Raw genomic sequence first — 106,698 nt, 5'->3', positions numbered from 1 at the left:
GGAAATGCATATTTATGTATTGATTTGAAGGAAGATAGAGGTTGACAGATACTCTTGTTTGCTTTGAAGAAGGCAGAGAGAAAGCAGAACTCACAGCAGGTCAGGTCAATGAAAAGCTCTGGGCATATGGATGGGAGTGAGAGGAAAAGAAATAGATAATTGATAGAGCACAAAAGTAAGATAAATACAGAATGGGCTGTGGATAAGAGAGACATATTTTAAATATATTGTGCTCTGAGCTAAAAATCAGCCAGGCAACATTGTATTTACTAAAGTGACTAATGATTAGTGTGTCACCACATGTCACGAGAACAGAGAGGAAAGATTTTATATTTTAGATGTTATCAGTGCTGCTAATCCCCAAAAACTGAAATTATGACCTAGACTTCAACACAAAGACTCTGGTATTCTGAAATACACAGTATCAAAGCAAAATTGTACGTTTCTGGTCTCTGAATTGTCCCTTTTCCTGTTAATTCTACAGAGAAATTATACCAATCCTCCCTACTCAGTATCCAAGGTTCTTGTAAACATGAACAATAACTTATTTTTTATATCCTCCTGAAGGGAGACAGGACAATTCTCTAATGCATGAGTCATTTTCCAGTATTTTTCTGGTCTGTTATAAAAATGGATAAGACGAGCCAAGAAATAGCAATAGGTAATGGAAAAGTCACACAACTCAGGTGAAGCCATGCTGGAATTGGATTCAAACCCTGCTTATGCCAGAATTCCTTTGGGATATTGGATAAATCCCTTACAACATCCCCAAACTGGTTATTTAGTCAAGCCACATGCCTAACTTTACACCTGAAGTCCCTCTTAGTCCTATGGATTGATGGTTACACAAGCAACTATAGATTAAGACTAGATGATTAAGATTAAGATTAGATGAGGATCTGTAGTTTCTATTCTATGCTAAGTGAAGTGGTAGCTGGTCTAGCACCTAAAGTTAGGAGGTGGGTTAGGAATTAATTAAATTCACCTACAATATTTTTACTCTCTATGGCTTTGGTTCTTTATCCCATGGAAATACATGCATATTAATACATGCATATTAATATATGCAAATTCATTTTTTTAAAGTAAACAGTATAGCATCTGAATAGCTCAAATTAATTCCTTTTTTCATGTTAACTAGTTAATATCAGCAGTTAAGGTACAATTATCTGCATGCATGGGTTGTGTGTAACATATGAACAGTTGGGAGAACATGAGTTGCCATATTGAATAAATTGTTGGAAAAAATAGTTGTCTGGGAAAACAGACATATTATGAAAATAAAATCACTAATATAGCATGTAGTTGCAAGTGGCACATCCATATTTTGAATAAACCTTAATTAAAACTATTCCAAAGCTTAATTTCAAAAAAAAAAAAAAAAAACAAACCTCTAGAAAGTTCTCATATTTTAAATGTAGTGATATTTGTTTTAAAGTAAATTAAACCCCAAAAGTGTAGTGAAAAATTACCTGTTTGTTGGGTTCTTGTTAAATGTCATAAGCTGGAATCTAATTTACTTTTGACATTATGTAGAACACATAAACTCATACCACAGACACACCACTGAGCCCTGAATTATTTAGTAGACTGTAATTATTCTGCTCAATTTCATTTCAACAGAAAACATTTTTTTCCCTTAGAGTATGCTATGACCCAATAGTGAAATATAAAGGAGTTTAATTTTTCACTGGTGGAACTCATAAGTGAGAAATTTTTGTTGCTTTTTTTTTTTTCCTAATGTGGTTAGATAAAGTATTTCCCTGTACCAAAATCTCAGTATTGCAAGAAAATATGCACTGATTACAAAAATGCTTCTGCAGTGTAAAAAACCTGTAGTTTTCATGTTACCATTTTGACATATTGTACTTTTTAATATCCAGATAACAAAATACAGTGCTGTACATACATTTTATTAACTCTGAACCTGGCTAATATGCCTATAGGAATTTGCTTGGACTATTTTATTGACATAAGTATCAACTTAGGGGACAGAGAGGAAAGCTATTTTAAGTAAGATTTTTTTGATGTATGGAGTTTTTGGATCCCCTTCAGAATCTACCTTATCATGTAAATTCTGAAGTGTCAGCTATATTCTAATTTCTTATTAAAATAATTTTGAAGTAGTGACTTTTTAAAATCTGAAATAAAAGTTTTGAAATTTACAAGAGAAAGAGATTAAATAGAAATTCCTTCAAGAATAAAAGCCTATGACTTAAAGATAGATTCCTGGCTTTTCAGAGTGTCAGAACATTGTAATATGGAAGAGAAAGAAAACAGCATCAAATTCTGGATATTGTCTTGCAGATTGGCCATGACTATTGAATTATAACTTTTTTATATTTATATTAAATAAATATATTAAATATATATATATTCTACTTTAAAATATATATTCTATTTTAAAATATAATCCTGAAGATTGAATTAAAAATACAAATACCTTGAAAAGGCAATTTCCAGATCTTCACATCTCACTCTTCAATTCTATTCCCATTAAAGTAAAACAATAATGTCCAAGTAATTGTGTCTGTTAATTTTCAGAGGTTAGCTGTGAAGCACATGTCTAGCAAAGTCTAAAATCTTTAATCTAAAATTGAACAAGTAGTAAGCAAACCAGAATTTGATGTCTGAGTGGTCAGCAAGCAAGTCATAATGATGAAACAGCCATACAAAACTAACTCTTGACTAATAATATCCCTTTGGAATTTGGGGAATGAATAGTGTAGTCATGCTACATTACAGAGACCTGAGGAGGTAAAGTCTAAAGTTTTTGTCATGGCACAGACTGGACATTATGGAAGTTTTTCATCATAGAAAAGCATTTAGGATTCTAATCCATATGAAATTAGAATTAACTTTTATAATATTTTGGAATGCTTGCTTATTTCGTAATTGTGTGAGGACATTAATTTGAAATACTTACATACAGTGCCTTGTCTCAAGTCATTCACTACAGCATGTCAACACTAAAGACTTGTGGCAAACATGTAGAGAAATATCATGTCTAGTACATTAAATTTTATTAACACTAAGCTTTACTATTAATATAATAAATAATTTTAAACCCTCCCCCCAATTTTATTTTTAATTTCAATTACCTTTGAATAAGCCCTACAAGTAAATTTGTTGTTTTGCCTGAATTTATGAAAATATGTTTGTACTAGGAGCCATATATACTAGCATCCTAGTAAAATTTAGCCAAAAGCTTCCAAAGAAGCATACTCAAATATTAAAATTTTATCACTCCTAGGGCAACTTTGTGGACTGCTGATGGAAATAGTTCACAACAGTGAGCCTCTTGGTCCTGAAAAGATAGAGCTGGGGTTCAGTCCCACTGTCATCTGGAAGTGATGTGAATTGAGCGAGCTACCAGTTTGTACATTTGATATGAACTATATAGAATCATATAGAAGGATTTCACTTTGCAGTCTGAGGATCTCAAACCAGCTGTTTTGATTTTACTCATTCCTCAGCTCCTGCCTTGCTCGCCAGGTATAAACCTTAGACCTGTCAAAGGGATGCATACTTTACATGGCTCTAAAGATCAGGCCATCATTCATACAGAAAGATGAAATAAGAGGCAAATGAAAAGTAGAATCTGAGTATAAATCCTTTATAAAGGATATTCTGGTGCCATCTCAGGTGTAAACAAGGTGGTAAACAAGAAGATATGAAAACATGGAGAAACCTCAGCCAGAATATGAACTGAAATAGAGAAGGAAACAGACTTGTCCTCAGTATGAAGGGCCATCATTTTCACATTTTTAAATAGACCTCTAGTTTAATTTGACTCATGCTATGGGTGATTTGAAAATAGCTTAAATTTTTTTTTAAAGTTCTACACCTTAATTTTTTTTGTTATTCTTAAAATGGTTCTAGACTAGCACTGCAGAGCATAGTATCCCAACTTGTTCTTCTTTTCCTGTCAAATAACAAAAGCATTATTTTATACAGTCTTAGCTGGCTTGGAATAGGATGACATAAGACTCTAGAAGAAATCTTCCAGTGATTGTCAGGGAAATTTTCTGGCATGTTGGTCTGTGTCAAAACAGCATAGAGCAGAAGAGGCATGAAAACCATGAGCAAAACTTCAACAATATGTAGTTGTCTCTAAAAAATCATATTTGAGCTATGACTACCATATCCATATCCATTGCTTCTGCTTTGTGGGTATGTGCTATGCTTTTAAATTTCAATTTAAAAGAAATTTTTTGAAGTAAACATCTCTCAGATCAGGGTGTTTTCAGTAAGTACCAGTTGGAAGTATTCAGTGTTTTCATTATCATACTGAATTTCTAGGTGAAAGGGCTGCTGTACTCATCTTTCAAAGGATTAGAACAGGGTGTTTGCTTTCTGTGCCTTCAGGCACACATAAGATAGTTTTTAACTTGCCTCTGCTTTCTGAGCTTTCATGTTTGCAACACAGTTTAACAATATGCTAGAGGACATCTGCCCTTTATTTGTGTTTCATTGTTTTGTGCTTTGATTATATTTGAAATTTTATCTGATGACCATGACAACAGTATTATCAGTGTTAGCCAGTATAAAAGTTCATTTCTGTGACCTCTTCTTGTAACAAGTACTTCCCTGTACATGTACTACTATTTATGATACTGTCTCTATTTTTTAAGAAGTTAGGTCTTCTATACGGAACAATATTTTCAGATATACTTTGCCATCTGGTGTAACTGTACTATATACTAAAATACTGACTTTTAAAAATTCAGTAACAAAAGCCTTCACTCATTTTCTTATCTTTCTTGTCACATGTTCCTTTTCTGTGGTATGGAAAGGAAGAGGGAAAAAACTCTCTTGAAAGCCCAAGAAGCAACTTTCAACAGGAGAGGGAGAAAAGAATTTAAAGTATTTAAGAGTTACAGGTACTTGTACTTCTCTGCACATGTTTAAGTATTTCTGAATCCTGAAACCACAGTCATTTTGTGATGCAAGAGACTCATTCCTCAAGCATCTTTTACATAGATCCTGTTCAATGTGATTGTCAATCACAGTGATCTTGTATTAAGTTTGCTGGATTGAGTTGGTGTGTTGTTGTGCTAATAACACAGCTAATAACCATTTCTGGCACATACAGCTTTTGCTTCCTTGAAGCAATGTTTGACATGCTCTTCATGCTTTTCTTTTTTCCTCCTTTCGCCCTTCACAAGGCAACTTACTTTAAGAGATGATGGAGAGAAAACCTATTCATTTTCCTATTCCTGTGGCTCCATTATACATAGTCAGAGTCACCAAGCAGCAATAGCAGAGCTACTCAGCAGCCTGAGGAACAAAACAGGTGCTGAGGATGCCCCTTACACAGGCAAAAGCACCCTCCCTGACCACAGGGCAGTCTGGCTGCTCCTAAATGCACGAGATCTGGGGTACTTCAACATAGGAGCTGCAAAAAAGCCCAGACAAGGCATGATAATGGATCAGGTCCAGGGAAGAAGATAAGGCCAGAGATGGACTAGAGAAAACGATCAGCAATGTCCATCCATGGGCAGAACAGCTCAGGTAAGTGAGCTGGAGTCTTTGGGTGGAGGGGAGAACATCCCAAGTGATTGCTGGTTTGTGTTATTAGGTCAAATTTATGTCACTAGTTGTTACTAGAGTCTTGCAGGTTCTAAGAAGCTAACAGAGCCTCATATCTTTGGCAGTTTTCTGAGAAGTATTTCTGAAAAAAAAACAAACCTTTTATGTTCATCCAAGTAACTTGTCATATGAACTACAGATGAAATCTGTCATATTCAATCACCTTGACTGATAAACCTCATGAGGCTAATGGGGAACAAACGTAGGAAAAAAGTTAATGAGGAACAAATAAGCCTACTAAATAACATACTTTAATATCATTAACTTTACATTTATGTGATATAGTCTCCACTACATGCAAAGAAAATATCTTTTGTATGTGTCATTTTATAGTGTTTGTAAGATTTAAGCCATGAACATTTCAGACAAATTGGCCATTTTCTTAGTTTCTAACTGCCTGGGGCGTATCTGTGTTATTAAGTGGTTATCTTAAAAATGAGAAGGTAAGTATGTAGGTATCTTCAAATACTAGTCTGGTAATAAAAGAAGAACATGGTAACCACAAGGCAAGTATAGGCATTTTAAACCAAGCATTATGTGAGTAAATAACTATGCTTTTATTTCTGGAAGGTACTTTCTTGCCAAAAATTTCATCTGGATGGAGTTGAATAACTTCTTAAATCTATATGAATGATCTTGTTACAAAATGATTTCATGCCAAGAAAACAAAATTGTGTTGAAAAAGAAATTTTTAAGGATATGTCTATGTGCAGGGGCCATTTTTGAAATAAACTTGCTGAAATCTAGATCAGTAGCCTGTGTTGTACACTAGTCCCTCAACCACCTAGTAACAGTGGGCCTATTGTCTGTTTTGCAGCTTCATAGTCTTGTTTCAATGGTGTTGACAGACCATCTGCAGCATGAGTGTTGGTGGTCAGTGAAATACTAATAAATGTCAGGATAATCCTGTTTTGTCTTCTAGAATACTAGAATACTCTTTGCTCAGGTACGACCATGTCAACAGCATAGAAAAGAGCTTTAAAAGGCAGTGAGCTCTACTTTCCACTGAAAGGAAAAGGAATTCTGGAAGATTTCTCAAGGTCAGCTGATCATTGAACCATGTACAAAAATGACCAGCCAAAACGGTCTCACTGGAACAATTTGTTGTTAATATGCCTTCCTACATTTCCAACTGTCTGCAAACCATAAGAACTGAAAACTAACAGCCCAGGCAAATCACCATACAAGTTGCTTTTGCAATTGCAACATTATGCTGAGACAGGAAAGTGTTTGCCTGACTAGCTTGTGTAATAATCAAAGCAGACAATTGCATTTCTGGAGCAAGAAAAAACACAAACTGCAGAAGAGTTTCACTTTTATGATGGCAGTGACTACAGCATTCTGCCTAGACAGCACAGGCTCAGGCATGGCAATTAGTCTCTTCTATCATGCATTCTTTTCTGTTAGTAGCTCAGTGAAGACCTCTTGCCTGTTAAAGCAGGTTAAAACAAGAGCTGGAGGGGGGTTAAACCTTTTTTTTTTTTTTTTTTTTTTTCTTTTTCAGACGTCTTCTGACAATGGGGGCAAGAATGACGATAAACAAGGGGAAAGGTGCAGTAGGAAGGACAGAGAGGCCAGTGAAGGGCTGCACATCCTGTCTGCTTTCCTGTGCCCTGTCCCTCAGCATTACATTGCTTTCCAAATGTTGGGTATAGGCTCTTAGCACTGTGAGAACTCAAGGAAGGGCAGTGGTGGTAAGGAAAGAAACATGCCATAGTTACATCATAAGGCCTGAGAGTTATTCCAGCTTTCATACTGGCTATTTATTAGCCCAAAATTAAAGTTCAGAAGTCTTTACTATGCCTATATACTTCAGAAATAAAGTATTTATTTGCATAAGTTTTTCTGAAAGATTTTAGTGCCTTATTATTCATTTTGGGCTCTTGCCTTGGAATGTGAAAAAGGCTGTGTCTGGAAGTGGCTAAAAATCCTTTACTGAAGTAGTTTTGAGTGTACTTGCAATTTGGTTACTCCATCTTGGTGTTTATTTAATAACAAAATTATTTCATTTGTGTGCTTTGCAAATACCAAATTCATAATCTAGTAGTTAGTGAAGTATTTTGAAGAAGGTTTCCATTGTAATTTTCAGTAAAAATTTCCAGAATCCTCTCCTTGAAGTTTTAAAACCAGAAAAATTATGTGTGAGGTATCTCTAAATATAATGTAGGTAAAGGATTGGCCATTAAACGTGCTTCTCTGTTAAGGGTTCCATTATTTTTAAACAGTTTTTCTACACAAAGCATATTTTTGAGGTATTGTCAGTTGAAATTGCTAAATACTGCTGCAAGTGTAGAAGAGCCATTTGACAGGTCTAGCAGAAGATAGTACAGACTTACTGCTAAATAAAATTATTTTCTCCTCCCAACAGGCAGACTCCAAATGTTAATTTACTGTCTCTGGCACTCAGAAGCAGAACAAGCCACATATCATCATCCCTACCATGTTTCTCACAAACCCCACTGTAAGACTGTGTAAGTATCTCTGTCTCTGAAAGCCTCTTTTTTTTTGTTAAAAATGACTCAGGCTTCAAGGCAAAATATAAAATGATTAGGAGATGTTGCAATGGAAGTGGTACTTGTGTTAAGGTTATCTAACTGTTTATTTTTACTGTGTGTTGGGGACTGGGATTTGTTCCCTTACTTTTTTTCTCTTCTCTCTGGAGAATTTTTCCCATTCTTATGCTACGAAAGGCTGCCGGGCTGCATCCAAGCTGTCGATGGCTCAAGACAAAGGGATGGGCAGGGGCTGTCTCCCTTTTTCCGCTCACCAGCGCGGTGCGAGAAGTTGGGGCTGCTCGCTTCCAGCCGGCGCGCCAGCCTCACGGGCTACCTCTGAGCAAATATAATTGTTCAAATCTGTGCGGCAAGGCAATGTAGCTGTCCAACCAACAGGAAATAAAAAGTACATAGAAAATGAGCTTCTACGCAGAGCAAGAGCTCTATATGATCTGTTCTGTACAAGTAAATAATAAAAGTTTTTGTCAATGTAGGAAGTTTCTTATTGCTAATCCTTGCAGGGCTGTAGGATATTATGTGCCTTAAAAAAGGAAGAAGCAGTCTATGCTGGAGATTGGTTTAGAACATAATCTACATTTCTTCAGCACTTTTATTTCAAGAGCTACAACTGTCACCATATGCAGAAATGTGTGAACTCTAAGACACAGACAATATCTAACACAAAATCAGTGTCTGTTATGAAATGGGCCCAAATCTTCATATGGCAATAGTTATTTTTATAATGGTCAAGAAAAAAAACGAAAAAAAATATTGTTATTTTGGAAGACTTGATGACAGTGTTGCTTTCAGAAAATGTTTTGTTTTTAATTCCTGTGTGGAGGATAAATTAATATGACAATATACCTGTGTGGTAAAAAAGTAATACGAACCGTGCTGCTATCAGAGTTCTGGTATTTAGAAGGCTATGAATAACTTTATAAACATTTTGCTTTACTCATTACTCCACACTCCACGGTGATCTAGTTTAAAAATAACTGTGTAAATAGTTGTTTACAATACTGAATACCAACATGATTTAATTGAAATACATTCTTTTAAGGCTTTTGAAAGAAGTCTTTGGTGAATTACATTGAATTTGATAAAACTAAAGTAAATACTCCAAGCAAAAATGAAACTCAAGAAAAACAACAAAGAAGTTGCTAAAACAAATAATGTAAGCATTATCCAGCATAAAACACACTCCAATACTAAATAAAAATATCCCCATATTTTTAAATTTTTAAAGTGTTAAATCTGCATACCATGGATCAGTTAAAATTCACATTAACCTTTCTCTTTGACTTGAGAAGTTTCAAAATTTGTATGTAGATGTATCTGTAGGACCTCTAAGGATAGTGTAAATATGATTCATGAATAAAGGCTTTAGTAAAGTAAAGAAATATCAACCATCTTACTTTGAAAGATTTTTCTTTATGTCTGTTTGGGATTAGCCTGTCTTCAATTAAGGGAAGATCCCTCGTCTTAAAACTTTAAAATCTTTTATTTGTACTATTTCAATATATTTAAGTACCAACAGATCAGAATACTTGGACTGAAATTTGCTCACTTCTATTTCTCTCTTTTGTGTGTGAAGGACATTAATATATTCCCAGCAGCTACCTTTGACTGTCAAAGTTTAATCATGATGCATGTGGTAAAATATGCCTTATTGTTACTCTTCAAAACAGCATATATTTTTATTTAACAAGATGAAAAGAAATTTTTTCATTTTTTTCTTCTCAATATAAATATATTTTGCTGCTTCTAAGATACGATTTTTATTTAAAGCTTTTGAAACCACCTGTATTTGTGTTGCTTTTGACTTAAAATAACACATTCTGCATATGATTTCTGTAACTGTTTTAAAATTCCACTTGTAGAAAGCTTTGGAAGAAGTCAAACTTTTTTGGCATGCATAAATTTTATGGTTAATCTAGTCCAAGAAAAGAAAACAAAATAACAATTGTTTTTAGACCTGAGGGAACACTGACAATGCCAAATAAAATTAGCAGTGCCATATTAAACTATTAGAATGTCTTGAAATCTGCACACAGAATGGAGATTAGAATGTCATGCAACACTCCAGTTGTCCCTGAACTTTTTTAACATTAGCCTGTTTTCTGGCAGTTTTTTTACCTGCTTGAGGCTTGGAGTTCCTGCACTGGTTAAAAAACTTCTCAGGTTTCTGGGTGTGCAAGGCTTTTAGGTGCCCGTGCTGTTTACCTGTCAAAGACTCCAGATGCTTGTGTCTGAATATTAGATATTTCTACTTCAGTACCTTCTAGAGGAATAGGTGGGAGGGTGAGTTTTTCTTTTAACACCTTCCCTCCCTTATGTAATATTCTCTGAGTTTATCTCCCAGAGAACATTTTGAATATTTAACTTGCTTTTCAACTCAAAAAAGAACAGATTTATTCATAGTCAGTTATGGTTCACTTGCAAGTTAAATCATGAAAAGGGGAAAGTAGAATAATGAATTTCTGGTCTGCACATCAACCCAAATACAAGGATTCTCTGGAGGCTGCAGGACTGTTCTGTGCACGGCACCAGCTTGGGCAGGAACACTGATGATGGGAAATGTATTCAGCTGCTGAGCAGGACAGACCACAGAATCTGAGCAGTACTGAGGTGTTATATAGGTAAAAGAGACCAGTGGCAACAACAACCTCTAAATCTTAGAAGTATACATTCTAGAAGTTTCTGGAGAAAAATGACATGTCTTTACCAAATAGCTTGTTTACATTCAAATTGTGGATGTGTCTTTCTGTCCTTCTGATGCATAAGCTAAACACAAGGCAGCATTAAGCTGATAGACTGAATCACTTGTGGTATGTGTAGACACTTATGTAAATACTCCTGTTATTCTATACTATATTATTAATAGTTCGTATATACAGATATTAACAGAATTACTTCTGAACTTCTTTCCAGAGGTGATTTTTTTTGTGCTCCTGGAATGGGGAAAGCATGTACATATCACCCTCCTTCTCCAGATGTCAAAAAACCCCTCAGCATTATTAGCAGATTGAAGTCCTGGTATCCTCGCTCCTAAAAGCTTTCCAGGTTTTGAATAGAGAAATTAGTGCCCTCCCTTATTTATTGTTGAAATTGTTAATTTGTGAAAGATTTTTTTTTTTCTTTTATAGGACTTTTTTCCTATTGCTAGAAATATGGTGGTCTGCATATGAAATGTTCCGTCCTTCTTTAAGTATTTTCTTATTTGACTGCTGTTTCACACCCATCTGTGACATGGGTTACCAAATTATGTATCTAAAAGCTTTTCAGTACTAAAAATTCTTATTCTAATACTTGGCATTAATTTCTGTAATGGTGATTTGACTCTGGTTTAAACACTAAGATTCAACCATTGTAATTTGTTTAAGGCTTTTGTGCAGTCCATGACAGAATTCCTTATGAAAATATATTTCTTAAGTAATATCATTTTCAAAATTGAATGCATGTCTCATCAAAAACAAAAAGCAAAGTCATGAAATTTGAAATAACAAATGAAGACATGTTACTGATACTGTTTTCAGCTGGGTGTTTGCTGATACAAGAAAGAAACAATGCAAAAAACCAGACAAGATGCCGAACTCTGATACCATTATGGAAAGTACCAAAGGAGAAAGAAAAAACATGAAAGAAAGATTAATACTGGGAGGTAACTGAAGGCTTTGAACCGTGAAGCAGATGAAAGGGTATGGAAAAATACCTGACTTTGCAATCTGCTTCTATTCATACCACAATAACCTTACATATCTTGAGTTTTGGCAGGTCATCTAGACCTTATTGATGCATACAGAGGAGATTACTTTTAGTCCTAAGATAAAATTCCTCCTGTTTTATAACAAAAATACAAAAGGGAGAAGCCAAAATAAGCAATCTGGCATGTCTTCAGTTTAAAAGAGATTAAAAATTAAATTAAGTATATACTTATTTCACCAACACATACAGCTTGTGAGAACAATATACACAACTGATTCCTGTGAAATGTGGTTTCCTGTGAATGCTGATCATGGCTGGGTGACTGCTTTCTTTCAAGTACAGTAAAATGTTCTCAAATAATTCCATAGCAAGCTATACAGTGGCTAGAAGTTTAGGGCATGTCTGAGATAATTTTTTTTAAACAACTTTGTACAACATTTATTTAGCAGCCTCCTCAGTGGTCTAAGAATTAGACTGGTGCATGAAAGTGTTTCCCAATGCCCAGTTCTCCTGACCTTGAAAGTATAGTCTGGTTCATTGGGAATTGAAAGCTCTTCACCCAGAGATACTTCTGTGCTGAAGCAGGCTCTGCTGCTCACAAAAGTGTGTTCATCCTCTGCCTTTGCAGGTCCAAGGGAGAGAGAAGGGAGACCCATGTGCAAATGAAGTCCTTTTTGAGCACTTCACTGTTGTTTGTACATCTGATAAAGGTGCAACTCAAAACACTCAGGTCTGAAAACTTTATCATTAGTAGGAAGAGATTGGCACTTCCAGAGCCAGCTGCCATGCTTCATTCGGTGGGTGGTACACCCTGTTGCTGCCAGAGGTAATTAAAATTACTTGTCAGCATTTTGGTTGCATCTTCACGGAGGAATGCAAACATAGCTGAATTCCCCTCTGTGCTCTACACTATTCTGGAAGCTCTCAGATTTGCAGAAAGAACCAGGTTTTGTGCAGGTCAAATCATCTTGGCCATTGTGCTTCATACCCAGGGTAACCTCAGTGGGCACTTGCTTTATGGAGCCTGCTTGAGAACAAACAGCTTTGGTTTGTATGTGCTCGCTTTAGAAGTCATGTCCTTGGATTTGATCACTCTACCCAATGCAGCTTTCTATTCACAAAGTTGCTGATAAATTATTTTCCTCTTGATAGGTACAGTTCCTTCCTTATTGCATTTAGTTCCTTACATGTTTTGCACGTTACTGCTTCCCTAGTTTATCAAGACATTTGTATTGGTAGCAAAAAAATACTGGTGCCTTAAAAAACATACTGGGTAGCTTCATCATTGGTAGAGAGGAAATTATTAGAGTATCTTTTGTTCCTTAAACCAGAAATCCAAATACAACTTTGAAGTGAACTATAAATGAGATGTAATTTCTTTTCTAAGGTGTTTTGAAAACATTAAGGATAAACACATTTAGGTGGAGTGAAGTGGAACATAATTTGTTCTTCTCATTTGCAGATGAATAAACTGCTGGCTTTTAATTGTGAAGCTGGGAGCAAAATTGTTGTCTTGTAGTCTTCTTTATTTTCACTTTTTCTGAAGACTCAATGTTGGAAAATAATTGAATATGTCGGAAAAGTGTGAGGAAGAATGGCCACAGTAATGGACAGATGGCATACTGTAATACATCTTAAAGTGAGAATAAAGTCAGATCAGGGACCAGACTTTTCTCTGGACTTTTTGGAACTCTCTAATATTATCCTTACTATCAGAAAATAATTATGTCCTGGACTGCACTAGGGGGAGTCTTGCCAGCAGACCTGGGGAGGTGCTCTTTCCCCTTTCCTCAGCACTGTTAGCGATACACCTATAATACTGTTAGTTGTGAGTACATATGAGAATATTTTAGGTACTGGGGAGAGTTTAGACCAGCGTGAAGATCTTCATTTCCTATAAGCTGGAGCTGTTAAATATGGACAAAACAAAAGCTCAAGGGGAATCACCTCACTGTGTGTGGAGTGACCACAGTCTATACAGAGGGTAAAGCTGTGATATTATCAGTAGTGCCCAGTGATAGAACAAGAGGCAATGGGCACATACTGAAACACAGGAGGTTCCTCTGAACATTAATATGTTAACATTAATAATGATAACAACAGGAAAATTTGGGTTTATTCTATTATCTGACAGTGACCTGACTTGTCCAGGTTGCTCAACGTGGTGTTGAGTCTCCTTCTTTATAGATAATCAAAATCTGTCTGGGTAGATGGCTCATTCTGTGACTAAAAATCAGGTTACTGCTGTTCTACAGAAATCTGTGCACTGAAGCACTAGAGAGGGCAGCCAGTATGAGTAATGTTCAGACATGCTACCACCTTGTGGTGGCTGAAATGACTGAACATACTGACAGTGCTCTGAAACTCAGCTCCTTATCCACGTGGTCTGTAATCACATGCAGTGTCCACACACCTTCCAAAACAAGATTTCAAAGCGCTTGTGTTGTTCCTCAGTAATATCAAAGTAATATTTTCAGTAAATTAGTTTTTTTTTAGTTTAATTAATTTGCAACAAGTAATTGGAAAAGTCTCTGCCTTATGCTCTATTCATATGTTTTAGACAGGCTTGCAAGGAACAGGGAATTGGACTCAATTATTCTAGAGATTAGTAAATTTATATGGATTATGTAACAAATATTTCTCTTTTAAAACCTCACTCCAAATTCAGAAGCCTCATATCCCATGGGAGATGTCAATGTACCCTCAGTGAAGGTAGTATTAGTCATTATTACTATTAGTAGTAGCATCATTAATGGTGTTTCAAAGCATTATGACAGTAGTGGCAGTTTTAGCACTAGCAGCAACAGAACAAACTTGAAAACCAAGAGAAAGTAAGTCCCATCTTCGGGAAATATAACCAAATGCCTCTGCAAAATGGGCTCCAAATGGGGTAAGAATTAGGTTAATACAATACCTATTGTATCCATCATGACAAAAGATAGAGATCCCTGTGAATTCAGGGAAATACACAGTAGAATATACAGCAGGCTGGTTTTCCCTCACATAAGTGAGGGATTGTTTGATTTTTAAATGCAATCAGATATGTGCAGTGAAGGAAAGTACATCCAGCAGGTGTGCTAATGTTATATTCTCTGATCTGCTTCTTCCTGAAAGACTTATAGCACCTTTCAACAGGGCCTAGGTGTTCAATTCCAGAAAAAGCGACAATCATTTCAGTCCAGTTTTCATGAGAACTCAATTTTCAATTACAGCTACTGGTAAGTAAAGAAAGAAATTTTGTGCCAGAATTCATGAATTTTTTTCAAACAGGTTATCTGCACTAATTCTGGTGTAAGTTGTAGAAAAAAATGACCACTAAATGCTACAACTGTATTTTGACATTGAATGTTTATTTTTCACAAACAATCTAATACTGAGCATTACATAAAATACTGTAATTAAATATTACATCATATAATTAACAAACATTGAACTGTAGTCTATATGCAGTGTTTGTGCAGTATTTTGGTTGTGTTTCTGACTGCATGTTTTGTATTTTATTAATGCCTAGGAAATTATTAATCTAATTTATGCGCTTTAAAAGCAGAATCAGTATTATGATCTAAAGGAGTAAAATATCCAGCTAACTTAATATACTGGTGGCCTAGACAGAAATAATTTATATCAATGATAAATGTAAAATAATGCTGTGCAAGCAGTTGCTGCACAGCAGTTTCTCAAGTGCCAGTCCATGAGCAAGTTGGTCTGCACACAACACTCAGTTTCTGGAAGCAGAAGTATATATAAAATAATGCCATTTAAAATGTGGCTTACCTTAAGGGAAAAGTTCAAAACAGAACGTTCTCAGGCATTGTTAACAATTTTACAATTTTCAATATAGCAAACACTTTATTTTTTTCTCATGCTGAAACAGGCCATGGTTTAGCTGTTTTTTCTCTTGATCTGTAACATGCCTGATTTCCTCTTCACACTGCTACTCCCATTTCCCCGTTCCCAGATAATTTAGATTTTGGCTCCAGAGCTCAGTCTGCTATTAAGTTTGCCAGTTCATACTCTCATTTGGCAACACTTGTGATACAATGCATGCACAGATGACCCAGTCATTTCACAGATGCTGAGTAGCTGCCAGGTGGCAATAGTGTTCAACCATTACCATGAAAGACTGTTTCAAAGTGAATAGCTAGAATGATATTGTTTTGATAACTACCTAAAATATGCAATAATAATAATTATAAAAGTTTAGTTAAAAGCTATTAATTATTTAAAATGTCACAAGTTCTTCAGATTTTCAAGGTAAGTGATTCCTTGATGTCACTTTAATGAAGTCGGGCTATTCTATGTAGAAATACAAGCTGGGGGGGAGGGGAGAACCCAAACCAAGAAAACACCAAAAGGCCCAAAACAAATACAAGAACTTTTCGACAGAACAGAGCAGAAGTAAAATTAAAATGCAAAAATTAAATAACTCCCTGCATACTCTTAGAAACCTCTTCATAATGTCTTTCTGCAAACAAGAATCTAAGTCAGCCAGAATCAAGTGAAAAATACTGTCTTGCAGCCACAGGAAATGCCAGTTCTTTGTGTCACTGTTGCTATGCCCCTGCACTTCTTCTAGAGTCAAGTCAGAGGTTAAGAAGAATGACTTTCAGTGTGTCTGATTTTCACAAACCCAATTAACCACAGTTGCAAGTCATACTAAAAAGAGCCTACATGTGGTCTGCTGGAAACCTTCAAGACCGATTTTATCTTATACCCACTTCTGCATGGGAATTTCTTCTTTTAGTTTGTCTCTTTTGATTAGGATGAATTTTTTCTCAAGATGTCTTTCCACCAATCAACCACCCCCCCTCCACACGCACCGAGGAAAGACTTAATTCATTTTTTTCAATTTTGTTTTTGCTGAGGTGGAGTTTTTGGAAATTTTTTGGTTTTTTAGCATTCCCAGACCTCTCGTCTTTTGGAGCGCTTTTAATTGCGCTTCAGAGACATGAGGACAGCTCGAGCTTCTGGGTGAATTCCAGTGCTGGTGTTTAGGCTGGGATCTTGCTGTGTCCACTGGCTCCCCAGAGTCTCAGGATGGTTCTCCCTCATCCCCACCTCGCAGGGCCTGTGCCATTCATCAGACACAGAGTCCTCCCACATTCCCAGTTGCTTTCCTGCCATCCCGGGCACAGCCTGTGGCTCGCACCTCGCGCACCCAGCTATCTGCACCAGGGATGTTCACCAAAACCCCCAGCAGGCAGCTCTGCTTTCATACCAGCACACAGAGCACAGAGGGGATTAGTTAAACACCACAATGCAACCAGCTGCTTACTACAACAATAGTGAACAAACTCTTGTAATGGAACCCAGCCTGTGTAATTCCTGTCCGTGTTGGCAGGGCTACATTTCTGAAAATATATTAGAAATAAATCACAACAAGCTCCGTTCAAATGAAGCAAAGCAGTGTAAATATGAATTAATCAAGTATGAAGGGCCAACAAAGGCTGCCACTTATCCTCATGAGAATTAGAGCTACCTTCTTTCACCATTCGTCTTAAAACAACGTGAATTGCCTTTGCTTGGAGATTTATGAGGGATTTTTTACTGAAAGCAGCTGAAATGAGTCAGGAGAAGGGGCAGAAAACAGCTCTGCAGTCTGCTCAGACAAATGTGGGCACAGCCGGCCTCAGCTTGCTGAGCGTCTTGAATGGATTTCGATGGCAGGGGTGGTGGGAGCTAACCCGGGCATGGGGTGGGTCCGTCAGCACAGCTGGTCACGGCTGCCTCGTGTAGCATTCTGGGGAGCCTGGGGTGCTGTGGCCCCAGAGATGGAGCCGTGTGATGCTGGTCAGCCCTCCTGTGGAGCGGGGGATGCACCCTGATGTTGGCATCCGTGTCTCACAGCCCCGCGCTGAACGGATATCCCACTGGGTTATCCAATGGATATCCCACAGCCCTGCCTGTGCTGCCTTCCCCATGGCGAGCCTGAGGGGGGATGGGATGGGATGGGATGGGATGGGATGGGATGGGATGGGATGGGATGGGATGGGATGGGATGGGATGGGATGGGATGGGATGGGATGGGATGGGATGGGATGTAAAACTCTAAAAGCAAAAATAACAAAAAATTTAAAAAGAACAAATTCTGGTGAATCCCTTTGTATGAGAAAGGTACACATGTATTTATATATATCCAATAAAAATGCTTAACCAACAGAAGTCTTTGATTTATCTTTTGCATTAATTGAACATGCAGAGCTGTTGATTGATGCCACTAAGTTTCTCCATCTCCAAAATACACAGTTATGCCCTGGCTGAGGCTTTTTTTATGTTACGCTATTAGAAGGGATGTCTGGCCAGCTGCACCACTCAGGAGAGATGCCACTGGATGGTCAGGAAACAAGTAATTGGAAGTGAGACAGAAATAAAGAGCAGCAATGCCATCAGCTCTTGGAACATATGCTGCCTTTGTGTCTTTGGAAGAAGATAGGCTTGTTTAGATTTTTCTAAAGGCAGTGAAAAATCTTGTCACTGATAACTTCTACTACCAAGCACATCACTTCTGAAGATACACTCTGAGCCTACTTGGAAATTATTTTGAATGAGACACACTTCTGTTTTGAAAACTTCTTTCCCACTAAAATTCCATCCTGTAGAGCAGTGCCCCCTGGTCCCTCAGCTGACCTCTCAGAGAACCAGGGGTCTGAATCCATCCTCAACAGAAGCCACATTAGCTAGCTAGGGTATTGCTGCAGTTACCAGGTACCTTTCAGCAAAAACCCACAAACCCAGTGCCAGCAGTATGCATCACACTCGACACAGACGCCTTCCACAACAAGAGGAGTGCCACAAAACTGTTGAGAGGGATGAAATATCTCTCCTATGAACAAAGAATGAGAGAACTGAGGTTCTTCAGCATCGAAAAGAGAAGGCTCCAGGGAGATCTTAGATCAGCTTTCCAGTACCTGAAGGGTATCTACAAGAAAGGTGGAGAGGAAACTTTTACATAGGCATGTAGAGACAGAATACAGGGTAATGGCTTCACACTGACAGAAGGCAAGCTTAGATTAGATATATGAGACATTTATGACTCTAAAAGTTTTAAAAGGATCCTAGGATATTCTGAATTGGAAAGGGACCACAATGATTGAGTCCAACTCCTGGCTCTGCACAAGACATTCCAAGAATCACACCATGTGCCTGAGAGCACTGTCCAAATACTTCTGAGTTCTGTCAGGCTTAGTGCTGTGACCACTTCCCTGTGGAGCCTGTTCCAGTGCCCAACCACCCCCTGGGTGAAGAACCTTTTTCTAATACCCAACCTAAACCTCCCCTCACACAACTTTAGGCCATTCCCTTGAGTCCTGTCACAGGTCATCACAGAGAAGAGATTAGCACCTGCTCCTCCTCTTCTCCTCATGAGGAAGTTGCAGATTGCTGTGTCCTCTTGGCTGATATAAGCAAGTAACCTCAGCTGCTCTTGAAGGGCTTTCCCTCTAGACTCTTCATTGTCTTCATAGGTCTCCTTTGGGCACTTTTCAGCAGCTTTATATATTTTTTATATCTTTCACATTAACCCAATTCTGTCCCCAGCACTTGAGATGAGGCTGCCCAGTGAGAGCAGAGCAGCACAATCCCCTCCCTTGCCTGGCTGTGTCTGATGCACCCCAGGACAGGGTTGGCCCTCCTGGCTGCCAGGGCACTGCTCACTCATACTCAACTTGCCCTCCACAAGGACTCCCTGGTCCTTTTCCATGACACTGCCCTCCAGCAGCTCATTTCCCAGTCTATCCAAGGTGCAGAATCCAACACTTGCCCTAGTTAAATTTCACACTGTTGGTAGTTTCCCAGATCTCTCATTTATCAAAGTCTCCCTGCAGGACCTCTCTGACTTCCTAGGAGTCAATGGCTCCATTTTAGTTTCACTAATAAACTTACTCAGCATCTCTTCAAATGTTGAAGTCATTATGATATTGAAACGCACATGGCTGAGAATGGAGCTCTGTGGAACCCCACCAGTGACAGTGACACCAGTCTGACATCACCCCATTCATTGCAACCCTTTGTGCCTGACACATGAGCCAGCTGCTCACCCACCACATCATGAGATTATCCAGCTGTGGGATGGACATTTTCTCCAGAAGGTTCCTGTGAGACAATGTCAAAGATGTTACAGAAATCCAAAAAGATCTGATCAACTGGCTTCACTTGGTCAACCAGGTAGTTAATGACAACATTTGCATCATCTTGAGAATCCCGAGATCCATTTTTGTGTAGGATGGGTTGTCCCATCACTTGTTCTTGCCTTTGGATTTTAGAATAATTTAGAGCCATTATTTCAAACATTTGTCTTTTATTTTAAAACTGAATTATTTATTAGTTTAAAGTCTGACCGCAAGAGAGTGACAAGTGCCCTGTAAGTCTGCCACAGTTGTCTGCCTTTTAAAATTTTGTGAGGTGACAGCCCACATTTGCCATTCGCAATGCTCCTTGTCTACCTCACTGGGAGAGCCAAATGCATCCAGACATTTCAGGACAATCTCTGCAGCAACTTTTTCCATGTTTGGTTTTAAAGCCAGGGTTTTTCCTTTCTATAGTCCCACTGTATTGGGGCGATGGGCACAAGGGCATATTGCATTGGCAGGGCCCAGTAAAGTGCCCCCTTGGTCCTGTCTAGCAGTAAACCCAGTAAGTCAACCCAGAGAGAATTATCTTTCAAATTCAATTTCAGTTCTTCTCAAAGCAGTTTTGTTTTGCCAACAATTGTTTCATCTGCATATTTACAAGGATGGGCCTCCATAACAAGAACACAAAATAATAAGGCACCATGGTTTAACCACAGCCAGCAGCTGAGCTGAGCACCACACAGCTCCTCACTCACTCCACCCACCACCCTGGTGAGAGGGCAAGGAGAATCAGGGAGAAAAAACCCAGTAAAATTCGTGGGTTAACAGAAGATACTGATCATGTCCCCAGGGTCCCAAGAACACTGTGCCCAGTGGTGGCATTGACAGGGCCAGCAGAACATCTCCTTTCTAAGCAGAAGGCTATGGTGTGATATCAGGATCAGAAGCCTTTTGGAGGAGATTACAAGCACCGCAGATTTTTTCTTTGGGGGAAAACTGTCAGCAGTAAATCTGGGAGGAAAGCCTGTCACTGTATTGTCCTCTCACTGCTTGCCCCCTGTGAGTGGGTTTTCAATAATTTGCTTATAGAGCAAAGAACCAGACTAATCTTGTGGCTGGCATTGATAAGTTGCTGGTTAAATCATGGTTGCAAGAGAGTGGAATCCACCAGCCAGAGCCCTTGAAAAACACCCTTCCTGGATGTGTGCTGTGCTGGAGGGAGGCGTGAGGGGGACAGGCAAGGATGGCAGCCAAAATTCACAAGGTCGCAGTTTAGTACAGTCACCTACTTAAAGTGGAAGCAAAACAAACCAAGTTTTTTATGAATACACATCTCCATCTTCCTAACATTTTAAGAGGGGGAAAAAAAATGCCCTGAGTTTTCAATAACCGTGTTTTTCTCAGCAAGCTGGGGAAACACAACAATCCTGATCCAGAGCAGATGAGAAGGTGTGAGTTTGTGGTTTTTCCTATGCTTGCTTCTAAAATCTGAGAATGCACTCCCCCTTCCCACTCCCTGGCCGTAGGAGCACTCTCCACAAAATCAAATTCCTCTCCACAAGCCAGTAATTAGACACACAATTGGTTGTTTATTCCAGAGCTGTGCAAGCCTGGTGGTATTCCAGCCTGCTGGACTCTCTGCTACATTATTTACACACACAATTTTGGAGTCAGTGACTTCCCGTGTACAGCCCCGCTGTCACGATCAGTTCAGAAATTTCCATACATTACATACCCCAGATAACTTCTATGTACACTCAAGGGAAGTGTCTTCACCAGTCAGGGCTTTTTTTGCTCAACAAGCATGATTTTAAGTATTACAATGCACATAATTTCAGGTATAGGATACACAGACCTTGAGTGTATAGCCAATTTATCAGTGCATACAACAGACATCCCTTCCAACCCCAGGCATTCTATGCCTAAGTATTGTGCATATGTGTTTACTTTGCTTAATCACAGAGGTCGCTAATCCAAGTTCTAAAAAAGAAAGTGCAAACATTAAAGAAAAAAAAATCCAACACCGCAGTGTTCAAGGGAAACTGTAATTTTGCAGTGATGGTGTTGGACACAGCTACAGCCACAAAACAGCCACTGGGCTGGGGTGCAGCTCTGTGGTGTTACAGCAGCTTTGAGCACAGCGCTGGTATTAAAATGCATCACCAGGCTTATGCCATCTTCATGACACTGCCCCGCTGTGAATTTTTTTCCCCTGTTACTGACTGTTTCTGTTGGGTAAGTTTCAAAAGAGCCAGCTGATAAGTATTTGGCCTTTAATTTCACTTAACTACTGTGAATTTAATTCTCTGCCACACCCTGCTTCTTCCTTAACTCTGACAGAGGGAATTCTTTGGAACACAGGATATATTGGTACAGGTAGGATAAATCCCTATATACCACCCAAATGTAACAGAATCAAGGGGGTTCATGAGACCTGCTGGAAAGAAACAGAAGATCCATTAGTGGAAGAAAAGTATATTGCTCAGGAGCCATTCCTCTATGAAGATCAAGGTTGAGTTCTTCAAACCACATAATTTTGTTGTTTTCTGAAGTTGCTCATCTCATGCCAAAGTGTCTATTGGAATAAGCTTTGACCATGTCAAAAAGCAGTGAATAAGTACATTTTCTCAGCCACTGCCTATGAAGGCTTGGCCCAGAGCCACACAGTCCAAAAGTCACTTCATATTTAAAAAACAGATTTTGACAAGCCCTGCAGCCAGCCAAGAACAGATAGAAGATAGGCAGAGTGAGGAGATAAACTGGGGAGGATCAGAGGCAGCAGCAAGAGAAAGAGCAGAAAAAGGGAGGATTTTCACACAGCGTCAAAGCAAGCACACCTACAAAAAGGCTCTGCTTCTGCCTGTTGTTTTCTTTGGTTTTTTGGGTTTTTTTTTTTTTTTGGTTTTAGTATGGAGTGAGGGGGCAGGACATAAATGGGGAGGAGGAAACATGAGCTCTCACCTCCAGGGAGAGATGTGCTGGCATACTCCAGTGGAAAGACCAGTTCCAGTGTCGAAGAGAAAGAGCACAATTAATGAGGTTGCCAGGGCTGCATGCACTTTGCTGGGCTGTGCAGTCAGTTGCAGTCCCCCAGCTATTAAAGCCTAAGGAATACTGTTCATCCAGCTTGCCACCTTTGCAAGCCTCTCCTTTCTTTATAAAAGGTTCCCAAATCAAATTGCAGGCAAAGGCTTTTGTCCCCATGGCACTCTGCTGCTTGTGCCAGGGGCACTGCTGCTGCCTTGCCTGCCTTCATGAAGGAAAAAGTGCTGGTGGATGGCACGGTGCAGAATGGAGGACAACAGGCTCCCTAAAGCTGCCTCTTAGCAAGAATTAGCTGCTGCCCTCTTAATGGACTCAACACCTTCTAATCCTGCTTTTGCACTGCAGACTGGCTTGCGTCCTCGCCTATGACAGGCATACACTCTGCACGCACTGTTGTTCTCCACAAAAAAGCTCCTAGTCACCAAAAGGCGTGGCTTTATGGAACCCTTGCCCTGCGGCAGGAAAGCGCCCGGGCTCAGAGCAGGTGGCTGCAAACGCCCAGCTGATGGCACTGTGTCTTCGTCAGTCTGCCTGCCGGGGAGAGCAGTGGGTGACCTGCCGGTGATCAGTGCCTAAAGGATTGTTGCAGCGCCAAACACAGCCCGCGACCTGCCGTTTTTACCCTCTAGTCTGCACGGAGCAGGGGTGCTGGCATCTGAAAACTTGGCAGAGGAGGATGCTGCTGTGCATTCAGAGACCGTAGCCTGGGCACAACAGAGATGGAAGCTGTGGCAGGGACAGTGTGCCTTGACAAAATTCATGTCAACAGAGATTTATGTGCAGAAAGGAGACAGAGGAGTCCTGTAACTTTATTCATGAACAAAGGGAGACCCTCTTTGCCCATGGAGTCTCTCAAATTATTGGAGATGCAGCCTCCTTTTTTCCTAATTTCTGGCTGCATCACCCTCTTCCTTTCCCTATTGGCTGAGGTACTTGCAAGATACAGACTTCCATTTTTGCCTTAATATGCAGCCCCTTTTTGGATATTAAATCATATTCATATTCTATTAATTCTTCTTTTCTCAGCTCAGGAATTTAGCATGACATTGGCTGAGCAGCAATCCATGTCAATTAGTAGTGTTTTCTGAAACTTAGAGTTTCTCCCCTTACTTCCTTGTCTAAACGTCCCTGGCCCTGTCTACAAGTAGATTCACAGTCTGTTTGTAAAGACATATTAATCTTATTCCTTTCAACAGCAATCCTGGTTCTCCTCTTGGGAGATGTGGGTGGTATGAAAGCCTGAGGAGCAGTTGGTGACACCACACCTTCCTCTCTAAGACAGCCAACTGTGAGTACAGTGGAACATCATCAGCACTTTCTAGGAAAGAAGGAGGTGCAGCCAGTCCTTTTCCATTTCCCCATGACATCTGCCTGCTTTCTGGGGGAGAATGAACCATGTTGCAACTAGCTGGAGGCTTCCCATGCCCACAGTGGCCACCCTGATCAGTGAAGTAGCTCCACAGTGTGCACCTCTAGAAAGTGTAGATGTTGCTTGAAACCTACAGTGCAAATCAGACTGCCATAGGGCTCAAAAAAGCATCTGGGCACTGTGTACACCTTCCTTCACAGGAACAGGTGACTACTGCTTGAAGGACACGCAGGGAACAACATGTGGCACTTTGCTTTGCTAATGTACTAACTGAAGGAAATCCTAATTTTAAAATGTCGTACTGAAAGCACTAGTCACTCTAGGGTGCTCTTGGTTTTTGTTTGAAAAGTCCACTGAAATCCTGCAGAAACCAATGTCAGTCTCCTCGAGTTACTGGAGCCAGTGTGGAGTGTCTAAATTTCTTGTATCTTCTCAAAATGAGCATGTCAAATAAATCATGGCACTTCAACTATAAGCGGACCCAAGTCAAAACACATTCTAAAGCAAGGCTTTATGTTTTTCAGATCTGAATCTATCTATCTATCTATCTATCTATCTATCTATCTATCTATCTATCTATCTATCTATCTATCTATCTATCTATCTATTCTATCTCTGAGTAAAATGTAGACAGATTGCATTTATGGATTTGTTGCTTGTGCCAACAAGGGACCCTTCAATTGGAAATTCCACTTAAATACTTCTTGAAGAATCAACTAAAACACACCATGCATAAGTCCTTTGGGTCCCTGTTCAAATAATTTTAGGGTGACACGGTAAAATACACTTGATTGTGCATATCTGTTCTCCACTCTCTCTGCTTGTAGTGCAAGTAAGTGGGGAGGCAGAGCCAAGTACAGTTGAAATTTCCCCATTACATTTTATATTGGAATCAAACCCCTGGTTTACCAACCACTACACCTACACAGACAGAGAAACTGTAGGATGCACATGCAAGCAGGTAGCAACACATCTGTGTCCTGTTGATAGCATTGGGGACAAAGCAAGGGGATCAAAGAGCAGCAGAACTACATGATCCTGTAAAAGGCAGGACAGAGTCTGGAAGCTGTTGTACATTTACCTACCCTCATGAAAGGTACTGGGGCAAGCCAGAGCTGCAGAATGCACACAGCTTCTATTTTCTGTCCTTGAGGACAGTTTAAACTGTGAGACACTCAAATTTGACATCTAGCTTGAAAAAGAACAGAGAGAGAGGGAAAAATGGAGAACTTTGTCCCAGATGGCAGAAGCAAGAGTCAGAGCACAACCATGACTGTGAGACATCTCAGGTTCCAGGAGGGCTGGAAGAGAAGTATTATGGAGGCAAAGTCTGGGTGTGGGAGAGGTGTAGATTATACACAGGACTTGAGGCTGGGGCCCAAGGGCTTGGCTTTGGAAAATCAAGAGTAGAGCAAAGAACTGAATGGAGGCACATCTGTGCAATGTTTGGGTGAGAGAAGGGCTGTGAGGTAAACAGGTAACAGGGAAGTGGCTGACCATGTGGACAGCAAAAGCACAGGATGAGTTTTGTGTGTGGCATGAAGATCAACTTTCTTTTCAAAGAACAGAAAAAAGTAGGACTGCAGTGATTGAGGTGAGGCTAAAAAGGTGATTCAAGGAAAAAAGAGTTAGGGCTGAAAGGGTTGAAAGTCACCTTTCTGCACTTCTGTGAAGGCAACGTTGCATATATTTGTGTGACCACTTCAGGGAGCAGTAATGGATGAAGTATATGACCCTTTAACTTCTCAGATCTTGCAATGAATTCTCGCAGCACAGCAAAAGAAGACTCACAGCAGGAAAAAAAAAAATCACAGCACTTTGGCTTGATGAGCCATAGCTCTCCTTAAGCACAAGAAGCTGGGGAGCATGAAAGGGTGTTCTAATCCTGTCCTACACTTACCGTAACTGAAACTCAGAGGCAGCAGATCACCTTTGCCCCAAACACTAATTTTCTGCTGCCTCCTGGAGAGCAATAACCTCTGGTGCATCACCTTGGGTTGCAGTCTGATAAGGCAGCAGGAGGACGCAAAGACAGGAGCTGGGGAGGTCAGGTACTGCCAATGCCAGTGCTTTGACACCATCTCCTGACTCCACGCTGAGCCAGTTGGGAGGTGAGCTTCTCATCTGTTCACATTTCCAGCAGCACTCATAGGCTGGCTGTGTCCAGTACAGAAATCATGTGAGGTGTGGGAGGGGAACAAATGCTAACACAGGTCAGCCCTGCCTTGGAGAAGGAGGAGGGAGGAGGGGCAAAAAGGGTTGACATCTGTCAGAAGGTCATCAAGCTGGCAACAGTCCTTCAGGCAGGAGCTCACAGCAGCCCTGGCTCATTGTGAGCCCACCCTTGGGATAGGCTCAGAAGGCAGAGGGGGCACAGAGAGAACAGGTCTCAGGAAGGGTCACTGGAAATCACACCATCCAGCTGCAGCACTACATCTCACCTCAAAAAAGACTTCCCAGACCTGGAGCTGGCCCAAGAGGTGCCTTTGGAGACTGGAGACTTCATTGCACTGGGATTATTTTTATGGTGAAAGATCTCATGTAATGGGCTCTAAGGAGATGAACTGCCCTTTTCTGTTTTTTAAAAAAATCTAGATTAGATGACATAAAAAAAAGAGCAGTTTGGTCTTACAGGAAATCAATGAATGAAAATAAATGCTGCCTTTTCCTTTCAGAAACCTGCACTCAGTCTCCAGTTGGGACTGTGAGAGAGTGCCATTGCTGGGGAGCTTCCAAAACCCGAGAGTGCTGGTGCATCCATGCATGCTGTGGGAAGCAGTTGTACATTGTCAGGGCATTAAATTACATTCCCTAATCAGCTCTGAGCTGCTGGTGAGATCCAGCAGCCCAAGCTACCTCCATTTTCTAGGAGCTGACTCAGTCAATTATAGCCCGTTTGGTCTCCTGATCTTCGTGCACAGGGGTAAGAATAGACCCAGTGCCCCACAAGAATAAACATGGCTCACCACACAGTGAGTTGAGCTGAGCTATTTATGGAGGGTATGGCAGAGCCAGTGTGCTGCTGAACAACCGTGGTGTTTCTCCCAGCTGAGATCTGTGAGGGAAGCTGTGGGCAGCCTAAAACCTTCACAGCTGGCATGTGTAACCATGCCCTTCTGGCTCTGCTTGGGCGAAGGGGACATGGAACATTTTCTCATCAGCACGGGTCTGAGCAGAGAAATTGCTGCTGCTGACAACCCCCAGTGAAAATCAGTTGCTGGCTTCTTTGTAGTGTTGCTTAATAAAAGGCGAAATGAGTTTCAGTGCATATGCATTTCCTGTGATGCTATTTCAGTGTCAAAATTACTCTATCAGCAGACTGTTTAAAATGGGGTTATGATGGAGCACCAATCTTATTAGCTAATTGTGCTTGCTGTGGCTCTGCATTTCACAGCCACATTACAATAGTTGGCTGATGGGCTCTGCAGCCAGGATACTTTTAATTCCCCCTGGATTTCATTATTGTGGCTGCAAAGGAAGGAACAGAATAGCAGATGAAGCTATTGCTCTGTAGGCTTATGATGCTGCTTATGCCTTGTACTGAGCTCTGCCCTTAGGCTGAACGAGTTGGCAGGACTCATCTGGAAGAGTGAAAACAAAAATTTTGTATTTGTCTAGGTTTTGTGTTACAAAAAAATTTGACTCAGGAGCAGCTGCTCTTTTTTTTTCCAAAGAGTAGACTACTTCAGTGTGAAGTGCTAATAACTTTTTAATAGCTTTCATCTGCACAAGCACACCATAGGAATATCTGCACATATGTGGCATAGCCAGTACCCTGTGCCTGATGTGTTACTACTATCACCAAAGTGCTCTGTGTCTTGGCCTTCAGCACTGCATTATTTCTTACCAGACCTTCTTAACATTTTTAATGCCAGAACAGGCAGCAAGGACAGTTTTTTCCCCTTGCAAAAGTAAGACACACTCAAGGGAGGGTCTTTCCAAAAGTTCTTTATGCTGCATATCCAATGATGCTCAGACAGCAAGGGCTCATTTGTCTTCATATGACTTTTCAAAACACCTCCAAATGAATACTTAATTCTAGCCAAAGCAACTTTTTTTCCCCCCACTATTTCCAGCAGCAGTTCATTACAGCAGTTGTGATTGGTAAAGCCAAGCACAAATACCCTGCAAAAGAAACACTCCACTGCCATTCCTCCTGTAGGAATGGCACAGATAATGCTCTTGGATCCCATCTGAGCTTTCCACCAGCCCACTTCTAAGGAGGGTCTCTGAGCTCTGGCACCTCATTTAGTATTTACTGTCCTTTCTATATTAGCTTTCCCATTGCCTTTCCCTACTTACTGCTTTTCTAGCCTGATCCCTCCAGAAATGTGAGCTGAAAACACCTGCAGGACCTCAGTGGGAGTGGATAGAGCGACAAGGTGCAAATACAAGGTTGTCCATAGCAGCCTGGACAACAAACAACGTTTTGCTATTGATGGGACTTACCTCAATTGATGTCATGTCTCTGGCTTGATTGGTCACCAGTCCATTCCCTCCTTCCTCCCACTTCCTTCACTGTGTCATAGCTGCAGCCCTTCTAGAGCCCAAACCCAGTTTGTAGCCACATATCAAATATTTAATTTATTTCAAACAGGAGTTCATTTGCCCCCATGGCTCAAAACCTCAATGTGTGCTTTTTACTTGCTTTGTTATGTGCTATTCTTAAAGTAAGTTCAGATGGTGATTATGGAAAGGTGGGGGAGCCCTAGCCCATTAATACAATGAAGTGAACAGAAATTCAGGCTTGTGTATAGTTCTCCTACACTCTTCATTCAAGCTTTGATTCCTTATTATTTCTTTAAGAAGCTTAATAGCTTTTCAAGCTGTTAATCTTCTGGGAAATTTATACCTGCAAGCACTTACACTGTTTTTTTGGGGGAGCAAATTACATTTTTATAAAGCTGTCAAACTTCATCTTCATCATAAACAGCATGAACCTCACATGCTCTTCTGGCAGGCTGGTCTCCTGCTGCAATGCAATACAGAACTTTCTGAGGTTTTCTTGTTCTTTTGTCGTCCCATAATGCACAGATACACCACAACTTTCAAAAGCAAGCTGTGATGCTCCTTGCCTGGAGACATTAGGGCTTCTGTGCCCTTAGAAGGAAGAACTCCTCTGCAGACCTCCTACCCAACCTTTCAAAACAGGCAGCAAACTCATGCTTTGAAATCCCTTTACTTCATTCAGCAATGTTCAACATTAGGCACTAAAGTTAGGTTTGTTGCTGTTACTAGAAGCAATGCAATTTTGAGATTTGAAGGACACCCAGCACACCTTCCAACAAGTGAATTTTTTTTCTTGCAGAAAGCAGGCAGTGAACTACCAAGACCCACTAAAGGACTGGGATCCTAAGGAGGGCATTTTCTAGAGGAGGATTGAGTTTTCAGATATTTTAACTATCAGAAGAGGAACCAGTCTGAGGTGTTCATGCCTCTATCGTTTCTCTTGCATAGGAGACAAATTCCACCCAATTGCCTCTTGCAGCTGCACAGGCATTTTTAGATCCCAATTTCACACACAGCCTTACCTGCCCCTGTTTCATTCATCCATCCATCCATCCATCCTCCTGCAGCACCTGAGTACTGACTGATCCTTAATGTACTTGGCTTTCATGGCATCACCATCTTTGAGGAAAGGGAGGCCCAGAGACAGAAAGTGGTAAGTCCCAGGCAACAGAAGAGGTCTTTGGTGGAGCAGTAGTGTGTTGGCCCCTGGCAGGTTTCCAAACCTTTGAGCCATCCCTTTCTTACCTGGACGCAAAGGACATGGCAGGTCCTGCAGTCAGGAGAAGTGGCCAGACTACCCTGCTCCATCTGGCATTGCCAATGCCTAGCAAATCTTTTTTATCCAAGGTTTGTATTCAGGACTTAATATTTAAAACTAGAACACAAGTAAGAGCTAACAGAAAAGTAATTCAAAATGAGAGACATCACTATTTCTGGGAATGTGGCAGATTTTTTTTTTTCCTAGGGCACAGGGTTCAGGTCTGTGATTTCTTCTCCAGAGAACTGCAGTGTGAAATACCTGTTCACCCATTTGTCTCCCACTCTATTACCATCAGCTGAGGTAGTGAAATACAACAATTCCATAGTGTCTGTCATAGGCTTTATTTCTAGCTTTGACTGCCCTGGTAAGGGACTCAGAAAATCTGCTCTGGTGCTGTATTTTCTTCCACTTTACTTTTAGTGTATCTAAGGTAAACAAGAATAAGCACTAGGTGAAGATTATGGCAGTAGGTGACAGAAAAACAGTCTTTTTAGGTTTTCTCCCTGCATAAGCTTCTCACTAGCCTTCTGCAGCCCACCTTTAGGTGTTTGGCTTTCTTCTTCTCCTTGAAGTCATGAAACTCTTATTTCAGAACACTGATCTCTGCAGATGGTGCTTCAGTTCCTCACTGCTATAGAGGCTAAAGAAAGCTAAAACGTTCCTGTTCTGACAAACACAAAATACAGTGGAAACCAGACAGGGTTTACACAACCTATATATTTCACACCTTCTGCCACAACACCTCTACTGATGAAGGCTATCTTTGGAGAGTCTTTTGCTCTTTTAGTTTTGTGCAACTAAATCCATCTAGCCTTACAGCTTCACTGTTAATAAACCATGAAATAGACACTCTGAGCCAAGGGGACGTACTTTCAGTGGACCTGCAGAACACTGACATGCAGCAGAACACTTTGGGTCCACAGCATGGACTCTGCCTGTGTGCAGAGGTCCTGCCTGATGGGCTGTCCAGTCCTTTTCCTCCTGATGGTATTGGCTGATCAGCTGCAACAGCATCAGTCTCCATTTCAGAAGTAGCAGCAGTTTCCAGATAAAGTAAGCCATCTTATGCAAATACATACTTTACATAATGTATGCTGAAGTGGTTTGCAGTAAAGAACAATAGAAAACATGGTTCAGCTTGGCTTATTAGTGCATTAGTGTATTAGTGTAAAACAAATGGCAGCAAAAAGCAGAAATACGCTGTGCCTATGGGATGGAGAGGAGAGAGGAAGAAATCTTTGTGACTGTATATGCCTGTTACTACTTCTACTCACCATCCATCTCTAGACATCCAAGGCATTAGAACAGCTGTCCAGTGGGGAGTGTATACAGGTCCTTGAAGAACAAGGAAAAGGTGCCCAAGAGGTGCTGTGCTCAGATATGCAGCTTGCATGGCTCATAATGCATAACATGATCTCCTTCATGTCTCCCTACTGTTCATTGCCCCACAGCTGTCTGGTAAGTCAAAGCATCTTATAAGCCAGTATGCTCCAGATAGCCTTATGAGCCCTGAGATTCCTGCTTCTGGGTATGAGCAAAAACTCTTCTGCATGTGTGACCATAACCTCACCTTTCACAGCAAAGGACTTACCAACTGCTTCTGTACGTGACTGACCTTCAGCAGACCCTGCAGCCTATCAGAGAGGATGAGGAATGCGGTGATGGGTGAAATTGTTAGCCTAAAGGGGCAGTTTCCAACACCCTGGAGAGAAGGTGAGGAGCAGATATGAGAAGATCAGTGAGAGAGAGGATCACTGAGGATCAGTGAGAAGAAAGCAAAAACATCCTGCCTTTGCTCTACCAAACCCCATTCACGCATCCATCTCAGAAAACATTAGCGTCAGAATGCTTTTCTTGGTACCAGGACAGTATGTCTGGTGTTACTGCAGCTACTCAGCTGAAGAGCAGGCACAGAACAAAGTAAAACTTCAGCAAAAATCTGGTTTGCTTCTCAGGAACATTAGATTGTATTGCCGGTAAGAGCATAGTTTACACACACCACATGGAAGATACAAAAATTTCTTTCTTACTTAAAAGGAAAACTTTATTTTGATACATTAAAAAATCTATACATTTCTTAGACTAAAATACAGTTTTGCATCAGTATCCTGGCACAATGTCAGTTTACACAGAAAATCTAAGATTAGATCAGCACTGTTAATTTCTTTTCTCTTCCTGCATTCACAGCTTGCAGTATAAAATAGTTTAAGTTCTCAAGACAACAATGAACAGTGTCACATTTACTTTTCCCATTTTCAGAGGGGGTGGCAATCCACTGGAAAAAGGAGCACTTGTTAGTAGATCTTGATTCAATATAAATCACTAAGCCAATCCAGGGGTTTGATCGCCCTGTTAGAAGTATGAGTAAAGGAGAATGAAAAATTTGTTTCCAGATGAAGCTTTGATGGACTATGACAATGCAAGAACTGTCAAGCCTTTAAAATCTGTTCAGAAATTTTCCTTTTTCCTTAGGGCTGTTTCTGTAAACAGCAACACAACTCATTATACAGAAATAATTCTTTTCTATAGGTATTCCACCTTCATTTTGCTCTGAACAGAGTAAAATTAAAGTGGGACACAGGAGATGTTGCTGTGAGATGTCTGAATAGGAATGTGAATTTTCTTAACTACTGTGAAGATTCTGCAGAATATTTTCTATCTGCTTTCCATGGCTCCACCTAACTTCTGGCAGCTGCTTTCTGGCCTACATTAGAAACAAAACCACCTTTCGGTTTTCACTCCCCTAGGAGATACCATGAAATTGTCTGGGGTGCTATTTTTCAAATGAGAGAACTCTCCCATTTCAGTCTGAGCAGTAGGGAGGGGCACAACTAATATTAACATCGAGAACACATGGTATTTGAGAGTTAAAAAACATGATTATAGCAGGAACTCTAGTTGGTGTGCAACTTCTGCTAGGTTTCATAATTAGTCAGATTCCTAATTTCACCAAACCTTTTTGAAATAAGCTGTCCCTATTCCTACTCAAGACAGAGAGGAGAGGTGGTACACTTGAGAAATGGTAGCCATCTATGCTGCCAGAATAAAACAGGAATACTGTTAGGTATCTACTTATAAATCACATACTTAGAGAGGCCATAACTGTCTTCAACATTACCAAAATTAGGCTAGTTCTGTTAAAGTCAGCTGGTACTTTTACTCTGAATTTTTGGACACTAATGTGAGTCCTGTGTTTCTGCGGAAAAGTACTAAATGGTTATAACACCAAATTCTGCTCATCTCATTCAAACAGGATGATTTGACCTCAGTGAGACAGGGGAGTAGAACCTGATGGGCATTTGATGATTTTCTGCTAGTTTCATTTTAACAGATGTCTGTCAAATGAATGCCAGCTAGTTTAGCTTCCAAATAATAGGTATTTTCAGATCAATTCATGTTACCAATTCTCCTTAGAAATATTTTCATTGGTCTTTGAGGAGCTTTGGCTTGATTGTATCAGATTGCAAGACTCATCACAGCTCCATCCCAGACCAAAAATTTTGCCTTCTATACGTGACCCACATTACAAGAGATGAGTTTCATCTCTTCTCTCATCTCTTCAAATATAAAAGAAAAACATACCTTGAGAACAGTATTTGCTACAGAACAGAAGAAATATAAATTTACTAGTCTCGATAATCTTGTTACATGATGGAAATAACAGCAAAGATTAAATGGTTGGAAGAGCATTTTAAAATGAAATATTTAGAGTAAACTTTCATTATCCCAACAAAGAAGCTGAGTGCAAGAAATGCTTTAAATAAGCCTGTTGGGGTTTGTGTTGGAAAACACAAGGGTTATTTTCTTGTTTATTTTGTTTTTTTTTCACAAAGATGAAATAGAATTTCTATGTTGATAATGTGACATGAGCTGTTCAAGAAACAATGGGCTAGTGATATTTATATTTAGTAAACAAGTATCTGCACAGGCCAAGCCATGATTTAAAAAACAGGAATGCTGTCAAGTATCTACTTACAAATCTTAAGACTGTTTCTTAAGATGAATGTGCCATATTCAATATAGCATGTAATATGCACTCTGAACTAAATGCTCACTAGATGGTGATAAGTATATGTCTGCTACATGCATTTTTTTCTGACTCTATAACATACATTCATAGAATACTCATAACCACTCAGAGCAAACCACTAAAGTGCATGCCCTGAGGGCACATTAAGTATATTGTCTCCAACACTGGCTGCTCAATTGCCAGAACACTGATACAGAAAGGGCTCATTTTTGCTTTATATCCCCATTATGTGCTGAAAGAGTAAGAGCTAACATCCCCTGCTCCCTCCATGAAAGGGAGCACTGTGGAGCAGGCTAATTGCCTGCTGCAAAAAAAGCCCTTTCAGAAAGAAGTAACCACCCTGAGAAGATGCTGTACAGAAATGCAGGGAGCAAGTCTTGGACCAATTGTTGGGTAAATGGGCCGATGCACTGGGTTAGGCTGGATGGAGTTAATTTTCTTCTCAGCAACCTGCAAGGTGCTGTGTTTTAGATCTGCAACCAAAACAGTGCTGCTAACACGAAGCTTTACCTGTTGCTGAGCAGTGCTTGCACAGGGTGAAGGCCTTCTCTATTTTCCACTCTAGGACCCCAGCAATCATTTGGGGTTCAGCAATAGGATAGACGGCACACAGCCTGGACAGCTGACCTGAAGACTGAAGAAATATTCCACACCATACAATGCAACACTCAGCAATCAAACTGGGATGGGTGTGGTTCCAAAGCTGCTGCTGGTTGGAGATTGGCTGGGCATTGGTCTGCTGGTAAATGATTGCTTTTGCTTTCCCCTCCCCCCCTTCCTTATTTGCTTAATGAACTGCACTTGCAAGAATGTCTTTGTCTTTTCACTGCTCTCTCCCACCTCACTGCAGGGACTGAGCAACCGAGTAGCAGTATATGTGACAGCCATGGTCAACCTGCCACATTTAACTGCATTTTCCAGTGTTAGCTCTCCCTTCTAGGACACACTTTCCCAATGCAGAAAGTCCTTCATTTACTATGCCAATCTAAGGCCACCTTCAGAAGCCTGTCCTGGTTCTGGCAGCTGGGAGCTACTGGAAAGCTGAAGATGCAAATTTAAGCTGGCCATCCTATGTGTTAAGTCTAGCTGTGGAGCAGCAGTGAAACTCTAGAAGTGATTGGTTGCACTTCTAACCACAGTGATGGAGTAATAGCAGACAAAAAAAAATCCTACCTCAAAAGTTTACCTTAGCATTTACTCTCCCTCTCATTCAGTCCAGAAGATATCCTGAATGACTGCCTTGGGAAGGTAAAAGGGAATGTGGCACGATCAAGGGACAAATGGGAGCTGACACTGCCACTTGCCACTCTTTCACTGAGAGAGCAGTATGGAAATGGGACCCAAAAGAACAGTAACAACAAAAACATTCTTTGTTTTGAAGAAGCAGTAAGGATGATATGGTGCTGTTCAACATCCAAACAGAAAACATAATGTGGAAAAACATTTAACAATTTAAGGAATGGCATGCTTTTTTTCTGTTTGAAACCTGGACAGATGCTATGATGCAGAAATCAAATGCTAGGAAGCAGTAATCCCAATGATTTTTTATAAATCCAAATTGTCCAGCCCAAATCTCCAGTCTTTGAGCACTACTCAATTCAATGGACTTTCTGAGGAGATGATTTCTCTGTTTTAGCTGTCTCATCTGCTCCTCCTGCATTGTTATTCTCAGTGCAGCATCACTCTCTACTTAGTCTAGACTGCTTCCCACAAAGCAGACCATACACTGGCTTTAATAACCAACAATCAAAAAAAGCATTTAATATATTACAGCTGGCAGACCCCAGCACCCCTACTGACAAAAATTATGTATGGGATTTACATGCCAAAATGTCCTCCTACTCCACTATACCCAGTAGGAAAGCAGTCTACATTTGTTCTGAAAAGTCGTCTTTTCAGAATTCTGTCTTCTTATCTCTGTGCAAAAGACAAAGCTGGAAGAGGGCAGCTTGTAGTTTGGTTGCAAATGAACTTCAGAGGACATTCAAAAGCTTTAAAGGGCCACCAGAAAGCCTGTGTCTGGATGGAATGCCTTTTTGGCAGGACTGAAAAGCTCTGCATGCTGGATATACACTCAAGAATGGTGCACGCATTTTTATTAAGAACTTTGTAATTATATAGATTTCTCACTTAAACATTACAACTACCCATAGAAAACTGTTGCCTGTATCTTTTAAAGATCATGTAAATAAACAAATTTATTTTTAAGACAGGATAAACTGCTATAAAAATGGTGCACAGTCAAGTCATACAAAAATACAAAATTTGTTACCAACTGCAGTCCTAGTTGCAATTACAGAGAACAGTTCCCATTCAGGAATTCCCAGTGAGCAGAGAACACAAACTTGTGGAACCAGTCATGGCAGAATTTTTTTATCAAAATGAGCAGAATACAAGGCTTCTTTCACTAAGCACTTCCAATAACCTCCAAGCAAGATGAAAACTGGATTTTCTAAAAGCAACTGGGTACTTTATAAGTCTTTTAGCCTTGAAAACTAGCTTCTAGGATTTATCTAACTGTTAGCCAGTTTTTAAATTTGTGATGCTAAACCCCTCTGATCTACACAAATACCAGTGTTGAGTACCACTGCTGTCTTAGACACTGGTACTGCAGGAATGTCTTGTCTCCACAAAAGTAAGGTTGCTCCAGTGCTTCTTCTGGACAAGTTGGACCTCTAAATTGCACTGAGAGGCCTCATCTGTGCTCCAGGTTTGAACTAGGCTGAAGTTCTAGTCTGGTCAGCACTTACACAGATGTGTACGTTACAATTTCCATACTTAGAGAGCCCTCCTGATGCTAGCAGAGTTACAGATGTGGTTCACTTAAATGAGTAAGTGCTTCCAGGACTGGGTAATTCTCTTTGACTCCCCAACAGCTATCCTTTCTAAATGTTTCTTTAGTTTTGTACCTTTAAAATAGTTTGGGATCTGAGATATGAAGTGTAAATTGTTTTAACTGGCATACAGAAAAAAAAAAAAAGTTACAAATCGAAGTTATTAAATGACTTCTGGAAGCAAAAGTGAAATGTTTTACTATTGCCAAAAACGTAAGAGCACTAGTTAGGCAAATGATACTACATAATTTTTTAAACCTTCAGCAGCAATTTAAAAGTCTGATAGTCTGAAAGGAAGCACAGTTAACTGCTTACTTACTTAACCTTGATTACACGAGTTGTGCATGTCTTTACCTAGACATACCTCTATACTCCATCATAAAGCTTGTGTAGAAAGGCTCTTACTCTTTTAAAAGATTTTCTGGAATGGAGTGATTGAACCATTGAGGCATCATTATTTGTAGACAGCTTGTATTTAGTGCAATAAGTTTAAAAATTCTGCTCTGAAATATTAACCTTACAATAACAAAAATAGTTTTCTTAAAAAAATGTTAACAAAAGGAATATATAGCATAGACAGATCATTAATTCTTAGCAAATACAGTTAAGCATTTACCATTTCACTATGCTGAATAATTGAATATTAGCATTCATATCTGGTGAGCTTCCAGACTGAAAAGATATTTATGTATCTAACAATAATAAAAAAGCATGTTCTCTTGTCATTATTTAATAACTTCAGATAATTATCTTGGCAGCTACACTTCCAAAGGAATGTTTCTCTGCCCTTTCTGGCTTTAGCCATCCACTACAGTATGTACAAATATGGATCAAACAACAGGCAAGGAATGATCCTTTCTACCTCCCAGAGCTCTCTCATTAGATGAAATGAAACATACAGTACTTTTTAATGTACATCAGTACAATTCATTTCTCTTCCCATCCTCAGCATCTTTGTATCTAGTCATGAATTAATCATGAGTATGGCTAAGACTGAGCTTTAACAATCTGTTATTTCCCTTGCCCGTATCGAGAATCCATACCCTTCAAAGGAACACTGCTGAAGTGTGAAGGAGGCTACTGAACTCAAGGGGAGGATAGAGGGCAATGGGTATGAGGGGTAAAAGTAGGGTAAGCAGGAAGTCAATTGCATATAAAAATTATCTGTCCCCATTTTGTAGGTTCTGTTTAATAGGAGATGCAAGGGCTCCCACACACCTAAATACCTGAGGAGTTGGTTATTGTGATATCTGATACTGGTAAACAAAACTGTGCCCTGCCAGGGCTGTAAAGTAAAATAACTGCTTACAAACACATTTGAACTGAACAAATTTTTGCTGAAACCACCTCTTGAAAAAATAAATTTGAGACTTTTCTTGATTTTAAGATTTTCTGTACATGTCACTGTCCTGAATTTAATGCAAATTTAAAAGAAATTAAACAAGTAAAACTCCCAGCAGATTAGCAGTGTCATGGCAAATCTGTATCTAAACCCAGTCATGATTTCAGATTATCTTTACAATGATACTTTTCCAGATTTTAAAATATCAAGCAGATAAGAATCAACATTTCTATGATCACAACAAATAATTTAAGAAATGGAACAATGATAAAGCTGCTTGTAAAAGCCACCCGTATGAAAAGAGTACATGTTTCACAAAAATAATTGTTAAAAAAAGTTTTAAATCCCTGTTCCTTTTCTCTGATTTTGGCTGTTTATTTATATATATATATATATATATATCTATATCTATATATATATATATGTATGTATGTATATATGTATATATATATACTGTTTTGGAATGTCAATGGGTTCCAATATGGCTGGCTAGTTTCAAGATGAACTTGCTCCAGAGGCCTAGAAAACAAAGTCATATAGTACAGTCTTAGACAGATACCAAAGGACAAGAGAAACTGAGTCAAAGGGGTCGCTGGAAGCCATAAAGAAAGAAGCAGGAAAAGGTGGGGTTTTTTTATTGTTGTGCCCTGATACAAGAACAGAAGTACTTAATATGCTTTCTCATCTCTGCTACTAATATCTACTTTAAATATGACTGTATTGAGGGCATTTCACTTTAAGAAATAATAATATCTAAGAAATATCTGTATTTCAAGTTAATTGAAGCAAACCAATAAAGACAGTTTTTAAAAGAAGAGAAAAAAGTAATATTGATCTAATTTTCAGACATGCAATTTTGGGACTATGGGCACTACTGTTACATAACAGATTTATGAATGATCCTATTCTAGATATAACTGAGGCCCTCTATCAGTACCTTGGGAAAATGTATCGGAAATTTAACTGCTGTGTCCCATCATCATCAGGACATGAGATCCTAGTATTTCAAAATCAAATCAACTGGAGCTGAATGCCCAAAAATGGAAAACCACAAGGCCCAAACAGTTCCAAACAAGACAATCACATGAGCAGCAGAACTGGGAGTAATTCAGCAGATGACTTCCACTCTGAGCCTCAAGTGCTCAGCACCTTCTCCAGCCATCCTATGAGGACTTTCAGCCAGTACTAGGCTAAGAGCTTAGAAAAAATTTCCTCTAACAATAAGAGCACACTTGGTTTGCAAGTACTTAGCTTGCACTTTTACAAGGGTGGAAGATGAATAAAGTTTTTTAACATCCAAGCTTTAGGTAGTCAAGTACTAAAGTGTAAGGAGCAGTCTGTGCCAGCTCTGACAACAGCATAAGTGAAAAACCACTTAAGGTAAACCAATTATTTGAAATTGAGTTTAACATAAATTTTTGAACTGAATTTTTTGTGCATATGACTAGAGAGTTTGCACACCCAGTTCTCAATAATTTTCATGGCACATTTGCATTCAAAGCAATTAGCTCCCTCTGAAAATCCCAACATTAATGTCTGCTTGACCGGCTAGAATTACTCCCAGAAGAAAACATTAAATGAGCACAGAATTAGTTTTATATATGTACAAACACAGCAGCATTTAGGCATAAGCAAATCTAGAAATTAGTATGCCATAATGAAATAGCAGAACACGCAAAGCTACACATCTATCCAGTCTATAGCAGGAACCCATTCCAGCTTAGTTAAAAAATGCTCATGCAACATGGCTTCACATACATTGTTGAAAAAAAGAAATTCTTCTGTTAACATACACTTATTTAGATTCCATTTGGTTTAAAAATGATCCCCATAGTACGAAAATGAATAAGACCCCAAACACTCTGAGAAAATGATGATGGAAAAATATTCTATTTGAAAAAGTCATAATGTATGATGACAAATCATACCTTGCCCAGCCTGGCTCTCCGTTATATGCCCTCTGTTCTCCACCTTCCAAACTTATCCTCCTATCTGTTATCTGTACCATGTATAGTGTTCTTATTCCAGGCTATTCAGACATGCAATGCCTTCCTAACAGGCACACCATAAGTAAAACAGGCTGCAGAAGCATAAATGATGCATTGTTCACTGTCTCTGCATCTGACAGTGTGAGATGGAAAGAGCACACAAGAGACAAGCAACATAAGTAGTTGGCAATAAAACAAACAACTGGGAGAAATGTCATTTGAGCAGGTTGAAAGGAATCACTGTATCCAATTCCTTGGCACTGTGTAAGATAATTTGGTGAGGGCTTTAAATACCTGGTCCTACTTTGCAACAATGGATGCACACAGTAGTGTACTTCATTTCAGGCTTTTGCAGTGAATATAAGATGAACAAAAATTGTTCATCTCAGGGCTGAGAAGAGCCCAATGAATCTCAGAGCCATCTTATTTTTAGACTATTCAGCAATTGGGTCTGTCTGCATAAACCATATGGCATGCACCACTAATCCTAATGAAATGATACTGCATTTGTTTCATATGAGACAGTTCCTTTCATCTTACTTTTACAGGAGATGGTCTCAGCTGTGACAAAAACTCTGCCATCCAGGTGATAGGCAAGCTCACAAACAGAAAAAGCAGAACATCTTGAGTGATACAGAGAACAAAAACTTCTCCTGAAGAAGTGCAGTCAGTAAAGACAAAAAGGGAGAAGAAGTAAAAGTGAAACTCTTGGAGGATCGCCACCTCCTCATCTGCACCTACCATTGGTTTTAGCTCTCTGCCCTCAGCTCCACCTCCCCGGCCAGCTTCTTTCATAGATTTCCTACTATTCTCCACAAACTCCTGAAAAACAGTAATGAAATAACAAGTGCTTTCATAGAGCAGACTCCAAGCATCAAATCTCAAGGCAGAACTTCAAAATGTTTAACTACTCAAAATATCTAGGCAATTTGCATCTCTCACTTCTCTTGCTTAAACCTGACCACAAGGTATCAAAAATGTCTGCCAAATAACTACAAAGGTCCCCCCCACTTAAGTCTGGAAGCCAGACAGATGTTTGCCTTGTGTTCTTACACACATCAACTTTCACATTTACCATGTGCTCTCTTTATGAAGAAACAAGGTAAAAGGCTGGTTTCAAAAAAAAAAAAAAAAAAAAAAAAAAGGCAAACCAAAACAAACAAAAGGAAAAAACCAAGCCAAACCAAATAAAAAAAAAACCCCATAACAACAAAAACCCCAAACAAACAAGAATCTCATTTATTGCCTTGTATCCTGTGCATAAGGTTAGAACTCCATTAAACAAAAGGACTTGGAGATAATTACTTGCAAGGTTTGGCTGATTTCCCTGTCCTCAATTCAACCTCTTATATTTTCACCACATCACAATCTCATTTTCATGAAGATTAGAAAACGTGCTGTAAGATTTTAAGCAATTTTTTTCTCTTAAAGGGAAGAATTTTGCAGAAAATGTCAGTAAACTTTAGCTGCTGGGGTTTTGTGATATTGACTGCTGACTAAAGAAATCCAGAATGCTTTTACAATTCATCAGTGCCTTCTTCTGAGAGAACTTGCTGGACTTTACTCTTACTCTAAAAAGAAGCTAATCAGTGGCTGATTTATTTATTTATTATATACTCTAGATTCCCGGGTTTTACAAAAATTTAGCACTAAATTCTTGGCATGGTTTCCCACAATAATAAGGAAAAAATATCCTAAGAAGTCATCAGAATCTTCCTCTAGCATACACATGAGGGTACATTTTACAGAAACATATTCTACACCTGCCATTTAAAAACACTGTCAAGAAATTTCCTACGCAACAACAAACTTGAAAAGCAGAATTTTTATGTCTTGATGTCTAGTTATAGTGAACAGAGAATAACATGGAATAAAAATGGAGAAAATTAATTTGCCTTGCAAAAGGCTTTGAAAAAGCATGTAGGCTCCAGGATAGAATATAAAGCCTGGTATTTCTGTGTGTGACAGAGTGAAATTCTGGTTGAAGTCGATATGAAAACTCCACTGTCACTAACTATGCATGAGGTAGAATACTCTGATATTTTTTCTCTCTTATATCCAAAGAGAGGTCCTTCTCAAGAAAATACAAAACCCAAGTTTTCTCCCCTTGTTTTCTTTCTATTCTGCACTGTGTTATTTACAAGTCATGATATCCAAGAATATGATTCTGCAAGATCACTGCTCATGTAACAGCTAGCAAACAGAAGCCAATACCATAGGAAGGATGCATCATTACTTATCTGATGCATATCAGATGACACTGTTTCCTGATTAAGCCATAAACAAGATGTGAAGGTAAAAACAAACAAACAATAAACCCCCATATTGAACTCATCTAATGTGTTAATTCCATTGTTAAAATACCTATTTTATGGAACCAGATCCTTGGACTTTGAGTGCAAGGGGAAACTTACCATGAGAACTTTATCCATGTAGAATTCCCTGCCAGGGCTCCCATCATTGTATTTTGTATCGATGGCAAAACATAAGAAAAGGACATCAACAACCATTTCATAAATGGAAAGGAAGCAGTGAGCAACCAGGAATGCAAAGAGGCAGACAATGATGAGTGGCAGCACCCAGATGGTGTAATCTCGTTGGTAATTCAGCAACATAATGCCAGCCAAACCTGTGCTGCAGACAATCAGGACCTGAAGAAGAAAATGGTAGACAACTCTAATGGCAGAAGTCTTTTGATAATTTTAGTTTGGTCTGCCAGGGTTAGAACTAGAGGTTATAGATAGCAGGTAACCAAGATCTCTATCTCTATCTCCAGGATTCCCCACGTCCCTGAGAATAAATAATATGTAATTCATTTTTCAGCAGGTTCAAGTAAATTGTTAGATAGCCTTCACCTCAAAGAGTATTTTTCAGAGAAAATTACATTTATATTCTACGGTCATTGTTCTAGTTATACAACATTCCTGTAAAAAAGAATTTTATCCTGTCAATTATATAAACCCATAACCAGATGCAACACATCAACTAACTAATGTGCAGTTGTATTTTTTATTTGGAGTGTAGGGAGAAGTTAGGTAATAGGAGAATGGTATGTTTGACATTTTGCAAGTGGAAACAACTTCCAAGCTTGTATAATATCTATTTCCTCTGCATACAGAAGAGAAAGTAGATCAGAATTCACATGAGGTACTTCATGTAATAGTCTCTAAAGAACTACAGTATGTGTAAAGCCCTAACAGATATTCCACTGGGTACCAGTCTGGTTTTGGCAAAATCAGAAAGACTAAATTTGTGTTGCCACTTGATTTTTTAAATATTTCTCAATGTATTATTATGAACTGCAACTAAACACAATCATAAAATAGGTCAGCTTTTACAAAAACACCACATTGAACTGGTAGAAGAAATGCTGATAGAGTGCATTATTTTAGCTGACACTAATTTTTATATATACATATATTTATATATATATGTGTTCATTTGTGCATTTCTGTCACCTGAACATATTTTTAATAATCGCAGACATCTTTTCAGGGGGTGTTTCCTAACACTTACCAGATTTCTCAGTAAAAATCTCTTATGTAATTTCAGGCTCTCCCAAACACCTGTATATTCCTTATGTGTTTATTCCTTCTCTCATCTTACTCACTTATTTACTGGGTTTAAAGTTCAGACGATTGTACTCTGATGTAACAGAAGTAAGGAATACAGATCAGTCCAACCATTGTCCAGATAGTTAGCCACAGATTATTTAAATAGATTGGTATTTATTGTTTCAGTAAATTATGGCACTTCAAAGGATAGAAGTAATTCACTGGATTACATTTCCACACAGTATATCTCCATTAGGTGGAAATCCAAAAGGCTGGCTGATCGCAGAAATTATTCTAGTTTCCTTTTAATTCTCAGAATAGAACTAATTGAGTTGCTTAAGATGGTGGTTCCTCATAGCAGGCTCTACAGGCCTGCTAATCAGATCTTCCACTCTGATTTTGTCATAAAAGTCAATAAAGTGTCAAATTTTCAACATAAACTTAAAGAGCCCATACTAAACAGAATTTAAAAGAAAAGCTTCCATTCCTTAAAATTCTATGTCTTAACCACAAAATCATAACCTTAAGAGTTTTTAATAACTTTTCTTTTGGCTCTCTTAAAAAAAAGCAAAAAGCATAAAACTTCAGGTATTCTTCTCTAGTCACTTTTACTAAATCTAAGTGGATCATGTGTTCATTCTGCCTATCCTGAATGGCCCCTTCCTAATATGATGCAGCTGGATGCAATAATGTGCACACAAAGAAACAGGATTTTTAAGGCGTTTTGAATTAGGGTTCAAGCCATTGCTAAAGAAATATTGCTTCTACAAAGGTCTGTAATAGCTGTATGCAGCAGACATACCTTTCCTAGAAACAGCATAAAATCCCCAACTGTGTTTATGGCAGCCACTCGCAAAGCGTTTTCCACTAGGATAACAAAGGCATCCTTTGCTGAGGTGCAGAAATTGGTGCTGTTGATAGCTGTGGCTGTATATGCATTCTGAGAAAAGGAGATTGAAGATTTATTCATAGAATGATCAGGTATTTCAGATGAAGGTGGGGAAGGTGAGGGGGAAGATACAGCTACTGAGTAAGACACATTCATCATGTGATTTTAATGAACAAAACTTCCCTTGAGAGCTGTTGAATCAAGCAATATGAACCAGCTGACAGAAGATTATATGAGGTAAAGAATTATTATTCTACTCCTTTCCTCCTCATAATTTATGCAGTAACAAATTTGTTCAAAAAAACTCATTAAACAGAATTTGCAATTTCTCTGCAGGAGGAGGTGAACAGTAGCATAGCTACAGAAATTAAATAGTTCAAAAAAAATCTGGAAATATAAAAGAAACTGAGTATCATACAAGTAAACCAAGATAATTTCTAAATACTTAACTAGACTGAATTCAAGGTTAGTGAAGACAGTTTTCAAGGATTACATTGGTCATTTAAAATGCTTTCTTATGATTTAATTTTCTACATTTCCCCAAGAAAACAAAAATAACAGCAGTGAAAGAGATATTATGCACAAAATATTTATGTATCTGATATTTATTCATGTGATATTTATGGCCCATATATCCACTTTTCCAAGAATCCACTAGTGTGTTGCACTTTGCAATCTTTTTTCCCTTTGTAGATGATGATGACAATTTGATGTTTTGTATAGTTTTTACACAGTGAGAATCTTAAACCTTACACATAGAAAAGCTTAATTCTTTTTTCACAGCAAAAGTATTTTGAAACTCTGATGCAGTTTGACTGAGTAGACATAAGGGGGAATGTCTCCAGCCACTAACCATATTGTTATAATGTTGAGAAACCTTGTTCACAAAGATGAGTATGGCTATTTGTTAGTTCTTGTTTATATTCCAAAGGTCATTGTAGTGATTTGCAGTGTAATTTCAGTAATGGAGACAAGACTGAAGTATTGTCATTCAAGTTCAGTTCCAAAGCACAATATATCATGTGTTGGCATGAGATTGCACTCTGGAATGTATATGCTAGTATCAGCCCTTACACAAAACCTCAATATGGAAAATCTTACCTGATTTAAATATGTCAGGCACTTTTCTAGACACCAAAGGCAGCAAATGCAGGCTTTAAGCATACAGCGAGCACAAGCGTTTTCCTAGAAAAGCACAGAATGTGGGAAAACATAGATAAAGAGTTTTTATGGAAGAAATAGTCCCTTTTGTTTCAATAACTGATATTTAGCCTGCTAACTTAAGCTATCTGCATCAGTCCCATGGTCCTGTAAAGTCAAAATATTCATATGTTGCATCTAGTTGTTGCTTGGGTTGAAGGCGAGTAAAGGAGCAGAGAAGGCTTTTGTAAGGGTTTTACAGAGATGTTTATTTCAGCCACAGGTCTGCATTGCCCAGAGTTCAGGGAACAAAGACGAAGGGGCTTGTGGGGGGGTTCAGGTTTTGTCATGGGACAAGCAGGCAGGGAAATCCTTAGGGACCTTAGGGACAGGGGGTCTCCAAGGGTGGGGTTAGGGTGAAAAGGCGAAGAGGGGAACAGAGCGGGAATTACTTAAAGGCTGACTGACCGGGAGAGGGCACGGGGCTTGCTTTTGCTTCTCTAATTGGGACCCTTTCTGGGTCTCCACAATCATAGAACAATAGGATGGTTTAGGTTGGAAGCAACTCCAAACACCACAGGCAGGGACATCTTTCACTAGACCAGGCTGCTCAAAATCTCATCCAACACGACCCAGAACACTTCCAGGGATGTGGTATCAAAAACTTCTCTGGGTAATCTGTTCCAGTGCTCCACCACCCTCATAGTTAAAAATTTCTTCTTACCCCTGATCTATTGCAAAACAAGACTTCTGACCTCCCACATAGATTAAATAAACAGGCAAATTTTTCAGGCCTTGAGCATGAAAATGAAATCTGTTTCTCTTACCTTTCCTTTGAGTTGTGTGTGAATATACATAAGAATCATTCGCGGTATCTTCACTAGTGTGATAATGAAAGACCCCTTTGCTACTGTTCCTAGGTGGTAACAAACAAGGCGATTAACAGATGCCAGAATAGGAGTAAATGGCAGATTTCTTTTCTCCCTGTTGAAAAGAGAAAAAAAATGAACTAGAATAATTAGTATTTACATAACATCATCTAGAAATGCTACAAATTCTCAATAAAACAATGTGCAAAAGGATTGTATTATCCTCCACTGGCTTTCAGGATATATTGTTCACTCCACCCTGACAATCTGTGTAACTCACAGATTTGTCTCTGATGCAGGACTACAATAAGAAATTGGTATGTCATACTGTCAGAGACTGAAATATTGTTATGGCTTAAGCATTTTTATGAAGGACTTTTGCCTATTATAGCAAAACTTTATAACTAAAGATGCATGGAAGACCACCACAGCCTGAATGAGCCTCCTGACTGAGGCTCTGGACTGCAAGTTGATGGAGATAAGATAAAGTGACTCAATTCTGGGCTGGGGGAAAGAATACATTCACAGGAGGATTAAGCCTCACACCTTCAGCGTGGAGACACAGGCCCAGGGCTATCAGTTGCCAGGCTCGAACAGACCCTCACACCAAAGAGTGGGAGCGGAAAGGAGAGGTTCGGGGTGTGTGGTAAAAAAGCCCCTGGTGAGAGGCACACTGAAGGCCAATATGCTGCTCTGCAAGCCTGCCCACCTGCAGTCACCTGTTCACCCAGAAAAGCCTCATCTACAGGACATCTACCTGAATGACAGCAGAAGGGGTGTCATGGCCTATCAAAAGTTCCCCCCACAAGGGGCCCTGCAACATGATGCAACAGATCCACAGTGTTGCAAGGGACAGCATTAAACTTGCCCTAAGGCATTCCCTCCTGGCCCAAATGTATTTTAATCCATTGGATTCTATACTTTCTGGGGTGCAGGGGACCCTCACCACCAAGAAGACCAGATGGAGGGAAGCCATAAGATGTTGCTGGGACCCTTGGAAACATGGTAAGTTTCTACTTAACCACTGTCCCTCTCCCTGTTTCCCTGCCTGATCTTTTTCTACATCCACCTTTCTTTCTTTCCCTTTGCCTCTTCTACTAATAAATAATATATATCAATGGGGTTTTTTGTCACCAACATCTAACCTCCTTTGGTTTTAATCAAGTTTTGGAGTATATTTTGAACCTTTCTGCATTCCATCCATTTTATTCACAGAGAATTACTTTTCTTAGCTCTTCTGTGTTAAATTGATTCATAACACATATGAGTGGTGTGGTCGTGCATCCCCTTTGTCCCTTCCCACCTTGGGCTGCATTATGATCTCAGAAATGCTTGTTAGGGCCCTGTCTTGACAAAGAGCACCTGGGCTCACCTCCTTGAACCTATCAGAAACACAGTCTGCTCCCAGGAACTTGCCGTAACAAGCTCCTGCTCTTAAATGAACCGTCTTGTAAACTTATTTTTTGTGCTTTTTAGGTTCTACCAACCTAAGTAGAACATTGTGTTACTAAACTTGCAAACAAAGTTACAGACTGAATTGTGAACAGCATAGAAAATTACTATGACTAAATCCAATTCTCTTGCAACTTTGTAAACTCCTTGACCACAGTGGGCTATGATCAGCATCTCCTTTTGAGTGGGACCTCTCTGAGTCACTGAATACTCAAGTCTGTGATATTTAGGGGATCAAAGTCAAATGCTGCTGACGCAGCCTGGGCTGACACTCCACTCCTCAAGCCTCCACCCTTCGCCTGCTGAGAAGGTGCAGAGACATCCAACTGAGTACTTCACTGAACTTGTTGTACTCATTGTAAATTCTATATACTCTTCTATTAAATTTGTTAAATTACACTACTGATTAAGTGATATTAAGTGCTGTTTAGCTCTTCAGGCCAAAACTATTGGCCAAGTCTGGGGCAAGAGGACATATTCTTAACCCTGTGATTCAATGAGAGGGTCTCCCTCATTTCTTTCTATCCTTATCCTTTCTTACCCTTATCCTTTTTCCATCCCCAGCATCCACATAAATAATTTTAGGTTAAGTTTTAGATTAATTTATTTTAGTCCTATTGTTCCTTTTTAAAGTGTGCTTTAATCATCTACTAAGTAGTAGAGTGAATCTTTTCAATTAACTGTCATACTTCAACTTCTATTCTAACCTGCTTTTGACAATACCTTGGCCAGTAATTCTCTAGCAACTGGAAACACTGATGACAGGTATTCTTACTAGCAGTTGGCTGCATTACCACTATTAACAACTGGCAACTCCCATAAAGTTGCACAGATGGTATGCAATTCAAAACCTTCCAAAACAATAAGAAACTCTGCTTATACTTTTTCAGTCAGACTACTGATAAACTTGTCTTTTCCTTGCTTGTTCTTTTGGAGATCCTTGCGTAGACTTTGGAGACGATATTATTGATTGATCAGGTAAACACTGCTCGGATTTTTTGCATTACTGATTTAGCTATTATGTCCTCAAGGTACCAATGGTTGAGCCTTCAAACAAATTATTTAACACAATGTAGCTATAATATTCTTAATTTATCAGATAAATACTCACATTCATGGTTTCAAGCCATATTTCTTTTCTAGCAAGAAATTCACTTATACATCTCTCTCAAAGAATAGCACAAATTAAACATACAAAGAACAGCTCTTCTTTATTAGAATAAGAGCATGATAATATTCAAACATTCAAAAAATGCTAACATTCAAAAAATAAAGTATCTCCCCAGCTTGGGAGAAGTGAGAAAATAATTCAAAACAGGTAACAAAAGTAGATTCTTCATTCCATAAAACTAATATCTGCATAATTCAATCCTGAGATTTTAATGATTAAAATATGTTTACTCCGTATTATCTTCCAATTAGCTTTTAGGGGAAGACAAATTCTACTCCCTGTTAGGCAAAATCACACAAATTGCTTGAGTCTTATGCCTAAGCAACCTAAGCACTCCTCCTTTTCAGAGCAAAGTCTGTAATGCAAAATACTTTGAGGCCTGTTATTGCTTGAGTGGAAAGGAATCCATCTGGCTAAGGTGAATGAGCAGTGAACACATATAAAACATTTCTCCATGGATAACCTCATCTCATTTGATTTGGAAAGCTGTTCATATGCAAAATAATAGGTAAGTGCAAATTAATGGCTTTTCCATTTTTACAAGTCACTTTTCAAATTATGATTGTATCTTAAAATGCAAAAAGAAGATAACAGTAGAGAGAAATGAGGATTTACTAACTTAAAATTGCTGTTATGGAATTATAGGGTATGGTTAAAATAAAAATAATTTACCCATAGGTGACAGGAAATACATAAACTTACAGATGAAGCATACACATTGCTAAGCAATCTATTTCCATGCAGAATTATTCTCTTTCCTCTGTATTTTCCTCATTCCTGTATTCAATCTAGTTTAATTATTCACAAGATTACATCCCTGTAATATCTTGTAATAACTTCATAGATGTATTTCATTGGTATACTGGAGAACTTCATCATTAATAAAATAACAAAATTTCTGACAGCACAGTAAATTGATTCCTTGTTTTTGATATTGTTTTAAAGAGTAGAGCAGAAAACAAGTCAAATGTAGTTCACGTAATAGCCTCAATTAAAAAGACAAAGCAATTAAACATGCATGATCTGAATCATGCACTTGAAAAATATCTGCATACATTATTCTAAAAACTGACACACAATTTAGTTCACAAATACAGCAAAGGAATATGGAGCTTTAAAATTTTACATGAATTTTTACTTGCATATGATCTTGTCAGAATCTAAATGTAAATTATGAATCTAACAATATCTTAAGTTACATGTGAAAGAAAGATTAATGAATACTGTGGAAGCACTAAATAATTTAAAGGGCACGGTTTCACAATTAAAATAATAATCAACTACTTTCATTATTTTTTTAACCTCTACAGATCTTACCAGCATTAATTATTAGCAAAACAGATGACCTTCCAGATGCATCCTACTTTGTAAACAACCACCCATGTCTGTAGAATGTGCACAGGTTACAAGGCAAATAAGACTTCAAGTCTTATATGTCAAGAACACCATCTATAAATGGCAAAACAGATACTTCAGGACTTGATAAGATTTAAAAAGGGTCAAGTCAATTTATCTCTTGCCCAGCTTTCCTAATGGACACAAATACTCTCCCCAGAAACCCTGTTGCTCATTATTTCTGCGAAGTCAATGTGTAGGCTACTGTGCATAGAGCTAAGTTATCCCTACCTTGTAAAATAGTATGTCACAACAGCCCCTGCTACTGTCATCTGCTGACAGGCTAGGATAAACTCGCTGATCCAGATCAGTCCCACTACATGGTACCACCACATGTATTTCAAAGGACCTGCCATCCGAAATTCAACAAATCCTTCTTCATTTGGGACAGGACTACCTACAAATAAAAGAGGGTAAAAAAGAAAATTATTCTTACATCAACTCATAATGAAGGAAGCATATGGTATTAGCAGTTCATAACCAGTTATAGCAGAAACCCCTCTAGTTTCTACTCATAGTATTGAATGCCATGTTTAGGAACATTGTTCTTAAGAAAGAGAATTTTTAAGACAATAAGTATAATGATATTAGGAAAAAAACCACTAAAAATTTCCACAACTAACAACCATCTCATAGCAATAATTCATATAGTTAAACATAATGGAAGTCTACTTCAGTCATTCCTAATTTAAGTTTGCCTCTTTGTCAGTATTTTTCATAGGCAGGAATCAATATCAGCTCCTTACATCTAGACATCAACATCAACAATCACTTTTGTTTTCCCTATGGTAAGCTTTTCTAGCTTTACAGCTATTAACAGACATATGGGAATAGCCTTAGAAATCCTAAATAAATTATTTCATATATTCAAAAATGCATTGACTCTTTGAATAGCAGTGAATAGCTATATCACGTACAGAGACTGACAGCATGTCAGAACACTCCTAGGATAAGCTCTATTTCAATGTGTTAATGCACAGGGAGATGTTTCATCTTATACAACAGTTACATGAACAGCTGATAAGATTCAGAAAAACACTGCAAGGAATCTTGTGTGCATAAAGTGCTTACATCAAAAACCATGTTTTGACTTAGCACTGACAGCACGTTACCCACATTCTTAGTTATACTTTTATACTTAACATATAAAATTAATGTTTTCTTGTGAATAAGTTAACTGTTGAAATAATTCTGGTTTCAGTGAACAAGGACATGGCCTTATTTACACAGTTTATTTAACTGATAATAGTGATGATACTGAGTATATATAAGCTATAAAGATAAATCTGTTTTTGTAGAATCAAGGCAGGTCGAAGGGTTCTGTCAAGTTAACCATAATATCACACTACATTCTGCTACAAATTTAGTGCCTGTGCAGTAATGTGACTCAGAAAGTGAAGCACAGGGCTGAGACTCTCAGTGGTGATCGCTTTCTGCACATAGCACAGCATGCAATAAAAACTAAAAATTCCATCAGTAATGAGAACAAGAACATGTGAATTCTATTGCCTCCAACCCTTGCTAAGAACTCAGGACATGAAAAATATTTATCTGTGAAATAGCTTTGTGACTTGAAACACTGTTACTTTTGGACACTAGCAAACAACACATTTCAAAATTTTAAGACATTTAATAATGAATGACAGTCTCTGTTGCCCACAGTGTACTGCAAAATAACAGACTTTTAAAAAGGATCTGCTGTGGGCTTTTTTTTTTTTTTTCTGAAGTAGCCAAGGACCTATAGAATTAATTAATTCTAGAAGCTCTTGTCAGACCCTGAATAAAAACAAAGCTTTCACCTTCAATATACTGAAGAGCAGGCAGGAATTAGAAGTACATTGGCTGCTCTCAGAATACAGTGTACAAACAGCAGAAAAATCTCCCTAAAGATTCTGGAATAATACTGGATACTTAAGTTTCAAACAGCTGAAAACTAAAATCACAATATTTACATTGTAGGAGACAGTAATTGTGTGCAATGGCCCTTCCCTTACTATGTACTCATCTGTTGAGTGCTATCTACAGTATTTGGTGACAACAAGATCATGCTGTCTTTAACTTGTGTGTGTAAAACCAGAGGGAATTATTTGAAAAATTACTATAGCAGTTTTATTAATAGAGTCTCATGGTTTGCAGCAAGCCAACTTGCATCAAATCAAAAAGCCAACTTAACACACAAAGTACCATGCTGGAAAAGACTCAAATGCACAAAACCCTTTTTGAAACAAGGGTTCTGAAGTCAGTGAAGCAGACAAGAATAGAAGCTTGTGGGCTTTTTTCTTTGAGATTCCCAAGGCTATTTAGTCAACTCTGCTAGAAATCACAGAAAAATGAAGTGAAATTTATTAAAAGTAAGTGACTGCTTACCTGTAGTGCCGAGAAAAAGCAGGACTGTGATCCAGTATGTCCAGAAGACGATAAGCACAAAGAATGTCCAAAATGGCTGGAAGACTAACAGTGGCAGGTGAATGAAGACCTTGCCAGCCACGTGGAACAAGGCAATGGTGAGAGCTACTCTTTTGCGCATGATTAACACGATCAAGAACAGGATCACCTAGAGCAGGGTTTCCAAATCACATTTTAGAGTACTGAAATAGAATCAAGCTACTCTTTTGCACAACTAGGATATTCAAACACACTAAATTAACACATACTCTATCTACAAGATCACAAGATGAAAATGTAAAACCTCTACAGCTTCTTCTGGCAATAAATTATTTTTCCAAATTATACTTTTTGGGAACTCCATTCGCATAATTATGTATTTGGAATCATCATCAGCCTTAAGCTGATTAAATAAGACCAGGTTCTATCCTCAATTATGTTTTACAAAGCAGTGAAATCAGCAAGTTTTAACTTTTAATTACCTTTAAGGTAATTTAAAATTTATATGACCATGGTGTTGTGCTCTTATAGGATGTATGTATATGTGTGTACAACAATATAGGGAGTAAGAATCTAGGAGAGGAAACAGAGAGGAACTTTTGCATTAGGATGTGAAGGAATAAAAACAGAAGAGGGAGACTACAATTCCTGTGAATTTAGTCAAACAGTGTCAGTTCTTGGCAGTAAATTCAGTGACTCTGAGATGAACAGCAAGGCCCGAAGAAGATAAATTTGTTCCATTGGTGTAGTATTTCAGTTCACAATGATTGCTGAGAACAGCTTCTTTCAGAAGTAGGCTAAGGACTTTTAATACACTGAAATTACTAAGTACCTCTGAACTGAGAACCTAAGAAAAATCTCTGGATTGGCAGTCCAACCTCATACCTATTCTTAAACATCCCTCTGGACATTTTAAAGCAGATGAAAGTAACTGCAGGGCTAGAAAGTCTCTCTTGCCTCAAAATCATATATTAGAGAACAGTTCCTAGAAAGTCTCTCATGACTCATAATCAGATATTAAAGAACAATTCCTGAAAGTTAAAAAAATAACATAATGAAAGAAAATCTCTTCAACAGAAACTGTAGCAGAAATAAACTGTTCCAAAACATGCCAAATATAATGCTTTCACCTGAATAAAAAAAATAAAGACCAACAGGAAGACAAGAACAAGAAAATAATACAATCATTAGCAAAGCGTACCGTGAAGACTGTAGCTGCAATAGCATAGATCAAGAGAGCCTGAAGATTGTCTTTGGCTATTTGGGACTCAAGAGCACCAGCAGACATTCTTTGTTTAGCATAGAGCCACCACAGGACACCTGTACCACCTATGTTTTAGTGAGAAAACAAAAATGATGAATTAATGATCCATCTTCTGTGTGACAGACACTCTCTAGTCCCAGAGCAATAAAACAGTTCTTTCCTTTTAAGTCTAGTCTGGTACTGAATACTCAACCCAACAGGAACTTGAGAGGAGGGAGAAGTATCTACTTCTCCTCTATTACCCTAACAATGAATAGCACAGCTTCCACTAGACAGTGGAAAAACAAAAGGAAGAATAAATAACTCTGTGGCAGGCTGTATGTATGAATGCATATGTGTGCATAATAATGCAGGGAGTAAGAATTTAGGAGGGGGATCAGAGATGGACCTTTGGATTAGGATGTGAAATAACAAGAGCAACAAGACAAGGAGTCTATCATTCCTACAAACACTAACCAAAACAACAAGCATCAGCCTGATGCTGGAAACAGCACCTTAATCATATGTAGCTAAACGTGCTTCAGACCATGTCTTGGACACTGCAAAAAACATTAGTAAAATGCACAGAAGGCAGATACAATGTGAGGTACTATCTTCTCACCCGTTTTGTTCATCCTAGCCTTATGGCCAGAAAAACATTCTCCTATTCTAGCTGCCTTTTCAAGGTAGAATTTTCTTGAACACAGGTCTCCAGCCATTTAGGGAGATAAACACTCCTCTCTGTACAGTTCTTTTCTCTTTTATGTCTCCTTCTCTGTTCTACTGGTATTTCTGAATCAAATGCATAAGTTTAGTAGAGGGGTTGAACTAGAACCTCTGTGGTCCCTTCCAACCTTACCCACTGATTCTGTGATCACATGTTTTTGCTGAACATACTGTGTCCAGGTCTAAAATGAAGAAAACTCTTTTGACATCTCCTAAACAAACAGCCAAGACAGAATAAGCACTATGTGCCATAAAAGACAGTTTTTTATTCAAGCCTTGTAATGGATGAAACTTTTTAGAACGTAGTAACAGATGCCAGTAAGATAAGTCATTCAACTCTTTCACTCAGCATGGTTGCTCAGCTTCTAAAGAGAATATAAATTAAAAGAAAAAAAAAAAATCTATATTTTCCCTTTTCCCTGGTCATAGATTGTGAGGCTGTTTATCAGAAAACCAAAGTGATACTGAAAAAATATAGATAGTCTGTTGATTTTTTTCCATTCATTGCAGTCATAAAATCATAAAAATTGCAAGAATTAAATCACTAGTACTTTCTAATACAATTATTCTATTTTTTCCTTCCCTACAGTCATATGCCCAGACATTTTGGCTTAGCTACTCAGTAATAAGCATAGAAAACTTTAGTTTTATGAATTTAAAGGCTAATGTGATAAAATAAGGCTATTTTCACACAAGTTACATCATTTTGGAAGAAACAACCTTTAGTCATTTCCAAGATAGCATGGCTGGTTGCATTTCACACGACTTAAGTCATGCAGGTCTTCCTGAATCACATGGAAATAAAAGAATTTTATTAGAATTGCTAGACAAGCACCTTTACTTCCTCTCTTTAAGAACAGGTTTTAAAAAGCTACTCAAAGAACTGAACGGCTGATGAACACATCAGAGTTGCAAATACATTCAGCTGCATAAGCAACAGTGGCTTTGATTTCTTCATGCACCAGCCATGGTGTGGGACACGCCCAGGATTGCCTGCCCAGCTGACGTGTTTGGAAGGCAGGTTAAGAAGTAGGCAACATTTAGGGTGGTGCTACAAGTGCTGTGAGGAATCTCCTGCACTGACACGTGTGGCCTCTAGTGAGCTAGGCTTACATGAAGACTGCCTGCCAAGCAGGGTGTGCAAATATTCAAGGAGCAACACACTCTCTGTGAGACATCTGCAATTACTATGGTGGCATTTTCAATGTGAAAGGGATTTTTAAAAAAAAAAGCTGAAGGGAAATTCACAATCCAAGATCTCTGTGGGATGTAGCTGGGCTGAGGACATGGAGCACATGGATTGGAACTGGGCACTCAAACTGGGAGACAAACAAGACTTACCAAGTGATCCCAGAATGACAAGAATTGTTAAAATCCAGACAAGTACTCTTGAAATGTACCTTATTATAACCATCAAAATCATGGACAACACTGCAAAAGAAAACAAATAAATAAGCAGACTAATTACTTCAACTAGATAGTCTTCCTAATTTTCCCACTGCGCTAAGGTAACTGCATTCCAGGAGAATTTTTACAGGTTTTTTTTTGAGACTTACAAACTCACTGAATAGATACTTAGGAAAATTAGGCACCTCTACAACTTCTGCTTTGATAATGTTGATTAAAAAAAGAGAGCATAAATACATTTACACAATACATTAAAACAAGACATAATGCATGCATACAGACAGAGATGTACTTAAGACAATGACCAAACAGACAGTAAGACATGACAGTACTTTGAGTCTGGTAACATGAGCACACCTCCTGAAGACCAGAGCAGAGTCTGCACACAAATACACATGTCCAACAACTGCAGTTAATATGATATCTGTGTATTCCAAAATGTCATGACAGTCATAAGTAAAGAACTATACACCAGTGAAGACTAAGTGAGTGGTGTGTACAAGTACACACTCATAACACATAGACATGTCTGTGTTCAGCGGTTCCATGCAAGCCACAGGAACCCAGCTTTTTGAATCACAGTCTAATCCACTATTTTAAAAGAAATAACTTCTGTCTAACTGTAAAATTGTGAAAACAATTTTTTTAAATTAACTGTATGTAAATTCTGTACTAACTTCTGACTCTAACTAAACAGTAGCACTGTGAATCAGCTACTAGCTTTCAGATTCCAAAGTTTTCTGCCATTATTACCTGAAACACTGAACCTGTCAAGATGTAAAAATAAACAGCTATCCAGTTACAGTTGAAAACATACACAGTGGTCTTTTGCGTGTTTGTAGGGGGGGTTAATGGTATCCTCTTTTTCCCTTTTTTCACCCTCCTTCCCTCCTGCCCTTTTTTTTAACCACAAAAGCAAATGGAAAACGAAGGACCCCCTCTATCTGATACATCTTTGAAATGTTTCTTTCTAAACAATACACTGCTCATATGCATAGCTAATACCCTGATCTTCCCATTTTAGGATTTCAGATTTTATACTTTGTATGAGTAAAATAGACTCACTAGGAAAACAATTTATGTTGGTGGGCAACATTCCAGGTCAAACAAGATTACTTTGTTAAAACAGCTCTTTAGTCTAGCCAAAGGGTCACTCTATATGCTAGAGACACCTTGCACCTATTGAAACAATTCAGCACCTCTGTATTGTTGGGAACTTCCAACTCTTCAGAAAAGGCTGAGATTTTCAAAGACCTGAAGTTTTAACTTTGAAGAAAGGGGAAGAAGGAGGTAACATACAACAAATGGGCACTTAATTTATTTCTTTTTTCACTCTTAAAGTTCTCATAACTTTGCGTACCTATGCTATATGAAACAAATCAAATCCCCTAAATCCAACAGATGTGTACGACTGTGCATTTCTCAACCTGTCCTTTTTATTTGGAAGGGGTTTATTTGGACTTGAATTGTTACAAGATGACTACTACAAGTGCAAAAGGGGAATACTATAACAAAAATTAAGAAAATGCAGATATTGTCTTGACTATATCAAAACTAATGTTGGCTAATTAACAGCCATGCAACCTCTATCTCATAATCAGTGTAAGAAAAACAAAATCAGGAATGCATATGTATATTACTTATGAAAATGCTACCCAGCTATCAAACATAAATTTAAAAAGCATTCTGAATAATTTTCGAAGGGATTGTTGCTATTACACATATTTTATGCTCATATTGTGGTTAGAGTGTGTTAACAATCTCCTAATAGAGTACACTAAGAAATAGCTAGTAAGGAGAAAAACAATTACCTAGTGATAACAAGCAAAGTCCCATTATAATCTCTTTGCTGGTCATAACTCCACTAATCAGCCTGTGTAAGACACTACTGTCACTGACAAAGGTGATCAGGGCCTCTGCAAACTTGGCATAGCAGGAAATGTTCACAGGAGCACAGCGATGGAAGAATGGAATAGGTGCACTGGTGACACAAGAAAAAAAAAATCAGAAAAAAAAATTACTCCTACTTAATATAAATGCCACATCAACACACAAATGAAAGGTGAATAGATGCAATCATTCCACCCTTATAACATCATAACCAGAAACCATGTGTTGAATGCACAAGTGCTGCTGAAATGAGGATGATCATAATGGAAAGTGATGCAGTTCTTACAAATAACCCTGTGAGGCTGGAGCGTACATTCCAATAGGATATTATTACCCTCCCACCCTTAAATGACAATATGTTCTTATTTCCACTTAAATGTCTTTCTTTCAAGTGTCAGGTGGTGAACCAGCAGCTGAAACAATGCCTTTCACTCATGTTAGAATGGAATACCGGTCCATATTTGCATCTAAAGAAATTGCAGAATAACAATACTCTTCTTGAGTGTTTATATTTTGTACTAAAGGACATCAGCATTCACAACTACTGCCAAGCAAAATGAATGTATTTATTCCTATCTTTCCCCATACTTAGCTTGTTCTTGTATTGAATATTACAGTCACAGTGTTTATATTCATTAACTTTGTTAAAATTCTGCCAGGATGCCTCTATTGCTTTGAACTGTTTTGGAAACACCCTCACAAAAAACTATTGAGACTATGCACAAAACTTCACAGAATGCCCTGAAAAACCTGCTATCATGTCTGTCAGAGAAAGATGTAAGAGAGCAAAAACTTCCCTTTTAAAAGTGGGTAAATTTATTTTCTAAATGTCTCCCATTAAGTGGCAGTTGGTCTTACTCAAACTATGTCAGATCTCAAAGTGGCCCATTACAAGATTTGATCAATTCCCAATTACATTTCAGACATGAATTACATGTTCCTTCCTATAACCGGATCCAATGAAAAAAATGTCCTCTCTATTGTTTCACCTGCCCAATCTTCTTTATTTGAAACATTTCATTGGACTGTAGCAGCAATGAACATAATCTTCTCCAGTTTCCCCATTTCAGCAATGGCCTATAAATCACCAATTTTCTGCCCTCAGTAGCTACTTTTAAGGCCATGTCTCTCTAAAATTCTAACCACCATTTTAAACACATAGTGCCAGCTGCCTCAGGCACATATTTCCCATCCACTGTATTTCTAGGTAAAAAGGATGACATGGTGAAAACCATTAATGTGCAACTATTCTGTAAAGAAATTGGGAGAAATTATGATCACCTGCCATTTCTAGGTAATTAGTAGATCCTAGGTTTTTGTTTAAAGACATTGATGATTGCAAATTTTATGCCTCTAGGATTACTATGCTGAGTAGGTAAATGCATTTGGAGATGCTCATATTGATGGTCTACTTTTGGGTAGTAATGAATACAGCAGTTAAGCACAGCATAGTAATTCTGCATTAGTCACAGTTGTTAAAAAACAAATTAAATCTGTAATGATGGCTGCCCTACTTAAAAGGTAGCCCATGTATCCTTTTAGCCTCTTAAAAAAGAACCTATTTTGGAACACTGTTGCTCATTATATGCTGTATTACTGAAAAAGACTGAAATGTGAGAGGTTTATTCAATTGTTAACTGCCACAACTTTACAGAAAGCCTAGAGCATTTATAAGTTGTCATTACCAGTAACAAAGCCCAAATTCTGAGGTGGCAGTAGGCAAAAGAATGTTACTCCTGCATCCAAATACAAAAATATTCACTTTGAAAAGAGAAGTAATGAGATTAAAGTATTCTTCCAAAATACATCCCAATGGATGAAAATATGTTTTTCGCGTCAGAATTTATATTAGCCATCTAACATCCCTTAACCTAAAGCAACTTCATTACCTATTTTAAGTTACCTATTTTCATGTGCAGTAGTTAATTGCTAATTTTGTTTTAATTAATAAAAAGAAAATAGGACATTGGTTCCTATAAGCTTTCTTAAGTAAATGGGACTCCTGAGAATCCACTTTTGACATCTGTTTCTGCTCCAGTGGCTCTGACTGAATGAGTAGGTGAGGTAAAGTGTCCTAATAAAAAACACAATAATAGGCACATTCTCCATGACCTGTGCTATTTTATATGAACTCTTGATTGTATCTTGGTATATTACATACTGAAAAGGAATTACAAATTTCTAAGAATAGCAACATGATGCTTAATCATAAACAAGTACAAATAAAATTCAAGCCAGTAGATGTTGGTCTCAGATGGTGTACTTTTAAAGCGTTATTCAAATGAAGTTAGGAGATCCATCTGATTGATACTCAAGTATTAGATTTCAAGGAGTTTTTTCCTCACATTACTATACCTGCGTATGTACAGGGGTAGTACAGCAACCTGTGTGTGGGGAGGGGGAGTCCAGTTGGAATGCCACTGCTAGCTGCTCCTTATAATCTCCAAAGGGCAGTCCCCTGGCACAGCTCAGCACAGCTGGTTTATAGATAAATGCTACAGGGGACAGGACAGCTTTTCCTCCAGGGTCCTCTAAACATGCAGTAATGCCTACAGAGACTGATAAAGGTTGGGTGAAGAAGAAACACATAATGCTAACTGCATTGCTAGACTGTACTGCTCTGTTAAAGCTGGACATAATACCTTGAAGATGGATGGTAGGAGTCCATTGACCACCTCAGCTGAAGGCTGTGAAGGAGCCTGGTCAAACAGAAAACATCAAGGGACAATCTTCATACTACACACTACCTCCATTCCATGGAACTAATGGGAATCAAAGGGTTCATAACTCTTGACAGATTGCACTGATTTCAGCCGGGGAGGGGTTAATTTTCTTCACAGTGGCTGGTATGGAGCTTATTTTGGGTTTGTGTTGAACACAGCTGATAATGGAGAGATGTTTCTGTTATTGCTGAGCAGGGCTTGCACAGATCCAAGGCTTTTTCTGCTTTTTATACAGCCATGCTGGCAAAGACACGGGGGGTGCATGGGAGGCTGGGAGGAGATACAGCCAGGACAGGTGATCCCAACTGACCAAAGGGACTTTCCAGACTATGTGGCATCATGCACAGGACATAAAAAGGGGGAAAGAAGAAGGAGGGCACGTTTGCAGTGATGTTGCTTATCTTCCCAAATAACTAATGCATGTGATGAGGCTCTGCTCTTTTGGAGATGCCTGAACACTTGCCTGCCCATGGGAAGGGGTGAATTAATTCCTTGTTTCGCTTTGCTTGTGTGTGCAGATTTCCTTCCCCTATTAAACATCTTTATATCAACTCACAAGTTTTCTACCTTTTACCCTGTCAGTTCTCTCCCTAGTCATGCTGGTGGGGAAGTGAGCAAGTAGCTGTGGGGGTCTGGGTTGCTGGATGGGGTTAAACCATGGCACAAATCAAATGTGACTGCTAGGTAAGTTCTTCCTGAATGCCTCAGTCTACAAGATGTTGGGTGTTCATTTGGTTGTCTCAACAGGATTCCATTTCTCCTTCAAATTAGACTTACTTGAATAATTTAACTATAAAAACCTGGAAACTAGTGGTTTACAGATAAGATGTTGGCCTTTTTTGCCTTAGGGCATTAAGTTCAGACTTTTCAATCTCAAAAATGCTCAAACATGTTGCAAATTTTAGTAATACCGTATCAAAAATGGGAAATACTCCATCTACACATTAGCTTATTTAAAATAACACAAGGTAGTTTTTTATGAGGAATTTACATAGCATCATTAGACCTCTGACGCATTGTTCTAATCTTCTTTTTTCTTACTAAGCTATATTGATTGAGACTGAATGACATGGGAACACACAATGAGAAGTCAATATAATTCTGGCAAAAATTAGGACTAACAAGCCTTTTCAGTATGCAAGCTGACACTGAAATTTTGATTTGTTTTTGTCATATTGCTGTAACAGCTGGCTAGTTGCATGGAATATTAATCTACATGGAGAAAATTTAAAAAATAAATTGATATTCCAGCTGCCATGAATTGTCACTATAATTTAAAAAAAGAAGATTCAGTGGTGAGGCTACAATGTACACAAAAAAGACTTAAAGTCAGAATTTGAAGAACTGACACAAATATAACATTTACAGAAAAAGTAACATAAAACTATGCATAATATTCTGCAGTTACCACCCACTACTGAGTATATTTGAGAAGCTAAATTTTGAGAAACACAACGTGGTTCTTCTCTAGTTAGTGCAATTACTGACAGAAGGCTGTGCACAACAGCTAGCAGATCACTTCTTTTTTCAGCAATGCTCATCTCCACAGGTCCAGGCAGCAGAGCTAGGAGAGTTTATGAAGCTATGAACTTTCCAATCCTATTTCACAGCAGTCTAATGTAACACTTAAAAAAATAAACCTCAAAATGATCTTTTAATAAAATACAGCTCTCTTTTTGGTACTCGACTATCTTATATTAGTCATTTGTGAACTGAAAGAGTGAAAAATGAAGCAATATGCATCTATCTGACTGGCTGAGGTGAGGTGTAAGAAGTGAATGCTGCAGAGATTGTGCATCCCCACATAATTTTTCCTCCCAAAGATTAAAAGTGTTCCATGATTGTCTCAGATCTGCATTGCTGATAGGCAACTGGCAAAAATAGGGTGAAAGGCAGTAAAACAGCTGATACTTAGAACAGTGTCAGTCACATGAGACAAGAGAATATGAATATATCAGCTCAATAGTTTCCGTAACACATACATGGATAATTTGGGGTTTTCTTTGACTGTTATTTTCATTACATTTTAAAAACCAGATTTTTAGAAATATATACAATCATACACAAAAACATCTACGTGGTAAGAGTGAACATGTGTTGGTATTTTCTAAAGAACTGTCATAATCAAAACAAATCTCTTCTCCCTCCACCCCAAATGAGACAACTCGATCATATTACCTCTCTGGAACAGGATATTTAGGACATAACTTGGCAGCCCTTGGGTCTGTAGTATATTCTGATGGCTGTAGTTCATAACTACACAGATAGGATCCTGTTGAAAAGTGAAAAAAAGAAAAAAATTGATATGGAAAACAAATAAAAAATCAAATATTAATATTATTTGCAAACAGGCATTAAAACTGATTGAGGTGCTGATTCTGCACCTCCTCATGTCATTACCACAAAGCTTTGCTACACCTCCTCCTGTAGTGTGGTGGATCAAGTCCAACACAGTTGTCAGTAGAATATAACAACACTCTCCATCAAGCTTTGGATTTTCCAGAGTTTGTGTATTTGAGTGGAAAAGACTAATTCACAATGTGATGTAAATGAGAAGGACACAAAATACTGTAAAGTCCCCCTCCCTGCTATTACAACATGGTTTTTTTGATAATTTTTTATGCATGAACATTGCGTAACACAACATTCATGACAGAAAGAAAATATTCCTGGATTTACAGGGTTTTTGTGTGTATATTCAAAATACAACTAGTCTATGGATTTCAGGGAGAGGAACAAAGAACCCAAACCGATAAGTTAGAAAGTTGGCTGAGAGATAGCAGAAGCTCTGCATTACATATCCAAAGTTTCTAAAAAGCTGAACTCTTTCCATTAAAAAATTGGTACAGCACAGTAAAGACCAAGTTGCCTATAACAAAATTCAAACATAAATTAAGTTTTCCTTTGTATCTGACACTTGCCTAATGGAAGTACCTTACTTAGCAGAGATTTATTTCAATTTATCTAAAATGAAGCCACTGAACATCTGACCCAATGCTTCTAGGAAATCAGCAACTTTCAAATCAGATTGGAGTCCTGGTATATCAGAAATTGCAGAGGTAAGATGGCCTCCAATGATCTAAGCTGCCTATCCAAAGATGAATTTCCTTCCAAGCTTGTTTTCTAATAGATTGCTTACTTCCAAGTGCAAGGGCTTTTAATATGTAGCTTTTAGTCCTTTTCCCCTGTGCAACACACAATAAGGACTTATCTTAGTCTTGATCATCAAACTAAATATTGAATTCTTTACATTATGAAAATCTCTTCTTCAGGAATAGTTTGTAAAAGAGAATTCTGCAAACTGGATCTGGATAATACATATACACCATTACCCAAAATAAATCAAGAATTTTGACAAACAGCTTTACACCAAACAGAACTATTATTTGTTGAATTTGTAGAATATTATTTGCAGAAATTTAATCTATCATTGCTACCTCTATCCAGAGACCTATTCACAGACTGAAAGAGGAGAGAGCCTACTTAGCTGCCTCAGCTGCTCTCTATCTAATGCATTCTCTGGAACACTATTTAAGTACCACTTTTACAAAGAAGTTTTTTGGAAGCCAGTCCAAACCACCAAATGCACTATTGAAGAAAGTCAGATTTCCTGCAAAGAGAAGTTATGAGGTGAAACATCGGAAATGCATTTTCAATTATACTGTTAACATTAATCCTTATGCTGCTGCTTATGTGAAAACATAGCATGAGATAAACAGATATCAGGCAGACAACATTCCTTAGATCTTAGTTGTGAATGAAGTATCTAAAATATTTTGTCCTTTTTGGGCAAAAAGCTCTATACTGCTACAAAAATTGTTAATCTGTTCTTGTAGATATGAAAACTTCTGGATAATGTTCATTTACTAACAACTCCATCTGTTGGATGGTCAGTACTGGAGAGGGTTATAGGTTTATCTTTAAAACAGACAGAAAAAGAAGATTGTAGATATTTACATTTATTTTGCTATAGATCAAAAGATAAGTTATAAAGATGGTTCACCGCCAGCTGAAGATGAGCCAGCTGTGCCCAGGTGGCCAAGAAGGCCAGTGGCATCCTGACCTGTATCAGCAATGGGGTGGCCAGCAGGACCAGGGCAGGGATTGTCCCCCTGTACTTGGCACTGGTGAGACCAGCCCTCAAATCCTGTGTCCAATTCTGGATGTCTCACTGCAAGAAAGACACTGAGGTGCTGGAGTGTGTCCAGAAAAGGGCAATGGAGCTGGGGAAGGGTCTGGAGCACAAGTCCTGTGAGGAGTGGCTGAGGGAGTTGGGGTTGTTCAGCCTGGAGAAAAGGAGGCTCAGGAGTGACCTTATCACTCTCTACAATTGACTGCAAAGAGGCTGTGGCCAGGTGGGGGTCGATCTCTTTTCCCAACTGACCAGACACAGGGCAAGAGGAAATGGCATCAAGCTGTACCAGGGAAAGTTTAGATGGGTATTAAGTGTAATTTTTTCAACAAAAGTGTTGTCAAGCATAGGAAGAAGCTGCCTGGGGAAATAGGTGAACCCCTATCCCTGGAGATAATTAAAAGATGTAGAGACATGGAGCTAAGATTTACCAGTGGACTTGATGATCTTAGGGATATTTTCCAGCCTAAATGACTCGCTGGTTATGATTCTATGGCGAGAACAAGGAGCTCTATAGGAAGAAATGGGATATGTGTTACGTGGACAAGTGTATATAGATTCAAGATACACAATGTTTGGGGCCAGCTTGGCCATTCTGCCCAAGTGACCAATGAGAACTACAGTTTAAGTATCTTATGCAAAGACCCCAACATCTAAACAAGCCTAAGGAACAGAGTGGGTCTGTGGATATCCATGCTCCCTTTTGACTTCTGGCAGTTCAGGCAGGAGAGAAAGAGGGCAGGATTTACCATGGAGAGGAAAGGAAACTCCTTCTACAAATGTGCGTCTGGAGACCTGTTTGGACGACAAATATAAATGAAACAAAATCAACATGCCAGATCCTGGTATGCATACAGGTCAGAAACCATTAAAGTAAGACCTGTAGGGTAACTCAATACACTCCTGGCTGTAGAACAAACTGGAGACATCTTGACAGTTCCCTCTGGAAGCTAACAGTATATTCCCTCCTGTTATGCCTGTCAACTGAGGCTGCCACTACCATGTCTTTCCTGGGATCTGCTTTTGGGCTACTCTGGATCTTTCCCCTACAGATGCCTATCTCATGGCATGTGCGCTCCTTAGTCATAGCCAAGCATAAAGATATTTTCACTGAGCTTGCAAAACAAAGGATATTAACTACAGTGTATTTAAACAAACTACCAGTCCTATAACTGAAATAACTGTCCTTTCGTCCCAAATAATTAGGCAGAAACTCTAACTATTCACATAAATATCTATTTATATTTTCTGATATATATATTTTCTGACTTCTCCAATACTGTGTAGGAGAGCTTTAGAACACAAATATGTGCTTGAATAATGTCACTTTACATTAAACTTCAAACTGATTTCTTAACAAAAGAGTCTGTGTGCATCACGACATAGAATTTTTCATTTTCTAAGGTGAGAGAGAAGAATGAACTGCATTGTCAAAACTTCCACTCTATATTAGTTATTCTGGGTTAGAGGAGACTAGCATAGCCAAAATTTTTGTTGCTGTTCAAGTTTGTAAGGCCTGAAAAAGTTGAAAGAAACATTTGAGTCATCTACCTTCATGAGACAGTTTACCAAAGACACTACTTTTTATCCCTAAATTATTATCACTCATAAATGTTTCAAAACCAGTATGAGCAGGGTACAGAGAACAAACTAAAAGATCACTGAAATAACACACTCTTTGCTTCCTACAGCAATGCACATATTTCTTCTGGAGAACCCCTTAGGCAAATGACATCCAACTGTCCAACAAGGACTGGATTTCAGACCCCAACATGTAACATTAAGAAAAACACTTGTAAACTACACAGAACATCAGTGTTTGGGCTATTTGTGAGTACACAGTAGCGTGCCGGTATGCACACTTTGGTCCTACAGTTCTGTATTTGGTGGTTTCACACACAAAGTGAAGACATGGAGACACACCACAGTTTCTGTTCCATGAATGGTTTATTTTCAATGAATAGAACTGCTCCAGCCATTAGAATATATTGGAGTCCTAACTGGAATAAAGTACCTCAAGAGGACACTTAGCTGTAGGAACTTCTTTTCTATGTCTCCTGTTTTGCCGAGGCTTGGATTAGTAAGAAGCTAAACAGCCATTATCACTGGCACTCATAGAAAACAGCTATATTTAGCCCAAGTTTATATATAAAGATGCTGTAGAAAGCCAGGACTTTTATTTCAAATATTTTTTTCTAAATAAGGCAAATTATTGAAGGTCTTATGTGCTCATAAGACACAGTACACAGAAGACATAGCACCCTGCTTTCCATAACAGTACAGTAAACAGGAATGTCCAAAGTAACCAAAGGTGGTTAGATAAAAATACTTTTAGAGACCAGAGCTCAGTACAGCTTTTCTTCCTGCATTTGCTCTGCTGTAAACCAACAAATAAACTCCTGCTAAAGCAGCACTGCTATAAACAGTTTACAGCCTGAGAAATTGCAAGATTCCCTTTGTCATCCAATAAGAGGAGCAGTCCACAGAAGATACCAATGACATTTATATGTCAGGGAATACCCTGACTTATAGTAGTGGAAAGCATACCAGTGGTTTTGGATTCCATTCTGGGAGCTCAGCAGTGTCTACCTATCAACACTTGTTAACAACTAAAACAAGGATTTTCAGATCTAGAAACACGGACTCGTATTCAGAGACTAGGATTTAAACAGAAAAACACAAAAATATTCAGAGACAACAGGAATAGCTTCGGTACCAGGAGGAGTACATTCACCTCAGGAGTTTAGGAGTATATTCTTTTAAGTTACAAAGAGCTCCAAGCAGCTCCACATACCCCTTCTCATATAGACATGGCAAAGCACAGCCTGAGAGACTACAAACCACAGTTTTGAGAAAGTAATTTATATGAACTTCCGTTCTGACATTGTGCATGCATTGTGCACTTACACAGCATGACACGTGACATGTTTAATGATTTTTTAACTTGTCTGTTTCACACTGGTGATGGGCTTAGAGGATCCCAGTGCCCAGAGCTAGAGGACCATGACTGGAAGAATGATAAACTCCCAGCTGACCCTGAATTCGTGTGGAATCTGCTGCTTCAGCTGGATTCTCATGTATCTATGTGGCTTCATGATGGGAATCCAAGAATACTCAAAGTGTTGGCTGATGTCATTGCAAAGACACTCTCAATTATTTTTGAACAGTCTTTGGGATCTGGGGAGTTCTCAGCTGACTAAGCTGGCTAAGGTTGTCTCAATGTTCAAGAAGGAAGACCCTGGAAACTACAGGCCAGTCAGTCTCATTTCAGTGCCTGGTAGAATTATGGAGATTATTCTGGAAAAACACCTGAATGACACCACAGCCATTGTCACAACCAGCACAGCTTCATGAGAGGAAAGCCCTGCATGTCCAACATGACCACCTTCTAGGACAGGGTAACCCACCTGGCTGATCCAGGGAAGCCAGTTGATGTTATCTTTTCCAATTTCAGTGAAGTTTTTGATACTGTCTCTCACAGGATCCTTCTGGAGAAAATGTCCATCCCACAGCTGGATAAACACATGATGTGGTGGGTGAGCAGCTGGCTCTTGTGTCAGGCACAAAGGGTTACAGTGAATGGAGTGACATCAGTCTGAGGACCTGTCACTGGTGCGGTTCCACAGGCCTCTGTCCTTAGCCCTGCACTCGTCAACATCTTAATAAATAACTTGGACACAGGACTCAAAGGCCCAAATTAAGTTTGCTGGTGATACAAAACTGGGAGGGGCCATTCACTCCCTCAAAGGCAGAGGCTTTGCAGAGAGGAGTTAACAAATGACAGGGCTGGATAATTACCAACTGTGTGAGGTTTAAGAAAGACAAGCACTGGATTCTGCACCTGGGACAGAAAACCCTGGATGTATGGACAGACTGGGGAATAAGACCCTGGAGAACAGTGCTGCGGAAAGGGATCTGGGGGTCACTGTCAAGGGTAAGTTGACCATGAGTGAGCAGTGCCCTGGCAGCCAGGAGGACCAACCCTGTCCTGGGTGCATCAGGCACAGCATCACCAGCCAGGCAAGGGAGGGGATTGTCCCCCTCTGCTCTACTCTGAGGGCTGTTTTGGGTGCCACAATATAAAAAAGACGTAAAGCTCTCGAAGAGTGGCCAAATGAGGGCAACTAAGATGCTGAAGGACCTTGAGGAGAAGCTGCGTGAGGACTGGCTGAGATCACTTGGTTGATTCAGCCTGGAGGAGTCTGAGGGGAGATCCCATCACAGGCTACAACTTCCTTGTGAGGGGAAAGGAGGAGCAGGCACTGGTCTCTGTAGTGACTAGTGACTAGACCTGAGGGAATGGAAGTTATATCAGGGAAGGCTTAGATTAGGTATTGTGGCAAGGTTCTTCATCCAGAGGGTAGTTCTGCACTGGAAGAGGCTCCCCAGGATAGTGGTCACAGCACCAAGCCTAACAGAGTTCAAGTGGTATTTGGAAAATACTGTCATGTATACAGTGTGATTCTTGGGGTATCCTGTGCAGGGACAGAATGGGGGACTTCGTGGTCCCTCATGGGTCTCCCCAGCTCAGTATATTCTATAGTGATTGATAACTAACTTCTAAAGTGCCATATGATGAAGCAGAGCTTGTGGATCAAAAACTTAGTAATTTATTTAATTGTCTCCTCTACAAGTAACATCTTATTAGTTCATTAAGTTCTCTGACGCAGGGATAAAACTCACAGACAGAAATATGCAGAAATGTTATCAGCAATGCGACTGTTAAAAATCACACCTCCTCACCTCTGGACTTTCAGCCCAGTCCTACTTCCTCTTGAGTTCTATTTTATGACCAAGTTCACCAAGTAAAACTTAGCAATGTTAACTTAGTTAACATTGTGAATACATGACTCACAGATGATTATGCTTGACCAATCACCCATGCAATAAAGTCTAGAGTATAATATTGATTCTGACAGAGGTGGAGTTCAGGAAGGACAAATTTCACAGACTCTCACAAGGATAAAATTCTTAACACTTTTCTACATTTCTCACCCCAGAACTTGCCTGAAATCTATCTGTCAAACTCCATCAGCTCTAAACAGTTAATCTGAACCATACTACCCATTTAAAGTTTCATGCAATGAGACAGCTTGGTACACTTCCAATAACTGGATATTATTTTAGCGTATTATGGACTAGCAACACAGCATAGAAAAGTGGGAGCTTAAAAGACTCTCACATGTATCTGGCTGCTGCAAATTCCAGAGTCAAAAACCACAGAACTGGTAGGATGCCAAACACTGCTTCCACAGGAGATGGTACTTAGTATCCTTTGCTGAGTTTTGACAATAAAGAGAACAATGATGCACAACACCAGAAAAATCATGCCCATAGCAAATAATAATATGATCCTCTCTTCATGGACTTCTGCCAAACAGAGAAAGTTTTGGATCACCACGAAACAAACCACATTATGTTGACTAGACTTTATTGTTTGACTGCTAGGCTTGACGATAGTAATTATAACCCATATGAAGGAATAGTAATTTTTCAACCTTCTCTAAGACATTCCTGCTTTTAATGATCTATTCTTCCTGATAGTTTTCTCTTTTACAGACAAAGAAAATCACTGGTCCTTTTATTATGATAATCCTTGTTTCCCTTCTTAGTTTGTATAGGTATGCAATATGTGAATACATGCTGAGAATATGTTCGTGTACAAGTTTAAAAACAAATTTGTAATGAAAGGACCACAACACAGCCTTTATGATGCCAACACAGCAGGAGTTTATACAAAATGCAGTCCCTCCTCACAATTCATAAACATTACACTTTCAGACAATGCTGTGCCTTTAACCTAATCCTCTTGTGATCCTCAGTAGTTTCACAATCTCTTCCCCAAGTACCAATAATCACTTTAAATTAAAACACTATATGCATAACAATAAGACCCCGCCTCTTCGTTCTGGGGACATTCCTTTTGATTTGACATTTTATTCCACTGCAATTGATAGCAGGCTTTTTTTCCATATGATTCTAAATAATTCAATAGTCACAACATTAAGATCTATAATCTCACTGTTTCATCCTCTTTCCAAATGGTTTATTAATGTAATCAATAACACAACACAGCATTATTGGAGTACTCCACATGCTGTCACTTTCTGTTGAAGAAACAATTTGATTCTAACTAGAGGATGCATTTCCAATACACCACAAACCTGATGGACAGTTCTGGTAACAAGACAGAGTACCAGTAGATGACCGTTCATAATGTACTTTTTCTCTAGTCAATTTAAAAAAATGACACTCAAAATTATAAAATATACCTAGGTTTCCAAAGACCTGAGGCTGCAGACTTGCTTTAAGCATAAGGTACCTGTAACTGACATACTACATCATACTTCAAGAAAATCATTAGCAAAGGATTAAATTTTAAACAGCATACTTTCACTGAAAACAAAGGCGGGGGGGAACAAAAGCACATAAAAAATGCCAGAAGCTCACAGTGACCACGTAACAACTATTTCTAAAGCAAGTGCCAACAGGAACTGCGAAAATGTACTTTACTATACAGGAAGAATTCATTATCTTCAGACAAAAAAAAAAAAAAAATCCTTTTTTTTCCCCCTGCAATTTCTTCTAATGGCTCAGAGATATTACCTGCTCTGACTTAGCAGACTGATTTCCTTTATTGATCTCTTTCAGTTCAGTCTCTATAGCAAACTTAATGAAGCATTTCCTCTGGCTCTATGCCCACCCAGACCACAACTAGCCTGGCCTATCTACAGAATTCTGACAACAGAGATGCCTGCCAAGGTGCTGCAAAATAAAAATTTTATTTTAAGTTCCTAAATAAGCATCCAGTTATTTAAACAATGAATAGGAATAGTAGCTCCCACACTGAGTAGACACTATAGTTATCCCTGAATTAAACAGGGATTTAAACAGAAATTACAACCACCTGTCTAGTGTTTCTCTTTAATAATAATGACATTTCGTTATTCATTTGGCACAGTCATAGATTAATTATAACTTCAAAGATAATTCAAAAATGCTTTAGCAAGTCCTTGAAAACATCACTCCAGTATTTCATGGACATTAAGTTCTGAAGCATCAATTTGGTTTCTGGGAAAAACAGATTTCAGTTACACTACTCAAAATACATGATTTTTGAAGGGCCAAGATCAACAAAAACATTGAATCACAAGTACGCTGTGCCTGAGGTGTTCTACTGGGTGAGAAAACCCTGGGGAGAGCAACGGCAGCCAGTTCACAACATACAACATTCTCAGTTGTGTCCTACCAATAGCTCTACAAACTCCAGTACTAGCATGAACAGCATTGCAACATTTCTCAGGTAACACTGCACTTTCCTGTGTCACTTGTAGGAGATGCTCCAGAATACTTCTGTATTTTACCTCTTGGACCTCTGTACAGGTCAAAGATCTGAGTGGTCAAGTGCCCAGATTTCTCTTTCTCTTTTTCCCCCTCTTGTAAAAGATCCCAGCTGGTTCCAGTTTTCTGGGTGTCAATTACTGTGAATATTTTAAAGGTATATGCTTTCTTGTTTTCTCAAAATCAGGCTGGCTTTGCAAGGGATGGGCTTCTCTTCCTTGATGGGAAGGTACTGCAAATGCAGAACCTGACTGTGAGAAGGCAAGTGAGGTAGGGGTGGGAATGAAGTTACTCTCCTGAAATAGTGCTATGTTATTCACAAAATCATCTCCTTTTCCACAGTTACTGCAGAAGAGCAAGGGCATCATTACTGATTCAGAAAGCTAAAAGGCTGCTCTATCATTAAATGGTCTTCTTGCCTCAAGCAAGCATTTTTCCTGCCCTAAATGCTTATTTATAATCTCACTTGCAGAGTGCACAACAAACATAAGCTCTGTCGCAAGTGTTCTGAGTCTTTGGGATTGGCAGTTCCATCCTTTTCTGTTGAGGCAATCAACTGCATGGCTCACTTTAGCAAAAATACCATAAATCCTAAGCTACCTGCAAATTCATATGTGATATTGATAAAATAACTAGTCAATACAAATATGTTTTAGTATGTTTTACATGTTACAGCTCTTTATCAAGATGTTTAGATTAAAAACCACATTTATATGAACTTACCACACTACCTCTTAATGGGCAACTGAGGTACAACAGGTGATTTCTTTGGGTTAAGCAGTAATTTCTTTAAGAATTTCAAAGTGCATGGACAAGTAATGTGATTTCAGATATGGCATAAGAGTCAGGTGAAAATGGCCAACTGCACAAAAGCCATGCAACAACCTACGAAATCTGTCTCCAGACAATTGCTATTTTCAGGAGACAGGAAGTGTTAAAGCTTTCAGAAAGGCTCAACAGAGCAAAAAATAAGAATTGACTCCATTTTTTACCCATAAATTTAAAACATTATGAGATGGTTTTCTTTTGGAATGTTAGAAGTTGTGAGCCTGAGAAAATTCAGTGCAAATTATCACAAAACCAAACACAACTTACTCTCCTTCTTCAGAACTTGACAGCTGAACTCTATTTTCTTACTATGTATCATCACAAACACAGAAACTGAAATTATGCTCTTGCAGCCATGTTCAAGGTCCTCAGATTTCATTACTACTATTACTATTTTTACAGTGGAGCTGATGGTCACTTAAAACAGACTGCCAAATCTAATCCTAGTATTAATTAATTCAAATCCACTATCACAGTTACAAAGCAGATCTCTGAAAAGTTTTTCTCCGTACTAAGCATTATAATTTTGGTACTAATTCACTGTTCTTGCTCTGCTAAAAGCTGAATCACATTTGAACTTTAACTATGTACATATGCAACTGTTAAGATAATCAACAATTAAGCTGTTCATTTGCTGCAAAACACCATATTTTGGAACTTCCATAGACTGGTGAAAATTTAAGCAGAAATATAGCCATGAGCATGACAATGTTTCTCTGAATGGTGTGATTTCAGTCATGCACAGACTTCATCTATAAAAGAAAAAATCAGTTTAGTGTAATACCTGTATTTGATAAGCCAAATATATAATGAAAATTAGGAATTGAAGTCATTAGTGATTTTGTTCTGCTTCAGCACCAGTTTTCATACTTTTGATCAAGCTTCTGGAAACTCAAAAAATTGCCTGTCAGATTAATTTAAAAAAAGATTATCTTTAGGTTTTAAAATCTAAAGCTCTAAGGAAAATAGAACAAAGAATCATGAGAACAAGACACAGCATAGCTTATTTTGGGGAGAGTGTTTTTTGTTGTACTATAAACCATATGTCAGGCACAATTAATAGGAGATTTAACTTATAGAAACAATGTTAGAGATAAAGAAAGGCACGCCTGAATTCCATTGCTTCAAGAGGTACATAAACTGCACCATAAATGACCTTCATTTCATACCAACAAAGAACTGGCCTGCGTTAGTTAAGAAAAAGACAGCATGCTCAGAGAAAGAGTAAAGAATGCAACTGTAGATACTGACTGTTTTCTTTTGTAATTGACAAGGTTGCACAGATCAGATGAGGAAGCTGTTTGTGCAGCTCTGTGAAAGCTGTGATGCCTCACTGTAGTTCAGCTTCCTGATTCAGATATCAGACATCCAGGCATGCAGGTACAGTGTAGTGGGAGACCAAGGGCACTAACATTGCCCCAGGGACACTTAACAGGCTCTGCTTTCAAACAAGAGTACTCACATGACCTGTGCTAGCTACTACAGAAGTAAACATTTCAGTTTCTTTTATGAAAAGTTATCAGTTCTACTGCTTTGAACTAGGTCATCCAGACTGACTCATTTTTAGTCATGCACCTTGCAAAGAACTATTACTGCATCATTTTAAAAAATAACTTTAGTACAGTTTCACATATTAGGAAAATGTTCCCACTTGAATGGCTAAAAAAATGCCAAAATGTTCTCAAATTAATTTTGTATCTTTATTTTTAATTTCATATCTTTTACTTTTTTACCAATGGTTGGTCACTTCTCATGCATTTTATTCCACTGCTAAAATAGAAACTGAGCTAGTAATGTCAGTATTACTACTACAGAGAAAAAGTACTGCTCTTAATGAAGACAAGCTGTACTATTTCCTTTGTTAATGCAATTAGTTTCCTTTACACTTCTTTTTTAAAGAAAAGCAAAACAAAACAAAACAAAGCAAAAAAAAAACTAAAAAAGAACTGCACTGTAGCACTGAATAAAAGCAGGAATACTTACACAACACAACCATACTCTGGGCTACAAGTGCCATTAAGCAATAGCACAGCTCTCACTAGCCCCCTGTACATGAGAACACTTCAACAGCACTACTGTTAAGCAGCAATGTCAGAATACTTCCTTAGGAGTGGAAAACATATCATAGCCAGACATTCCCTCAAATGCTTATTAACTTCATACCCCTATTGCAAAACAAGCTTTCCAAACTGCCAAGACGCAGTGGAACCCTATCATATTATAAGATACAGTCATATTTTAGCTTAATGAAAAAAGCCCATTATTTCTGTTCATATTTCTTAATACATATTTCATTTTTAGCTCATGTATGAGTCTTTTTTCAGATCCTACGAAAATATGAAGAAAACAAAACCTATTGTTTCCATACCATTAGTTTCTGCAAATTTCTGTATATCAGCCAGACTTTTCAGTTCTTTCCTTGGGCAAGCTGATACACACAAGGCAATAGACTTAATCTTCTGATGTACTAGATCAATGTTGCATGGATCCAAGAAGAATACATACCTATGGAAGGAAAAAAGGTAAATTACTTCTACTTTAATTAACAATTACACTGAACAAAATTTCAAACCACGGGATTCAATCAAGACTGAGTGATTCAGTCAATCCAGAAACATAGGAAATTTGATATTATTGCAACTGTGTGAAGCAAAAGAATTTATGTACAACATATGCACAACAATGTATGGGTATTTATATATGCATATTTATATACCTCTGGATCACACAGAAGGATGTTCAACTCTACCTGATTCAAGTCCATTCAAATGATGCTACTCATAAAAACAGCAGTAGTCCTACCATGCCTCGTCACAGATATGAGTTCATTCACAAACCTTTATTCCAACCTTAAACTTGACTTAGAGAATTCCAGCTTTTTTCCAAAAAGACCCAACAAACCAAATAGTCACTCTTATTCTGCAAAATGAAAAGGTCCATGACTATGTGTAGGAATACACATAATACCAGTAATTAAGAACAGTTTTTTATATGGATTGATTTTCCATGCCATGACTGAACCTTTTACTTTAGTATTTACTTAGAAATAAAATTCCTTTTGATATTTCAAGTGGAATTATCTAATGCTTAAGAGCAGTATTTTAAAGAGAATCTACTTGGTAACTTTTTACAATGAATATAATTTAAAAACCCAACACATGAAGTACATTTTATACATCCTTAACTAACATGTCCTGGCTATATACACTTTATAACAAACACTAACCCTAAAGAATTTTCACAGATGGTACAATAGAGACACTTTTTTCTTTGAAAGTTGAACAATTCTTAAATCCCTACAATTCTGGTGATGTACTATGCACTGAAATATTCTCTTCATATTACCTAACATCATCATATGAAAACACCAGAAATCTGCCATATAAAATGCCATTTCCATTTTTGCTGTCGTTATGATGAGCATTTGTTCTGTAACCAGTAAAAATCTCTTTCACTCTTAGAAAGCATGTCCTCCCTGAACACCTTCAGTCTACATGCTAATTCCTGTCTACTGTTCTATTACCTAGTGTCAGTGTATAAGAATGATTACTACGTAGTACAGTCTTCCTTGAAAGTCCATCAAAATTCATGCTGCCTAAATCAGCTGTAACATGGTAAAACATTACTTGCATTCTTACAACATGCCTTTCTTTGTCAATATCTCAGTGAAATCATCCACCCTTATTTCTTTCTTACTTATTACACACTACATATCTCAGGACTTCAGAGAGAGACCACTGAAGTCTGAGAAACAAGTGTAAGCATGAAAATTCTGTCATATAGACACAGTAAAAGTAACTGCATGCAAGGAATAAAGCAGAGTTTTTCCTTATTTCCAAGAAAATACTCTCGAGTTGGTACCAAGACATACAATGGTTGTTTTAAGTTCCTCCAGTTATTATCTCATACACGAAGGTAAAAGGCAGGCAATACTTTGAGGTTGTTTGGTCAAAGGAGCTACAAGGCAGAACCTACAGAGTCAAACCTAACTGATACAGCAAGGGAGGCTAGGATGGGAACAAACCTGGTCAGTCTTAGTAATTCATAAAGATATATGGATTATGAAAATGTTGGTTTTTCAGTAAGACTATCTGGCTAAGGACCTTTCCAAATTGAGATAAGAAAAAGGAGGGAGACAGACATATACCTAATGTTAATAAAAACAATAATCGGAAACAAACCCAGTAAATGACAGAAGAAACTGCAGACAGGGACTTTGCTACTGATAGGGATGCAAACTCATAAGTACAGAATGTAGGAGGGATCAGTGGGATCCTGCCAGCAACTAGTGAATGTGCATGGGATAGTAGCAGACAGGTGTAAAAGATGCATGCAAGTTGCTGTTGGTCAGTACATTGTCTGACCTCAGCACCTCATCACTGCAATCTATCTTGTCCTATTACTAAAGCTTTTAACTCTCTGTATAATTCTAGTCTGTATCCCACGTGCACAGATGCTGCAGGTGTTGGAGGGATTAAGTGCCAGCTACTGGGGGGACTGACATGGGTATGAGGGATTTGATGCCAGCAACTGGAATCAGACCAGAGGTTTGGGTGCCACAGGACTGTGGCATCAGCTGCCAAAGTGAGTGGGGTCTCAGTGCCAGTGTCAGGGAGAGGTCTTGGCAATGAGCCGCTGGGGTGGGAATAACGTGTGCCCACAAAAACAGCAGCTGCAGAGACAGATTCAGCATAGGTAGTCACAGCCCTTGTAGTGCTGGCTGTCGATGGGGCTGAGCACCTGTACCTTTTCTAGAACAGATCTATGCAAATTACAGAATCACAGAAAATCCTGATTTGGAAGGGACCACAAGGATCACCGAGTCCAGCTCCTGGTACACCTCACTAGCAAAATCCAAGCCATATCAGGTGGTGAGTAGGGAGCTCTAGGTGAGAAGTGTTGGGTGGGCAGAGGGTCTGTGGTGTTATTTAGGGGAAACTCTGGCTCTGAGATGCTTGTGGAATGAGTGCGTGAGGGTTTGACACTTAGCACCACACTGCTGAGCAGGGGGAACCCATAAGGTGGAAAAGGTACTGTGCTGTTACTTGGAGAATCAGCAAATGTATGTGAGCTTGTGAACCTGGAAAGTGTCAGTGTGTGCCTACACTAGTGACCTTCTGCCACTGTCAGCCTGTGAGGAGGAGGGGACATGGCTGGCTGTGCTTGTGAAGCTGAAGGCAGCAGTGTAACCAGCTACTGTTACTGTCCATCGACATCCTCAGCTTAGGCTGAGACCCTGGGTTCCGGGAGCTGTAGGACTGGACTCCAGGTCTTGGACAGGAGGGTCCTCTGAATTTCCCTAAGGAAACCAAATCAGGAATTTCACCTTTAGCAAGCTGGAAGTCATTACACTTATTTCTACAGTGATTTCAATTCAAGGGTCAAGCTATCATTTTAATCACCAAAATATTTTGTAAAAAACCATTACGATTCTAACTCAAACCTGGAAGCTTAGAAATACAATGCAACTACAGCATCATATGCAGTTTTGACAGAAGTGTGGGTATAGCATTAAACAGCACATATAATTTAAACACTGCATTGTATGGTACAGACAAAGTTCTGAAAGCAGTTTTCTTCCTTACTTTCTTCCAGGCTATCAAATTTGTGGCTTCAATCTGCATCCTTGGAAGATGCAAGTGAGATAAGTAAGATTATTTTTACTTCATCACAGCTAAAACATGAACCAAAATTCTAGGAACCACCATTACAGAAGAAAAGTTAAATTTTGTTTATAAAGTTTATGTGTAGAAAGTAAGTGATTTTACTGCAGAAAATGTCATACTCTGCCACCACAGGACAGGTTTTGCTTCCATCTAGAAGAATATCATTACATGCTTTGTGTTGCAATTTCAGTTATTTACAATCAGCAATTTTCTAATAAGGAACTAACTCATACCAGAAATACAAAGAGTGATGTAAACAAAGTAATCATATTGTTAGAGATGCTTCAACACCACAAATGAAAATATGTTTGCTATTTGAAAAACCAATATAGTAGACTTACAACATAAGCACATTTTTGCATCTTTATGAAGTATCAGCCCTGTAGAGAAGGATTTGGAGGTACTGGTGCATGAAAAATTGGACATGACTTGGCAATGTACACCTGCAGCCCAGAAAGCCAACTTATCCAGGGCTTCATAAAAAGATGCATGACTAGCAAGGAAAGTTTTACTCTCCCCTCAAGGGCATCCTCCAGCTGGTATACTGCACCCAGCTCGGGATGCCCAGGACAGGAAAGACATGAACCCTTTACAACAAGTACAAAGGAGACCCATGAAAATGATGAGAAGGCTGAAGCATATGAAGATGTGCTAAGAGAGTTGGGGCTATTCATCCTGGAGAAGGCTGTGGAAACACCTTTCCAGTATTTACAAGGGGCTTCTGTAAAAGACAAAGTGACTTTTCACACAGGCAAATACTGAAAGGACAAGAGATGGCTTTAAACTAAAAGAAGATAGAATTAGAATGACAGATTAACTTTTGTTGAAAAAGACCTTCACATCATCTACTCTGACTGTGAATGCACTGCCAAGCCCACCACTAAACCACATCCCTAAGTGCCAAATCTACACTTTAAAATATCTTATTTTTAACTATCTTTTAAATACTTCCAGGAATGGTGACTCAACCACTTCCCTGGGCTTGATAATCTTTAGGCAAAGAAATCAGTCATAACATCCAACCAAAACCTCCCCTTACACAGTGTGAGACCATTTCCTCTCATCCTGTAACTTGTTACCTGGGAGAGGAGACTGATTCCCTCATCCTTTCAGGTAGCTGTAGAACAATAAGGTGAAACCGAGCTAGTAATCTGAACATTAATAACACTTAGACAAAGCTAGCATCTTAAATATTACCTAAAAATTAACAGCTAGAGTGTACATCCCATAGGGTGTGTTACAGGAGCTATATGGTAATGACCATATTGCAACATGGAGTACAGAACCAAGAGAAACCTCCACAAAATCCAGTCTAAGAGGGTATGTAGGTGACCACATGGCAACCGCTTGGTAACACAACAGCAAACCAATGAAAAGCAAGACCAACCTCCAGGCCCTACAGTGCTGTTGGTCCAGGCCATCAGGTAAGGCATAGGGAATTTAGATTGCAAGGGAAATAATCCCCTAGGTCTTTTTTTGTTCAGGTTCTCTTTTTCCAAGGCACACAGATAGAGCTACCAGATGTCATAATTGATCTGTACTATCTAATGGAGATGAGAGTCTAGAATCAAAATTTCTTCAACAATAGGGCATATACCATTTCACTCAAATTCTCTGTGTACATGCTGCAAACCATCCCTGGGTTTTCCTATTACCTAAACTTCAAGCATTTACTGGGGTCAAAGGCACGTGTTCAGACAGGACATCACCTGAACACAGAATCCCATGCACATCTCCTAGCAGTTGAGAAGACAGCAAAAACTGAATTCTGTCCAAATAACAATGCATTGGTGATGAAAAACCAAACTGAACTAGCATTTCAGGACTTATATTTGGCTGCTGTGATTATCATTTATTTGCAAATAAAAGGTTATTTTTAACCCCTTATAACTACCAGAACTTGTAAAGCAAGGAGCTTACTTGAAACAGATAGGTTTAACTAGAATTCACTGCCAGATCTAGAGCATGATCTGACTCTAGAAAACAGACTATTAAAGTGTGTTATGGTTACTAATTTAAAAAAAAAAAAAAAGGATGACTGACCTACTCTTTGTTCATGAGACCAGGTTGTAAAATCCTCCTTCCCAATATTTCATCTCACTGGTTTCAGCATATCTGATGTACACAGAACAAATCATATCCCTATGAGAACTCTGCTCTTCACCCTTACCACACAGATTTCCATATCCACACAGACCACATCAATTTCACTTCCACATGACAGTGCCTATGGGTTGCTGTCATATACAAGGAAGAAAATGTTATTTTTACAGATGATTTAACTTTTCAGCCCTTGGACTAGGAAATGAAAATGGAATTACCCTGCAAGCAAAATGAAATGAGAATAACTTCATGTTTCCAGAGCTCCATTTGTGGAGCTTAAAAGTCTTTTCTTTCTCTACACAAACTAAAATGTACAGGCAAGAAGAAGAGTTTATTTTTACAATCTGTCTGCAAAGTGCTCCTATAAAAATAGCATTAAATACTCCCATGAACTCCACCTCAGACACTGTAGGAACTCCATCTGCTAGAGACAGATGCAAAGCAGATAGCTTTTTAAATTTCCTTGGCAATTTTTCAGAAGAAACTATGGGGTGTGAGAGAAGGAAGAATCACTCACTTATATAAGAACCAATCTCTTCCAAAACTGGATACCCTGGACTATACCAGGCACTTCATGCGAACAGTTAAAGAATAATCTGCCTTAGCAGAGGGTTTTCTCTCATCCAAATAGAGATGATTATAACTCATATGTGTTATTAATCTGCTTAGATCATGCCTCAAGCCACAACATCTTTGTTAGAAAAGCATAATTCTTTGGAATCTCATTAAGACTTCTTGACAAACAACAGGCTCTGTCAATTAGCTGTGTTAAAAAGTCTCTCTTTTTACTGCTGTCTTTTAAGCATTACAAGAGGAATTTTAGTGGTAGATGTTTCCCCACATGATAGTCTGGCATGCCACATGTAGAAGACTATCAGGATATTAAATTTCAATAAGGCGTCTGATTTTCTCTACCTTCACATGAATTCAGACACCATTTCTTTCTAAAGGTAAACTTAAAATTATGATTTTACAATTTGTATTTTTTCTCAGAACACTAGAATCACAAAATCATGGGTTTAGAAAGTGCTAAAATGTTCCTGCAAAAAAGATAGGAAAATTATGCTGCATAAGCTTTAAGCCTTTCAACCTTCTTGAAAGATGCAATTAAATTAAGAAATAATTTCTCTGACAAAAGATATCTGTGAAAAGTTCCGGACATTTTATTTATCTCAAATCTTTCTGGTTTTATCTACATTAAATCTTAAATGAGATATTTAGAAGTCTTTAGAATACCAACTCAAAGTAAGCAGGAAAGCATGCTTCCAAAATAACTTATGAAAATCATCAATTTTTTGTTAATCTGAAAAAGGCTATCATACTCAGAAATTAGTAACTTTTTAGCTCCTTGAAGTAAGTGATGGTAACAAAACCACTTTTTTTTTTGTCAGTTAATATCACTGTACTAAGCTAAACAGTTTACTTTAAGTTGCCCAAGTACAGAAGGACTCTGAGCTTGTCTGATTGACCAGACAGAACTCAACAGACATTCACAGGTATTCAACCTGTCAGTGTAGAATTCTTGCCACTGCTCCAGTACTATTACTGCAGCATGATATGCACCACTAAAGTCTTGTGCATTTTCTCTACAAGTAACATTTTTAAGTCTTATTCTAATGCAGCAGATGTATCTCATCTCCCCTTATGCCCAGTGGCAGAAACTGAGCATACAACATCAAAAGCAAACATTAATATCAAATGCTCCCAAATATGAGAATACTTGTCACACCTAAAACTCCAACAAACAAGACTTTTCAGCAGCCTAGTACAATATCCTACATTAAATGAAATACTGAGGAAAAAGTAATTCCTTAGTGCTTTAGCAGTATTCCTATTGCATATCTGCCAACATACAGTCTAATGTTGCTGGTTGTCACAAACAATTGCTGTCCTCTAAGTAAGAAAAGTGTCAAAGGACAAGTAGGAGTGAGCCAGAATATTCCTTTTCCCACTTTATTTAAAACCACTCTAAAAGAAAGAAAGGTTTTACCGTACCCAGTTTACAGAATGCAAAATTTTTACCGAATACTTACTTCTTCTGTGTGAGGTCCAGTCCACTGTTGACTATTCCCTCCACCTTGACATTTTTCTGTCCACAAATATTTCCATAACTGTCATATCCCGAAAGCAGTCTTGCAGCTGCTCCTGTAGCTATTGAAAAGCCACAGATAAAACCCTGGAGGAATAAAAAAAAAAACATAGTTTAGCAATGCTTGGTCTGACAGCTGAGAAAAGTCCATTTTATTAATTTATTTCTAAGCAGAGGTTGTCTAAAAATTCTTTCAGACTGGAAAAGGAAAGACACAGAGAACTGTTGTGCATAATAATAAAACTGAATGCAAGATAAAAGAGGATTCAGAAATTTAACACTGGATATTACACAATTACAGTTAAGACTCCTGCATGTGGTTTATCTGAAAGTCATATTGTCAGCAAGTGGCCATGAAGCAGAAGGGAAAAGTCAGCAAGTGGGCAAGGGCAGGCAGTGAAGGAGAGCTACAAGCAGAGATGGAGTTATCAAGGATTGCTATGCATCTTAGACAATTCCACACAATCTAGATTTCCTTGCAGTGAGATTTTTTTCTCTTGTCTTGAAATGAAGTACTTTTAAAGATGAGCTAGAATGAAGAGGTCTACCCAACACAAGTTTAAGGAAATCCTCTTAAAGCAAGTGACCAGGTCAAGGCCACTATGGTTTCAGATGCCAGTTTTAAATGCAGGAAAGAAACCATCATGCAAAGCAAGATGGTTTAAACCACATAATATGGAAAATACCCTAAATAGGCAGCTCTTACAGTAAGCTTGCAGATATTTCACTAGCAAAACCAAGATTAAGGCAATGACTGTGCAAACAAAAGCTTCATTAGCAAAGCAAACCACTGACAAGCAAAAACTAACCATCAGCTCAGTCCACTATCACCAAGGAACTGATTTCACATGTGAGACAGGCTAAGATTTAAGAAGTGGAGTGAACAGTGCATGGAGATAAGTGCATGGAGCAACAGATGGCAGTGGCAGGATAAGATGAAATGATGACAACAGGTAATGACAGGCACAGAACAGTGAAAATGTGGGTAGTTCACCCTGCAAGTAGTCTCCTAGAAATGTAACTATGCGACCCAGTCAGAAGATTGCTCTGTATATTACATTGCTTAGACAGAAAAATTTGGGACACTCAAACACAGAAAACTAATTTATAACTGGGGGAACAAGTAAGTATAACTGAATAACCAAGGAACATCAACAAAACCAGAAAAAAAACTAATGCAAAAGAGAGCTATCTATTTCAGAAATGCTGTGCTTTTGCAATTTTAAGATATTCACATTACAGTGACACCATTAATTCACATGATTTTAAATAATCATATTATATTTTATAATTATAATAATTATAGTAATTACAATTTTTGCATTTGAAGCCCAACCATTGAAAAACACCCTGAGGAGAGTAGAAAAAATTTTTCAGTGGAATTATTCCAAAACCAGTGACCGAGGGAGAGCAGAAAAGAAAGCTGAGAGCACCTAAGTCCCAAACCCCCCTACAGACATCAACCTGCAACACAGCAGTACAAGACAGCAATACAAATTCTCTGTTTAAGAACAGTAGCAAACATAGGTCCATGAAACAAAACAAGATGAAAAGAAGCATACTTCTAGTTTTCATTAATCTGCAGCTTTTGGAGGTTTGGTCTTTTATTAAAAAGTATAGAGTGTTCTAGGCTCACTTGGAAAAGGTGATGGTTTCATCATAGAGAACCGTTAAAAGTTTGAAAGAAAGATCATATAATTAGTAATATGGTTGTTAATAATAGCTGCTTCTACTAAGTAAAAATAAATAAATAAACAAATAAACAAAAACACAGTTAACTCTTTGATAGTCAGAATCTTTCTCACAAAAAAGTTTGCTGTGATTCACAGAATATTTTACCAGACTCCCAGCTATCATTTCTGGGACATGCAGAGTCCAACAAGGAACATGAGTCAAGCGATAATTTACCATGCTGAAAAATCACTTACCATTGAGACTGCAATTTCAGGAGAAGAGAAGCTGGAACAAGAACTGGCACCAACAATAAATTACAGATCCTTACTAAAGGCCTTTGAAATGTACATACTACCATTTCTGTTCTACAGCTGATGGTTCCCATGCAAATATATCCCGATCTTTGCCAGTAATTAGGATACTGACAGGTTTTAAAATTCCTTTCTTATGAATGCAAACTCTTCAACTATACAACATTTACAAAATCCTCTGGATTTTACTTACCATTCCTATGCAAAAGAGGATGAATAAGAGCAGCCATGGTACATCTGTGCAGCTGTGGTCTTCCAGAGGCTTCCATTCTCGTTTGGAACTCTTATGTGAGAAGAGAGAGATGAGGTTAACAACACTTTAGTTGTCTGCTCATAATAGAAAGAGGCAGAAAATTATTCTGCAAGTAATTTACCTACAGCAGGAGCCATCTTTAAATGCCAAAATAGTTGAGGAAGCTTAGTTCAAGGGCTTAAAGAGTAACGATCATGTAAGATTCCTAAAGAAGTGCCTCCACAGGAGCTAGATCACAAAATAGCTATTTACCCAGAAAAAAAAGTTAATTTATCCAGAAATTTATAGATGTTTATCCACAAAACTGATTCTTTTCACTTGTTTTTTTATTAACAGAAAACATAAATTAATGGCATGAAATTCACAATATCTCCTGTTGCACTCTTCCACAGCTACCTTTCAGTAATCTGATTTCCAGCAAGGGTAAAGCACTAAACTTACAAAACACCCTAAGTTTTCAAACACTATTGGCAGGCTGAACAAGTACTATGCATGTAGAAAGGATGCAATAAATTGCTGTTTAAGGAACAGTTTTCTACCTGCCATAAGGCAGCCAAGCTCCACACTTCAGTGAACAAATCCTTCATCTGTATTGCTATGGTACAAGAAAGGAAAGTTGTATAATTAAAGGTTGGAATATTCAATGATGGAGGTAGTTCCAAGCAATTCAGATAGTTTGCCGCTCACGAGCTAAAAATCCTAGAGTATATATACATTGCTAAGATAATTAGAGTCTTATAAACAGTCATTTAGGCAAAAAGGTTTCAGTACAATAATAAGCACAAGGTGCAATACAAAACTAACCACCAAATCAGAATTTGTTAAAACTTCTTTTAAAAAAAAAATCACAGTTACACAGACAAGTTTTTTCAACAGACTCACAAATAGTTAATCTTCAGATATATTGACTGAGACCCAAAAACTGCAGACACTGCATAAATCCTTGAGGAAGAAAAGGGGATTGATATAAGGAGACTACATACACAACCATTCTCTCCAGAGACAGAGCCAAGGGGATAACCTATTCAAATTTTGAATTTATTTTTTACTCTTAAGACTCTAAAGAATCTTCAAGATTTTGCTGACAAGGTAGTAAATGTCTATGTTGAATTAAAACAGAATGGCTGGATGAAATATCAACAGCTTTTATCTCCAGTATACATTTTGCATATTTTTAATTTAAAAAAAAAAAAAAAAAAAAAAAAGAAGCAATAGCATGTAACTTGCATGATATTAGCCAGAAGATTTTTTTTGGTATTCACGACTTTGTCTTGTTTTAATTCATAAGCACAAAGTAATTTTTTCAAATCCTACCATTAGAAGCTACAAACTAGGTAAACAAATAAAATCCTGAATGTAACGCCCTTCAAAAAAATGCAGTTTTCTAAGTAATCCAGCTTTGCATTAGGGAATTCCATGCTAATTTTTGCAATCTTTTATCAAGGAAGTTGTACTTACAAATGTGATAAATATAGTTTTACAGATGTGATAAATACTATTTTAATTCAAACTGCAAATTTACTGTAAGTTCTGAGCAGTCAAACTTCTTTAGATTTTATTCAATAAATTTTACTCAGTAGTGAGAGATGCTGAAAGGTCACACTATGCACTCCACAATCCACATTCAACAAAACTGAATCTTCTGATCCTGGCAGTTCACACTTAAAAACTAACACACTCTTTGAACTTAACATTCACAACAAGATTGTGACATTTATGTTGCTATAATTAGTATAATCATAATTGCACAAAATATGTACGGCTTAATGCTTCCTAGTCCTAAATTCACTTCAAGAAATTTGGAAATTTACTTTAGAAATTTACTTTTATTTACAAACAGCAGAGATAAATTTCAGCTACAGCTGCTGTCTTATGAGCAAACTGCCCTTGGCAAAAGAGGGAGCAGCAAAAGGCACTGCAGAGTGTGCTTTGTTTGTTTTGTTGGTTTGGTTTTTTTTTAATCCTCTCTGTACCATCTGCAAACAAAATCTTTTAATAGGATTTTTAAAAGCCTCTAGAATAGCTCTGGCAAGGTTTTCAGTTGCCTGGCTAGTCACAGTTACCGTAAGTAATCCATTTTACTTAGTAAGTGGACTGCAATTTATATGTCAAAAAGAAACTTGAGATGCCATTACATAGAACATAGTCAGAAAGTTACATGATAAACTAATTTTCTGTCTATGGTTCTTATTCTGGCATAAAAACCAAAAATCTTTAAGAAAAAGCATTAACAAAATAAAATTCAAAAAACAAACAAACAAAAGCCAAACAACAACCCTCTGGAGTGCACTCTAAATAAAAAGTATCCTTGGAGGAAGCTCAACAAGTACCAGATACATACTAACTTACAATTTAACCACCTAGCCTGGTAACAAGGTATGAAATCATACATGCTTAAAATTGCCCTCAGACCTCACCAAACCCCGAGCTAGCTACCATTATCTGTCTATTATTTTCTTCCCAGTTGCTTTCTTATATTCTGGATTCCAAACGAATCCTCTTCCACAGCTTCACAGTCCTTTGTCTTTGATGTTGGTGTCTGTGTGTCTTTGGTGATTGCTCCCTGTCTACTCTACATCCTTAGACATTTACTCAGAACTGATTTTCATGCTTTGGCAGCATAAATTGTTAATCCATGGTCAACATAAGGTCTAACAAATGTTGTTTGTTCTGCAATCTGTAAACTATGCTTTGTCTCCATTGTGACTGAAATACCATAACATTTTAGCAGACATGCTTTGTCTAAATGAGCACGTCTGCTCATTTCAGCTTTTCTTCCAGATAGATTAGGAACATGCAAGAAAACAAGAGAAAAAAATTGGAAATTATTTGATTCATGTCCAGTTTTCCCTTAAAACAGATCTTTCACAATTCATACTATGCTCTCTAAGGATATTCTTGCCATTAACAAAGCATGCACTGTCATGAAACACAGAGAATCTGGAGCACTATCAGTCAGAAGTGGAAGGCTGGCAAACCGTTCTTTCTCTCCAAGACAAACTGGCAGGTTGGGAGCATTTCCTGATCATAACAGCTTTTTTGTGCTGATTTTATGAGTTATTTACTTAAGAATCCAGATGAATACATCCAGAAGTTTACATCTTTCCATTTTTCACAAGACTTAGCAAACTCAAAACCAAATTAGAACCCTCAGGGTCATAGTTTTACAACTGTTCTTTAGTACTGCAAACCTAGAAAACTGGATGTCTACAATTAAGACTTCACTTGCAGAAGAGGAAGTGGGAAGAATGCCAGGACATTAATAACTGTTTTTTCCTGGTTGAATTCAGAGCTATGCATTCTCAAGACTAAAAGCACTTGCATGTAAATACAAAATAAAAAGAGATTATTCTCTTGGCATTTATTGCATCCAATCATTCCAGAGCAAAAACAGAAATTCTTCTTCTGTATTTCTTTCTTGCTGCCACTTCCAAAATACACCTTTGCAGCACCAAGAGTAGGTCTTCTCTGCATATTGCAATATACTTCTTACAGGATTGCCAGAACCAGTATAGCCAAAAACACTTTCACTGTTAACTGTAATAGCAGTACTGGATGCAGCTATACAAGCACTCATGTGCCATAAACAGAGTGAAACCCATATAAGAGCATAAAAAGATGAAAAAACACAGCATTTCAACAGGAGACTACAGAGAACTTATTTGGAACACAACATGTCTCACGCAATGTAAAATTTGGGAGTGATGAGACTGAAGCAAGAAGCCAATTAAAGAACATCTGCAGCACTACATACACAGATAATCAAGCTGTGGGTAAGTAGCAAAAATGTGAATAAGATTAGGATAAAGATGGAATCTGCCATCAACTGATGATGCTGCAACATCATGATGGTACAGGAAGCAGAAAGAAAAAGTCTTGCAGTGGTCACATGACACGTTTCAAGAAAAAGAATTCAGGTGCTAGTGAGGCAGGTGGCCTGAATTAAGGACAACCTAGTGAATAACTGGCATGAGTTACAACCACTGATGAAAACAAATAACATGTGAAAGCCTAGAGGTTATAGTCTGGGCTCCACTTTGGCCATAGCAGATGTAGAGTACAGGACTATTCCAATTTGCATATGAACATAAAGGTTGTAAGAATAAAGGCACAACTTTATTCAGATAGTTAAGTCCATTTGCCTCTAAGATAATTTGTTACAAAACCCTATCCCAAGAATCATATTAATCTAACTACATCTCCTTTAAATTCTCTGTTTTTTCATCACATTGATGTAACTTCCTGACTCAGAACACATACAACTGTAGTTCAATACAGAAGAGTAAATTGACACAACTGCTCTTTGTTTATTTAAATTAGAATTCAGAAATTATTGTGTAGCTAACTATCTTCAAGACAAACAGTCACGATGTGCACACAGCATTAATAAATGGCCTTTAGAGGCAAAAAAGGATTCTCAACCTGGCTAGCATCCTCTGTGGAAACTGTCAGAGTCCTGCAATATCCACCTTTCCTAGAAGGCAGACTGACTTGGATAAAATACCAGAGATTCAACGGATCGTATAAAGAGCATTTGGTTTATTCAGGTAGCACTGTGAGTACAGAACACATAAATTTTACACCTATGATGTGAGTTCAACCCTTCAGAATTGGAGGATCCATTTGCAATACAGCGCATACCACCAAATGGCATGTGAGTGCATGGCTCCTTGGGAAATGGGCAAGCCGGGTTAAAAAGGTGATGACCAAGAAGTCACCAGTTCAGAAGCTGTCCTGCAAGCCAAGTTTAACCCCATACATTCAAATGCTATAAACATACCCACACAGAAAAAACACAGCTCCTGAAACATTTATCAGTGTTTCCTAATGGCCATTTAAGGAGATGGTATTTTACTCATTTTACATCTTTGCAAGCTAGAGAACAGTATTAATCATGTGTTGACCTTTACTGTGAAGCATTCCGCCTACAAATAAGATGAGCCATAATTTATTAGTTTACCAAACTATTTCTAATGCAAGAGAGTAATTCTCCAGGTTTAACAGATACAGGATTTTTCTGACCAAGACACAGTGGACTTTTCGACACTATGCAGCTGTTTAAGAGAAGAATTAGCAACAGTTGCATCTTATCCTAATGAAACTTCTCCCACTTCTGAACAGACTTTGACCCTAGGACCTAAAGTGAAAGAGGCCACAAGTCCTGACCCCAAGCATTCCCACTCAATTCCCCACAGAAGTAGTCTTCTGAGAACAAAAGTAAAACTCAAGTAAACCGGTTCTCTCTATAAAACTTTCATGCGGCACAACCACTTTTTAAGTGTGCAGAACAAAGGCTTGAAGAATGAAACCCATTTTCAGTCCTGACATTACCAACCATGTTACATTTCCATACACGCTCTTAGTTTACTCCACCAAGAACTCTAAGAGCCCTCTACACAGATGACTTAGCCAAAATGTTCACCATTACCTATATTCCTCTCCATGACTGACATAAGGTGCACAGACAAAGCACTAGACAGCAGCTTATAGCACTCTATCATGAGTTCAGACAATCTCTCAGGTACACAATAAAACTTGTTTATTATAAAACATATTATTTGGTACACCTCCATTACTACTAGGGCAGAAACACGCACCAGCTACTGTAAACTTTTACTCCACTAAAATATACCAGTTCCCAGGAAGAATGAACCACATCGTATCAATTAAAATACCTCCATAATTGTTAGTGTAGACTTGGCCTGGATCTACCTCTGGGAAAGAGCAGTAGTCCTCCAACCTCAAAGAGCTTGCTAATGGTTGCATTCTCATGGGAGGTAGAAGTGTGAGTTGACAAAGACCTAGAAAACCTCTAAGTGTCTCTCACTTAGAGGGGCAAAAGAACTTGTCACTGTAAACTACTGCAGCACGTCCCAGCCATCTCTGGAAAGAAGCCAAAACACCTTAGGGCAATTCCAAAACGGGACTGCATAATAGGACACGCAACTCACAGCAACCCACAGCAGAGTCCAACATCCATTTTTGTGGAATTTCTGCTTCAACCTCATTATAAAACAGAATATTTTACAATTTACTGCAAAGTAAATTTGTGACACTAGTCACACTTCAGACCTAGAGCCATATACCAGTATTTTACATAAAGGCAACCACATCCTTATTTTCTGAATGACTTCACATTTTGTTCACTTGTTCTCTAATACTCAGTCCACTAAAAAAATGCACCTGCTCATTATGTATGAAACTCAAAAGTAATGCTAAAAAAGTTTTCTGGTGATGTAATACTGCTTTATTCAGCAAAATGTAATGAATTTATACTTTGCTTCTCTTCAGATATTAAGGATACTGCCAATTCATTATGCCCATACCTCCTATTTCACTACTGTTCTCCGACTGCACCAATAGTATTTATAAGTTTTTAACATAAGGTAAACAAAATTGAGATCACATAAGGTATCACTTACAGTATTACTAATGGTGTAACATAAGACTGTTTACCCTGAAAACTCACACATGGGAACTTCACTCTTGAACGTAGCATATTCTGTGCTGTAGATCATCTTCCATGCATCTTTACAGTCAATTCATATTAAACATTGCTTCAAAACTCCTTGATTACATACCTCCACCTCAATCAACAACTTAAATATTTATCTCGAAACATAACACAGCTGATTAAATAAAGCTGACATGATCAGCACACCTGCTGCAGTTTTAATGTTCAGAGATCAGGCTATCTGCAGACAAAAGCTCTGTTATTTAGTTATTGTTTCTTTTCTTTATGTTATTAAGTATTTATTTCAAATGAACAATAAATATGGATACTTTATGAATATCATAATCGTAATATTTTTCAGGGGCTTAAAATACCTATCTCAATGCAATTTTGGTACTTTCATGGTTCTTAATCCTTAATAAAAAATCAGTCATTAAAACAAAACCAAAACAGTAACAATTATAAAAACCCAAAGCAACAAAATCAAAACAAGCCACAAAAACCCCTAAAACCTACAGCTCCCCCAAAAACCACAAAACAAAAACATCATAACATTTCTTTGCTTCTGAAGGCATTTTGCACATACCAAGTTACTGTACTACATTTAAATTTTCTACTTGTTCATCAACCTGTTTCACAGGATTTCAAATTTAATTACTTCTACAGACTGCAAATCACAAATTACAAAATATTTTCTAACTCAGGACTAGTAAAACATACAATGAAAAACACATTTCCCTTTCAAATGTTAGCTTTATCACAGAAAGAGACACACCCAAAAAAGCCACCAGGAATCGCAGTTACACAAGTTACAAGTTACACATGAGGATGTGGAAGACATTCCATAGAAAACGCTGCCCCTGTTCTTTGAACTGTCTTCATGTAAATGCAAGACCAAGGACATCACAGCTCATTAGGAGCTCATGGCCTGCACAGCACTGCTGTGAGAAGGAGCAGTGTTGCCACTTACAGGGGCATTCATAGAAGCTTGATACCCATTCCCTCAAAATGCATCCTATATTCAAATGTGCTTGCCAAGTAAAAACCGCAGCTGCTTAAATAAAATCTCCTGACTTACAGGTTCAAAATTCTGGCATAACAAGAAAGAAAAACATTCAGGATTACAATAAGAGGGCAGTGCTTGAGGACACTGAGAGTATATTAGATTAACAGAAACTAATACTAAGAAAGCTCTATCTGATTTATGTAACAAAAAGTGGGAGGAGAATTGAAAAAAAAAAAGTCAAGTCCTTAGCTTATTATATAAGCATTCTTCCTTATAATTAGGCAATAATTTTGTACTTTTTCACAGCAAACTATGGGAAGTCTGACAAAGCATTCACAGGACACGGTTATTGTGACCTTGAACAAAGCACTTAAATAGGTTTCCTGTTTTGTTTCTGTAGATCTGTATACAACATTCAGAGGTCTCTTCCTCAGTCAAATAATGTATCTGGAGAGCAGAAAGACCGATTTCAATTTAAAACAGAACCAAACCAAAATAGGTCAGTGATCATTGATGTAGACAGCTGCTTAACTACATTAACTAAGATCAGGCACAATATGTATTATCAAGTATAAGTCACTGTATTCTGCTCATCATGCCCTCCACCATAGTCTAGTGACACTACGGATAAAAATAGCAGCTGCTGGAAACTATCATGCAGTATGGAATCAGCTTTCCAATATACCAGAAGTCACAGTCTATTCTTATACTGCATTGCATACTGGGTGTTGAAATCATATTAAGCAAAGAAAACTAAGCTTTTGGACTGTGAACTTCAAAACAAAGTTAACACTTCCTTCTTCTTAAATGTACATATAGATGCTCTTGAGGTTGTTGTCATACAATTATGCCTACATAAAAGGTTTAAAAGAAAACAAAAACAAAAAAAACAAAAACAAAAACCACAAAACAAAAACAAACAAAACAAAAAATACCCAAACAAACAAGCAAACAAACAAAAAAAAAAAAAAAAAAAAGAGGGGGCCTAGCCAAAAGTATGCCAATGAATGCAATGACATTCATCTACTGCATAAGTCTGGAAAATGTCAAAGTGGTTGAATAATCTAAAAAAAACCCTATTATATATTTACCAACACAAACTTTCTTTAAATTTGGTAGCCAAGCTTTCAGTACAGCTTCATAGAACAAGGTAAAACTTAGCAATCAGCTTAGTCAACAGGTAGAAGGAAGTAGCCTGACAACATTGTATAACCATTTTTACAAGGTAAATATGAAATTTACACAATTTTCCAAAAGTTGCTCCAAAGGAGGAAAGATAGAAATACAAAATATCAAAGACAATTTCTGTTGTATTGATTTGCAAGTTCTACTTTTCACAAAAGAAATCACTGAGCTAAATTCATAGGAACAAAAATAATAGTCAGCGCAATTTCGGAAAAGGGATGCACAGTTACTGCCAAAGCTTGCCTTTAAAAGCAGCATAAAGGCAGTTGACAACTTCACTACCTAAAATACTTTAAAAACACTCTCATTTCTTCCAAATAACAAATAAAAGCCGTCAGTTGGGTGATACTTAACATACTGTCACAATCATTAACCTAAAACTCTGATGGCTAACAGCAGTCTAAATGCTAAATGGATTACAATAACATAAGCTTTGGATTTAGCACTCATTATTAAAAATGCAATAATCAGTCTTTTCCAAAACTGTTCTCACTTCATTAAAAAAAAAAAATGTTGTAAGGATCCTATGTTCCATGCTTGTCCCCAGTACAAACTATCACTTCCTGAAGTTTTTAAAATGGTGGTGTTTGAATTACCTGACAAAGTAAAGGAAACTCACTATCTACAAATTTTAAGAAGTGATACAACTGCAAGATAGTCTGAACCTCAGATCAGCTAGTCCTCAGTAGGAAAAACTCAATGGATTTTATAGAGTATTCACAAATATCTATGTAGTTGAAATATTTCTATGTTAAGATCAAAAGGAATTATTTGCACAGGTTGTGCAGTCGCTTGTGACAGCATTTATAAAAAGACATCTCATGCTCTACAGGAAACTAACAGAGCTTAGAGACCAGAAATACAGAAGCAGCTCCATGAGATGCCTTATCATCAGCACATTCTTGGATCTTGCTTGTACACTTCATCCTTCATACTACATCTGCTTACCAGAGGCTAGAACAGAAGCCTCATCTACTGTCAATATATTGAAAGGGAAATCAAGCTTCCTATTGCCTGGAAGGAGAATTCACAACTCATTCTGTTTCCCTTCATCAACAATATTTGTCTGGTCTTCTTCTATGAGGGTACCCATGCCCAAAATGAAACAGGCATGTTTTGATGTCCCTTAAGATCATTTGACTGCAAGAACCTCTGACAACTGAAAATACACAGTCGATGTACAATTAGTAATCTGTATTGCCCATAATAGTCAGAAGAGACATTCCATCACAACTACTCATTTTTTCAAAAAATCAGGAATCCCAGATTTACTCAATGTTGTTTTGACAGCAGATACTCAAGGGAAAGTTAAGGGATGATCTGTCTTCATCTCCTCTCATAACGGGAAGTTCTTACAGTCTTTCAAAAACCAAGGTCACCACTAAAACCACCAAGAATAACATGTGCTTTGTTTGTCCCAGTCATCCCTCCAGTTTCCTGCAATATTTCAAGCTTCTCTCACACATATTTAGATTAAGTCACTAATGTAAAAAGGTGTAAATTTATTTTAAACACACAGAACTCCCCAAGTGCAACACAAGCATTAATACTTCAATAAATTGCCTTGTTTCCTGTAACATGTTGCCAAAGCAAACACCTTTTAACTACTATCAGCTACTTCCATTGTAGAACAGCAGGAAGGGAAAACAGATTAGGTGTTACAATTATTCCATGAGAAAATATTTTAAGATCTGTGTCTCCCTACACCTAATTCCCTTTCACTATTGATGAATTTCTGTTCCCTCAAATGTAACAATGCAAACTTTACAGAACTGTGATATAAACTAGATCAGTGGAGCAATTTGAGTTATTATGTAAAATAAGATTCTTGCTTAAAAACAAACAAAAAACCTATATGGATTAGTTCAAATAAACAGATTTATAGCACAGCCTAACAGCTGTGGCAACATAGGAGTGATGAACTTCAAGGGTTACTTCCTGAAAACCCAGTTTAAAAATGGATTGATGCTGTGACATGGAGGAAAATATCAATGAAAAAGGAGAATAATGAAAAGCAAGGGAAGAGAATACCAGCACTCAACTCCATTTTTCTTCCTCAGTAAAACTAAAAATGTGAAAGAAATGCAATTATTTTAACAACTCAGAACTTCAGCACCATTTGCTCAAAAGATCCCTACATTTAGGTAAGAGAAGATCATTTCCAAAACGTCACAAACAGAAAAAACCCCACAAACTCGAGCTACCTCTATCAAAAGTTAGAAGAAACTCAAACTTTGTTGCACAGCACATCCATGACAAAAGAGATGCATCCAGACAGAAGCACCCTTCTTGTGAAAAAACCCATCTCATTATAAAGATATGGCCAAGAGAGGACAGTGGGCTGAAACAACATGAAGGTACTGACAAGTAACAGCAATACCAGACAGGAGACAGAAATTCCACCTCAGTATTTTTCCCTTCCTTTACAGATTTTCATCTCATATAGGATAGCACACTTTGGCTAAACTACAATTCAAAGGAAAGTAAGGAAGATCTGTTCATGATAACTAACAATAAGTGCACAGTACTGCTTTAAGACAACTGCTAAGATGCTGCTGACATTTCACAAGCTTTTCTCTACAAGCTCAAGGTTCAAGATATAGTAAAGAGACAGCAAGCACAAAAAAACGATAGCTTAGTGATCCTAAATAAGCACAGAACTGCATAAGCCCCTAAAGAAAAAAAAGATGGTGACACCATCATAAAACCAAGGAGAAACAACAGGTAACATTGAAAAGGAACAAGAAGTAAACAAGAATTCTAGTTGTGATGATAAAGAAATAGTGGAGATAATGGAAGAAGCTACACCAGGGGAAGTGAAAGAACTTGGTGCAAACATGGAAAACCAAAGTGAAAATATGAAAGAAAGGGGGGCGAAAAAAGTACTTCAGTTCTAATCGCCTCAGCAGGCAAAACAGCAGCAGAGCAACAGAAAGAATTAGCTCATCTGGAAGAAAGTCTGGTATGGCTGCATTAAGTTTAATTTAACATGACTCTTAATAGATAAAGCTGATAAACTTGGTAAAACAGGAAGTTAACAAAAGGGGGAAAAAGTTTGGAAGTATAAACACAGACAGAAGTAGTGGCAAACAAATCATAATCAGAGAGTAAAAGGTAGTGAATAATTTCAAAACAACATTACTATACCTGTACAGACCATTCACTTAAGAGCTGGATTCAAAAATTCTTGTGGGTTTCTTCCAACAGAAAATTCTGTGGCACTACAGACATGCCAAGGAGAATAAGATATCATGTGGTAGAGGATTACATAGGCTGAAATGTGGATGTTGAAAGCAACAGAGATCAAGAAGGGTAAGAAAGAGGTGGAATCCTCACAACTCTATAGGCACAAGAAGCCTACAGAGATGTTAATTGAACACAGTTTCAGCGCAACACAGAATCTGGACTGGAGTTAATTTAGTAGGAAGAGGTAAGAAAGAATGGGTGACAACAAACATACATTACTCTGTTCAGGAATTTGAAAAAGAAAGGAAATAGACTTGAGTGCTGTTATTTTTAAGGATGGAGAATAGCAGCTCAGAATAAAATTAGGAAAAGAATAAGATGGCAGCAGGAGGTAAAAATATGAAATTTGAAATTAAAACATAAAAACTGAATGAATGAAGCTTTGGGTAGTTAAAAAAGCAAAAGCAAACATGAGAATACATCTCTGTAAGTAGCAATCGATAGTGCTGAATAAAAGTAAACCTGTCAATTCTAATCAGCTTTTCTCTGGAAACCTTTAGATCCCTTTCTGGGGAAGAGGCATAGAAAAAGGCCTAAGACAGAGGCCTTTAGACAGCCTGCAAAGCAAAGGAATTGGGAAACACATCTAGGGAGAAGAATGGATAATTGAGTATGAAATAAAAGCTATGAATAAAACTACAAAGAAAATTATCCAATTCAACAATCAGTCACAGGTAGATGCATTATCAGGAATGAGAAGAGAAGGTGGCAGTCATGAGAAAGGGACTTGGAGATGCAGAAATCAGATAAGATGCTTGGCAGAATCAAAACAGAAGTAATCATTTCTGTCAGAAACAGAAATGGGGATTAGCAGATGAAGATCAAATAGGCTAGAGAGTTGAAAAATAAACTTAATGAGAAATCTACATGAAAAACAAAGTAATAAGGAATGAGGGTGTTCATGATAAGTGGAGATACTATGGCAAAGACCAGTATGAAGCCACAAAGGAAGAAGCAAAAAGCAGGTCAGGAAACATGAAGGAATGTCTGATGGACTCCTGCCCAGGAAAAATTTAAGAGGGGGAAGTGCAAAGACCATATTAGATAAGGAACACAACATTTATTTTTAATGATAAAAGGGATGACAGGACAGACATTAGGACCTTTATGTAGTGCTGTATGGTATGAAGCAAAGTTTCTGTAATTCATATATCAGATAAAACTGCTGATAAAATATTTAGCAACTAGCCTTTGATTTGGATTTCCTGAGGAGACACACAATTGCTTACAGTTAGGAAATTAAATAAACTGCTATTCTTTATATTTCAGTAATATGTGTATAGGGTACAAAGCTCAATTGTACTGTATCTTGCCACACATAAGGAAAGCAAATGAAAAGTTCAGTAGAAAACCATTAACATTATACAGTAGAACAAAAATTTCCCTAAAATCCAAAATCAATCAGCTGAAACTCTCAAACAGGCCAGATATGCAAAACAACTCATCCTCTAATACTGCCCACAAATAAGCCTGCATTTTCCTTTAAGAAAAGAACTGTGACCTGCAATTCAAATTCATACAGAAGAGCAAGAAAGGGCCTACAAAACACCTAAGAAAAGCAATTTGGATAGGAATCCAAGAAAATTAGGTTGAAAAAGGCATCAAAACATTACTTCAAAACATCAACTTCACTCTCAGTGCTCCAGCTTTCCTTAAGCCACTCCTGACAGTTGTTTATCTAACATGTTTTTAGCAAACCTCAAGCAATACAGACTTCACAATATCCTCTGACAGTCTACTGCAGTGACTGAACAATTTCAAAATCCACCCCCAACATTTAGCATATATCTCACTCTCTTAATTCAAATCATTTGTTCATGCACCAGAAAGCTGATTGCCTTCCTCTTTGCAGCATATTTGCTATACAGAAAGGATGTTTCCTATTGCAACTGGACTGCTCTCTGCAGTGTTCTGCATTGGAAGGACAGAGCTCTTATATAAAAATAAAAGTCTGCCTGAACGTCTGAGCTACAAAAACTCCTATCTGTGATGAGTCATCTGGGACAGCAGAGACGGACTTTCCCACATAAGCAGTCTGCTGGAAGCTGGATTCAGCCACTGCAAGTGATACAGCCAAAGGAAACTAACATTTACAAGCGAGAAACGCACAGCCAAGGCATCAGTCGTGATCATTCATACTACAGCCTTCAAAAAAGAGCCACGCAAAAACCAGCACAGCTTTGGCCGTGTTGTTCAAAGGCAAAGTTAAAATGGGAAGCAGAGCCGCAAACTGGAGCGTTGGGTGGAGCTCCCGATTGTGCCTTGCCTGGCAGCACCACTCTGGGGGAAAAAAAGGAGTCAGTAAGGGCAAAGCAGAGAGAAGGGGGAGGGGGAAGAAAGAAAAACCGACCTCGGAAACAAGAGATGCGCACGGGACCAATCACACACAGGGAAATGGATGTAGGAGGCACCTGAACCCTCAGCCACAGAATGAGGAAGGAGGCTGGGATTAGGACTGTCTACCTTTCCAGGGGGAGTGGACTTGAGGGATACTCTGGGCCTGACGACTTTTCTCCCATGAAATAGCTTCTCTCTCGGGCGGGACCCCAAAGAACATGCTGCAGGGAAGGGCAGGGCATGCAGAGCTATCTAGGGAGATGTACTGAGTCGGGGGGAGATCCAGGACAGCGGTGCAAGGCCCTACGAGGATGGCAGGGGAGAACTGGAAGTCTGCAGCTGCAGCCATAGCAGGGAAGTGGAGCAAGGTATACCACAGACTGCAAAGCCAAAGGAGGGCTGGGGAAGAAGGGGCAAGGTGAAGATGATCCACAGGAGAAGCAGCACACAGAGCAGTACGCGGGGGGTGGAAGTGCGTTGCATGGTAAGGAGCAAGGCTATGGGGGGGCAGGGTGTACAAGGGGGTGCACAGCCACGAGGGGGGAAAGCACGGCTACAAAGGGAGCAAAAAGGTTCACAAGGTGCATGAAGGCTTGGGGCGAGTGGATGTAAGGGGGTTGTACCCAGCCACGAAACAACAAGGCTACGGGAGGGGAAAGCAAGGTGGTCGCAGTCACGGGAGGGCAGAGCTGTTGGTGGAGGAGCGTGAAGCGGGGATGAAAGAAACGCGCCCCCAGTCATGAAAGCGGGGTTACAGACTGGGACGCAGGAGAGCGCGCAGCCACAGGAGAACGGCGCTACAGGTGTAGCGAGGGAGATGCACCGCCACAGGAAAGCGGGGCTCGGCGGTGGGAGGCAGCGAAGCGGGGCTTAGTCTGGGGAAGCTGCGCGGCGAGGGGCACAAGGAGGGATGCACGGCCGCCAGAGAGCGCGGCTGCGGAGGGGACAAGCGGCTGCGCAGCCACAGGACAGCGACAGGGGCAGAGCGGGGCCGGGGGGGCACAGCCGCGGGGCGGGTGGGGGGCAGCGGGCGGTGCGACAGGGCCCTGCAGCAGAGGACAGCGGGTCGGAAAAGGGAGGGGGACACGGGCCACTCACCTGCGCGGCGGAGCTGCAGCAGCCCATGGCGTCCGCAGGTCTCTGCCCCGGGGTGCGCGCTTGGCATCCACTCCCCGCGACTCCCCCGCCCCGGGCGGCGGCGCGGTGCGGGGCGCACGGAGGGCGGCACGGAGGGAGCGCCGGCGCGGCGGCGGGGACCGCGGGGCCCGGTCAGGCGAGCGCGGCTGCACCACAAGCGCCGCCGCGGCGCCCCCTCGTCCCCCCCCCCCGCGGCCGCTCGGGGAAGGGGCGGGGCCCGGGGGAGGGCGGGGCCTGGGAGGGGGCGGGGTCAGTGCACTGCGGCGCGGGGGGTACCTGCCCGGCCCCGCCCCGCGCCGCCCCGCCCCCCGCGCGCCGCGGCCACTTCCGGTGCGGTCATGGCGGCGGGCGTGTCGTCCCTGTGGGGCTGGCTGGGCTCGCCTCGTAGCTCCTTCTTAGCTCGCCTCTCGCCCCACGGCAAGGTCATCGCCGGGGCGGTGGCAGCTGCATGCGGAAACCAAGAAGCAGGGCTTCCCAAGAGTCTGAGAGCCCGCCCGCTGAGAGGAAGAAAACAGTCGCTCGTATGACCTCGTAGTACGTAGCGCATTTGCAGCCGGGAATTTGTAGTAGAATCAAGCACCATTTCTACACTTCTTTTACCGCTTCTAGTGATGGTGACTCAACCACTTTCCTGGGCAGCCTGTTCCAATGCCTGACCAGCCTTACGGTGGAAGAATGTTTTGTAGTATCTGATATAAACCTCCCTTGGAGCAGCCTGAGTTCCTGTTGCCCGGGAGAAGGATTCCCACCGGAGTGCCGCCTCCTTCCAGGGGGTTTGGACAGTGATACGCTCACCCCTGAGCCTCTTTTTCTCCAGGCTTCAGCATGTCCAGATACTTCTGCAGATCCTCCTGCAGATCCTCCCTACCCTCAGTGTGTCAACATTCTCACTCAATTTGGTGCCATCTGCACAGTGACTCAGGGGGCACTCGATCCCCTCATCCAGGTAATTTATAAATATGTTATGTAGGCCTCAGTACTGAGCCCAGTACTGGTCACCACCATTCACCACCACTCTTTGGTCTCAGCAATCCAGACAGTTTTTTATCCAGCAAATAACATACATTTCCAATCTATGAGCAGCCAGGTTCCCTAGGAGGATACTATGGGAGAGAGAGTCAAAGGCTTTGCTCAGGTCCAGAAAGACAACATCCACAGCTTTTCCCTTGTGTACTAAGCAGATCGCTTTGTCATAGAAGGAGACTCTGTTGGTCACTGAGGTTCTGGCTTTCCTAACCCCCTGCTGGCTGGGCTGATCCCTGATTGTCTTGCACATTCTGTGTGATCGCACTCAAGATGATCTGTTCCACAGCCTTCCTGGGCACTGAGGTCATGCTTACATGACCTGTAGTTTCCCAGATCATCCATCCTGCCCTTCTTCTAGCTGAGTGTCACATTAGCTAACCTCAGTCCCTTTCAAAGAATGTTTACTGGCCTGTAGTTGTCTTTGAACCCAACCTAAACATATGAAGCTATTTCTCTTTTTTTGAATCTTAATGCAGCAGCAGAGTTACCTGCTATTCTATCAACATAGTAGAATATCCATGATTAGAAATAGCAGTGCAATGACTTAAATAGAAAATAGTCCTTTGACAGGCAGAATGAGGCGAAAGGGACCTTGTGACTAGAAAAGGAGTTTTGTTAGGCTTCCAAAAAACCCAGAAACTGGCATGTGGGTGAGTTGTGAATCACACTCGGTTTTTATAGCTCTTGTCAGTTTAATGGCAAGCAGAATCATGGAATCATTTCGTTTGGAAAAGACCTCTAAGATCATTGAGCCTAACCGTAATCCAGCACTGCCAAGTCCACTGCTAAACCATGTCCCGTAGTGCCACATCTACATATTCTCTAAATAACTCCAAAGTTGGTGACTCATCAGTAACATCACAATTTTCAGATTTTATACTGTCTAGTTAAAATAGTGTTTTACCATTTACATATAAAATTATATTGTTATAGTTTTCATTGTTCCACCTCATTCTATCCAAATATTTCTGTGTGTTCAAAGGTGTGGCCATAAAAGAACAGTTTTGCAGGAGCACTCCCTAGAAGAAATTATTATTTTGAAATTCACACAGTAGTTGGTAACAAGAAATTTGTAGCCAATTCTTGAGTAAGTTAGGAGCCGTCAGAATCTCTGTTCCTCCGCTTTGCCATTAATACAATTGACTATTGTCCCAGTGTTTCTCTTTTCCATTTGATTGGGTATCAAGAGCCCTAGGTATATGCTATAGATGTTATTAAGTCAGTCTCTTAAACAGACAAAATTTAATTTTTTAGAATAGTCTATGCATTTAGGACTTTTGCTTCAATAGTTTCATTTAGGACCTCAAAACATTGTCATGGAAATTAAGTTCTGCCTCCTACTTTTTTTGCATGTAGTCTAAACATGTTCAGCATGATTATTAGAAGGGGGTAATGCATTAAAACATAGTGGCTGCCACCCAAATTTGTGGACTCTCAAAAAAAATTCTGGCCCATAATGTAAAGCTTTGTGCAGTTGCAGAGAGGCAATAGTAACTTTATAGTGATTGAAAAATGCCATTCTATCATTTGCTAGTGGAGCCTTTATGAAAAAGCTTGTAAAGACATACCAGCTGTAGCATAGGTAACTGGGATTTATTGCAGCTATGTGACAACTGTAGAAATTATTTGAACAGATACAAGTGTTAGAAATAATCATCAGAATCTCTGCCTCTGGACTAAGGAGATCAGTTATGTTTTTGGTAGAGACGCAGTAAAGGTAGTAACATCAGTAATTTCCCGGCTCTCACTAGCTTAACTGTACTTTGGTCAGTCACACAAAGGAGAGGAAATGTTTAAAGATTCTGCCTTATTCATAAATATATGAGCTTTTTGTATTTATTTGGATTAGCAGTTCATGAAGGAACTGAAATGAGACTTGCTGAATCTTAGTTCAGTAATACCAATTTGAACTTTAAGCATATGTCTAGGTGTATTTTTTGAATTGTTCGTTTTGGATATCCTTCTGAATCTGAATGTAATAGGCTCTAAGGCACAGTTACATCACAAGTTGTTAAAGAGTAAATCTGACTGGCCAAATTTACTGTTGGTTAGAATCTACCTAATTTTCCATAACAGATTTGAGTCTCCCCTTCTGCCCTGGCCAAGAGCTTTATCTGTATTTTCATTTCATTGCTGGACTCAAAATGACAGGTAAGAGTTTTTTAAGGAAGACAGCAACAGAGAGAAGGCCCTAGACTGACATAAATGCCTTTAGTACTTGGTAAAATTGAAGATTATGTCCAAACTTCTGTTCTGAGAAGAGAGCATTAATTGTATGGTAATATTTACCTTTTTATTTATCACTAGGTGCAGGATGTTGATCTTACTCAGCCAAAATGTAAGGATTTTACGAAGTACAATATAATCTATATCTTTTGTTCTATATTAATGAGAGAAATACCTTTAAAATACCGTTAGATGAAATTCTGTCCTTTTTGATATGTTCTTAAGTATGAACTTTGGGAGGGAATTTTTGAACAGGCTTGGTTTGGAACTAAGTGCTCAAGCAAAAGGTAGTGAAAACTTGGCCTTGTCATTAATGAAATGGGAAGCAATGCATTGTGTGGACTAAAAACGAATATTACACCAGCAAGGTGTTGTTGCAGTCTGTGTGTTTGCTTTCTTTTTCTAATAGACAAACTCTGTTTATTATAATTCTGCTGACTTCTTCCAACTACCAATAAATCTGCATCTATATGTGTTTGGCAACCACTCTGAATTTTTTAAAATTTCATCCTGTGTGCTTAGCCTCCATATTCCTGAGGTAGTTTTTATTTGATTTTGGCTTTTTTGGTAGTTTTGTTTTTATGGTTTTTAAAATTTATTTAAATACAGAACCACACATATTCGCTCCGTAATGTGCCCAGTGAGTGGACTTAGTTTCATACATATGTATCAATGCAGGATTAAAGTGATTCTGCTGATTTCAGCAGCATACTAGTGGAAGTACATCATGAGAAGGAATTGCAGCAAACACATGACAAATAGGTTGTCAGACTGTCTCTGTGACATGGGGATAAAGCCCACTGAGTTATTCAGACCCCTGTTGTCCCAGTCTGGGGTTTCTCCTCTGCCCCGAGATCACCCCAGAGGGACACGAAGGTGGTTCAAACCCTGGTTTTCCCCAAAGCAGCCAAAGAGAGATTGCTGGAGGCGGTTTTCTTTTTCCAAGGATTGTTTATTGTTTCATATCTCAGGGACTTTTTGCCTGGCCAGCAGCGGTCTGCTCAGCCTGGCATCCATGGTGGAATCTGCCTGGTCAAGGCAGGGCTCATCTTATATAGTGTGTACTATGTATTACATGTTTACAAAATTTTCCCAATACAATACAATTTGATTAAATGGTCCAGCCCTGACCCCAACAAATCCAAGAGTGCCAACGTGTCACCCAACATGGATGACATGGAGAAGAAGGAGGAAAAGGTGTCCACCCCCCCAAATTCTCCATCTTGGCCACGTGTCCCTTATCATAAACATTCAAGAAAACCTATTTATCTACGTTCTAACATACTAATTTACACTCTACTCATCATTATTTTCTGTGTCTCTTCTCTCAATGTGGGCAGATTCTCCCAAGGAGCCAAATCCAGCCCCTGCAGCTCCTGGGCAGCACTCAGGAGTCTCTGAGGGGTCTGCCAGGGGGGTTTTTGCACCCCCAAAGGAGCCAGGGAAAAACCCTGGACTCCCACACCCTGTGGTCCTATATATCTCAGAACTCATGTGAAACTGATCATCTTTCTGGAAAGTTAAACCAGGCCATTGCACATTTTTAAGTTTTATGGAACTAAAGCATAGACACTTGTGTCAAATCACACAAAACAAAGCAAAGAACTGAAGCTGTATGCTACAAACTCCAGCTTGTATACTGAAAATCCTGTCAGTTGTGAATTTCTGTCAGTCAAAGTAAAAGTATTCAAAGCATCCTTCTTTGAAATTAGAAAAGTAGGATTCTTGCAGACTTTTTGATTGCTAAGAAAAGATACACAGTGCTCAATTAGTCTGAGCTCTCACCAGCTAAGGCTAGAATTTTCTTCTTGGTGCATGTCTGACCACAGAAGAACAGGTCAATTCAGTAAACTCTCTGAGAAAGTCAGAAAATCTATTGTGGTTCTACTTTGTACTGGAGCTCCATAAATGAGTCATATTAGGTCTGTTTCCATTTAAAACTGGAGACTCCAAAGGAAAGAGAAAGATCATAGGGCTTTTTGAATGAATCAGGAAGGTGAAATTTTCTTTCTCCAGTCTTGAAACAAAATTTTGATCCACTATACTCTTACAGATGTAACTTTCTGGTGAGAGGATAGAGGTTTAGTGGAGATCCTCTCTGTAGGAAGCTATCAAAAATATTCAGTGATCATTAGAAGATTATCATTTTAGGAAAATGGCTTTCTTAACATTTAGTTTAGGTACTACTTTGTATCTATGGTAGTACATTCGTGCCATAATGAAAGTAAAATGTCTATTCTTTGTATATTAAGGCATGGGGATTGTGCCCTATTTAACACCTGTTGGACTTCCTTCTAATGTCAGATCATCTGTGCATGGAGAACTGTATGAACAGACCATTTCATGCAATAAAAACACCTGTCACACATTTACATCATTACCAGCCTGGACCAGAATCATGCTAACAATTTGCAGCTGCAGTGTTCTATATCTGATATCCAAGACCCCAAAAAATCCACTTTTCAGAAAATGTTCTTTAAAATACCTAGGATGGTGCTGTTGTGAGTGCATGGAAGTGGCAGTGGGGTGAACAATGATGGCATGGTAGCAATCAAAAGAATTTATTTCAGCCTTTTGAGAAACTTTTGTGTTACCCAAAGG

General features: G+C 38.7%; 1 protein-coding gene across 4 annotated transcripts; it reads right to left on the bottom strand.

Annotated features, from left to right (window-relative positions):
* Positions 1-5,608: 5,608 nt before the first annotated feature.
* SLC44A1 (solute carrier family 44 member 1) lies at positions 5,609-101,062 on the bottom strand. 4 transcript variants are annotated; one of them, XM_079331281.1, is made up of 16 exons: positions 100,807-101,062; positions 85,421-85,510; positions 83,187-83,329; positions 75,753-75,889; positions 63,262-63,355; positions 58,282-58,451; positions 56,405-56,494; positions 54,296-54,423; positions 53,077-53,263; positions 50,941-51,106; positions 46,650-46,806; positions 45,784-45,867; positions 44,596-44,733; positions 42,654-42,890; positions 40,981-41,061; positions 5,609-5,674 (listed from the first exon to the last, which is right to left on the bottom strand). In XM_079331281.1, the coding sequence occupies exons 1-16, from the start codon at positions 100,831-100,833 to the stop codon at positions 5,624-5,626; spliced, it is 1,980 nt and encodes a 659-aa protein (XP_079187407.1). In that variant the 5' UTR covers positions 100,834-101,062; the 3' UTR covers positions 5,609-5,623. The 4 variants fall into 4 exon arrangements, with proteins under 4 accessions (XP_079187407.1, XP_079187406.1, XP_079187408.1 ...); XM_079331280.1 differs by lacking the exon at positions 5,609-5,674 and adding an exon at positions 20,988-21,146; XM_079331282.1 differs by lacking the exon at positions 5,609-5,674 and adding an exon at positions 34,843-38,770.
* Positions 101,063-106,698: the final 5,636 nt, after the last annotated feature.

Source organism: Erithacus rubecula (genome assembly GCF_903797595.1).
Source record: "Erithacus rubecula genome assembly, contig: SUPER_Z_unloc_2, whole genome shotgun sequence".
Taxonomy (NCBI): Eukaryota; Metazoa; Chordata; class Aves; order Passeriformes; family Muscicapidae; genus Erithacus; species Erithacus rubecula.
The sequence above is the reverse complement of the archived record's forward strand: the minus strand, read 5'-3'. Positions and strand labels throughout refer to the sequence as shown.

What these genes read in the sequence shown, in the direction of transcription:
- SLC44A1 (XM_079331279.1), bottom strand. Translation starts at nt 100,833, where the DNA reads ATGGGCTGCTGCAGCTCCGCCGCGCAG. An exon ending in TGTCATTCTGGGATCACTTG is followed by an intron (nt 54,424 to 56,404) that starts GTAAGTCTTGTT and finishes ACTAAAACATAG; the next exon opens with GTGGTACAGGTGTCCTGTGG. An exon ending in GTGACATACTATTTTACAAG is followed by an intron (nt 46,807 to 50,940) that starts GTAGGGATAACT and finishes TCTTTTCAACAG; the next exon opens with GGAGAAAAGAAATCTGCCAT.